At 40.0% G+C, this 134,326-nt stretch overlaps 1 protein-coding gene across 19 annotated transcripts; it reads left to right on the top strand.

Moving 5' to 3' along the window:
* Positions 1-61,055: 61,055 nt before the first annotated feature.
* DLG1 (discs large MAGUK scaffold protein 1) lies at positions 61,056-133,507 on the top strand. 19 transcript variants are annotated; one of them, XM_089498493.1, is made up of 26 exons: positions 61,056-61,074; positions 64,580-64,711; positions 67,219-67,340; positions 67,836-67,843; positions 72,048-72,074; positions 81,946-82,135; positions 104,113-104,166; positions 106,060-106,110; positions 106,443-106,567; positions 107,580-107,749; positions 108,570-108,706; positions 111,045-111,189; positions 111,283-111,406; positions 112,036-112,192; positions 113,074-113,176; positions 117,985-118,099; positions 118,810-118,986; positions 120,135-120,204; positions 123,515-123,614; positions 127,013-127,054; positions 130,143-130,193; positions 130,538-130,639; positions 130,955-131,127; positions 131,212-131,321; positions 131,628-131,719; positions 133,401-133,507. In XM_089498493.1, exons 10-26 carry the CDS (start codon positions 107,719-107,721, stop codon positions 133,505-133,507), a joined length of 1,836 nt encoding a protein of 611 aa, XP_089354619.1. In that variant the 5' UTR covers positions 61,056-61,074; positions 64,580-64,711; positions 67,219-67,340; positions 67,836-67,843; positions 72,048-72,074; positions 81,946-82,135; positions 104,113-104,166; positions 106,060-106,110; positions 106,443-106,567; positions 107,580-107,718. The 19 variants fall into 19 exon arrangements, with proteins under 19 accessions (XP_089354619.1, XP_089354617.1, XP_089354622.1 ...); XM_089498491.1 differs by lacking the exons at positions 67,836-67,843; positions 72,048-72,074; positions 123,515-123,614 and adding exons at positions 101,568-101,666; positions 124,117-124,150; positions 127,344-127,364 and having other exon boundaries at positions 67,219-67,385; positions 81,971-82,135; XM_089498496.1 differs by lacking the exons at positions 67,836-67,843; positions 72,048-72,074; positions 123,515-123,614 and adding exons at positions 124,117-124,150; positions 127,329-127,364 and having other exon boundaries at positions 67,219-67,385; positions 81,971-82,135.
* The last annotated feature ends 819 nt before the right edge of the window (positions 133,508-134,326 follow it).

Below are 134,326 nucleotides of genomic sequence, written 5' to 3'. Positions count from 1 at the left end.
TTTATAAAGGCAGACATACGCACTGCTGGAAGAGTAAAATACACCTATTTAAAGTTAATAAAAACGTGTAAAATGAATGCGGTATGCAGTGATCTCACTGCTTGGATTGTAATTTGCATTCCCACTGCACCCACAATCAGTCATCGCAATGTAAAAACATAACCTTTGCCTACACGATGATTACAAAGACCTTGTCTAAGAACAGAAGGACAGAAAGGTTTAAATTAGACTTGCGCATTCGTCTTCGGGCGAACATGAAAACGAGCACGAAGAGGCCGTTTTTTTGTTCGTTCCGAAGACACGCCGAAGAGAATACAGTGCCGGCAAAACGTAGGAGAAGACGAAGACTCACAACCACGAAGAATCGAAGATTCTTCGTGATCGTCTTCGTTTTTGCCGCGCAGCCACCAAAATTTCAAACAGGAGTGAGCTGATCTCGTCTGTCCAATCAGCTCACTCTTGTGACGTCACGCTAAGGGTCTCGTCCAATGACTGTGCTGCTGTTTATTGAATTCTGAAGGCGCCTTTATAAGACCAGAGCTTGCCTGAGAGATCCATTCATTTTTCGCTGTGACTGCTTTGGCAACACTGCTGTGCTGCATCCGAGCGTTACAGAGAGATTGTTCTGTTCTGTGTGAGACTGGTAAGCCTTAGCCTGCCATTTCTCACAGTGTACTTCATCCTCACTTCAGTGCTACTTAATATAATTAATAATAATAATTTGATTAATTTAATTTTTTTTTATTTAATTTGTCATCAACTGTAGTGTAAGTGCTGTTGAGTTGACAGTGCACCCAGTGCCTCAGTGGCACTGGGGTGCCCTTGCCCTGGGCTGGCACTAGTGCCTACTGCCTGTCCTGCTTAAATAAATTAAATAGAATTTATAAATAATAATTTAATAGAGTCTATAATTTAATAGTTCATTATAATATTATATATATATATATTTGTCAGTCATATATATATATACTATAGTATACTAGTGTAGAGTGTACTGTAGACATTCATCTACTAGTGTCTAATTTAAAATCAGTAATATTAATTAATATAATTAATAATTGAATTAATTATAAAATTATATATATATTTGTCAGTTATAGTTAGTAATAGTATACTAGTGTAGAGTGTACTGTAGACATTCAAGACATCTACTAGTGTCTAATCTAAAATCAGTAATATCAATAATTCTATAATTCTTTCTTATCTTAATAGTTAATTAAATTAGCTATAAATAAAAGTAATAATATTAATTAATTACTACTAGCGTATAGTTCAGCTAATCTTATTAATACTGGTGCTGCAGCTCTATAGTTTGTGCTTTGTTTTAGCAACAGCAAGAGACCAAGTCAATTTTTCTTAATTAATAATCTTTCATTTTATTTCATTTGTTTTGCTCACCTCAGTCCATCAGTGAAGTGAACTTGTTGGGCTAGTGAGTGCAGCCGCATAAGTGCTGTGTGTTTTTGTTCAGCAAGCAGTGAAGCTAACTGTTTTGCTGTGACATTTTATTTTATTTCTAATTCTTTTCAAGAAAAATTGACTGTGACGAGCTGTACTAAGCAAAGCTTCAAGCTACTAGCTGTAGTACTAAAATAATTCTAATCTTCTTTAATCTTAATCTATAATATATTATAAATAATATATAACAATATAAATTCTAATTCATAATCTATAATATAAGTAATTCTAATTCTAAATTCTAATTCATAATCTATATTCTTCTATCTATAATACATAATATATAAGTAAATTATTTCTAATCTATTAATATTATATAACTTAATATTAATTAATAAATCATACTGAATCTGATTTAACCTCACTTTAGCTTAGTGGGTTTGAGAGCGTCTGCCTAGAGGTAGACTTATAGTAAGGAAATATAGCTTTAGGCTAGCATAGTAGTAGGCTAAACTCTTAGGCCCGTGTAAATTCAAATTAAAAATAAAATACTGCTAGTTATTAAATAGTTAATCTTGAGTTAATAATTTAAATAACTTTAGCACTTTGCCAGATTGCACACAACAGCACAGTGAAGTAGTGCATAGTTTTACTTTTTAAGCAGTAGCACTGAAGAGAACTTCCTCTAATTTTTTTGTCTTTAATTCATTTTTCCTTTTTTTTATTTTTTTTTTATTTTTTATTTTTTTATAGTTTTTTAAACACTACACTACACTACACACACAACACAAAATTTGAAATGGATCCTCCTTTTGGGACTAAGGAGGGACAAGCTCCATCTACCACCACCACCACCACCACCACCAGCACCACCACCAGTTCTAAGATGCAGCCTTTGCGTCAGTCTAGTCGGCCAAGTACGCCAAGCTCTCGCTTATCATTTGGGGAAGCATTGCTTGAAGGATCATCACGTAAAGGAAAGGCACCAAAAGCAGGCAGTAGTAGTGCGGCTAGGCCCACAAGCTCTATGTTTTTTTATGGAAAGCCTAAAGCACCAGAAGCACGTTCAAAGTTAAAGGGTAGCACAAGTAGTACCAGCCCAGTAACTAAAAAGAAGTGCCTTTTGCCCCAAGCAGCATCTTCCCCATCCACAAGCAGCATGCAAGGTACCAAGCAGAGCCAAATTAGCAGCAAGACTCAGAGGGGTCCCAAACAAAAGCGATCTCATTCCTTTGTAGGGAAAACCACCACCACCACCACCACCACCACCACCCCCACCGCCTCTACCACCACTAGTGCTGCGCCTACTGTTCCCACTGGTACCGCCACGCCATGTCCTCCTAGTACCTCTAGCAAGCCACCAAGTCCTTACAAAATTTTTGTAAAGACAGTTAGAGAGAGGGCTACACATAGTGGGACTCCACCTAGCGAGGTAGCAGAGGAGCCTGAGACTGAGAGGCCAAGTGCAAAGTCTATTCTTCCTGCTCGCACTACTACTAGTCACGAGTCTCACGACGATATCAGTCTTAGCTCCAGCCTAGCAGGAATTCCATTCGATCTGGCTAATGAAGAGCTAGACTATGAGCCAGAGGAAGTAGAGGAGATGAGTGGTCAGGAATCAGATTCCTCAGGGACCAGTGTCCAAATGACTAGTGCACAATTTTCCCCTGAGCCTCCACCTTCTCCGCTACGATCATCACCATCACCACCACCACCAGCAGCAGCAGCAGCAAAACCTAGCAAATCTAAAGCATTTAGCAGTCCCACTATGGCCAGTACTGTTACCACCAGTCCCACCACCACTAGTTCTGCCTCTGTTCATCCACCCCGAGCAGTAGGAGCAGCACCCAAGGCACACTCCAAGGCTATGCGCGCCCCAATTTGGGAGCACTTTGAAAATGTTGAAGAAGGGCGCTATGGAAAGTGCAAACATTGTGGGAAGCTAATAAGCAGAGGGAAAGTGTCTGGCCATTTTACCAGTGCTAGCATGAAGCATCACCTCAGCACTCAACACAACGCTGTGCTATTGGGGAAAGATGCAGAAGTAAAACTTAGTGCAGGCAGCATAGCTGGTGGTCGTGGAAAAACCCCAACAGCTTCTTCTTCTGAGCCAATAGCAGCAGCAGCAGCAGCAGCTAGTGCTGGCAGCCAGAGACCAAGGCAGGTTGGAGCACTGCATGTCCAGCCCACCCTGGAACAATTTGTGGCATTCCAATCCAAAAGGTCAATGCCCAAACAGCAGGCCAATAAAGTAACGCGACTGATTGGTCAGTTCATTGCTGTTGGAGGGGCATCCTACTCTATGATCGAAGGGGAGCCTTTCAAACAATTGATGGCGGCTGTGGCTCCACAATATACAGTTCCGTCACGTTCCACTTTCAGCAGGAACATTGTCCCCTCATTGTATCGGTCCTGTGTTGCAGCAGTGAAAGAGGAGCTTTCCAAGGCTGCTGGTCAATCTGTTCATTTCACTACAGATTTGTGGAGTGCACCTAGCGGCCAGCATGCCTTTCTTTCTTTGACAGCACACTGGTGGCAGCCCGGTGTGTCTAAGGAAGCTGCTGCAGCAGGCTACCGATCTTTCCTTCTCCATGCAGAAGTGATGGATGAAAAGCACACTTCCCAAAATATTCTGCATGCAATGAGGAAAATGTTTAGCCTTTGGGTGGGAGCAGAGGCGGGCACCAATGTTGAAGTTGGTTTTGTGGTAACTGACGGAGGTGCCAATATGGTGAAAGCGCTGCGAGATGGTCATATTGTTGGTGTGCGCTGTGCAGCCCACATCATCCATCTTGTAGTGAAGGCAGCAATGTCAGAAGGAACTAATGTGGCAGCAGTAGTTCTGTCCCGCTGCAGAAAGATCGCTGGGCACTTTCACCATAGTGTTAAGGCTAGCCAACTTTTGAGGGAAGAGCAAGAGAGGTCAGGTCTTCCCGTACACTGCCTACGTCAGGATGTCAGTACACGGTGGAACTCCACGTTAGACATGCTGGAGAGGATTTTGGAGCAGCAGAGGGCAATCCATAATCTTGCCTCAGAGCACAATATTGGGATTACCTCTCCATTGAATAGGGAGGATTGGACAGTGATCGCCCAGCTAGTGGCAGTCCTTAAACCATTCAGGGATGCCACAGAAAATTTAAGCTCAAACACTGCCAGTCTGGCCCAGGTAATCCCAGTGTTCTCCCATCTAGGCAGCAAGATGGATGTGTTCCTTGGAAACCGTGAGGCTGTTCAAGGTGGCACTCTACATCCTGACATAGCAGCCATAGCCAGGAAGCTGAAGGATCTGCTAAAAGTACACCTTCGCAAACGAATGGAAGAGAGTCCCGAAATGATGCTAGCGTGCCTTTGCGATCCAAGAATTAAGGGAAAGCTAGCTTTGAAATGTAATGTTCTCAGTAGCTACCGGGAGCAATTGGTCAACAAGGTGTGTGACTGGCAGCGTAAAATGGGAATGCTGTCCGAGGAGGGAGAGGTGCAGAAGGAGGAAGAGATGATGTGGTCTGCTACCCCTAGCAGCAGCATCAGCAGCGCCACAAGCAGCACAACACAGCTGAGTGGAGCAGCTGCGTTTTGGGAAGAGGCACTTGGGAGTATAGTTGGACCATCTGACAGAGCTAGCAGCAGAAAGGAGAGTAGTGCTGCTGAAATGGTCAAACTTTACCTCTGTGAAGTTCCTTCTGCGCCTAATGTTGATCCTCTTAGCTACTGGGATGAAAAGAAGAGTGTGTGGCCTGCACTCTCATGGGTTGCGCAGCAGCTACTATCATGTCCGCCAACCACTGTTCAAAGTGAGCGTGTGTTTTCTATGACTGGAAACATACTGAGTGCACAGCGCTCACGCATGGCACCTCATCTGATGGAGCAGATTGCCTTTCTTAAATTCAATCTGCCCAAGATGGGTTACCCAGCTCTTAGCTTGGAAAGTTAATTTTTTTTCTCTGTAATGTTTAAGGTAGTTTCTCCCCCTGGTTGCACGTGATTGTGGTGTGGCAACGTCTGCTACCTCCGCCGGTGTAGCCAATTTACGCTAGGGCCTAGTGTCTGAGTTCTGGAAGTTCGCTCCCAAACGCCATGGACTGACAGACTTTCATGCTTTGCCCTGGGGTGAAACAGGTGAGCGGGTCGTCAATTGCCCACTCATTCACCTTTTTCCATTTCCAACGCTGCTGCTGGTGGTGGTGCCAGTATCTTTTGCCAGTTCACTTCCTGGCTGAAATCATGCCTCAAATGTCCCTAATGGAGAGGGTAGTTTCTCCCCCTGGTTGCACTTGCTGCGGTGTGGCAATGCCTGCTACCTCCGCCGGTGTAGCCAATTTACGCTAGGGCCTAGTGTCTGAGTTCTGGAAGTCCGCTCCTAAACGCCAAGGACTGACAGTCTTTGGATGCTTTGCCCTGGGGTGAAACAGGTGAGCGGGTCGCCAATTGCCCACTCATTCGCCTTTCCCAATGCTGCTACTGCTGCTGGTGGTGCCAGCGTCTCTTCTCTGCCAGTTTGCTTCCTGGCTAGTGTCATGCCTCAAATGTCCCTAATGGTAAGGGCAGTTTCTCCCCCCTGGTTGCACTTGCTGCGGTGTGGCAACGCCTGCTACCTCCGCCAGTGTAGCCAGCTTACGCTAGGGCCTTGTGTCTGAGTTCTGGAAGTCCGCTCCCAAACGCCAAGGACTAACAGTCTTTGGATGCTTTGCCCTGGGGTGAAACAGGTGAGCGGGTCGCCAATTGCCCACTCATTCGCCTTTCCCAATGCTGCTGCTGCTGGTGGTGGTGGTGCCAGCGTCTCTTCTCTGCCAGTTCGCTTCCTGGCTAGTGTCATGCCTTAAATGTCCCTAATGGAGAGGGTAGTTTCTCCCCCCTGGCTGCGTCTGTTTGCGGTGTGGCAACGCCTGCTACCTCCGCCGGTGTAGCCAGCTTACGCTAGGGCCTTGTGTCTAAGTTCTGGAAGTCCGCTCCCAAACGCCAAGGACTGACAGTCTTTGGATGCTTTGCCCTGGGGTGAAACAGGTGAGTGGGTCGCCAATTGCCCACTCATTCGCCTTTCCCAATTCTGCTGCTGCTGCTGGTGGTGCCAGCGTCTCTTCAATGCCAGTTCGCTTCCTGGCTGGTGTCATGCCTCAAATGTCCCTAATGGTAAGGGCAGTTTCTCCCCCCTGGTTGCACTTGCTGCGGTGTGGCAACGCCTGCTACCTCCGCCAGTGTAGCCAGCTTACGCTAGGGCCTAGTGTCTGAGCTCTGGAAGTCTGCTGCCAAACATCTAAGACTGACAGTGTTTGGGTGCTTTGCCCTGGGGTGAAACAGGTGAGTGGGTCGCCAATTGCCCACTCATTCGCCTTTCCCATTTTTCACTGCTGCTGCTGGTGGTGGTTGTGGTGGTGGTGCCAGCATCTCTTCCGTGCCAGTTTGCTTCCTGGCTAGAGTCAAGCCCAAAATGTCCCTAACGGTAAGGGCAGTTTCTCCCCCCTGGCTGCCTCTGTCTGCGGTGTGGCAACGCCTGCTACCTCCGCCGGAGTGGCCAGCTTACGCTAGGGCCTAGTGTCTGAGCTCTGGAAGTCTGCTGCCAAACGTCTAAGACTGACAGTGTTTGGGTGCTTTGCCCTGGGGTGAAACAGGTGAGTGGGTCGCCAATTGCCCACTCATTCGCCTTTCCCATTTTTCACTGCTGCTGCTGGTGGTGGTTGTGGTGGTGGTGCCAGCATCTCTTCCGTGCCAGTTTGCTTCCTGGCTAGAGTCATGCCCAAAATGTCCCTAATGGTAAGGGCAGTTTCTCCCCCCTGGCTGCCTCTGTCTGCGGTGTGGCAACGCCTGCTACCTCCGCCGGAGTGGCCAGCTTTCGCTAGGGCCTAGTGTCTGAGCTCTGGAAGTCTGCTGCCAAACGTCTAAGACTGACAGTGTTTGGGTGCTTTGCCCTGGGGTGAAACAGGTGAGTGGGTCGCCAATTGCCCACTCATTCGCCTTTCCCATTTTTCAATGCTGCTGCTGGTGGTGGTTGTGGTGGTGGTTGTGGTGGTGCCAGCATCTCTTCTGTGCCAGTTCGCTTCCTGGCTAGAGTCATGCCCAAAATGTCCCTAATGGTAAGGGCAGTTTCTCCCCCCTGGCTGCCTCTGTTTGCGGTGTGGCAACGCCTGCTACCTCCGCCGGAGTGGCCAGCTTACGCTAGGGCCTAGTGTCTGAGCTCTGGAAGTCTGCTGCAAAACGTCTAAGACTGACAGTGTTTGGGTGCTTTGCCCTGGGGTGAAACAGGTGAGTGGGTCGCCAATTGCCCACTCATTCGCCTTTCCCATTTTTTCAATGCTGCTGCTGGTGGTGGTGGTGGTGGTGGTGCCAGCATCTCTTCCGTGCCAGTTTGCTTCCTGGCTAGAGTCATGCCCAAAATGTCCCTAATGGTAAGGGCAGTTTCTCCCCCCTGGCTGCCTCTGTCTGCGGTGTGGCAACGCCTGCTACCTCCGCCGGAGTGGCCAGCTTACGCTAGGGCCTAGTGTCTGAGCTCTGGAAGTCTGCTGCCAAATGTCTAAGACTGACAGTGTTTGGGTGCTTTGCCCTGGGGTGAAACAGGTGAGTGGGTCGCCAATTGCCCACTCATTCGCCTTTCCCATTTTTCAATGCTGCTGCTGGTGGTGGTGGTGGTTGTGGTGGTGCCAGCATCTCTTCTGTGCCAGTTCGCTTCCTGGCTAGAGTCATGCCCAAAATGTCCCTAATGGTAAGGGCAGTTTCTCCCCCCTGGCTGCGTCTGTTTGCGGTGTGGCAACGCCTGCTACCTCCGCCGGAGTGGCCAGCTTACGCTAGGGCCTTGTGTCTGAGCTCTGGAAGTCCGCTGCCAAACGTCTAGGACTGACAGTGTTTGGATGCTTTGCTCTGGGGTGAAACAGGTGAGTGGGTCGCCAATTGCCCACTCATTCGCCTTTTCCATTTCCATTTCATTATTTTCCTTCTGATACACAACCAACCAACCAAACATAACACACACAATAACACAAATAACACAGTGACATAATACATAACACATATAACACACAGTGACAACACACATAACACACATAACACACACACGTACAATGCACAAATCACAAGGACCTTTCCTCTTGTTATTTGTCCTGGCCTTCACTTCTACACTCACTAGCATTAACGCTATAACTTACACTTCATACTATAACATTTTTCCATCCACATACCTGCCAACAGACCCAACTTTTTCAGGAACAGTCCTGCTTTTTTCCAGTCCTGTCCCATCTAATTTAGCTATCTAGGTATGCAAATACACATTGGTAGTTATAGCTCGGTAGGTAGCACTAGTATAAACATTAAATAAATATAATAAAGTACTAAATAATAAATCTAACTTTAAAATACATTTAAATAAACCCCTTAATTTTTTAAAACCCATTAAAATTAAATTATTATTTAGACATAATACATCTTTAACCAAACCAGTGCACTGCTACTAATCTTAAACATAACCGTACATTAACCCTAAGCTATTTTTTAGTTCTTGTCCAACATTTTTCCATCCGCATACCTGCCAACACACCTAAGATTTTGGTGGACAGTCCTGCTTTTTTCCAGTCCTGTCCAGTAAAAGTTGGGTTGTTGCAAAGTATGCCATTGTGAATAGGTAGCAAATGTTAGGCATGTATTACAAGTGGTCCAAAATCAATTTAAAAATGTAAAATAATCCCTATTCTTTTATTAAACATCTATGGATGTGTGACTGTGTATGATAAACGGAGGCCAAGTTCCTTGGAGCATTTGTCTCTAGGTCATTTTGTGTACAGTACACCTCAGTACGTGTGTGCAACTCTATTGGTCGTTTCGGCAGGGGGCTCGCCTGCCATCAACGAATGAAGTGCGTTCTGCAATTCACTTGTTGATGCCAGACCAGCCCCCTGCCGAAACGACCAATAGAGTTGCACACACGTTCCTTCACGGCAGCTGCTGCTGCTCCGATGTGTTGTTAACCCCGTGTTAACCCCTGCTAGGCAACCGGGAAGGAAACGAAGATTAAACGAGCACGAAGAATGTCCGCGAATATTCGCCCGAAGAGAAGACAGGAACGGGCGAATATTCGCGGAATACGAAGGTTTTTTTCCCCCCGAAGACGAGCACGAAGACGAACACGAAGAGCCCCCTGGTGCCCAAGTCTAGTTTAAATCACTATTTTATACGTGAAGTATTTTTAAATACCGAACTGGGGTTGGCAAATATAGCTATGGCTTCTTTGCCCTGGCAGCCATAAATGAGAGATTATGGTACTGTTGCCAATTCACTTTTAACAGAGCTGCTCTATTTAAAAGTATTTTTAGTTTTCCTTTCACATAAGGCTTTGATTTGGTTGTGTATAAAAGCTCTACTACTACCAGGTCCATCACTGGCCTGAGACATAACCTCTAATACAACGACAGTAAAGGAAAGTTTGGGAAAGGACCCATGTGAGCCATGATGATCAGCAGTTTAAACTACAACTGCTGGCTTTTTAAACTTTCTCCATGAACACTTAAAGTAGGAAGCATTGACTGTATGCCATATTACACAAAGATCAGAGGAAATCGCAAGATAAGCCACAGATCTCTGCTACATCCTAATATAGTTTAGAATATTCTAAAATAGAAATTAAGCAGTTTTGCAAATGTTCCAAAATCCAGGGCCAAGATGTCTTAATGTTCATTGGTTTAATCAAGTATGAAAAAAAACATGGTTTGCGATATAACGTTATGCCTCAAATCAAGTTAGCGGTTAATAAATCTAGGTGGTGGCTGCTTAGCAAAGGATACATAACGATCAAACTCCCATAAGCAGTTCAGGATGGGGCGTTGAAACGGGCTCCCAACATTTTACACTTAAAGTCACCAAATAAACCTGGAGGCTGATGCAGAGACGATTTCCACTTTCCTTGGGGTGCATTAGCATTCGAGAACGTTTCTTCTGGTGGTCATAATGTTATGGCTGATCGGTGTATAATCCAATCCATTATATTTAATAGAATAATTATTGTTTGAATTGTAATGTGACTAAGCCAACAAATATCCTTAATTTGAACTTCATTTTGATTCTTGGGAAAGAAAGAAACTTCTTGTCTGTTATCAATCATGGAACAAACTCTGCAGGCTCTTAATGCATGCAATGTTTTTCCTATCCATTTTTTTTTTTTTTTAGAAGTAATTTATTGTATTTTTCAACGTATAACAGAAAAGCAAGGCAGGATTTCCAATATAGCTATTATCAGAGGTACATAGATGACAAGTGGTGAGTACACCAAACCAGGCAACATAGATGGCGAACAGTCGAGAGCCATATAGCGAGGACGGGCCCCGCACACAAGAAACAGACACTTAATGGTGGAACACATAATACATAAGCATTGATTGCAGAAGATTGAGCCGAAACTAGGATGCCACTAAAACGGTCTCCCCGTCCAGCGCCTGTACAGACCGTAACACAGCTACGGAAATCCGCGAGCATAGAAGAGAAGATAGAGAGAAAAAGAAAGGGAAAGAAGAAAGAAGGGAAAAGGAGGGAGGGGGAGGGGAAGGGGAAAATGACGACCCTCACAGCCAAGCTACAGCAACGTGGGGCGGCATTAATTTGTCTAGCCATGGGTCCCATGTGAGGTAAAGGATGTGTGACGTTCCATGCAAATATGCGGTGATTTTTTCCAGCTTAAAAATGTCCCATATTTTGGCCTCAATAAATGGGATGGCGGGGGCACCCGACTTCCAGATTTTAGCGATAGCCAGACGGACCGCCGTACAAATGCGGAAAATTAAACGATGAGCCGGTTTGGGCAACGTATCCAGTGGATAGTTTCTACAGAGAAGGGCCGTCCAAGGGTCAGGAGTCAGGCGGACACCAAGGGCTGCACTCAGACTGCCGAAGAAGTGGGACCAGAGAGGCGTTACCTGAGGGCAGGTCCACCACGTATGCAAAACGGACCCTTCCTCGTCACAGCCCCTAAAGCAAAGAGGCGAGAGTATCGGGAACATACGATGAAGTCTGGATGGTGTCAGATGCCAGCGTGAGAGGACCTTGTAGCAGTTCTCCTGAACCAAAGTACAGGCTGTGACCTTCCAGATGTTCTTGTAGATCTCACCCCATTCCGCGGGCTCAAGGGATTGCCCCAGGTCCTCCTCCCAGCGCTGTTCGAACAGAGGCGAGGACGGAAACTTGATCCCCAACATGTGATTGTAAAGATGAGAGATCGCTCCACGTGGTTTGTGTGGGAGCCTGGCCGCTTGCTCATAGAACGTTGGGGCATGGTCCGGATGATGCAGCAAAAAAAGGCGAACAAAATGAGATAGCTGATGGAACCGGAAAATTTCTGTAGCTGGAAGTTCATAGCGAGAGAGAAGATGTTGGTAGGAGCAGGGCTTATTGTTTAGGAGCATATCTCCCACCGTGACGACACCCCTCGCGATCCACCAGCGGAATGGACGGACAAGACCCCCAGCGGGAAAGTCTCTATTTTGAAAGAGCGGCGTCATCCGGGAGCTAGGGCTGGTGAGGCGGATCTTATACCGTAGACGGTACCACAGGAGAAGAGAGTGCGACAGAGTTGGGCTAGCGGATATCAGAGACTTGTCGAGCGACGAATGCCACATAAGCCAGTCCAGGCGAGCCCCGGAGCAGAGATCCGACTCCAGTTGGACCCAACGGGGGGGAAAGCGAACCACCGAGAGAGACAGCAGCATCGCCAATTGTGCAGCAACGTAATAGTCGTGGAGCAGAGGGGCCGACAGCCCACCAGCAGTCTTCGGCTTGTAGAGGGTGGCTTTAGCGAGTCGACTCCTACGGCCCTGCCAGACGAATCGCTCAATCGCACCCTGGAGACTAGTGATGTCCTTCCTCCGGACAGGCAAGGAGATAGAGCGAAATAGGTACAGAAGCCTGGGCAGTAGCGTCATCTTTACCGCGTAAATCCGACCCATAAAAGACAGAGCATAGGACGACCAGGTCACTAGATCACGCTTCAGGCGCAGGAGAATAGGAGTGTAGTTGGCCTCATACATCTGCAAGTGCGAAGGGGTAATATGGATCCCAAGAGAACGGATAGAGGTCGGCTGCCATTTGAAGTCAAAATTAAGGGACAAAAGCTTAACCGTATGGTCAGGGAGGGTGACATTCAAAGCCTCACATTTATCAGAATTGATTTTATAACCCGACAATTTTCCGAACCTCTCCAACAGCTGGTACAAGTTAGGCAAAGAGGTAAGTGGGGACGTCAAGGACAACATGACGTCATCCGCAAATAAGCTGAGTTTATAAACGTGACGGCCCACCGTGAGACCCTTAATATCGGGATGCTGACGAATAGCTTGGGCAAGGGGCTCGATGGCCAAAGCAAATAAGAGGGGCGACAACGGGCAACCCTGGCGTGTCCCACCCAGAATCGAGAAGGGCCTAGAACGGAAGGTGCCAATGTCTACGACAGCAGATGGGTGGGAGTAGAGGGCCTGTACGCCCTGCAGGAAGGCACCAGCAAACCCGAAGGCTCGCATAGTAGACCACAGGTATCCCCAGTCCACTCGGTCGAAGGCCTTCTCGGCGTCCAGGGACAAGAGCATCAGTGGTGTCCCCGACCTACGACCCGAGTGGAGCAGATTCAATGTCCTGCGGATATTGTCTGGGGCCTCCCTACCAGGGATGAAGCCAACTTGGTCGGGGTGAATTAAGCTGGGGAGGAGCACGTTCAGTCTAAGGGCGAGGAGTTTGGCAAAAATTTTCAAATCAACATTAATGAGGGAAATCGGCCTATAGCTCGTGCAGAGAGAAGGGTCTTTCCCTTCTTTAGGGATCATCACAATCTTGGCCCTCTGCATGTCCGGAGATGGTCGCCCCGTGCCCGCCAGGAAAGAGTTAAACAAGGATGTCAAGTGAGGGAGGAGAGACGCGGCAAAGGATTTGTAGTATTTGGTCGTCAGGCCATCGGGACCAGGGGCTTTCGAATTCTTGAAGAGCTTCAGAGCTGCCGAAACCTCGTCCAAGGTGATGGGCGCGTTAACGCTATCCAGCATCTCCGCGGAGACGGAGGGGAGCTGACAGGAGGCGAGAAACCGGTGGGTATCGGTCGAGAGAGACGAGGAGCAGGAGGTTTTTTTGCCGTCATAAAGGTAAGAATAGTATTCAGCAAACCGGTCAGCTATAGCCGCTGGATCAGACGACAGGGAGCCCGCTCTGGTTTTAATAGCCCGCACAGTCCTGGAGCCCGTAAGGTCCCGGAGTCTACGCGCCATCATAGTATCTGGTTTATTCGCCTTCTCGAAAAACCGTTGTCGAGTCCGGAGAATTGCTCTGATGGAGTCAGCGGATAACAACACGTTCAATTGACCCTGCGTCGTGACAATGTCTCGGAGGAGACCTGGATCCCCAGAGTGTTTATGGTCCGCCCGTAGTTTAGACAGTGTATCTGAGAGAGCTGTAATCTGCGAGAGATGTTGCTTCCGTTTAGCAGATGCAATTGCTATGAATTGGCCTCGAAGGACCGCCTTGTGCGCATCCCAGACGGTACCCAGGGAAACATCAGGAGTCAGATTCTCCTTGAAGTAGTCAGAAAGAGTCTGTGTGATAGTCTCTCTAATCTCCGGATCAAGGAGCAGAGCATCATTCAGACGCCAAAGAGGTCGTAGGTTGGGAGGTTGAAGGGCTGACAGAGTGATAGCTATCATAGCATGGTCAGACCAGGATATCTCGTGAATAGATGAGCTCAGGAGAGACGGAAGCAGGCCTTGATTAAGGAAAAAATAATCGAGTCGTGAATACATTGCATGTGGATGAGAATAAAAAGAGTAGTCCCTGTCCGACGGATGGAGAAGACGCCAGGCATCGAACAGCCCCATTGATTTAACAAAATGCTGTAGCGGTTTAAAAAGATGCTTCGGGCAGGTGCGAGCCACTGACAAGGTGCGATCCAAATACGGGTCCATCACAGAGTTACAGTCCCCACCGATGATAAGACCGCCGGGTGGGGCAGTGAGGAGCGAGCGAGCAAGTTCATCGAAGAACGCAGGAGTTGGGGGAGTTGGAGCGTATACATTCGCAATCGTGACCGGTTGGTCATGAATCAAGCCGTCCAGGCGGAGGAAGCGGCCCTCAGAGTCTGAGATGGAATTGAGAACTCGGAAGTGCAGATTCTTGTGAATAAGGATAGAGACACCATTGTGCTTGTCCGGCGCAGCGGAATGGAAATGTAAGGGGAATCGTGGATCCCAAAACCTGGGAACGTTCGCTTTACGAAAATGAGTCTCTTGCAGAAGGACAATGTCGGCTTTGGATCTAATATAGTGTCGAATCGCCATCCTACGTTTCTGCGGAGACAGCAAGCCCTTAACGTTGTGAGATATGATCTTTAGTGCAGAAGCGGCCGGAGTCGCCATAGAGACAGAAAATAACAATAAAATAAAAAAGAAAAAAAAAAAAAAAAAAAAAAAACGGAGGGGGGAGGGAAGAAAAGGGTCGGGAGACGGAAAGAAGAGAGACTGAAAAGAGAGAAGAGGAGAACACTGATGGGACAGACCACCAGGAGAAAGAGAAAACAATTGAAATACAGTAGACGGGAACAACCACGTCTACAATAGAACACCCCGGGGGAACTAGGTGGAGAAACGGAACAAGTTCCCCCCGGCAACAACCATACAATAGAAATACATCCTACAGATCCCCCGAAACTGGGGCCGATACGTAGAACCAGGAGTGCTAGAGCCGTGGCAGACAGCCCAAAGTAAGTTGGGCCCTAAAAAAGTACATCCTGCTCAAGCGCCCACCCGCCGGCCCCCTAACGGAGTGAGAGAGGGAGCAGCAGGAGACGGAGAAGAAAGAAAAAAAAATAAATAAAAAAAAAAAAAAAAAAAAATAAAATAAAATAAAAAAAAAATAATAAATAAATAAATAAAAAATAAATAAATAAATATGCGTGTGGAGGAGTGTGTGTGTGTGTACATAAGAGTGAGGAGGAAGCACCGCGTGGACAACGGCCAGGATCAGAGAGTGGCAGGCCTATCGCAGGTAACGTTTCAACTATGTGAAACGCTTATGGGAAACGCCTATGTGAACGTACATAATAATAAAGTAAAAGAAATAAAAAAAAAAAAAAAAAAAAAAAAAAATAGAGAGAAAAATGTGTGTGGAGGAGAGCATGTGTGTGTGGAGATACATGTCCAGCCAAATAGCCAGAGGAGGGGCGCGACCCGCAAAAGTGCGTACAGAAGTGTATGGGGGGAGCACCAAGGGGACAACCTCCAGAAACAGAAAGTGGCCGGCCCATCGCAAGTAACATTTCAAGTATCCCCCCACACGTGGAAGGCCACCGCTACCCGAACAGCGTAAAGGACAAGGCACACACGCTACAGCACTAAATAGGGAATCCCGCTTATGTGAATGTACAGGATAATAAAAAAAAAAAAAAAAAAAAAAAAAAAAAAAAAAAAAATAAAAAACCATGTGTGTGGATGTGTGTAAGGCCTCAGGGTCAGTATGTGTGTGTATGCGGCCGTGTAGGCCTATGGGTACGCCTAAATAAACCACAGAGGCCCCAACGTAGAGAGACGGGGTGAGCAGATACCCGCAAAACAGGCCCCAGTGCCACACTGGTCAGCGGATAGGTAGCAAACTGCCCCATCGTTAACGGCTAACGTAACAAAAATAACATATAAAACAAGCCTAATGGCAACCCCCAGAGAGGCCCAATGCAACAGAGGCACTTAGCTGTCCAACAGACGGAGCTCAGTCCGTGTTATAGGCAAGGGTCCGCCCCCCCCAAACAAGGGGGGAAACAGCTTGACTCGTGGAATCAAACGAGGGCAGGAACATCAGGCAATGTCCGGAGACGGTGCCGGGCCAACCTCCGCCCGAGGCGATGACCTCGGAGAGTCAGAGCGGTGCGGAGATCGATCCCGTGGCTTCGCAGGATGCTGAGTCTCGCCGAGCCGTGGATCCAGAGCGCGGGGAACCTGAAGACCTAAGCGCCGGAGAAAGGAAGCAGCTCCATCCAGATCGTGGAGTGTGAGAAGCGAACCCCCATCTTGGACCAGGAGTTTGAAGGGGAACCCCCAGCGGTAAGAGATCCCCTTCTCCCGGAGGAGGTCTGTCACTGGCTTCAAGGCCCGTCGCTTGCGGAGGGTAGTGGGGGCGATGTCGGCATACCAAACAGGGGTAATACCCTCCATAGTTGGTGAGGCATTTCGCGTTGCACGCAGGATGGCGTCCTTGGTGGTAAAGTAATGGCACTTCAGGATGATGTCCCTGGGAGGGCCGCCATTACCCGGCCGTGGGCGAAGCGCCCTGTGAATCCGCTCAAGATGGAGTTCGGCCTCAGGTAAGTCCGGGAGGAGTTGCCGCAGGTAGCGGTGGAAAAAAGGTCTCAGGTCGACCAGGGATTCCGGGACACCCCGGACTCTCAGGTTAGACCGGCGGGTACGATTGTCGAGATCTTCCACGGCCTCCTGGAGAGCCGCGCACGTGGCCTCCAGCCTCACCATGTCCACATCTCGGTCGCGTTGAGCAGAGGTGAGGTCGTCGACAGCTTGTTCCAGGTGAACCGTCCTGGTAGCCAGTGCCGTGAGGTCCGCCGATATTGCTGAGAGGCCTGCCTTAAGGTCTGACTGCAGCTCTTTTTTAACGGAGAGGACACATGCCTTAAGGTCGGCAATGTCACTCCTCGTGCAAGGCCCCGCTTCATCTGGGCCCTCTAGGCCGTCGCCGCGAGTAGTGTCTTTTTTCCTAAAATAGTCCGGCACCTCGGAGGGAGGGCCCGGTTTACCGGCCCTACGGGATGACATCTCGGCCGGCACCGATGGAGAGCCACCAGAATACGGGTGGAACGGCTGTAAAAGCTGGAGTTGCCAGAGGGTGAGCAGGAGCTGACTCAAAGTGCGTCCATCTTCTCCAAACACCAGGCCACGCCCCCCTTTCCTATCCATTTTTATTACTAAAGGTGCAGGGGGTAGGTTTTTGAAGATGCCTTTAGTGGGTAATGCTTCGTCCCTGGGATGGGTTAATATTTCCTTTGTAGTCAACTTGGTGAAGCTCCCTTTCTGAGGCTGCTTATTTCCAGTAGAAGATGAGTTTATTTACTATTCTTTTTTTTTTTTAATTTTTTTTTTTAAACACATTGCTTAAGGAAACTGTAACAAAAAGTGCAAAATAAAAAAAGAACAAACAGAAACAGCCAGCATATGATAACTAGTCAAGTGATATATGGTAAATATGTAAGTTGTAGAGAGTGGTAGCTCAGATTTTCGTTTCTCCAGCCAAGTTGTCAGAAATCTTTGATTTAATTAAAAATGATAATAATAATAATATAAATCTCAAAAACATTCCAAGATTCTGTTTAGTTACATTTATCTCAGATATACCGTATTTGCTCGATTATAAGACAAGGTTTTTTTCAGAGCTAATGCTCTGAAAAATACCCCTTGTCTTATAATCGGGGTCGTCTTATAATCAGACCTCAAATAGGTCTGACTATGAGACGACTAAGATCCAGATCCCCCGCAGCTGCAGGGGACCTGGATCCTCCTGTCTCCCCCCCACACACACTTACCGGTACTTCTGAGTCCCCGGTGTGTAGCTGGGGCAGCGTGTAGATGTCTGCGCGATTCGCGTAGACAACTTCTGCTGCAGCCGGAAGGAGGTGTAGCTAGCAGCGGGGGTTGTCTGTGTCCATCGCGCAGACCTTCCCCGGCTGTCAGAGATCAGAGTTGCAGGGAACTCTGATCTCTGACAGTCGGGGAAGGTCTGCGCGATGGACGCAGACAACCCCTGCTGCTAGCCACGCCTCCTTCCTGGTGCAGCGTAAGTGCGTGGGATCTACACGCTGCCCCGGCAACATGACAGGGAAGTCAGAAGCTCCGGTAAGTTTGGGGGGGGGAGTGTTAAATGGGGGGCATAAGGCATTTCTGGAGGCAGAGTGAAATGCTTTTGTGAAATGCCTTTGAACCCCCTTAATGCCACTCTGCCTCCAGAAATGCCTATAGGGTTAAAAGGCATATCATGGGGCACAGTTGCATATAGGGGGTATAAGGCATTTCTGGGGCAGATGTGCATAACTGGGGGGCAGGTTGGAAAATAGAAGGAAATAAAACCAAAATATTTTTCTCAATCATAGCTTTTATTAAAAAAAAATAGTTTAGATAAATTAACATTTACTGGTAAACCTTTTTCCTATAGGGTCGTCTTATATTCAGGCTTTTTCTTTTTTTTCCTAAATTAATATTCAGATTTGGGGGGGTCGTCTTATAATCGGGCAAATACGGTATATTTGTTTAACACCAGGAGCTTATAACAAGTTCTGGAACCCCAGCAATTTTGTCGGTGTTAAAAAAACAGATCGATAGCTTTTGAATAGCTGAGAGACAGCATAGCTTCCTACATAAGGCAGAAACACAATTCTCACTTATTGTATCTGTTATTGATTTAATTCAAAACAGATCACTTTTTCCCCATGAAAAGTAAAACACCACCAGACAGCAGATGAAAGTGTGAATGTATACATGTTGTGGATGGTCTCAGGTTTAACCCTTTGATTGGTGGGGGACCGGACACCTTTTTGAACTTGAGGGAATTTATTCATAGATACTTAGTTTAATATTGTGGTAAGGATACAGCCACCCCCCAAAAAAACATAATTCCTTTCCATCCTCCTTATCATATATGTGGTTGAAGAAGATCGCTCTCAGCCCGATACTTAATGAAGATGTCATGTTCTGAAGTGAATGATGGTTAGAAAACATTAATCCCCACGGTCCCACCTTCAATGCCTGAGGAAGGGACCTAACAACTCGAAAGCTTGCAATTAAACTCTCAGTTAGCCAATAAATGGTATCATTTTAACTATACTTTTCTCCCACCTTCAGTACCACACCAGAGGGCGCTCTTGTGCCCAGCACATCACTGGTCCAGCTTTGTGCAGTTCCATGAAACTATAAAAAGTCATTTCAGAATGAGATATTGGATTGGCAAAACACTATTCACTTTGCAGTTACGATTAGCATATCCATCAGTATAATCTCCATACATTCTGCTAACAATTTTATGCGAATATAGCATAACAATTATATAGAGCGATTATCTGAATGAATCACTTTGTAGTTATGTGCACTTTTAAGGACACTTCAGTGTCGCAGGCAAACTCTTGAACAATGAGTATATTTGTAAGTACTTTGTAAGTATTTAATATGCATTCATTGAACCTGCAGGAGAAGTGGCAGAACCAGGGCTGCACCAGAATGCCTCTTCCATGGTCTGACATTTTGTGCTTGATGCAGCCAATCAGTGGCAGGAAAGTGCTCCTACTGCAATCAATTGGATCGCTTTGTGCACATGCACACCCAGGAGATATCATTGGACCACCCTGGAATGCTCATTGAGACAGAACTGGAGCTAACTGTTGGTAAGTATATCACAAGGTTAGAGATTATTATTATTATTACCGGTAATTATTGTTTTATATATCGCCATCATATTGTTCGTCTGAACACATCGCCTGCTTGGCAAATATCTGTGTCCAAAAAAAAATTTACAGGGACCACTCGGCAAACATATTTTTTGGCTGCAGTATCCCTTTAAAATAATATATATTGTACTGTTATAGACAAAGGAATATGCTATCCAAGTATCACACCATTAATCTTTATACATATGGAGATATGTTTAATAATGTATTCTATTAAATAATCTTATTATATGCGACTGAAGGAAACAACTTAAGAGGGCTGTTATCCTTACTCATGTAAACTTAACAGTTAATGCAGAATTAGATACATCATTTCTGGTACTGTTGAATGGTCAAACCCATGAAAGAATTTTGTAATCGTAAGATTTTGTCTTTTCATATTTTTTCCAGGATACCTCATGTAAGACACTGCACTTACCTCCATTTCACGTGTCCACCGATCCGCTGCCACCTGTCATCTCCCATGACACTCTCGGGTTTAACGTTGTTCCGTTGGAGCTCTGATGATGAGGAAGAAGATCCCTTGATGTCCTGCTTGGTCCCAATGCCAACCGCCAACTAGGAAGCAGTCTCTGACGTGCATGCACATGGGCCATCCGTCTGGGCCCGCACCCACTTTGGCGGAAGACCCCCCAGTGGCTTCTGGGACTGTATATAAGTTGCTGAGAGTCTCTGTTAGGTGCTCAGTTGTCTTCTGTGTTCTCCACTGTAACTTAGTGATTGTTTCTCTCCCTACTCTGAGTCCTGCACCAGTCTCTGGATTCCCTTTTTCTCCGTCCCAGTCTCCTATTCCCCTTATGGATGCTCCCTGGCCTTTTACACCTGGCTGTTATTTAGATTAGACCTTCTGGATTACCCCTTTAGTTTGCTCTATATGGGCTGATAAACCTGTTGCTCACCTTGGCCTGTTTACTGACTCTGCTGTTCGCATCATTGTGCCAGGACTGATAAACCCGTTGCTAACCATGGCCTATCTACCGGTTCTGTTAATCGCTACTACCTGGATTGATTTACCTACTGCTGATCTTGGCTTGCCTCCCGACCATGGATAACATACCACTACTACCTGAACTATTAACCTGTTGCTGACATCGACCTGCCTACTGTCCCCACATTTCATTTCACGTTTCTCTGGTCTATTTAACCAGTTGTGGGCTAGGCTGTTTCTTCTCCGAGATCCTTCAGCTACAGAATTGTTATTGCCATCCAGCTGCTCTATAGGTGCTTGCAGGTTCAGCGGCAACTCCGCAAGAAGTTAGGCTCTACAAGCTGGTTTACAGACACGTGTAAATTTACTAGTAGGTTGTTGCTGTAGAAGCTAGAAAAGACTTCTTAAAAGTTCCTTCAGGGGTAAGAATACAATGGTGGATCTACTAGAGTTCGCTCACTATGCTGGAATGGACATATAGTGTTTTGTCTAAGTGGAACAGAACCAAAGGTTGCCCAGTACTAGCTTTGAGTACAGAAGCGATGTTTGCATCCCATGCTATGTTAGTATTGTAATAATGAATGCATCCCTCCTTTAGTAAACATACATTAAATTAAAACAGAAAACATTTGTCCCCTGGAACAGCAGGACAATGTAAGGCCAGGCTTTCCAGGCTTGGTCTGGTACACAGTGGCACAGAGTTCATTTTCCAGTGTCATAAAGCAGCCCTTTGTTTTGTCTCATTGTGACTGAATTTACCATTGTGTCTGAAACTCTTCTCTTTCGCTGACTCATTACAGAACTGCGTCTATTCACTGTTTTGTGTCTTGTGTTTTGTCAAAGATATTCAATACTTAGTATAGTACACCATGGCCTCCACAAAACATATATTACAGAATTATAGTACCGTATTTGCAAATGCTCTGAAAAATACCCCTCGTCTTATAATCGGGGTCGTCTGTCAGATATTTTATCATAGAAAACATGTATTCCATATATTTTGTACTTTACATGAACACAAAATGGAGTCAGAGCCATTTTATTTTACTTAATCATGTAGTGATGATTTTTTTTTTTGTCCTTGTTCTTTCTATAATTGAGAACAAAGAAGTATTCATGTATAGAGATGTTTCAGTATGTATGATACAATTAATGTTCTCTTCCATGAGAAAGTTAAGGAGTAGACGCTGCATATCTTTAGAAATGTAACTTGGAATGGGGGATACATGGTAAGACTACCAAGGCCTGAGTTACTATCTAGGAGGTAACACCTGGCGATTAGGGTAACCAAGGATAAATTCCAAACACATATTTAATGGTTTTAAGTTAATTCTTAGACCAGAGCGTCTCTTACAGGTAAATTAAGAAATTACAACGGTGTAAATATGAGTAGAAATCCTAATTTTAATGGGTAAAACCCACCGTTATGATTGGAGAATTCCAATCAAGAGGTGGAGGCTATGATAATAAGCTCTGTTTTTAAGCTTATGTCTTGGATAATTAAAAAAAAACAGACCTTAAAAAAAAATCGCACCCTGAAACAGACAGACCCGGACGGACTTTTTCACCAAATTTACCCCAGAGAATTGGAATCTTAAGATTCTGGCACCATATTTCACTCTTGGAGTTACTTTGAGTTCTAACCTATATAACTGGTAGAAAGTTATTTTCTTTTCCACTTAATTTCTTGCCAATGAACCTGGATTAACTTCTACAAGTACCAGTTGGACAACAGCAACAAGTGGTGGTAATTATAATGGTTTTATTATTCTGAATAGAGATGAATTTTGTCTTCTTCGTATAGAATTCCCTGTTTCTGGGAAGTACTATATTGCATTATTGTATATGGCGGCTTGTGAGACTGCAGCTTATAACCCGTGATAATAACAATAATGAAAAGGTATTTTTACCTATAGATGAAGTTTGACATCATTTGCATCTATTAGGAATTTCACTAATACTCGTAGACATTATTAAATTAGTTTTTAATTTGTTATATTAATTGAACTAATATTAGAGAGATAGTGATATTTTTATTACTGCCCTGATTATTATAAATTTTTGGTTGCTGAGTGGACTGGAAATTAATTGTGTGTTAGACTCATATAGTACTAATTCATATTGATAACTATCGATAATATATTGTATTTGAATTGATTCAATTTTGACATGTTTTAAGAACTTTGTGTTTTATATTATGCACTGTGTGACCCATATATAGATTTTATAAATTGTATTCACAATAAATAAATATTTTTGATTGACTATCGTGGCGATATCTATCTAATTTGAATTATAATTTTCGGTGATCTGAAAGAATTTAGGATCGGAGATAAAATATAGGGTATCTCCTTAAATTCATATTGTGGATGTGGTACTACAATATTTGATAGCGTCGTTATTTTGCGTATGTGATAAAATATTGGTTTTGCCTATTTTGTCTCATTAATATCCCTAACACGTCTTATAATCAGACCTCAAATAGGTCTGACTATGAGACGACTAAGATTCAGATCCCCCGCAGCTGCAGGGGACCTGGATCCTCCTGTCTCCCCCGCCCCACTTACCGGTACTTCTGAGTCCCCGGTGTGTGGTTGGGGCAGCGTGTAGATTCGCGTAGACAACTTCCGCTGCAGCAGGAAGGAGGTGTAGCTAGCAGCGGGGGTTGTCTGCGTCCATCGCGCAGACCTTCCCCGGCTGTCAGAGATCACCGGCACCGGTGCGGGGAACTCTGATCTCTGACAGTCGGGGAAGGTCTGTGCGATGGACGCAGACAACCCCCGCTGCTAGCCACGCCTCCTTCTGGCTGCAGCGTAAGTGCGTGGGATCTACACGCTGCCCCGGCTACATGACAGGGAAGTCAGACGCACCGGTAAGTTTGGAGGAGGGAGGGAGGGGAAGTGTTAAATGGGGGGCATAAGGCATTTCTGGAGGCAGAGTGCTCTGTGAAATGCCTTTTAACCCCCTTAATGCCACTCTGCCTCCAGAAATGCCTTTTTAACCCTCTATACACCACTCTGCCTCCTGAATGCCTTAAACCTCCCTATATGCCACTCTTCCCCATAATATGCCTTTTAACCCTCTAAATGCCAGAGTGGCATATAGGGGTATAAGGCATTTCAGGAGGCAGAGTGGCACATAGGGGGTCAAAAGGCATATCATGGGGCACAGTGGCATATAGGGTTAAAAGGCATATCATGGGGCACAGTTGCATTTAGAGGGTTAAAAGGCATATCATGGGGCACAGTGGCATATAGGGGGTATAAGGCATTTCTGGGGCAGATGTGCATAACTGGGGGGCAGCTTGGAAAATAGAAGGAAATAAAACCAAAATATTTTTTTCTCAATCATAGCTTTTATTAAAAAAAACTAGTTTAGGTGAATTAACATTTACTGGTAAAACTTTTTTCCTATAGGGTCGTCTTATATTCAGGCTTTTTCTTTTTTTCCTAAATTAATATTCAGATTTGGGGGGTCGTCTTATAATCAGGGTCGTTCTTATAATCGAGCAAATACGGTATTTTAGTACATACGTTTATACTAACATATACACAATATAGATATTGATATGTCCCAATAAATGAGTTTATTGGGACATATCAATATCTATATTGATATGTCCCAATAAATGAGTTTAGGTGTGTCAGCCATACCCATTGACAAAAATATATACAAAAATTTATAAAATCAAGCACATAGACAGCCATCTTAAAAGACAAAGACTGGCAGTAAAAGTGTGTCATACTGAGGAGCTCAGTGGCCTTAAACATGGTACTGTCACAGGATGCCACCTTTGCCACAAGTCATTTAAGGGTAATTTTTGTCCTGCTACATCTGTCCAGTCCACTATTCTATTATTGTGAAGTGGGTGCAGTGCAGCCACAAAGCAATAGACCACTCACAGAGTGGGGCCACAGAGTGCTAAAGCATGTATTGCGTAAAAATGATCTGTATGGCCTGTAGCATCACACATTACAGACTGCCTCTGGAAGCAACATCAGCACAAGCACTATGTTTCAGGAGCTACATGAAATGGGTTTCCATGGCTGAGCAGCTGCACACAAGCCAAAGATCAATGTGCTCAATGCCAAGTGTAGGCTGGAGTGACGTAAAGCTCACGGCAACTGGGCTCTGGAGCAGTGGAAACATGTTCTCTGGAGTGATCAATCAAGCTTCACTATCTGGAAGTCTAACAGATGAATCTGGGTTTGGCAGATGCCAGGAGAATACTGCCTACCAGAATGCATAGGTTGGGGGAGGAGGGATAATGGTCGGGTGCTGTTTATCAGTGTTTGGGCTAGGCCCCTTAGTTCCAGTGAAGGGTAATGCAAATGATACAAATGCAAAGTGTGTGTATGTGTGTTTGTGAGAGGGCAACAGCATATTAATGCCATGGGTTGGAAATGGATGTTCAACAAGCGCAGATAGGTGTGATGGTCGGGTATACTTTTGATCAAAAAGTGAATATTGAGATATATAAATAGACAGACACACTGGTAGAAATATAAAATAAGCTCCACTGGCTGCATTACTAATGTAAAATGCTAAACACAGAGAAAACTCAAAACATGGGTTACCATGGGTGTTGTGAGCATTGTGTTGGGTTCATGATGTTTGCTGGGCCATTACTGAAACAGGATTATCATCATACCTGGGAATTCTCCGGGTTTTACCCGGAGATTGCTGAGTGAGCGCTGCTACTCTGGTTCTCCGGGTCAAGACGCAAATTTTCCGGGTCACGGGGGCCTTGACACGCTCCCCACCCATATTTCCTTGAAATGGGGTGTTTCCCCATCAGGGAACTACCCCGATGTCAGCGGGGCCGACATCAGCAGGTGCAGTCCTGAACGTGTCCCGCAAGGGAAGGCCCCGGGTAGCTGGAACCGAGATGTTCTCAGGTATGATTATCATCATAACCTTCTCCCCTTTTACTCTTTTTTTTTTAAATTACTGTCTTCCAAGAGAACACTGTGGTCAGTCCATAGGTTCCATCCACTGGAAGCATGACAGAACGGTTCCCAGGCTCCCTTTAAAGGGAACGTCTCTTACTGTTTGTGCGTCCATTGTTTGTTTGCTTGCATGTGCAATGTCCAAAGGTAGGTTCTCTTATTAGGTGAATTACTGGTTACTGACCCCTGCTTGCTTACTAGACTACATGGTTTGTCTCATGTTTCAGCCCCTGCTCCGTGGCTCCAGAATCCAAACCCTGACACTCTTACTCATTGGTTTTTTTTCATTGACGTAGGTGGGTGTTCCTGCTGTTTAAGGGGGAAACGTTCAGGGAGGGGGGCATGTCAAAACACCACTCCTGCGACCTCCAGTTTTCCGATGGCGACCTGGAGAAGTTGAGCTTCTTATGGAGTCTCGCTATGAAAACTGGGCCACAAGCCAAAAAGTAATTGTCATGCATTTGTTTGTGTTTATTTCTTTAAAATCACTAATAGTATGAATATTAAAAGGTACGGAACTTATTGCACTCACATTAATGCTTTCACAGACATAGCTGTTCTGCTTTTATTGCCCTTACAGAGTATACTGCCCTTACTCACTGATTACATCCCCTTCACTCACTCACTCAATTTTATTTGAAGACAAATGGGGCATCACACATAACCATGAAACAAATCATGGTGTATGCAATTTATTCTCCTCAGTTTTAGCTATTTTTCTTTGCAGTTTCTGGGCCTGTAAACAACCCGTACACACAGGACTCTGCCAAAGCATGCCCTTTTTTGCCCTCTAGTAAAGTCAGTCCTGTTTAAAATTCTCAAGTTGCTGCCTACTTCAAGTGTGCTGCCAATTTGACCAACAAACCAAACAAAACAATAAACTCATATCTCACCAAAGACCAGTCTCTGAGCTTCCTTACTGACTTCCAGATGAGGACTGGTAATTTCCAGCTCCAGTAGTAAGCCTAGAAAAATATTAAAGGCCAAAACAAAATGAGCAGAAAAACATACAAATGCACACACCAAGAACTAAGTATTATCCCCATGTGCCATTTGGTTAGTTCAGGTCTGGTTCCTATGACTACTTTTTTAGACAAATCAGGCCTAGTTTAGTCCCTTTCAGAAGCAGGTACAGACAAGAAACATACCCATATACTGTAGTTGTAAATGAAGGAACCTACCTGAGCTACCGTGGGTGTCTACCTGCTATAACATGTCCAGCCGATACAGAGAATGACATGTTTTTATGTCAAGAGGAAGTTGCAAGCTACCTACTCTTGCACTTGGCCAATAATTACCCCATTGTGAATAACATTGTAACAACATAAATTGAAGGCTAAAGAGCTGGTACGTGGTGATAAATAACCATAATACATAGTATGTACAGTATGCACTAAGCAAACCGATTTACTCTTATAGTTCACATTAGGCTGCATTATCTGCTGATTTGCTAAGCACAGCAAGTTATTTAGCCTTTCATCTCTTGAGTCTTTAGATATACAGCAAATGATCTAGATCTTCATATTACCAAAACACCAGCTGGGTGTAAATGGACCGTTACTGCTTGCTGTTCCTGGGAATTTTTCCTACCAGCACGACACAACTTTAAGTCAAAGAACACTGTTGAATATAATGACCCATTTTCAAAACTGCAAACAAAGTCTTGATTTTGAACTAGAAAATTGATTTAGTTGTATTGGTCCAAGGGAAGGGGTCTTCAGTACATGATGATACCTTTTATTAGGTTACCATATAAAAGAATGTAGACTCACGCACATTATGTATGTTTCTGTGTTTGAGACTATATCAAAATAAAATAAACTGTAGCCTCTTGTAGTAAAGAGGTATAGCATTCATCGAGTCAGTTTTCTAAACATGAAATAACTAACGTCTCCTTACCTAGAAAGTACATCCCACTGATCAAACTACATGCTACAAATGTTGGACAGGATTGTGTACCATGTGGTTGGAGGTGATCCTTACTGAACACCATCTGTTGTGTTACCTCCTGTATTCAGTAATACCGTAGGTATAAACAATGGTGTATTTAGATTGAGTCTTCCTAGCCCTCCATATCAGAAGCACACGTGGCATTGCATAAATATACCACACACTCTATACAAAGACCTCTCTGTATGGTAAATGGGCTGGTTATAAGCTGAACATCTGATTTCCCCAACCAACTCACTGAGAAACTGAGAAACATTGGGGAGCCTGATTACCCAACTAAGCCTCCCCCTACATCTCACGTACCTGCTGCCCTAGGTTTAGCAGTAAGACAGTATTTGTCACTGGGTATAAGATGAAAGAGAAAGGCTGGTGGGATCTCACAACACCATCACCTTGAGTCCAACAAATTCATTAAGATGTACCTGTGCAATAATTCCTTATATTTGGAAAATGGAACTCGAGACGATGTCTTCTTATTGGTGTTAAAAAGTCATATGAAATATAATGAAATAAATCACTGTGAAAAGGTGTCTTTTGAACATAGGGGAACCTAGTGCAATAAATATATACTATATATCCCCTATATCTTCTATAAAAGTATTAGACTTAAGGATGATCAACCTCCTACCCCAACTTGTATTAAGTACAGGAGTGATCAAGCCATGTCTATGGCAGATGACTCTGTTGCAGCTTCTATTTTAAGCTGAGCTTGCATGATGGCATTCCTAAGGAAACATCAGCCAAGAAGATTCTAAAAGGCGAGAAACAAAGAATCTGCTTCCTTGTAGAAAACACTTTTCGCACATTGGAATGTGGGTGTTGAATGGAAAACAGCCTGGAACTGTGAGATTCTACTTCTGGGGAGGTGGAGAAAGAAGCTATTCTGGAAATTTAACTCTCTTGTTACAGATCTGTACACATGACAGACATCTCTGTGTTGTTGAGGATCAGGCTACTCAAACCATTTTTGGATGGAACTTTCCTGTGTGTTTTAGGGGCTATGGCCTTGTTCTGAAGCTGATAAAAGAATTATTTTAGTTCAATATATAAAATAATGCATTATCCATTTTGCCTGTCACTTCAATAAATTGAATTGGGAAAAATTAACATAAATCAATTTGGGATCCTAATGCTAATACAATTTTTCTATACCGTCCAATTGAAAATTGCAATTAAATTGCAATTACATTTTTATGTGAATGTGACCTATTGATTTCTGTAATTGAGTAACACATACATATATATATACACTCACTGGTCACTTTATTAGGTACACCTGTGCAAATAGCTAATCAGCCAATCACATGGCAGCAACTCAATGCATTTAGGCATGTAGACGTGGTCAAGCCAACTTGAATGGGGAAGAAAGGGGGTTTTAGTGACTTTGAACGTGGCATGGTTGTTGGTGCCAGACGGGCTGGTCTGAGTATTTCAGAAACTGCTGATCTACTGGGATTTTCACGCACAACCATCTCTAGGGTTTACAGAGAACGGCCCAAAAAAGAGAAAATATCCAGCGAGCGGCAGTTATGTGGACGAAAATGCCTTGTTGATGTCAGAGGTCAGAGGAGAATGAGCAGACTATAAGTAGGCATGCACATATTCATTCCACAATATTCTTATGTTTGCCCCATCTCCTGCATATTTTGGTATCGGTGCATACCTTGATGCTGAGTCAACATAAATAAATTGGCTTGGTTTATTTTTCCTGCATCACTCAGCCGATGCTTTTTGGTTGAACAGTCATGTTAATACATTTTCCATTCCTCTGACGAGGTTAAAATCAATATATATAACACACTAAACATCTCTTAATCATGAGGGTTTGTAATGAAAACATCCTACTCTATTGATACAATATAACACGTTCACTGTGAGTATTGCTGCCTTAACAGCTCCATCCTGAGAACAATCCTCAGGAGAGTATTTTTCTAGTAAGTGGATATTCTTGTTAATTAATGATTTTGTGTGAATGCATGAGGGCTTTTGCTTCGTTCTGTTTCCACTGTGGATAGCTGTATAAATCAGTGGTTTAATGTTGCATCACACAGCATGGCTGCAGAAATTTATTAGGTTTTGCTGACAACCAAGCACCTTTTGTTTCACCTTATTCATCACATTTTTTAATATAGTTTTATTTGTAAAGTTACCAGAGACCTCCTTTTCCCGTCACCTTTATGGTGCATCGGTAACAAACAGTATTCGGGCAAAGGCCTATCCCGTTTGCCCACACCATCCTCTATGTGCCAATAGCATATAATGCCAATAGCATACAATGGGCACTGCTAGGTGTTCCCAAGCTGAAAAGAACAGCACGTACTAATACCTGTGCAGGCTCAAATATGACACACCTTACCTAATAAAACCCATGTAGTCAAGAAGAGCTGTATTATTGGTATGTCCCTTCATTATTATTTATTTTTGTATATTTATAATGGACCAAAATAGGACTTGTCACATATTGGTGCCAAATGTGTAAACATTTACCAGCTACACCAAAATTATATCATACATTTTTTTGTTCATTTAATGAAACAGATAAGCATTTTAAACCACTTTTGTCCTTTTATAATTCTCTGCCATGTTTGCGGTAGTAATATCTACACTGTGTAAAAAAAAATGGTTGCAGTCATTAGTGGATCAAACAAAAGGAAGATTTGCTAGATAAGCAGTTTTACAGTGGGAGGCCCAGTGTGTTAATGTTGTTTTTAGACTTAAACATTCAATCACACTCAGTGGTGAAACAGTGATACAGTTCCTCAAACCTCGTGCGGCCCTTAGGGCACACAGGCCAAACACTTGGTCTGAATGGACCTGAAAATATTTTTCAATTACAGAAAATATATAATCACTAAACCTTTCAACTGTTGAATGCTTAATGTCAAGGTGTATTTTGATTCCAGTGTGTCCTTGCAGTTCCTGTCCCTTGCAGCTGCTATGTCCCTTGCAGCTGTGGTGTTTCGCTGAGCCTAGCATGAGATCTGTGGGTCTATGGCCCAGGTGCACAGATCTTCAGTTTAGTTACATCTAAACGAAGAGTTGGATCTCAAAGCCAGTTAATTCCACGTATTGTCAATGGCCTACCTCTAGAATTCCACAACTGGTCTAAGATTATAGACAGAACTTGAGACAATGCCGTGGGCCTCATTTCTGGCTTGGTTATTGTGCCAGGATAATCAGTGATGGACATGCAAGGTGAAGCCTCAAAGAGTCCAACAGGGCACCAACTCACCAGATGCAGGAGAATAGTCATAGACTTCTAGAAGTCAAGGCAGGCAATGTAAACTCAGTCCAATAAAATAGCCAAGGATCAGGTAACTGTCAATACATGCAAAGTACAAAAGATCTAGCCGAGGTCAAACATGTTAAACAATTATCAGGAAAATCAGGCAACAGAATAGAATTACCATCGATTGAACAGTGTATCAGGCTTAAATATGAATTTTAGCATCAAGCTAGGACATTCCGCTGTCGCATGAGCATACATAGGCATATAATGAGTCCAGGATATAGCAGGCACGCATCTAATACGCCACATTTGGAGGACACCGCTGTTGACACCAGCGCTGCACGTGACACTACTTGCGGCTGGAAATTGGCTGCAGCTTTTGCTGGATGCCGGTAACATAAAAGTCATAGATTAATGTGAAAGTGATAATAGGGATGAATTTCAGGATCAACAATAGGTCTAAAGTAGTAATACAAACATGTTATGAAACCCCCCAAAATAAAGGTGTCAGGAATGATTCACTTGTTTTTTTTGATTCTTCATTGACACACATAGGCTTTTGGATGTGTTTACCATGGCGAGGTTATTTTTAACTTGCAAGATTAATCTAGGCCAGAAGTTCAAGATCTCCCTTCTCTGAGCTTTTGGGATTTCAAAATAATCAAATGATTCAGAACAGTGTTGTCAGGGCACAAGAGACTTGAATTTAATCACAGTACGGTAATCCCTACACAGGACAAGTTTGGGGATAGAATGAATTCATTGTTATTGGCATAAAAACCAGGTCAGGCACTGGATTGATAACTTTCCTTAACACTTATTACAAGGAAATCCTCTTTCATGAAGAGCAAATCATTAAGAGCATGAAAAAGACATGCAAATATGAGAGGTACATGTTATGCGAAATTAAAGAGTTGCCTCGGGATACCGGTTAAATAAGGTAAATACAAGATAAAAACACAATCCGTCAAAAATAATTATTTCAATGAAATTGTATTACTATAGGGATAAAAGGTGAAATGTGAATAACCCCCACTCTATCTACACATGAAATATTATTAAAATAAAAATATTTTTTTACAAAAATGAAAACCTTTAAAAATGAATAAAGGCCTGATTATCAAAGGATGGATTTTATAGACTTTGTCCTCCCCTGCCTGGGAGAAGAGGTGAGGGGAGAGCAAGCATATCATTTTTCATCTTCCTTTTTACACTCTCCTAAGCGTTCCTTTTCAGCCATTTCAAAGGTTGGATGGTATGGTCCAAATAAGAGCTATGCTAAGTTATCTTTAAATGTAAATTGTCTAATTGCGTTAGAAGCATAGGGCTCAATTCGATCACCTGATTAAACCTTAATTGACCTCAATGTTATAACAAACAAAACAAAAAACATTTAGCAATTCAACAGCCTAACTAAACCTTATAGAATAACCGTAAATTCTACTGTAACTTACAGGAACTCCATGAAGTCCACACCATGTCTCGGGATTAAAATGGATAGATTTTTGCTCATACATTTCAGATCATCAAATCCTTCATCTAACCTTCACTAGACCTGACTAAACTAAATGTAGTCACCATACAAAAACCAAATAAACACACTGCACATGCGCGGTCAAGGAAAAAAGGACATTTAACCCTTTCGATGTTGACACATGATACGGTAATCAGAATTTCCTGTGTTTCCAACGTTGCTTTGTAGGTTTCCTTTGTAAGCGCTATGGGACAGCGGCATCCTTTCCTGAAGTATTCATACATATTGTACCCAGATGTCTATATGGCTGCTGTACTTACTATGTAACTGCATTTATTGCCCCTTTTATTACACTGGACATCTATTAGTGTTAAATAAAAAATATATACACAATCTGAATCATAATTTATATTCAAAACTTATCCTTATCTTTGACATTTTCTCAGTTGACGAGTACAGAATGCAGGTTTGTGAAATCATGCAGGATAATTACATGGCCTGAAAACCCACACGGTAATGGCTTTATGTGTAGGAATATCCAGATGAAAGGTAAATGGATCCATAAAGAGAACACGGAATAACACAGAAGCTGTGCAAAATAAAATAGCACAGCAGTAGCTGTAATATATTTCATGCTACGCGCAATAATGTTTATAGAGTAGTAACTCCGCTAATAATCTGAGATCACAATGTCTAGGGCCATTATCAACTGAATGGCCATTAGTATGAGAAACAATAAAAGCCGTTATTATGCCATGGTCATATAAAGTTTTTAGAATTATACAGTGGGAATAAGAGTTGGAATTGATGAAGCATTTCTTTATATAAAGCGTGACATTAGAACAACTTTCACCCAGTGGGGCTAGCATGTTGGCTAAAGCATCTGTCACGCCGCTAGGACCTGCTACCGGCAGGCAGGCTGCTGCTAGCCAGCGCCAAGTTGTTATGCATGTACTTACCTGGAATAAGCCGGCCATGCAATCCTATAGGGGGTTATGGCAGGAGGTGCCCCTGTGACACATATCAGGGGCCATGCCCGGGACACGCAGCCGGATTTAAAAATGTAAAAAAAACTGCTCTGCAGAAGCACCCGAGTGTGGTCCTGTATTACCCGTGTTGTATCAATTCTGGAATGTTATACATTGACTCCTGTCTTGTCTTTGACCATTATCAGCCTAATGATTTTGTACCTTTTGTCTCTTGCTCTGTGTACCGACCTTGGCTTGGCTGGCTCCCCACTTAGTATACAGAAAAAGAATATACCAAAGAAACTGCTTTCTAGATATCTATATATCTTTCTATACCCGAGCCTCCGCAGTGTTGTGATAGTCCAAGTCCCTGTCCCCTTATCTTACGGCTCAAACCTTTGCTAGGTGTTTCAGAGTGAAGAACTTCTGTGGAGAGCGCTCCTGGGTCCCGGCAGTCATGACAGCATCATGCCAAAACACCATTCTATTTTAGAAGACAATTTAGTACTAGCACCCAGAAAATTGTTCTCTAGTACATCTGGATAGATGTGAGATCAGTTTTTTCACAGTAGCATTTTTAAAAATATATATATAATTTTAATGGGATTTAGCCTTTAATATATATTTTTAAGAACCATTAAGCCCATATAGTCCCCACCCAATTGCAGCAGGTTACTGTTCCTTCCCTGGCCTACTACATGGATCGCTCATGCTCATTCACAATGAGAATAAGGAATATGGGTCCCTTTTGCTTGCTTGGTGGTTCATGATAGATAGCGCTGTAAAATAGGCTTTACATACCCCCTCATTAGAAAGGATAATACGGCCTTTCAATCCAAAGATTTATTTGCACCAGGCATGTAAAGAATGTAAACTGAAAACCTGCAATCCCTGAACTCTTTCACCCTTTTTTATATCAACTTAACTTTAGAAGACCACTTGAATAAGCAACTCTCTTATTTGGATTGCTGAACCCACAGAATATAAAAGTGTTTAAGCTTTTGACTGAATTTATCTAATGATACAAGAAGACCACAGGAGCTTGGCATTTCTTTTATACATGACTGACACAAAAGGGTTCCTGCTAGTTATAAGCTAATTGAATTTTATAAAGATGCCAATGCTGTACAGAATAATAAAGGAGTTGTTTCTGTAATCACTGCATTTTCGTTTTCCATGAAAATGCCTGTGATATTATTACTAATGGCTGGTATTAAGCCTAACATTGTGTACGACATAGAGATAGCTCTGTAAAAAAAGATTATACAATGTAAGGATGAGAAATATATATTAAATTATGAAATGTCAGATTATAACAAAATAAAATACACTTTGGCTTGTCTAAAACAATTGCGCTGTGAATTCATAAAAGTTCAAAGATTCCACTCTCGGAATTCTGGATAGAGACAAATAAACAAGAGCTTCATTAAAGCACCGAGTACTTTAATATGTGTTCTTCTTTAGTGGGGATCTCTAAGGCTAACAAAAGTGCATAACAGATCCAGCTCTTGTTTAAATGTTTTTTTATTTTTTAACACTTTAATTAGAAGTATAACCAGCAAAATAAAAATGAAAATGTTCTTTATTAGCTCCAAATAAACACTAGATTTGATTTTTCTTGTTAGGGTGGCTTCTCCACTACCCAACTTAACACAAACTCTGTAGCCCATCAACAATCCATCAGTTTGAAGGAATCCAGCTCTATTGGCTGAGTTAACAGGATCAGCCTGGTACTTTTAAAACACTCCTAATTAGGCTTGGTGAGCTGCAACTAGCTTCCCCATCAGGAATTTGCAAGACTCACAAACCACACTTGCCTAGCAAATAACATTCCCTGTGTCATTAAGTTAAGGGCAAATAGAATAGAGAGATCAGACTCCGGGCAGTGCCCCAACTACCTCCTACTAACTTAATTATGTGGCTACTGTCATCTGTTCTCAATGTAAATTGTAAATTGAGTGCTCCTCAGGAGCCTAAGAAGATTAAAAAAAATAAAAAAATAAATAAAGATTATATATTAAAAAATATAATAGAAGGTAAGTGTGCCAACAGGTTGCCAGTTGATGTCATGAAGGGGATCATACCCCCTGCAAAATAAAATAAATGAAACTTAAATATAAGCTAATACACAAATATTCAAAACAAGAAAAAATACCCTACAAAAGAAAATTAACATTATGGCTCTCTTTGCCAAGGATTGGTGACCGACAGAAAGTGAGAAAACTCATCTGCCGGTATTTGACAGTCCATCTGGAGCTTTTACTTTTAGCCGGTTTAACTATTTCCTTACCTAATGCAATTGCTAAAAAACAAAATGTAAACATATGTTATAAATCCAAAGAACGTATATGGCCTTTACATTCCTAAACTAGAAAGTCCCTTAATATAAACGGGACTCCTTACTCTTTAAAATTATCTATAAAAGTATAAAAGCAAAAACTAAAATAATCTAATAATTCAAAATTAAGACACATCATATGACTGCAGGCATTCTAGTAATTATGTTTTTATTGAGTTTTCTGTCTACGGAAAAGAAAACATAAAAATAACAGAAAATCTCACCCATCTTGATGGTGTCTACAATATTACTACACAGCAAATCTTTACATAGTATTCTTAAGATACCGTATATACGACAGGCATTTACATAGCATGTTAAAGTTAATGTAGCTTCAATGGCAAATTTGGGTGAAAAAAATGCAAACTCTTGCTGTGTTACAAGTCAGTTACATACTCTTAAACTTGTATCTATCTCAGACATAAGGGAATAGGTCCTTTAAATGGCATTGCACTCCCATCAGTATGGAGCACCAGGATATGATGCCACTTCTCAGGCCACCACTTCTGTAACTTCAGTCCAGGGGATCCAGCTTTCATTTATGTGACTGCAGATGAAGCTTCTTTATGGGTGTTGTTTACTTGATCTCTGTGTCTCTGCAAATACTCCTGCTCCAAGAAAAGGGACTACATGCACCAAGTGGGCCCACATCAGACGCCATCCATCACTACAAGCAATGCTTCAGTGCGGCGCAGTGCAAGCAAACACATGAACGCCACACTAAGTAAGCAGCGAGTAGGCGCCCTTTTGCCACCAGGGGCTCTGGGGAAAATGCCCCTTTTGTCCCATTGTTAATCTGCTCCTCATTTTAACCATTACGGAAATGTTTGTGTATTGTAATACATTGTTGGACTTTTATATACATATGTTTAATATAAATATTTGCCAACTTATGGTAACTTGCCAGTGGCAGAGTTCAAGTTTTTTCTTTGGGTTTCATCTCACACTCAATCACTAGATTGTAAGCTGAAACAGTAGGAGTCAGGACACTCTTATCCTTTTGTGCACTTAATGTGTTAATTATTATTCATTTTTATTGGCCCTCAAAGATTCAGTAATATACTATGATCCAGGATGTAATTCTTGCGTGTGCAGGTGGAATGCATAAAAAATGATGCTAGGTGGCACTAGCATATGTGGAAATAAAGCATCTGCTGGTCCCCTTAGATGATAAAGGCGAGAGAAGTCACAGTTATTTCACAGTAATATATGTTCTTTTCAATAAAATATGTGATTATATATGATGTTTCTTAGTTAATGCATTGCAATTGGGTTTCCAGTAAATCTTTTTCACTCAGGACCCCTAGAAGCCTAGAGCGGCTGGTTTGCAATATTTATTCTGCTTATTTATTACATTTAAATTAGAATTTGTTCGACTCCCGATCCTGTGATCAGTGTCTTTGCCACCACTCCACACCAACAAATCTTCCAGAGTCATTAGAGACTGACCTAATTCAGCAGGGCGTCCTATTTATAATCCGCCTGTTGTTGCATCAGCTCAATCTGCAGATGTCACCAAGAAGATATCAGATCCGATGGGAGAAAGGGCTCCATTTCCAGTCTCTGAGTTTGCTTCTCTTGAAGTAAGATGTACTGTTCACGAAAAGCAATTGTAAAACACAGCAACGCTGTCTTGTGATAAAAAATTTATATTTGCGTTCAATTACTCAATATTTTATAAGTCAAAGAAGCGCTTTAATCCTTGTAAAGGAAGTTTTTACTTCCAGTATTTACTTATTAATGATTAGTAAAAGTAATTCGCTAAATATTAGTTTACAATTAATCTACCCATTCTCTGTAAACAGGCTGTTTTGCACTGATTTACAGTATAGCCTATTAAAATCCTGCAGATGTATAATCTGGGCACTAAAAGCTAATTTACCAAGTTTATGTGAGCTGGGAACACCACTTTGGTAAGTGAGAGAATTGTTAATACATACATCTTCCCTGTCCTTATTGTCTCTAATAAGACAACTCAAAACGGACAGGGGACATAAATCAAGGACTGCAAGATGTTCAACGTAAGGTTTGCCGGTACAATCTTGCATGTTACGTTACATTCACTCAGATATCCTGCAAAGTCTTGGTATGCTTGTGGGACTGTTGTAAGCTAAGCACACTCTAGACCAGGGGTAGGCAACCTTCGGCACTCCAGATGTTGTGAACTACATTTCCCTACTTTTCGACTGTAAGAACATTATGGGAGATGTAGTCCAGAACATCTGGAGTGCCGAAGGTTGCCTACCCCTGCTCTAGACTCTAGGACTTTTAGATTGCCAAATGCAGTGTTTTAATCCTCTATCAACTGTACAATGTACCATAAATGAATAAACCTACATAAATGAAAAAAAAGGTATTTTCATAACCTCATACTAGGCACCCGAAGGATGATCAGATGGAAGATTTGGCCAAAGTGCGAATGATAAGAATCATAGCTATGACAAGCTGCGCAAGTAGATACAATAAGACAATCTAAACTTTTACAAACATTTGTTAGTTCTTGGTGGGATTATGTTACAATCTACATTCAATAAAAGAACTGTTGAGGTGTATATACAACATGTGTTCATACAGAAATTGTTTATGAATATTATTGCACTGGCCATGGCTAATAGTAAGACTTGCCGCATATGTTTAAGGAAACTGGTGGCATCTAAGTAACTTTGAAAATAAGTATAATGAAACGTAATACTCACATTTACAGTTTAAATCTGGAGCGTCATGAATGTGGATATAAATCTATAAATCGGCATTAGATTGACTGCAGAAGCTCAACAGGCTATATGATATCCCAGGCAGCAGGTCAGGCGACACATCCCAGAGCTCAGGTTCGCAAATCAATGAGATCAGTGCATACTATGAAATAAATGGTCATAATAAACCAGTACACGTGGGAGCTTTAGACAATGGAAATACAATTAAATGTGCAGAAGCTTACTTGCAATGTATTAAGTGGTGGACGCACTGAATAGCCTTCCTGCTTCAAATAGAGAAGTTAACAGAGAATATAAAGATACATACGGTAATATTGACAAAAGCCAACGATGACGTCCGTTTTTGAGTCTGACAGCAAGTAGTTAAAAAGTTGAAAGACCGGAAGCCAATTGGGTCTTTCCCACATAGAGATTCACGGAAAAATCAAAGCAACCAATCAGTTTCATGTTCTATTATATACTTTGTCTAATGTTGGTTTCTTATTTAAAGCTCATGCAGACCAACATTTTTTTTCTATTAATGCATTTGTATTTAATTCATGTATTGTCCAATTAAGATATCTGGTGGAATGATTGGCACCGCAGACTTATCTAGACTCTCAGCCATCAATAACACATTCATGATCATTGTAACTGTCTCCTGCGCATGCATTACACAAACAACTGAAATGTTAAACACAGCAAGAATGCACTGGGGACTGTCACTCCACTTACATCTGCATGGCTAGTTGAGCATGATGGGAGTTGTAATTTTAACAGCTTCAACGTCAAAGGTTGCCATCCCCTGGCTCTTGTCTGAATAATCTGCCCTCACCATATAAACAATGAAAGGATTGTGCTGGAGACTTGAAGGGTGTGACATTTCACCAGAGAGGAAGTAATACTTGGTTGTCCTAGAGGCAATATAGGGAAATGGAGACATTTGTTTTCCTTCTCTGGAAGTTATTTGTGATTGCCGTAGGAACACTTTACACCGGATACTCAATCTCTAGCACATTGTTATTTACAATGCGTTACGGGGCAATAAACAATAATTATGACAATGCGGACGACCTCAGCTACTGCTGGTGTGTGTTTTCCAGTTTCCAGGCTTTGTGTCAGAAGACTTAATTTGTCGCAGTATAAACGACCTTCCTATGTATGTTATATTTTGCTCCTAAATTAATTATATAAAGGGTATAACCAAGCTTGTAATTCAGCTTAATAAAAAGGTTAAAGGCCTACTGTCGGCAAAAATTTAGGATGCCACTTTTCCAGGACATAAATCCTTTTCACGTGCTGCTGACCATCATTGGTAAAGTGCTGACCGAGTGTATGAGGGACGTATAACTGAACCCCCTCTGTGACTTGACGTATCGTGTCGTGGAAAACAATTATCAAAGGTATCCAGTGGTGAGGTGTGCATAAGATAACACATAAATTAGAACATAATTTAAAATAATCAAACTCTATCTGAACTTAAGCGATAGGAATTCCTCTAGATCAGACCTGGACTAGCCATCTGGAACACTGGGCAAATGCCCACATACCCACTGATACCCACTCCAGCCACACACTACATGAGTATAAACAAGTAGTGTGCGGCCGCGCAGATCCAGCCATCAGCAGGACTTACATCAAGAGTCAGACACTGGCCTTAAAGTGCTAGGGTCTCCTCGTAATCGCCAGTCCAGCCCTAGGCAATTCTATGTCTTTTCCCCTTAGTTCATTTACAAGTTGAAAATATATAGTATGGTAGTATTGTGTCTATATTCTTACTTAATTAAGTATTTGAAACCTGGTCACTTCTAAAGCATATATGAAATTGCAAGTGCAAATTATGAAGATTGTTATCGCTAGGAAATGGCTTCAATGTGAGACTATAAAATTCAAGCATGTTAGAAATCAAATAGAACAGCAATGCTTGATGGAACGCGGTTACTTCCAAGCTCAGCTGAGATCTCATACATTTCACGAAACTTGGAAGCCATGGCTGGGGAAATTTAATACATTACATTAAACAGGTCCGATTTAGTAACTTTACAGCAATGTAGATTTAAGCTCCTCGGTAAGTATGAAAGGGTGGGATGAATGGTATGAATGCCACTTGCTAGTATCTGTGAAGTGAATCAGGACCTAACCAAGTGAAATTTATTTTGTTTGTATTTAATTTAATATGTGATTTATTTATTTTGTATGTCATGTATGTATTTTTGTATTTTTATATTTTCACATCATGAGTTAGACACTGGCCTTAGGGTGTTAGTGCTAGGGTCTCTTTGTCATCACCAGTCCAGCCCAGACATTTGCAAGGAAATGATCTTTTGCAAGCAAAGGAAAAGGGTTCAACAATTGATTGCTTTTTTTTTTTTAAGCGATATTAAGTTGTCTTGCTATAAATTTGCAATGTTGCTGTTTTTGAACATGGAAACTGAGTCTTTGGACATTTACAATCAAATCCAACAAAGCCATACTTTACTTTTTATTAGCAAAATTGTCAGTAGCCACAGGACTGGAATCAGCGACCTTGTGTTTGTAAAACCCTAACCCTACCCATCTCTTAACCAAGGGGTACCTAGTTCTCTGTCTGGTTGCCCAAGACTGGTTCCTTTTCATTAGTGGCTAGTCAAGAAGCCACTAGGTTAGTGGCTAGTCAAGAAGTGGCTAGGCACAGATATTTAAACCTATTCAGTTGAACAAACAGGTACTCCGGCGTCCTGTGCTGCTGGGTTATCTGTGTGTTCCTTTCCCAGTTTCTGGTACCTGGCTTCACAGGTATTTGTTCTGTTGCTGGCTCTTGGATTACCCCTCCTGATTGCTTGGACTTTGTTGATATCTGGCTGTGGCATGGCTCTTGGCATTGTATAAACTTCTGGATTATACCCCAAATTTGGTATTTTGTGTTGTACTGACTCCTGATTGACCTTGATTTCTGGCTTTCACTTCTGGTTTGTCACTCAGCCTGGTGTTTTGGATTGGACAGATATCTGGTTTTGACCAGGCTTAATCCAGTCTGACCTCCCTGCAGCTAAATTCCATGAATTCTAATTGAGAAAGAAAAATGTGCGTTTACAATGTATATGTGTGTGTTTATTTACAATATATACTGTATATGTGTGTGTGTGTTTAACCCCTTCGTGACAAAGGCTGATTTTACTTTTTGTACCCTTCGTGACAATGGCCGTTTTAACATTTCTGCGCTGCTCGTGTTTAGCTGTAATTTTCTTCTTTCCCGTTTACTGAACCCACACACATTAGATATTGTTTTTTTCAGGACAAGAAGGGCTTTCTTTAGATGACATTGTTTTGATTGTATCATATTATTTACTATTAAAAAAAGTATAAAATATAGTGAAAAATTTAGAAAAAAATGACTGTTTCTAACTTTTAGTTGAAAAATCTTTTACTCATCTATAAAAGGTAATAAAAAAACCTGCTAAATAGATTCTACTATTTGTCCTGAGTTTAGAAATACCCAATGTTTTTATGTTTTTTTGCTTTTTTCTGCACGTTATGGAGCAATAAGTACAGGTACCGTTTTGCTATTTCAAAGCCATTTTTTCCAAATCTGGTAATTCTTCCCCCCATGTGCCATTTCGGGTATCTTTGAAGCCGGCCAATGCAATTTACCCCATCAAGTCATATATTTTTGAAAACTAGACAGCCCAGGGTATTCCAAATGCTGGTATTTTAACCCTTTCCAAGCACTTATTCTACCATCAGCCTTTGTCAAACTTTATGGTAGTAATTTTTTTGCATTTGTTTTTACACACACATTTTACTTTAGGTATAAATAAACAGGTTCTGGTATATGTCACTATCAAAAAACACCCCAATATGTGTTTAGCAACATCTCCTGAGTACAGCGATACCTCACATGAATGATTTTGCCTGGCTGTTTGGGGGCAAAAGGGCCACATTTGGTGGTGCAGAAAGCGAAAATAGATCGCTTTCTGCACCCGTTTAATGACGTGCCGGTCCTGGCACGTCATTTGTCGTTATCGACATGAATTTCCGTGACGTGCCCGGACCGGCAATTGTCATCAAGGGGTTAAGAGGCAGATCTGAAACAAGACAGTGCAGTGAGTCAGTAATATACTTAGTGTTACAATGCTACACAGTTGTGTAGGTGAAATATGTGTATTCTGAACAAATAAAGTCTTATCTCCCATTCAAAATAGTAGTTTTATATATCATATCATTTCACTTGTTATTGTATATTGAAGTATATTTTCATTACCTAGTTCAGGAATACTCCAGGACTTCTTCAAATAACCCTAGCAGTAAACTAGGGAAATCCAGGCAAATAATTCCCTTGTAGTATCATTAGTGAAAAGCCCTATTCCACCAACTAAATTCGGCAAAAATATGAAATGTCCATAATCCTTAAAAACCCGGTATAAAATGAATATATTTTATGTTGTACACAAGTAATGCAACTTTTTGGGATATTGGGAGAAAGAGGACTAGAGACATATGTGTCACCAAAATTGAATTGATTTACATGAGATTTACCGGATTACAGTGAATTAAATGTAAGTTAATTCATTTGGTCAAGTTATTGTTGAATGAGGACCCCATTCAAGCTCTGCTATATGTTTGTACTAATGAGGCTGTGTGTACCCCTTTAACCTATCCCAGCATCTGCATCTATTCTAGGAAATGCCTTATTGGAAGTAACGTTAACACCACAACATTCATAGCAAAAGTACAGGTTATTTTATAGCTATAAAATCCTAAACTTGTGTTTTTATCCAAACCATCCCTTTGCTGCCAGTATTTCTATTAAACTCTTTGGTGTTGATACGTTTTCTAGTTGAGGAAAATATGCAGTGTGACCAGTGTGAGAAATGCATGGGATAGCTGGCATTTCAAGCTTGTATTTATAGATAAGGTTTGCTTGCAGAGGAAGATTAGCTCCTCTACCTTTGCATAATGAAGGTCACTGCGAAAAGCATGATGGACCTGCACATTTGATCACTATCTGCAGCTTAGCCCTTTGGCAACTCCTAAATAATTACAAAATGCTATGGAAGTTAAATGTTTGACTCCTTTTGAAATTAAACAATTCATCAATGTAATGGGGATGAAGGAGGTTGGGACCTGAAGCGTGCGGATTTAGCGAGGTTAACAGAGGTGTGGTGGAGGTAATGAAATACCATTTAATCTGGAATTAATGTTAAAAAGAGCAAAGCCAAATTGTCTCCTCGACTGTAGCCTAGTCCTGTGCGGAATAAACTTCCCTGCGGAAGTAGTGCGAGAAGAGTGAGACACAAGAAGGCACCACATAATAAACCTGTTCAGTGTCAGCTTCTGCTTAACACATTAAGGCATTATGGAAAAAAGAATCCTAATTCAACATGAGATATGCGTGAATTTAACTGCAAAGACATATCAGTTATCTACTTTACTGGCACATTATAATTCTATATGACAGGCAAAGGGGAGGGAATTATACACTGTATTTGGTGTCATTAAAAGAAAAAAATGGATCCATAATGAATGTAGAATCAGAATTTGATCTCGTACAATAAATCAGTTTTATTATATTTGACATCATACAGTACATGTTATTTTTAAGGGCACTGGATATTCATAAAATGAATTGGCTGGTATGGATATTTGTTAAAAACCATTCACTATGCAAAGCAGAGAAAAAAGTTGCTTTTGATAAATATATTTACCTTTATACTTAAGAAGGTTTCAGGGAACAATTCCGGCGATACATAGTAGCAGGGACAGATGCCGGACTGTGATCCTGATGATTTCCAATATCAGTTGACATGCAGACTGTGAAGGAGGAATTGCTAGAGGTTCTGTGCTGGCAGCTACACAGATATCTACCTCCTAGACATTTCCATGAGCTTCGAAGGTCAGTTTGGGCCTGGGGCAGCTGTCTATTTTCCCACTTTAAACATGGCCCACGTGGTAAAATTAAATTGTTCTTCAAATTGAAACTCATATGCAAGCATTTAATATATTTCTTTATGTGAGCTTCACAGCTTTCATTAGTGGAGTTTTGTAGCATTTCCAGTATGTGGGCTATGATCACCCTCGTTCTATACATACCTGGAAACGTCCCAGGATAGGCGACCTGGAGCTCCCATTCTTGTGGGGGCTGGCTTCAAGTATGGGCTGGGCTAGCCCCAGAGAACCTCTAGTGGGAGGTAGACATTGCCACATGCCACTCCTCTGCCTGGAGAAAGATGATACTGACCCAGTAATGTACCCAGAGAATCATGTCAAACATAGTTCCTATTTACGCTTACACAGATCAGCCATAACATTATGACCACTGACAGGTAAAGTGAATAACACTGATAATCTTGGTATCATGGCACCTGTCAGTGGGTGGGATATATTAAGCAGCAAGTGAACATTTCATCCTCAAAGTTGGTGTGTTAGAAGCAAGAAAAATGGGCAAGCATAAGGATCTGAGCGACTTTGACAAGGGCCAAATTGTGATGGCTAGATGACTGGGTCAGAGCATCTCCAAAGCTTCAGCTCCTGTGGGGTATTCCCTGTCTGCAGTGGTCAGTACCTATCAAAACTGGTCCAAGGAAGGAAGAGTGGTGAACCGGCGACAGGGTCATGGGCAGCCAAGGCTCATTAATGCTCGTGGGGGGCGAAGGCTGGCCCGTGTGGTCAAATTCAACAGACGAGCTACTGTAGCTCAAATTGCTGAAGAGGTTAATGCTGGTTCTGATGGAAAGGTGTCAGAACACACAGTGTGTCACAGTTGGTTGTGTATGGGGCTATGTAGCCACAGACCAGTCACGGTGCCCATGCTGACCTGTTTCCAGTATGGAAAGTGCCTACAATGGGCACATGAGCATAAACACTGGATCACGGAGCAATGGAAGAAGGTGGCCTGGTCTGATAAATCACGTTTTCTTTAATATCACATGGATGGCCGGGTGAGTGTGCGTCGCTTACCTGGAGAACACATGGCACCAGGATGCATCCATGGAGGCTCCTTAAAGGACCTGAGCTAACGTCTTGCTGCCAGATACTACAGCACACATTCAGAGGTCTAGTGGAATCCATACTTTGACATGTCAGGGCAGTTTGGGCAGCAAAATGAGGCAGGTGGTCATAATGTTATGGCTGATGGGTGTATATATAATGTAAACATTGGAAAAAAGATATAGGCTTGCCACAAGCACTTTGAGAAATTATGTCATAGACTTGTCTTGTGATGCAGCAAATTCTAGAGCATACACAATAAAAGTGGATTTTTTTTAATCTATTTGCAACACTGGGCATATAATGGATAATATCATACATAACCACGCTGTATGCTGATCGCACCACCTACCTAAAAATAACTCTATTCCTTAAAGCACTCTCAGCAGTACCAGATAATTAACAGTACGACATTTAATCCTTTCAGGGGCAAACGGGATAAGCAGGATATCAATCTGTCTTCCACATTAAATCCTTTGAGGATATTGCTTGGTAATGAACAAGCCATAAACAAACACGTAAATACTTATTTCACTGAAAATAGAAGAATAGCTTGCCAGTCTTCTTTCTTCCTCTCACCCGACAACCTGTCCTCTTGATCCCATCACACAAAGTCTTTATACCCCTCCCTTTGTTCATCACTTACCCACCTATTTAAGCTTTTTCTATCATCTGGAACTGTATGAACAACCTTAAAGCATGCGCTAATCACACCCATTCTAAAAAATCCTTCCTTAGATCCCATCTGTCTAACTACTGCTCCATCTCTCTGCTTCCTTTTAAGTTGCTTGAACGGATTGCGTACAATCGCCTTAATAAGTTCCTCTCCTCTAATTCTCTCCTTGACCCCCTACAGCCTGGTTTCAAACCCCTTTACTCTACTAAAACAACTCTAACAAAAGTCTCCAAAGACTTGCCCTCTGTCAAAGCAAAAGGTCACTTCTCCCTTCTAATACACCTGGATTTCTCTACTGCTTTTGATACTGTTGATCACCACCTTCTTCTTAACTCATTTTCTTCTACAGAAATTTAAGATACAGCTTTCTCCTGGATCTCCTCATATCCTCTAGTTGTTCCTCCTCTGTCAGCTTCTCTGGCAAAAAATCATCTCTTTCTGTTGGCGTCCCCAAGGATCAGTCCTTGGCCCATTGCTGTTCTCTCTTTACACTTCATCTCTTGGCAAACTATTCAACTACATTACCATTCATATGGAAACGATACCCAAATCTATCAGTCTTCTTCTGATCTCTCTCCGTCTCTCATGTCCTGTGTTACCAACTGCTTGTCTGTGTCTCTCATGTCCCGTGTTACCAACTGCTTGTCTATGTTATTTCTTAATGGATGTCACAACGCTAACTGAAGCTTAATCTTTCAAAAACTGAACTAATTATCTTCCCTCCTTCCATCTCCACCCCACTAACTGAATTCTCTATCACCATTAACAACACAACTATCTCTCCTACTAACCAAGCCCGATGCCTTGGGGTCATTCTTGACTCAAACTTCTCCTTCATCCCTCACATTCAGTCCCTCGCCACACTCTGACACTTCCACCTAAATATCCACCCAATTCTCCCCCAAGAAGACACAAAAATGTAATTTCCTGTCTTGAGTATTGCAACACTGTTCTGGTTGGCATTCCAATGTCTCGACCCTCTCCTCTGAAGTCTATTCTAAATGCTGCTGCTAGGCTTATCTCCCCTGCATGTCCCTGCTCCTTCTGCTTCCCCACTGTGAAATCCTTCACTGGCTCCCTATTATCTTAAGAATTACATTAAAAATCCTTGTACTAACATATAAGGCCCTCCATAACACTGCTCCCCTACTCTTTACGTTCTTCCAATGGGCTAAGGCTTTCCTCCTCACTTATCACCCCGTCTACAAGACTTCACTTGTGCTGCCTCTGGAACCTACTTCCACCAATACTTCAGCTTTCACCCTCCCAACATCTTCTCTTCAGAAAAGCTGCACCATCTTAGTTGCTAGAACTTCCCTGTCACTGATACAACCCCCACCCTACCTCTCACCTTTCTCTATTTCTTATGTTTGTCCTCACTCCATTCCCTCAAGATTGTAAGCTTGCAAGCAGGGCCCTCTCTACATAATTTATCGGCTTTTAATACCCCTTGAATATATGTATTGTAAGAAGAGCTGTGTAAATTGTTGGTGCTATATAAATAAAACAATAATAATAATAATTGTACACCATGTGGTCTCCCAGTTGTCTATAAGCTTCATCAGGAGGATGAAGGCCATTGCACTTCAATTTCACAAAACACTTTATCTGTTTTAGCAAGGACAAAGATCAGCAAGGTTCTAAAGGGACCTCCTCAATCTATGACCTTTTGAGACTCTAGGGTTTCACCACAACTTAAGATCAGCAACATGTATTGGCTACATCAAAGCATGTGAGGTTTATTTATGTTGTGTACTGGTGAAGCTCATAGGAAGTTGTAAAAGTGGCATGTACTTCAGTAATCCTTCGGTGTTGGCCATTGCTAAGAGAGATTCCAGCATCACGCTATAACAGACTGGCTGACACTGCAACACAAAGTATCGTTAATATGTATGGGATGGGATGTATTCTTTATAGCACTAGTACATAATCTGCACTCAATGGGATCAGGACCTGTAACAGGGATACTATTTATAATCAAGATTGCAATGCTTTTTCCTACATTTATTCTACCTTATTATTGCTCCATAGGTAAATTCTGGTCAATTATACAGTATGCTACCAGGGGCTTAAAAGCAGCATATTAAATATCAGTCACAGATACAAACACTTCTCGGCATGTCCTGTCTCACTGTCATGTAAATACATTTACTGCAAACACCACTACTATACTCTCTTTGTACATCAATACTGCTTGTTAGTTAAAATGAGTAACTTTAGTACTTTGTAAGTACTTTAATATGCATTATTTAACCTGTATGTAGAAATATAAATAAAAGTAAGACAACAAAAGGCTACCCATTTACCTACCTGTTTATTTAGTACACTTACACATTTGTTTTGGTACAAATGCGTTTTTGTGCAAAATGTTACTATTGTGTTACTAATGTTTACTAATAATGAACAAATGCAACATTGAACAAAAGAAATGAAAAACGAATGTGCACAATACGAAAATCTTCATTCGTTTGGCGCCATGGCCGACATTTTAACTACACTACACTTCTACGTATTTATTTCTTGTTTCTATGGCAACCCTGATGGACGAATGGAACTTCTAAAAACGAAAACGTTGGATGAACTTGACCGGAAAGAAGACGGAGACGTATGAATTTCATCGAATATGAAGACATTTTTTACCACGAAAAAAACCAAACACGAACTTTCTGCCAGTGCCCGAGTCTAGTATATAATAACAACACAGAGGAATTTGGGTACAGTCACAACATTTACATACATAGATATTTTAGAAACCACTGTTGAATAATAACATTAAAATAAGCAGTATTGTTAAATAGTTAAACATTGAACACTTTAATATTGGCAGCAGCTTGAAATTATATGTCACATCTCCAGATCCAGCTGGCAAGGAAAGTACTATAATTACGTGTGTGCACACCTGCTTCGGGTTTAAAACAGGTGGCATAGCTAAATGTTGTTATTATGATTAATAAAGTTATTCTGGGTTGAAAGGGGTGGCATCATCAAAATATCTCCGTTAACACACACTGGTACAATTAGATATTCCAATGGGCTGACAAACTGAACGGGAAGGCAGGAGCCTGATACATCATGTAAAGTTATTGCCGTTGAGTCATTAAACATGTAAAAGCATGTACATCGTATGAGTCTAGAACATGGTTATTGTCCAGCCAAAAGGATTTACGAATATACTGAGATCCAGCCTGATGTATCTTGATCCCAATGTGGGTGAATATGTTCCTTAAGATATCCATTTACCACCTCTGCAACGCTAATGCACAATCACCATAACAACCAATGAAATGTTTGTTTTCACTGGATCCTTGGTTGGTTGCTAGGGGGATAAGACCACTTTTAAGACATCGCTCTTCATACGTAACCCCATAGATGGGCCCGGACTGGCAATGATACAGCGCTCTTCCGACGACGTTTATTAAATACTGCATGACCAGTACTGATGAGCATGGCCGCTGGCATGGCGCTCTTCATTGTCAATCCATCAGAGCCAGCATGCAGACCATGTCTGAGTGCAAGACAGTGTTGCAACCATGCTTTTCCTGATTAAAAAAATATGTAGGTTTTCCTAGCTACAGGGTAAGCAGTTTATATGGTTATCATCTAAACCTAACTATAGCAAAACTACAAGAAGTCCAGTGCCCCACACCCCCTGACACTCATGTGTAAAGTATGCATTACACAGGGCCAACCAAGCCCTTGTTACAGAAGCTCACAATGGTTGGCCCTCTCTGATGGATAATAGAGATGAAACAGGAACTCTCCTGTAAACTCCTTTATCGAATCCAGCACAGTTTATGTCTGACAGACTCCATTACTGTTTTGCTTTGACCCATCTAAAAAATACTGCAGAAATACTGCAGATGTATATGACTGTGTTCCTTCAGTAGTGTCTTCTTAGGTAAAATATTATTTATGATTATCTTTTATTTATATAGCGCCAAAAATGTATGCAGTGCTTCTTACAATGCATTCATTCAAAGGGTATGACAAAACTAGAACTAACAAACTGAGATAAATGGAAACATTAGGTAAAGAAGGCCCTGCATGCAAGTTTACAATCTAGAGGAAAATCAATCATATTCACTATTACCCTTCAATAGAGTTGCTGAAAACCTTAGTTCTTTTAAAATAAAGAAGATAGTAAAAATAAACAGTCTATTTTCCTGGTTTAGTTTTGTCATAAAGCTTATAGTAGAGCAAGAGCGTTATTCGTAGTATGGTAGAATCAAACTAGCACAAGGCATGTTATTACAGAACATATTCTCACTTTTACCTCTCTTCCAGGAAGAGATAATTAGGGATGCCAATAATGTGCAAGATGCAAAGACACATCAATAGCGTTCACTGCTGGATTTCTTATTGCACCATGAGCTACTATCTGCTGCTTGCTTGCAAGACAGAAAACCATCTGTTTTGCTGAGTACGTTCCACTGAGAATCCATGGGTGATCTGTACTTTATTGTACATGTTTGTGTTGTTACAGCATTTACTTTGATTTTGGAATCAGAGCTTTCTTATCAGAGGTTACAAGTTAAAGGTACAGAACAAAGTATGGAAAAAATAGTTATAAGGACAATCTGTTTTTATCCCCCATGAGGACCATTAAGAAAGACACTCGACCCTAGTTTCTCCAAGTTACTCTGGGAAAGCTTAATGCATTTAATAATTACTTTTACATGGTTAGTGATGCAGTGGGACCCCGTTCCAATTTTTTTGACTTGGCCAGATACCGGGAATGGGTATTTTTAACGATTATTGTCATTACCATGTAATAAGTGGACAGCTTTTAGGGTCATACTAATTGGAAGGTGGGTGTACTTCCATGTCAAACAAAATTATTATCTGTAATCTGATTTGTGTTAAGTTAAGTAGCAGAAAGTGCCTTCAATTTGCTAATAGAAGTTGTGTCCTACTTTAGAAACAAGGAGGTGATTACATTTGCGGTGCTGTTAATTAAACTGAAAAGCCAAAGCGGTAATAAAAAGGGATTTTCTTAAAGCTGCACTAATGCACTGAAATAGAACTGTGGCTTATCACAGTAATTTAGTACAAAGTGTGTGTTCTGTCAGCAACCTTACAATGTAGGGTTTACCAATCTTTTCACTAACTAGGTATAGAAAAGGTGGGTAAACTGAAGCTCATAATGATCTGATACCCTTAAGGAGAATGTAAAATGTACATTATACCAGCCATTAAGTGTGCATCAAAAGCATTCCTGATGAGTTCATATGTTCTCTCTCTTTATCTCTCCCCAGGGTCATGCTTTGCTGAAGTCCTCCCTGTATTTTGGACCTATTAGAGGGGGATCCATGATCTCCCCAACTTTCCCTGTGCTTCTAGCGGCAGGAAATCCAGCCCCCTTATGGAGTGAACTGTTTGGGTGGTGAACACTACAATTTGTGGTGGAGGTGTCCTTGCGGACAGGGCAGGGATTGGACCTTCTGGCCCGGGGCAACTAAACCCCATCGACCCCTTAAACACATATCCTGCGGGATCACGTAACTTTGCTTTATGTTACCCTGATGTGTTCCTGTCTCCCTGGGTGGCTGGTCTGGTTCAAAATTGTTTGCAAAGCACAACTGGCCCTCTGGGCCAGTCCTCTGGGCTCAAAGGGCAGATGCTTTGGGCCCCAAGGAATGACTAGACCTAGGGCAGCTGGCCTTTTTGCCGCACATTTTAGACGGCCCTGCACGGAGCCGACAGTTTACAGCAATGCTATAGAAGTTCTGAATTCCCATGAAATCCAATTTCCCATAGACTTGTATTATCCAGAGTGTCTGATTGATCAGGACAGTTCAGTTGTATTGTATTATAAAATTGTAAAATAGTAAAGATTTGTCTAATAGAGATTGCAGCTTGCAGAAATAGCAGAGCACATACAAATGACTAATATGCAGTTCCGTGAGAATATCATGTTAAAAAAGAGAAATCAGCACAATACATTTTGAAAACATATACCGGTATTTAATTGGATAATTTAAAAACAAGTGATGGTCATTCCATTTTTAAGACATCCCTTATGAGACTGTTTTTAGAAAGGGTGAGATATTGCATGTTTCTAGTTGTATTCTATTTTTACATCCTGTCATTTTTGTAAAGATTACATTATATAACATTAATACCCGTTCATGTCTCTCTTCATTTGATCGTGATTGATTTTTTTTTGTCTTGGTTTATAGATTTAGGCCATGCATTTCTACATGTGTTAATAAAATAGTATATTATAAAGGGTCAAGTAAATACTTTTCAAGAGATGAATTATTCACCATGAGGATTCATTATAATGGTAAGAACCAACATGGATTCTATGGTCCAGTAGGCAACTATGCTATCAGATTCAATTAAATCATGTTTTAGAACTACCCTGAATTTTAATTCTATTTATATACATTTTACCCTTGTTTTAATTGTTCTCTTGATTACAGAGGGCCAACGAAGGGCTGGCAACATTCTCAATGCACATTTAGAAAACAACAATGCTCCTGGTTGACTAGTCGGCCTGATCTAAAATGCATTAGCAGAAAGGGAATGCATAAGAACACAGAAAGGGAACACAGAAAGGATACAGTCAATTCTGTCTTAAAGGCACTGTTACTGTAGACACTCTGGTGGCTGTATGTGGAATAAAAAAAAAAATAAAGCTTCAGAGCTGCCCAGGGGGAAATTCCCACCTTGATCCCCATGCCTGCTCTGCCACTGAGCCTAGGTTCTGATTTGTGTTCCGATTAATAAAAATACACATTAGGTATCAGCCTTGTGTTGTCACCGATTCTTTGTGTAGATTGCAAACACTTACATGGTGCATGTCTATACAAACAACATTAGACCATTCACCTTCCTAACTCAAAAATAGTAATAGTAGTGCAAATGTCACTTTATTTTGGGTTACACAAGCTACCTTCTTTTAGATAATATTTATTTGTATAGACTGTTGCTTTGTCCAGTACAATGTCATTTTAGGTATTTAAACCAGCTACTTTAATTGAACAGTCCTACTATAGACCGATCAGCCATAACATTATGACCACTGTCAGGTGAAGTAAATAACACTGATAATCCTGTTATCATGGCAGAAAGTGGGCATTTTGTTCTCAAACTTGATAGGTTAGAATGAGGGAAAATGGACACAGGTGAGCGACTTTGACAAGGGCCAAAATGTGATGGCTAGACAACAGAGCATCTCCAAAACTGCAGCTCTTGTGGGGTGTTCCCAGTCTGCAGTGGTCAGTACCTATTAATAGTCCAAGGAAGGAAAAGCGGTGAACTGGTGACAGGGTCATGGGCAGATAAGGCTCATTGATGCACGTGGGGGCAAAGACTGGCCTGAAAATGTTAATGGTGGTTCTGATAGAAAGGCATCAGAACACATCTCAGTTTGTTGTGTATGGGGCCGCGTAGACGCAGACCAGTAAGGGTGCCCATGCTGACCCCTATCCACTGCTGAAAGTAGTGGAACAAGGAGCAATGGAAGAAGGTGGTCTGGTCTGATGAATCACATTTTCTTTTACATCACGTGTGTGCATCACTTACCTGGAGAACACATGGCACCAGGATGCAGTATGGGAAGAAGTCAATGGGAAACATTGGGTCCTACTATTCATGTAGATATTACTTTGACACATACCACCTACCTAAGCATTGTTGCAGGCCATGTGTACCCTTTCATGGCCACGGTATTCCCAGATGACATTGGCCTCTTTCAGCACAATAATGCACCCTGCCACAAAGCAAAAATGGTTTAGGAATGGTTTGAGGAACACAATGAGTTCAAGGTGTTGACTTGGCCTCCAAAGTCCCCAGATCTCAATCCAATAGAGCATCTGTGGGATGTGCCGGACAAACAAGTCCGACCCATGGAGGCCCCACCTCGCAATTTACAGGACTTAAAGGATCTGCTGCTAACATCTTAGCATACCACAGCACACCTTCAGAGGTCTAGTGGAGTATATGCCTCGACAGATCAGGGCTGTTTTGGTGGCAAAATGGGGACCTACACAATATTAGGCAGGTAGTCATAATTTTATGTTTGATCAGTCTATATTGTGGCATACATGTGTGTTGTGACCATGCAATAAAATATGATTAATTGGAAGGTAATTTCACAAGTTAAATTACTTTGGTGTAACCGGAGAACTTTAATTAAAGACCTTAAGCTATAATAGAATGAGTGGGAATCAGGGAATTGGATAAAAACATTGTTTTAGACATAACTGATCCTATAAAAATAGTAAAAAAGAAAATTATATTGTAAAAAAAAATCCAGATCATTTGCGGTAGCTGATATACCTGGTAGTTATAGTAGGCAAGTGTCCTCTGGGAAGGACAAAATAGCTCACTTTCACATATAAACATAAAAAGATTTGTTTATGGTAAGTACAAACAACTCTTCACCCTGGTTTGTCAGCCTGTCGCCATTTTCAAAGGTTGTATTCCAAAGATTATAAATACACCCATGTCATCTCACATGAAAATGAACAGAGTCTGCTTAATCACAATCACAACGTTTCAAGCATTCGTCATCGTGTATCCATGACTTACTGGGTCTCTCAGTGATTTCATATTTTGATGTAAATACTTACATGGGATGCATCAAAATGTGCATTTTAAGGAACTATAAACCTGTACAATTTTGAAGAATATATCTTATTATCACAATCTTATTAAGACAATTTTTCCAGGCAGTCATGACCGGCCTGCTAATACTACAGAACCTTTTATCTGTAAAACTCATATAACTATATTCCTAAGAATTTTCATTTTATTTAAGACTTTAATTTTGTAAGGGAACTTCTTGCAAATTATCCTGTGGAACAAGTATTTAGCTGATTCTGTGTCTCCAGTGAAGAACAGAGAGGAAACTTTTCTTCTCAGTGACAAGCAGTGTTAAGGACCATTGTTACTGAGAGATTTCCCACTGTGGTTGTGAGATCTGTTCCTTCTTTCTGCAGAGGGGTGCTTTTTTCTTTTGTTACCATGAGTACAAAGCTATGTTCATTGATTACTGCATTTGAATGATATTCAGAAGTGATCCTTGTTAGTATTATAACATCTAAGGCTAAGCATTGGTTTCAGTGGCGTCGGCGGGGGGGGGCAGGAGGGGGGCATGCCCCCCCTACATCATGCTGTGCCCCCCCAATTGAAACGCCATCTTTTTATTTTGCGCAGCCGGAGGAGAGAGAGAGAGGCGCCAAGCGACCGCTCAGGAATAAGTTTTCAGCAACCTTTCAATCATAGTCTTTTCTTCAAACAGATAAATACATATTATGTAGTTAAAAATGCATGTAATATATAATATATACCGTATTTGCTTGATTATAAGACACGTTTTTTCTGGAAAATAACCCCCGTTTTATAATGTGGGTCGTCTTATAATCAGACCTCAAATAGGTCTGACTAGGAGACTAAGATCCAGATCTCCCGCAGCGTAGGCAACTTCCGCTGCAGCCAGAAGGAGGTGCCGTTAGCAGCGGGGGTTGTCTGCGTCCATCGCGCAGACCTTCCCCGGCTGTCACAGAGGAGAGTTCCCCGCAGCGCTGCAGGGAATTCTCTCTTACAGCAGGAGGGTGTATGCGCTATTGACGCAGACAACCCCCCGCTGCTAACGGCACCACCTTCCGGCTGCAGAGTAAGTTGCCTACGCGAATGGCGTAGATGTCTACCCGCTGCCCCGACTACACACCAGAGTCAGAAGCACCTGTAAGTTTGGGGGGGGGGAGAGTGTTAAATGGGGGGCATAAGGCATTTTTGTAGGCAGAGTGCTCTATGGTATGCGTTTTCACCCCCGTTATGCAACTCTGCCTCCAGAAATGCCTTTTAACCCTCTATACGCCACTCTGCCTCCCGAAATGCCTTATACCTGCCTATATGCCACTCTGTCCCATGATATGCCTTTTAACCCCCTAAATGCCAGAGTGGCATTTAGGGGTATAAGGCATTTCTGGAGGCAGAGTGGCACATAGGGGGTCAAAAGGCATACCATGGGGCACAGTGGCATTTAGAGGGTTAAAAGGCATATCATGGGGCAAAGTGGCATATAGGGGGTAAAAGGCATTTCTGGGGCAGAGTGGCAAGCCTGGGGGCAGATGTGCATAACTGGGGGGCAGGTTGGAAAATAAAAACAAAAAAAATATTTCTCAATCATAGCTTTTATTTAAAAAAAATAGTTTACATGAATTAACATTTACTAGTAAAACTTTTTTTCCTATAGGGCCGTCTTATCTTCAGGCTTTTTCTTTTTTCCTAAATTAATATTCAAATTTTGGGGGGTCGCCTTATAATCGAGCAAATACGGTGTGTGTCTGTATATATATATATATATTATATATAGTGTATATGTAGCATTTTATAATTGACCCCCTGTTTTCATTTTTATGTGAAATGCACTCTTACAAGAAGCTGTGTCATATCTACAGGAATATCATATAACAGCAGGCATATAAAAGAAATACACGCACATTTGAGGTTTATATAATGGACAGGTGTTTTTTTCTCTTTTTTTTTTTTACATTCAGGTCAGTTAGATGTGGAATACTTTGCCGAGCTTGGATGCCTCTCTAATGAACACAGACATGTTGGGTGATTTTTGGTTAGCAATTGAATAATCAGATGAATCGTAGTCAGGACAAGCCGGGATCAGCAATGGAAATGAGATGTTTAAATCGTGCTCCTAACCAAAAAAACCCACCTCTGGGATAAAAAGGAGGTGTGGAACACATTTGGAGCCTGTGACTGTGAAGGAGTTGTACAGAACCCGAGGCTGCCATATTCTGTACAACAGGAACATTAGACGCATGCGAGCATGGTCTGAATCGCGGTGGCCATGTTGGTGGCACAGTGAGTCCTCGGAGGGCTAAGTGGGACAGTTAGGGTTATACACAGAGGGTCAAAGGGTTCAAAGTTTGCAAAGCGGTCATCACAATAGCCAAAGTGACATCCATTTATTTGTTATTGGCCTTTTTTCATTTTTATAAATCTTACCGCGTGCTAATATGTGAAGGCTTTGTTTATATGATTTATGTAATTTTTGTATTTTGTTCGATAAAAGTGAAAAACGTAATAATAATAATAAAAAAATTGCCAAAGTAATGGTTCAGTTACCAGGACCATGTCTTTAGTTGCGATGGCGGTAAGACCACGCTCAAAAGCTTCCGCTGGGATTACATTTCATACATAGCCCTACTAGCCTTGTCATTTCCTCGTAAAAACACCACATTTTCCATTTACATTTCCTGCATGAACTGGTATAAAATAGTTATATGAACAAACCAACCAGTTAGCCTAATGGAAGATATTCCGGTGGAAACTGGTCTTATATGTTTACGTACATGACGCATGTGGTATGCTATGCAGCTTTAAATTGCGAGGTGTGGACAAGTGAAATGTACCTAATATCTTTAAGTATCTGTTGCTGTGCTTGTCTGACCGTCATATCAGATAGCATCATCATGCAGAAATATCATTGCACAATGGTTATTGTAACCTGCATTGTAAAAGTGCCTTTCCTTTTTTATGAAACCCTTACTTTGGTCTGCCATCTTTTTCATAGTCTTCACTACACAAAGGGGTTAGCTTTGACCAATAACTCGTCTCGTCGCTGTTTGGTGGGGGTCTAGCTCAAGGTTGTCCTTCACATTGTGTTAAACTCTTATTGAAATCAGTGACAAGGGTGAAAACACTCACCCTTGTCACCTGTAAGTTTGTGCAGCGACATAATGTCTCAGGTTTTAGTGAAAAGACTATGAAATAACTCTTGAAAGGCTGTCCTGAATACTTACCGGTATTATTTTTCCCGGTGGCCGTACATAATACAAGTTAAAACAAAGGTGACCTTCAAATCAGTAGCCCATCTAACCATTTCATGTGAAAGGACATCAGTAATAATCATAGGAGCAATTTAATAGATATTTAATGCATATTGTAATTCATCTTTGAAAAACTACACTATATGTGCAAGACTGGCTGGCCCACGAAAGCAGACCTGCTCCGCTAGCTGAAATAATGCACCTACTGCATTTTTCATCCCAAACAATAAACGTAGGAAAATATGAAAACCATGCCTTTTTTGTGAATGTTTTTAAGCCGAAAGCTATAAAATCCCACTCAAATCTATCAGCATTGTCAATCAAGTTACAGGGTGATGATGAAGTTCTGAAGATCTTGTAAAAAAAGGAGGACTTTTCAACCCAATCATAAATGTATATTCTTACTCATGCTGGAAGAACTGTTAACTACCACGCCACACATGCTAGTCAAGGGACAGAAGTGAATGCATTGTGATCATACCTTGGAATGCTTTTTGCATAACTACATTTAAGGAAACAACCAAGGAACCTTTTACCTTGTGAGAACAGATATTTGTGCCAAAAGCAAAAATGGCATATATAATGAAATCCTTGCCTTTATTCCCCTTCCCATAACCCTACATTAGGGGTGTAATAACTCAATGGGAGTTATAATTGTGTATATCCCAAGGTCAGGGAATAAGGATGACTGATCCTATGGTATACATGACGTGGGTTTAAACTCATGCATGCAGTTTAAGAATCAGGTTTATTTGCTGAAGGGATGAAGACTTTCTTGTTCTAAAATAAGGTTTTAACAATTATTATCTCAATAACAGCTACCCCGAGCCCCCTTGGTAGGATGCAGCCAGGACTACCTGCTGACATCAGTGGGTGGTCCAGCTGACATCGCAGGACACCCCCACTGAAGGGGCAAATGGACAGGGAGAGGGGGGTTTTAGAATCCGGCTCCAGCGAAGAATTTGGGTGTTGACCCAGGAAACATGCCTGGCATGTTCTGGCCATGTCCCTGGCCTTGCATAAAGCATTGTTAAAAAATGTGAGGTCCATTAATGGGCAGAATGTCCTGAAATCATATATCATGCCTATGATCAGTTATGTGAGAATGATTCTGTATACCAATCCACACAATCTTCTTAAACAATATACTTATCTTTGGAAAACAAAAACAAATGACATTATAGCTACTCATTTACGGTGGTCTAGGATCACTATATATATATATATACACACACACACAAGGATGCCAATATTAGTGGAGGGCACTAATTATATATATATATATATATATATATATATAAAATAGTGCCCTCCACTAATATTGGCATCCTTGTTAAATGTGCGCAAAGAAGGCTGTGAAAAATGATCTTTATTGTTTAACCCTTTTAGTTTTTCTTCATAAAATACACGGATATCAAACAACTGCAAACACAACACGTATTTATCGAAAACCTTTTTTTTTTAAAATAAATGTGTGTAAAAATTATTATTTTAGTACACCTGGTTTACCAAATTCCCTTAGTCATTCATCACAATGGGTAAGACCAAGTAATGTGATGTGCGGCAAAACTTTGTTGAGCTTCACAAAATGGGAAATGGCTATAAGAAATGAGCAAAAGCATTGAAAATACCAATTTCCTTCATCAGGGCAATAATTAAGATGTTTCTGTCCACTGGAAATGTAATGAATCAACCTGGAAGAGGACATGTGTGTCTATATCGTCTCAAAGCGCTGTGAAGAGGATGGTTCGAGTGGCCAATCAATCTCCAAGAATCACAGCTGGAGAATTGCAGAAGCTACAACCCGACGTCACCTATGTTATGTATTTTTACGTTATATGTTGTATAATTCTGGAATATTATAACTTCATAAAAAATGGTGACTTTAAAGAAAGTTTGCCGATTTAACGGCATTATACAGGCATTAGCAAGCTCTTCCTTGCGGGTGATGCCCACTGGGATTGGGGCATCCATTCTCCATGTGCATCATCCTTACCTTTCATCCCCCCTCAACCAGGCCAGGCAGAGTCCATCACATTCCTTCAGAGTCATTAAAGTCCTGCCCAGCATTCACCTGATTTGCCCAACTTAGGTGAACTTCAGTGGGATGATTTCGTGGGGTGAACATAAGCAGCTGAGAGGGAAATCCAGCCACTCAATCCCCCAGATATATGGTGCCCTGGATCCTGAAACTACAATATCATTCGAGAGCCTTTATACAATGTTTAAATTGCCTTGCGTACTATATTTGAAACGCAGGTCGCTTCCAATCCTTTGTTTATCAACGTTATCTATACACATCTACGCGGAATATCGGTAAAATACATTGTTTATTTGGTTTTGTGGAATCAGAGCAAATGCGCTCTTTTATTCCTGTGGTACCGCACCGTAAAATGATCCAAACACAAGCAGCCATCGGCAAAACGAAACCGGAATAAAGTGAACGGCAGCCGCTTTAAAAAGGTAGAAGGCGTGACATATTACATGACCCCACCTGCTCACCTTTACCCCTTTAAGAAACTCCCTGCTATCGCTTCTCTTCGCCAAGGTAGAATCCGGCTCTCCCGCCCGGTAAAGCTTACTCCTGATTGGCGGAGACGGAAGGGGCGCTGGAAAAGGAGGTCACGTGGTGCATTCAGTTCAGCTCCGGGGCGCCATTTTGAAGGAAAGTTTGGGATTTTCAAGCTGTGTAAGGAGGAGGGGGTAGGTGGAGAAGGAGGGGCGGAGAGCTGACAGAAAGATAAGGAGAACGGAAAATAAGGATATGAAGAAAAGGGAAAGAGGTGGAAAGTGGAAAGAGAAGAAGGGAGTAAAACCGTGACCAGAGAAGTGAACTTTTTACGTGGTCCCCGGTATCCGTGAAAATATCCCACTGGTGAAGTGGGCTAAGAAGAAGAAGGAGGAGACGTGAACTTCTGCTGCCGCCGCCCCCTGGCTCTCTGTCCAACTTTGTGCTGCACACTAACGGGTCCCGTCCGGCTGGGGCAGAGAGAAAAATCCCGGATCGTATCAAGCCTGAATGGATATATAACTATCGGCTGTTAGGATTTGGCATCCTCCCTTGCTGAGTGCGTGGAATAGCCCTGGGGAGTGTCTGCCCTATAGAACCGAACTCTCCCACTCGTTTCCTGGAGGGGTGGTGGAACCGTGTGAAGTGTTCTGCTCTGAGGAGGGGGACACCTTGGAGTCTCCTGCAGAGGGAGACACGTATTGTTGGGCTCAGGCGCTTAGCAGCCTGTTGTGTGCACCATGCCTGTCAGGAAGCAAGGTGTGTGTCCTGGGTGGCTTTTTCTTTCTTGTGTTATTGTTTAGCTGCTGGTGTAGGACTCCATAGGATAAGTGTGTTACTGTGATAGTATTGTGGGCTAGTAAGTGTATCCATTCATTAGATATTGTGCGTTGTGTTATAATGTCCGCACGTATTACTCGCTTTCCTTTAAGAAATGTTACACCCATGTTGAAATCTTCGAAGCCCGTATGCATAGACTGCTGACACTCAACTTCCCTAAGTGTGTCCTCCAGGGATTACCTGCGTCGTCTGATCTTCCATCAAAAGTGCCCTCATCGACTTCACGTTAACTTTTGTTAGTCTTTCTTTTTCGGGTTTTTTTTTTGGGCCATTATTGGCTCGTTAAACCCATTCCTCGCTTCTTTGCGGAATTAGTATTGATAGCTGCCAAGTTCCATGTGTCTTAGAAAGTCACGATTGGATGTCCACGTAGCTTTGCTGGCACCTTCTGAATCGGTGGCTTTAGCTGTTTGAGATCTTGTAGAGTCTGATTTCTTGTAACTGAGACTGGGGACATAATGTCAGATATCTGTTTCCATGAGCACACAGAAGCAGATTGTTCTTCGTTATTTATAACTCTCATCACTGTGTCCCTTTTTCATTAAGACTTTTTTTATTAACGTTCCAAGGAATTTATGAGTTAAAACGGGTGACAATTGAACTGGTGATTACATTTTATACACCCATATGCATCGTATTTAATGGAGTAAGACTTGTGCATCGCTAGTGGGAAAGTTAGCACTTTTTACTTGCTGTTTTTAACAGTGTGAAGAGTCGCAGTTGTCATAGCAACCATAGGAATGTTCTGCTGATTGCTTCACTTTAACTAGTTTCTCACTTGCATTTAAAGGCTGGGTCATTTTCCTAGCTGGGGCTAGAGTAATAACATAGTACTAATGGTACTGTTAGTATGGATGGGATAGGATGAGGGGATAGGGGCACCCAGTCTGGTGCATTTAATTAATAGCATGCATGATAGTTACGTTCAGTATGATGTCTGCTTTTGAAGTCAACTGCAGTTACTGGGAGAATGGACGCATGCTTGCTCAGTTTTTACATTTAGTAACATGTAACGCAGACAATATGTCCATTCATAAATGACTAGAAATCTCTGCCGGCCCATTGTTTGAAAGAAATAAAAATCCATTTGTCAAACGTGAGTAGACTAGTAACTTTATTATTAGCTGTGGAAGAAAACAGACTTGCCCCTAGCCCAAAAGGTAATAAAAACATGACAATGAATTGCAGCAGCAGAGAAGATCTAAGGCAAAGGAGAATTTTGACTGCCCCCCCCTACTGCATTGTAAATGAGTGGAACTAGTGGAGAAACCATCAAGGTGTCGGTTAATGAAAAGTCTTTTGATCTTTGAGTTGCCTAAATTTCTTTTTGACCTATGTGTCTGCGCTTATAAAAGATGAACAGACAGAATCTTTATTATCTCTGATCCCAATGTTTTCTTCTCTTAAATTACATTATAAAAATACCTTTTATTTATTGGGTTGTGCTGTATGTGGAAGCCGCAGTGTTCCTGCCACACGACGGTTGAAATCGCTGTTCTGTCCTCGGATAGGGATGTGAACAGCAGCAGAGGAGCCGCACTTATAGGTCAGGGGGCTGTGTGTTTAACCGTACTTGGCCTGACCATAGGATTGGAATGTAATCTTCACTGATGGATTATGGGAAAAGACAAAACTTACATTAAATTTCACCTCTAAGGCACGGATAAGGCATATGTGACATTAGACTGCTGGGAGATATTATATTATTATTATTGGATTCAGTCACCTATATGACCATTCCCATTTGAATAAATGGTACATTTTAAACCGTCCCTCTCACTGGATTGTTAACCATGGTGACTTGTGTGGTTTTACAATCTCTGAACACATGCTTGCTCATAGCCAGTATAGTTCACTTAAGATTTAGTTGCTCGTAACTTTTATTTTTGTGATTAAACATTTTTGCTTTTTAATATGTAAGTACTAAGTAAGTATTTTTTGTTTGATAATTTAGTAAATTAAATACTTAACATAACTTCACTCTACTGAACAACCATGTTCTGTGCAAGTTTGAGGGAAACTGTTCTAGGGAAACAGCAAAATAATGCGGAAATCATACAGTTTGATAAAATAGTGTTTTGGTGTTTGCATGTTAGAAATGAAAAATCAAAATGTGACCTGCAGCAAGTAGAAGGCAAACAGGGCATTCGCTGTTCTTCAGTCTACTATCCTCGCGGGTTCTACGTGTTTTCTAACAACTTTCAAACCCGAAGGTGATGCCAAATTTAAAGAAGCCAGTTTAGTGGGCCACCAATGAAAAATTCATATTCAAGTACTTTATTTCCCCCCAGCACCCAAGGTTACATAATGTATATTAAAGTACCTTCCTTAAAGGGGCAGTTCCATGAAAAAAAAACAAGTACTTTTTTTTATTACAGATAACTTAGTTTGATGTCATTGTGTTCCAATGAGCTTCCTCTGTCTGGAGGCTGCCATGTTTGTCAGTAATGTGATGTTCTGGGAGACTTTTCCTTTACTTGCATCCATTTGCCACACTGCACTGTTTCTTTTCAGCAATACCAATGAAGTCTGTTGCTCCTTGCACCAAATACACCTTGAATACTCTGTTGTGGTAGATCACAAATTAATTTATTCTTGCTTGCGTGTTAAAGAGGTCATAGTTTTTAAATATTTCTGAGCATAAAAGCCCAAAGGTTTTTTTCCTGGAAATAGAATACAAAGAATAGAAGTAAGTGGACTAGAAGTTGCATGAAGGCGAACAATAGAAACATGAGTATGATTTGCTGGTGATTATTGCGATTGGTCCAGCTTAATAATAGCGTCTCCCATTGGGCTTCTTTCAGTATGAAAAAGGATCGTTTTTTATTTCCCTGAAGTAATTTTAGTTGATTTAGTTTCTCTTCCCGAACCATAAATTGTACATTTTTATATATACTAAATAAACCTCAGTGCTGTTGATTGTGTGTATGTAAATGTATAATGTGGCGTGTGTGTGTGTGTGTTGTTATATGTTCTGTACCTGTATAATGTTTAGAAAGCTCATAACCTTCTGTTCTTGGTATCTGGGTGATCTTTTCTCCACCGTTTTTAAGCTCTAGTAGCCTTTGTAAGGATATGTGAGGAGAGAAGGGTAGTCCTTTCAGAACGATAAATTAAGAAGCCGGCCCTGCCACATGTAGCCACAGATCTCCGCTTTCACGAGGTTAATATTTAAGCGAAATATCTCCAAAAAATGTGTCGGCAACCATAAATCACGAGCTGTAAGTTGTTTTTTTTTTGTTTTGTTTTTTTATATGAATCAAGCTATGCTAAAACTGTGGCAATTAACATTTTGAGAGTTTAATGGGAAAAATGGCAATTACAGTCGTTACTGTAAGAATTGTCTTAAAATAAAATGCACTTTTTCCACTATTCTGTTACAGTGACGTGTTCCATAATGTAATCATTTTCTTTTTCTTTACAGATACTCAACGTGCTTTGAATCTTCTGGAAGAGTATCGCTCCAAGCTCAACCAAACTGAGGATAAACAACTCAGGAAATCTATTGAGCGCGTTATTGGCATCTTTCAGAGCAACCTTTTCCAAGCTTTAATAGGTAGGGCTGTGAATGATATTGCTACAATAAGTTTTTAATTTTATACAAAATATATGAATAACTGCAAACCATTTTTCTACTTTTCACCTTTTTTGGTGTTTTGTCCCTGCTTTAATATTGTAATAATTTTTTAATCTGCTTTAATATCGGCATTTCTAATTAAAAAATGCTTTGGCAAAGTATGCAGTGTTTCTCAAATGTCAATACACGATTTTCACTAAAAATTAAGTTGGTACGACCACCATTTGGCTTAATGAATTTTACAATGCACATTATTCTAGCGCTCTCTAAGAGCATCCCAGAGAGTGCACAGAGATTTCCCAGTGTGTTTTACCTCTTCAAATGTCCTCAGAGATGTTCTGGTCCTGTGGTTCCAGTTGGAAAGCAAATTTGGACTCCTTGGACTTCAGATATGCCCAACATGGCTTCAACGCGTGTTTAGGATCTTTTTCCTACTGGAAAATAAATTTTCCACCCGACTCTGCGGAATAGAGTACTCCTTCTCTTCAGTTAAAGAAGTGGATTTTAGACTACTACTCTCCCGTGAAAGATACAGTTAGTCATTATGTCGTATTTGGCTGTCTCTTTTGCTTACTGGGGAAGGATGTTCATAGTTCAGCTGAGCTTCATTTGTGGATGCAGATGATGTTGTATTCAGTAGTGTTAGCGTGATATGCTGGTGTTCTGCGTGATCAGCTTGGTCTGGCTGGTCTTGCTTTGGTTGATAATTATTTGGTTTCCTAATATTTCTAAAAATATTTGTTGTAATTTGGCACTGGGAAAGGTATTTTGTTTGTTAGGACAAGACTTTTCCTCAAATTGCTTCAATAAGCTCTTTTTGACATGATTACAAAAGGTGTAATGTAAACTGTCCTAACAGGAGTCCTATTAGAAGCACTAGCAGGACGTTACTAGTATGATTTAATGTCCGTGTTAATTGTTAAAAGACAAATACAGCTCATGCATGCTAGGATCTTACTGTTTGAGTTAAACGTATTGTGTCTCAACATTACTGAAGGTCAAAAACTAAAAGGCCCTTTTGGTGTAATTTGGATGTTTTGGAGATTTAATCAATATCACATGATATACGTAAATGTTTTTTCCCCAATTCCGCAGTCATTCTAAAATAATTACTTCAGTAATGTTAAATGGCCAAATCTAAATACTCAATTGGTCATTTACAGTAAGTTTTGTTTCCTAATTAATAATAATAAAAAATACTATTTTGTGCCATCTGTTTTGCATACATTATTTGTTTGGGCTGCTTTAGTAGTAAACATTTTTCTATGTGTTGCCATTTATGTGATAAGTTGTGTTTTTAAATTACCATGGAGGTGGAAATAATAAAATAGAAAGTGTTGAGCAAGTCAATTAAAACTAGGACCTTGCTTTGCCTTATTTAGACCAACACTTTTTTATCTTGAAAAACAAGTTTAGTACCCAGAATTACTGGGTTGTACTGTGTGGCTGTATATGACAAGCAAATGAATACCTCCTTTTGTGTGGTGCTGTGTCCAGAAGTCACTTTAGCATTATAATTTGCTAGAACATTTATTTTCTTCCGTGTTAAAAATAATTTGTTTACTTTTGCATACTGCTCCATATACCCCTCTCCCAATCTCTGCATTCCCGATGCAGGTGTCCGCTGTGTATCTGAATGAGGAGCTTGATTTCACTGAATCATGAATTACTAAAGCAATATTTTTGTGTTTCTGTCTCTCTCTCTCTGTGTCTCTCTCTCTCTCTCTGTGTCTCTCTCTCTCTCTCTGTGTCTCTCTCTCTCTCTGTGTGTGTCTCTCTCTCTCTCTGTGTCTCTCTCTCTCTCTGTGTGTGTCTCTCTCTCTCTCTCTGTGTGTGTCTCTCTCTCTCTCTCTGTGTGTCTCTCTCTCTCTCTGTGTCTCTCTCTCTCTCTGTGTCTCTCTCTCTCTGTCTCTCTCTCTCTGTGTCTCTCTCTCTCTGTGTCTCTCTCTCTCTGTGTCTCTCTCTGTCTCTGTGTCTCTGTGTCTCTCTCTGTCTCTGTGTCTCTCTCTGTCTCTGTGTCTCTCTCTGTCACTGTGTCTCTCTCTGTCTCTGTCACTGTGTCTCTCTCTCTCTCTCTGTCACTGTGTCTCTCTCTCTCTCTCTCTGTCACTGTGTGTCTCTCTCTCTGTCACTGTGTGTCTCTCTCTCTCTCTCTCTCTCTCTCTGTCACTGTGTCTCTCTCTCTGTCACTGTGTCTGTCTCTGTCACAGCAACATAATAGTAGAATTTCATTCTGTTGGTGGTGTTCTCATTTAGATAGTAATGTTAACATAACACCAGCGAGGTCCTTGGAAACATATATAGTCTGGACTATTTGATTGGTTTTGGCAAACATGTCTACATAATACGAGGTAACAGGTCCATAAAGTTCACGCACCTGGTGCTTTCCGCTCCTAGCAGAAGGCTGACATCCCATCAATCAGATGAACCTCAGCAGAGTTTCATAATACAAAAATACTATGAAGTTTACTGTTTGTATTTTCCAGATATACAAGAATTTTATGAAGTGACCTTACAGGACAGTCCCTCATGTGCAGACAATTGTAAGCCGCCGGCAGCCATACAGCCTGTGAACACATGGGAGTTTTCCAGCCTTCCCAGCACTGCCGTGACATCAGAAACACTACCAAGCAGCCTTAGCCAAAGCGTCGAGGTGGGTTTTTCTTTTCAATATATTTAATGTTATTTTTAACGGGATTCCTGTTAGAAGTGCGTGCCGCTCGTAATGTAACCTATACTCGCGCTATGAAACGCTGAACATGTACAGGCCTCTGAAATGAAATCTAGCAGTCACCTGTATGTGTTATACTTTGGGGTGGATCCATTATGCAGACCACTCAGCCATGTGATCATTTGAGAAGAATATCTGTTTAAACGTGTTATTAGAACAGCCCATACAATTAAAAGCTTAAACTTGTCTTTCATGGGGAATGTGGTAGAATATCGCCCTTGTTATTGAGGATAGTGCATTTAATTGAATTAACCATGCTTAAGACGGCTGATTTTTAACCCCTTTAATGTCCATTGACGCGCCAGGCACGTCACGCAAAAACGGTCTGGTTACCACCAATGACGTGCCTGGCACGTCGTTTCATTAAACAAGCTTGGAAAGTGATCTACAACGATCAAAAACTGCCACTGTGAGTGATTTTGCCGCTGGCAAGATGGAAAAGTTTGCTAGAGCATAATGCTCTTTCAGCTAAGGGGCTGGCTGAGGAGGATGGGAGATGTAGTCCTGCAGCAGCTGGAGGGCTGCAGGTTGGACGCCCCTGCGCTACAGGGTCTCCAGACCCTCTTGAGAACTCTGGCTCCACTTGCAGGTTGAATACGGGGCTTTCTAATCTCAGTTTGATTAGTAAAATATATATATAAAAAAAAAAAAAAAGTGGTAACATTTAAAAATAATTATACATCAGAGGAACAACCCAGTTCCAGCTAAATTTAAAACAAGTCATAAAAAAAAAAAAAAAGTTTATTATGAGCAAGTGCTAAAATTAGCGCTGTATCTTCTAAAAAATATTGATATGGACAGCGTTAAAGTAAAAGCATTTCAAATACCGAAGGGATGTCTAATTTAAAAAAACAAATGGTTTGATGGGGTAAATTGGTGTCCTTGGCGCTATAAATTTATACCTGAAGTACAATTTGTGTGAGAAAAAAAATTACTACCACAAACTTTGGCAAAGGCTGTGGTAGAATCTCATGCAAGGAAAGGGTTAAACTAGCGTTTGAAATTCCTTGGGGTGTCAAGTTTTCAGAAATATATGGTTTGATGGGATAAATGGAATTAGCTGGCTTTCAAGATGGTCCTATTAGGACATGGGGGCAGTAGGACCAGTTGTAAAAGGTCAACCTCCCAAACAACCTGACAAACCCATGCATGGGGGGTATCACTGTACTGGGGTAAATTGCATTGGCTGGCTTCAAAGATACCAGAAATGGCACATGGGGGCAGAGTGACCCGGTTTGGGGGGAAAAAAAATGGTTTTGAAATCGGAAAATGCTACTTATTGCCCCATAATGTGCAAAAAAACCCCATAAAAACTCGGGACAAATAGTATATTTAGCAGGTTTTTTTTTAGCTTTTTTTTTTAGCTTTTTTGGATGAGTAAAAGATTTTTCAGATAAGAGTCAGAAAATGTTTTGGTTTTTTTTTTTCTTAAAATTTTTCATTTCTTTATTTTTTTTAAAGGAAATTAGATAATATGATCAAAAGATCTAAAGAAAGCCCTTCTTGTCCTAAAAAAATAAATAAATAAATATATATATATATATATATAACTTGTGTGTGTGCACAAAATGAGTGAGGAGAAAATTACATCTAAACACGAGCACCGCAAAAGTGTTAACAGCCTCTGTCCCAAAGGGTACAAAAAAACCCAAAAAACAGCCTGGTCCTTACAGGGTTAAAATCTTTTGGAACATCTAATATGATGCACTTGCTGCTCCTCTATAATTGCACTGAGGTTGCTGCAAAGGAGACTGTGTTAGTAACAACACCCTCTTTTAAGCTGTTGTTTAAGTGGAATTTCTATACATCTTGCGTTTGTAGCTTCACTGAAATCTATTTAAATACATTTGGCTCATGGGCTTCTCAACCCTTTTTCTGAGCTTTGATCACATGGAGAGTAGTGGCTTTCGCAAGAATTGTGTATTTGGTATGTTTTAAGACCACAGCACATTTTGGTGTGTTTCTGTAAGTGTCTGAGTGTTACCATATATACCTGGGAAAGGAAACATAAGGACAAGGAAACGGTACGTAAAGGCAAACAATATGTGCACAAAAATTATCGGATAGCGAACAGAAGTTAAATAATAATGATGTGCAGGGGAATATTATGCAGGGAATTGAAGAAGAGGGTTATATATAGAAGATGGTGCTGGAGGGAAAGCAGAATACTGTGTGTGTGTGTGTGTGTGTGTATGTGTGTATATATTCACGTGTGTAAATTCTGTAATTGTCCACATTTAATGTCTTACTACATATAGTTTCATTTTTTTTTCTTAGAAAATAACTAATCTGCAGCCACATGAAAACAAAAGAAAATGGCACAATGTATTTTTATCTGAAACTCTTATTAAAAATAAATATATGTGTGTATGTATATAATTTTATTTATTAGCGGGAGTTCCTCTTCAAAGGTGCTGTTACACCTACCCTATTAAACTTACCAAGTGCATTGTTAAATATAATTTATTTTCTTCTGGAAATCCATGCGCTTTGGATATTCCCCTGCTTCTGTTCTGTAAATTATTGTATAGAGCTGAAGAAACAGTCTCTTGTGTTACTAGTTACTAAAGTTGGTGAGTGGGTGTTGCCCCCCCCTTACATAAACGCTTTAGATGGGACACCTGTTTACTGTGTGCTCATCAGTATTATTTATGATGACAAATATCTAAAGGATTCATTGGATAAAATGTTATCTGTAACTTACAGCTGATGAGATAGCTTAACCCCCCTGTTTTAAATAATGGCAAATGGTTGTGATGGCAGCTATTCTGGTATCCGGATTCCTCTTCCTGCATATAGACGGCTGTGCTTTAGTCAGCTGCGCCGAGCTGCTTTATTTATACCCAGGCTGTGCGCTTAAACAAGCATATCCATACAACACTTTGAACAATACAAAACCAACATTTTAAGTAGGTATAGCCATTCTACTCACAATCCCCCTCCTTATGGAAGAAAACATGTGAATAAACAAGCTGTTAAACATAGTTCCCAGGTCTGGTTTAGGTTAATAAAATCATCACTAATTGTCCTTGCTTGTTTGCTGTACACATTTATACATCATACAGCTAACACTTATTATGTATCCCCAGGGTCTCTCTGTTTGACACACGGATTTAGAGACATACACAATTACTTTTTTTTATTTATTTAAAATAATTTATTGGACAAACTGGGTGTTAACAACAAAGCAGAATAAAAAATGTAAAATTTACATTAATATTGTACTCTGTAATAAAGAGATAAACCTGTTAGTGAATATGAGAAGCATTTACACGTGAATTAATATTTACTAATAAAACATTTTTTCTTTCTTAGGTATTAAAACCTAGTATCTTATTATATCTTATTATGTCATTGTAAAATAAAAAGGGGATTAGAGTAATCCCATTGTACACACAACACGTGATGTCATAAAAGTCCCTGTTGGTGTAATGGTCAGGCGTCCCAATACTTTTGTCCATTTAGTGTACGTGTGCATACATGGGGTATTAATCCAATGAATCTGAGCGCTTAATGCCCCCGTTCTGCGGCAGGGTCACTTGATCGCACCGATCACTGGCTTTCCTGGTACATAGAATCGAGAGTGATCCGATACAGATTACCTTCGCTAATCCTGTGCTGGGAATGCAACCAAACCTGGCATTGTGTATATAGTGTTCTTGCTTTTATTTGGTTGGTGGCATTAGAGCCATAATTCTGAGATTCTCACAAACCTGGGCGCTGAATGCAGCCTCTTATATTTCAAATATATTTTAACTTCTTAGCGTTCTAGACTTCTCTGTTTGATACTAGGCTGCTATGATAGTGTAATAGCCATGTGGCTTGTAATACTGGAGTTGGGGGTACACGCTATGTTCCTGATCATTGTTATAGTTGTACAATGGACAAATTATTTTAGCTTTGTCACTGAGGTGTCACTCGGGTTCCGGGGTACCAGTGAATCACAAAACAATACACTTGCTGCTATCAACTAACATTTCAGTGTGAGTAACACTCAAGTTGTGTGACAGCTTTGCAATAACACACTGAATTTTTATTTGTCAATAAATGTTAGAATAGTTTCTAAAATAATATAGCCCCCCCCTGTCAGTATGGGTTAATGTATCTTCACCTGTCCAGTTCTGTGTTCCCTTTTTCTGCCAAGCAACTCGTCAAGAATACCCCTTGCATTTACCTGGGCGAGTACTACGGTTCCTCCTTTTAATGCAAATCCCAAAGTTTTGTATGGATTTCTTGAACTTGTTTTAGTACTTTTTCTGTCTTTTCTATTAACACTCCTGAAACTTACACTTAAATGCAGTAGGAACTGTTACATAGAAATGTTAATTGAGCTGTTACTTCTAGCAGTGAATCTGTTTATGACTTGACTGTGAAAATGTATATTTCTCAAGGCATTGTGTAGTGTATTGGAAACCTAGGAAGCTCTAAATTGAAACTTTTCATAGGACTTTGTTGTCTTCTACTTGTACTGAGATCTTTTAATTTAGGCCTCTGTGACTCTTGTACACACACTTCCAACTATTGGTGCCAGGTACCACTCTTTGTCCCCTTTTTATCATAAATCTCCATGTGCAGAATCCCCAGATGCCCCTTTTCCCCACCCAAAGCTGAATGCTTCTCCCTGCATGTGATCTGCTTACTGCAGAGGTTGGCAAATTTGGCTTGGATCTAGGAGCCAGCCAAAAAACGTAGGAATGCCGTTGGAATAGCAGCTAGCGATGGCCATTCTACCTTTTTCAAACTTGGGTTTGTGCTGCAGGCGCCCTCTGCTGCTTGTAAATTCCGGGATGCTTTAGGTGACTCCCTGCGGAGTATATATATATATATATATATATATATATATATATATATATATATATATATATATATATATATATAGGTGCTGCGATTTATAGTAATTCCGTACATACAGAAAATGCTGACAGACAAAATTTTGGAATTATAACCCATGTATAAAATGTAGGATCCAGCTGTTTTTTCATGTGATCAGTTTTAATATAGTACGTGTGTGTAATTCCTGAGGGCTTAAGATCTCGCCGGTGAAGCACTTGCGATAGTGAATCACAGCCCATGAAGATGCCAACTGGGATAGAACGCCATATGTTTGCTTGTTCCTTGACTCTTACAAATAAGAAAAAGAAAAACCAAAAAAAAAAGTGTACTTCGATGTGTGTTCCTGAATCGGTGCTTTTCCAAGGCAGAGTGTGTAACTTATTGGCTGGTGTTTAGTTCCCTTTCCAGAAACACAATTATCTGCATGGAACGGCAGCTTTTTATATTTTACGTCCTTGCAGCGATTGTAACTATTTTGTTTTTAGTGGCTGGGATGTCGGTGGGATTTAATTTTTAGAAATACGTCCAGTGACCGGGCGGTAGGAGGTTTATAAGTATAGTATTTCTTGCTCAGCCTCACAGAATGATTTGAAAGTGTTACAGACCTCCCCTCCTGCTAACTTCACGTGGAATATTCCATTCATTCTGACCAAGAAAGTCATTGATCTCCAGGCTGCAGATGCTGGAACGAGCAGCCACTCTTTCTTTTGTATGATGGAGTAGTTAATTCCCCCCCCTTTTAAAATTTATTTATTTTTGCTCCCGTGCCAGAAGAAAAGAGATCGCTCTTTTTACCGATGCATCATTTATCAGGACATATTATTAGAGCTTTGCTTATTTTATTCGGTGTTTCAGCAAATGAGTCACTATAAGCATCATGTCTTCAATTCTGTGAGAGGAGGAATTAATCAAGCTGCAGTTACACCGTTATGGAATAAACCCTGGAATTTATTATTTTTGTCCTCCCCCATGGGAGATTTTCAAGCTCTTTAAATGTGTATGTAACTGGTGAAGTAAGAACCATTCATCTGCTGCTGTTTGCACTTCCACGAGGTTGCAGTGTATATGAGCAGCGCCTTTACATTCCTACCATTAAGCTTTATCACTTGTGGTCCTACAACTTGCTCTGCGTTTGCCTATCGCTTCATAGTCCATCATACAATCAAAACCTGGCTTCTTCGAGTTTCTTGGCATATTAAATGTAAAATAGTTATTATGTATGAACCATGGACTGTTTGTGTATTGTCACCACAAAGGTAAGTTTAAAAAGTTTGTTTCTAGCTTTGTATATCTTATGTTTTTTCTTTGTTAAAATATTCATGCTACAAATTACATTGTAGAACTAGTGTTGTGAGACCCTTTATTTTTGGTAGGTGGCATCTCTCATCTAACCTGCTGTACATAAGTGTGGATGTGGGTTTTTTTTTTTTTTTGTTTGTTTCTACAATTTTTATTCTGATTTTTGAATTGACTCCCATTTCTGCTTTTGCTTTGTTTCATCATGGAAATACTATCCTTTCCATTTTTATGTGGGAGGTTTATAGGGACGGTAGCGCATTGTAAAGGTACCTTATATGAAAAACTATACTGATGCATCAACACCTAAACATCCTATATAACCAAGCAAAGACTGGATGTCATAAAACCTCATGGCCAACTTAAAATTTGTCCCTCTGTTTTCATAAAAACATTATGGATGCAAGTATAAAAGAGTACTTATAATGCAACGTTTTCATTGACATTGAACTAATGTCCCTCAAATCCACTGAGAAAACTGCACAGGGCTTTCTTTTTTTAATCACTTCCATTTTAATCAGATTTTTCCTTACATGTTTAGTGCTACATTACGAAATTCTTTACGTATTAAGTAAAAAATATAAAAGTAAAGTTGTAACGTCTGTTTCAATATAGTTGTATTATGGGCTACAGTTATTGCACAATACCCACACCATATTTCATTGAAGACAATATATGGAACACTTGCTAACGGCGTTCTATAGGAATGCTTATACTGCCATCTGCTGTATAGTGTGTCGAAATCCAAATATATTTAACCAAACCTACTTCTCCTGGAATATTTGCCGTTTGTGTATTAAAAGAAAGGTGTACTTATGATTCCACCGTATAGTTACACTTGGTACATGCTAATATATTGTACTTTCTGCCAGCAGCCGTCATACCTTTGTTGATCCTTAAGGGTGTATGTTTTGTGATTTACCTGCCTCCTTTTGTGGCATTTGATGGAGGGGAGCTTTCGTCAAGGTGGAATGAGGAGACATAGGGGAATCTTGGGGCAGGCAACTGTTATACTACTTTTTGCCTCCTTTTGTTGGCTTATTTACTCAATAAGAAAAACAAAAAAGAAAACCTCAACACTATGGGTTATTAAATGAGAACCCCCACTATCCTGTACAATATTTTTTTAATAAATCATTCATTATGCAAGTTATACGTATGTAATGCTTTAGTTGAAACCCCCATAATTGAAGTTTTTGCCTGCCTAAATGTGTCGTGAGTACACCTATAGCCATGGTCTTCTTGTGCAATTTGTCCTCTTGAACTAGAGGTTGGAACACTAAAACCGTTATGGGGCAGGCAACGTAATCATGGAAATATTGTCGGATACGTACCTTCAAAGTCCTGCATACCTTTTAAGTACCTTCTTTGTGGTACTTGCCCCTTCTCCTGGTCCCTGGCTATTTTCTGTACATGAGATGTGTTCGGCCAAACGCATCTCCCTGCACGCTATACCCGCCAGTGGGTTCCAGTGCTGGCTCGGTATCCGCAGTGAGCAGGGACCCCACACGCTGCACGCCAGGTGATCGCATAGATTCCAGTGGGAATCCTTTACTGCCACTGATTGTCTTGGGGCCACAGAGGAAGAGGGCAGCCGGTAAGTACTTTTCACCCCCCCACCCGTTTTTGAAGACTGTGTATTAAAATACAGTGGACTTTATTACATATTCTTCTTTAGCAGGGCACAGTAAACGGTCCTTTTAACTTCATGTTCTTGGTGTCTACGTGATTTATTCTTACAGTCCTGTTTTTCCATTGTACTAATGTTATGCCGCTACCTTGGTTCAGAGCTTCATGTTTGACCTGGGCTGTTGTTAATTTTGGTTACTATGCTCCATTAAAGAGCGACATCCCATAGCAATGTGTTTATTCTGTTTCAATTATATCCATTTTTTTTTTTATTTTTTTTTTTATTTCTGATCATCAGATTAAAAACATGTTGTCTGACAACTGTGTGTTTCAGTTCTGTTACCTTGGCCCAGTCTACTAGACAAACTATCTTACCATGCTGCTTACAGTATGCAGTAGAATGGCTTACTCACCCAGTTGGGCCACTGACCAATGAGAGGAACTGACTTAATTTGCATTGCCATAAAGTCTTGGTTTGTTGCTGTGTTTAAGCAGGGAAAGTTACCCACAATATCACAGGACAGACGGCAACAACAGCCTCCAGGTCTTCAGAAATGATTTGAAAGCTTTTTGTTGACACTAACCTACATTGCAACATAAAGCACAATGCTTTATGCCGGAGCAGACCAATATTTTCCCCATGGGACTACTCACTGTGCTGAATTGAACACTTTTAGAATTAAATGTAGCCTTAGAAATAGTACTGATTGCCAAGCCCTCCTTAATCTTATGAACTTTTTGTCTTGATGTTTTTTTCTGGGGAGTTTTATGGATGTTACAGAAAAGCAGGTTGTCGCCATAGAAACTAAAGAAAAAAAACTTAAATGGTCCCAAATCTTTATCTTTAGACATCGATGCACATTATAGTCTTTTTTTTTTTTTTTTTTTTTTTTTTTCTTTTTTTTTTTTCTTTTTTTTCTTTTTTTTTTTCATGATTACCAGTTGGTGCAGAAATTCTTTAGTTACTGGGATTGGAACATTCTGTCTCCTTTACCTCTATTGGCTGCCTTTCCGGCACATACAGCATGTCTGATGTCTTCTCAGGTGTGTACAACATCTTGTGCCCAAGGACCAGCTAGGTAAAGTGACCCTGAACTTACAGGAAACATCTGTATTTACTTTACAAATATGGTGCCTACAGTGAATGCATCGCTATAGTAGTAATGCATTCTCTCAAGGTGGCTTAACCTCTGGGATGCCATCTATGCATCATCTTCTCAGAAGTCTGTTTCCTGATCACTTTGTAACCGGTGGAGAGTCAGAAGATGGAGAAACGGTTTCTCTCACACACACTAAAGCAAACAGTAATAAAAATTAAAAGGAAAACGAAATAGTACAGTCAGTGATTTTTACCAAAAAAGACACTGGTTGCAAGTGGAATCCCTGATGTTTCTAAGAACCTCAAAAGGATCTATAATGAAAAGTTTAAAAAGTACAGAAAATAGGGAAAATGTGTTTTATTAAAAAACAAAAACAAAAAGCCTTTAGAGAGATTTTGACTCTTACAAATAAAACAAACAAACTATGTGGTATCTCTGAACTCAAGAAGGCTTGTGTCTGATTATAACTTGTTTTGTTCAGGACTCTTGAAAAGGGGATAAATTGTGCGTATTATGCCCAAGATTTTATGATATGTGAAATATCCATCATTTCAAATATTTCACTTGTATGTTGCTCCCCCTTTTTAAAGGGCTGATGTAGAATCTAAAAACACATTTGTCCCGTGGTCATTTGTGTGGCTTGCAGAGGGCTACTAATTTGCAAGAAGCCTTTCCAGCTTCTGGGGGAACAACCAGTGCCTGATTTTATACTACATGACAATTAAGCAAACCCATTGTCACAGATGACCGTGGAATATCTAGCAGGGATGATATTTTCTGTAAGTGATATTATTGGAAAGTGGAAGCTTTTAGGAACTGCAGCAACTTAGCCACAATGCGGACGACCACGTAAAGTCACAGAGCGAGGTCACTGAGTTCTGAGGTGTATGGTCGTAAAAGTCACTAATGCTCTGCTGATTCCATAGCTGAAGACTTCCAAACTTCCACTGGCATTAAGTTTATTTTTATGAGCATGCCCTAAAATTACATCTTCAAATGATTCTCGCGTGGAGAGTTAAAATACTGGCATGTTAAATGCACATGGGGTGTCTACTTCTAAATAAAAAAAAAAATAAAAAAATTACAAAATGTTTCGATTTGACGGGGTGAATTGAATTGGCCAGGTTAAACAATTAACACACGGGGAAGGATGACCACATGTCTAATTTCCAATTTTCAAAAATGCACATGTCCCCAAATGTGGTACTCATATTGTACACATATTGGGGGTGTTGTGTGACAGCGACATATACCAGGAGCTGTAAATTCATACCTAAAGTATGTGTGTGGGGAAAAATACTCACAAAAAAAACTACTGAAAATTTTTAACAAAGGCTGATGGTAAAATGTGTGCATACAAAGAGTTAAAATACCAGCATTTGAAATACCACTGGGTGTGCCTAGTTTTCAAAAATATATGGTTTGATGGGGTAAATTGCATTGGCCGGCTTCAGAAATATCCCAAGTAGCACATGAGTGCAGAGTGACCAGATTTAGAAAAAATGGTTTTGAAATGGCAAAACGCTACCTGTATTTTTTGCCCCATAACGTGCAGAAAAAAGCAAAAAAACATAAACATTGGGGATTTCTAAACTCAGGCCAAAATAGTAGGATCGATTTTAGCAGGTTTTTCATTAGCTTTCGCAGATGGGTAAAAGATTTTTCTCTTTTTTTTTCACCATATTTTATACTTTTTTCCTTTTTTTTTTTTTTTTTTTTTTTTTTTTTAGTAAATATGATAAAATTAAAATAATGAAAGTTCTTGTCCTGAACAAAACAAACTACATAGAACTATAATATATAAATGGGAAAGAAGAAAAATACAGCTAAACATGAGTACTGTTTTTTTTTTTTCCTTTGAAAATAAAATCCGCCATTGTCACGAAGGGGTTAAAAGAACTAAAACCCTTTATTTTCTTGCAAGGATAAGGGTTGGCTTTACCCCAGTCACTGACGTTTGTAATAAGAATTGTTTTGTGAATGTGATGCCTGAGAGCAACTGTCGACCACCTCCAAACATGAGATGGCGTATTTCTGGGAGTGAAATAATGTTGATAAGCACGTTCGTGCGACCGTTGCCTTTCTCGATAAGCGGACTGCAGGCTCCCAGATGTTTTTGGTGAAATCTTTTTTATGAGTACATTTCTGAAAGATGTTGCTCCTCCTCCAGACCTGTCAGCAAGCGTTTATATCGAGACCGGTCGTGCTGGCTTTCCTTTACATAAATGACATTGGGCTGGTAACACTGCAGCACATAGGATAACGAACCCTCTGAAAATACTTTTGGAATGTTTTTGTTTTGTTTTTAAACCATGGAATGAGGTAGACGGTGCTGTAAGAGAATTCTTCAAGGGACGGAGTTTTGAAGCTTTTTTTTTTTTTTTTTTTCCTGTTTTGAATCTTCTGTCGGAGACAATGTCGAAGCCAATAAACAAGCATTTGCAAAGACACTTTCCCGGAATCATGTTGACGGATAGATTTAAATGTCTTGGTACTGAAAAAATTTCTTCAAACCTTAAAAACTTGGACTGTTTTACACCAGTGCTTTGTCACTGTAAGGTTGCCTGTAATAACAGCACAGTTTCATTAATGTTTGGATGTAAGGTGGGTAAACCAATTGATTTGTCAATGTTAAAAACCTTGTCAATGCTGGAATATCCCTTATGTATGCAGAACAAGACTTGATGTGCAGGGATTAAAGTGTTGTGACATGTTTTATAAATTGTTAGTGACATGTATTCTGTAACTACATATATTGCAGTATTATAATAATTCAATTATTTTTATTGCATATATCATATTCTATTGCAGTGTTCAATACAACCTTGAAATTCAAATACCTTATGTATGTTCAATTATGATTTCCCTTTTCCATGATTGATATATAGACATATTATATATTGCTTTTTTTTCAGGACAAGTGGGACTTTCATTTGAAACATTTAATACATATCGCTACAATTTTATATTAGTGCTTGTTAGTGGCTAAACAAAGAGATATAAGCTTGTTCAGCAGCATCCCTTTAAATATTGAAACAACACATGAGACGATTAGTGCACCCTTAATAAAATACCAAAACTGTACAAAACTATACAAATTATATCTGTGGGAGTATGAAGTAAGTTGACTTTCAGTGCGACATTCTTTTTGTCTGCAGAGAGCCCTTGGTGATGTTGTGGTCACCTCATTGGTGTCTGCAAGTATTTTATTTCTATCAGTGCTTCTCCCTGTTCTTACTCTGTGCTCCACTGTATCTAATCACACAGTGTTTAGAAAGGAGGGTTCTGTAGCCCTGCATTCCTGATTGCAATATGCAAGATCAGCCAGCAGGGGTCATCATCTACTTCTCGGAGCAATGCTTTCGGCAGTGAAAGTTTGGGCATTCAGCTCTTGCTGAAAGGAGAGATTCCAAGCTGTCGGTAAGAATGTCCTCTTGGCCCTTGTTTTGAGGAGGGACGTGCTACTACACCCATAGTGTCTTATTTAGAGCTGAAACTTATAAAACCATTACAAGCAATTTTATTTAATTTTTTTTTTTTTTTTTGCTTGTATTACAAAATATTTAGTACAACCTACACAGTTAGGAAGGAGTTATATTAAATGGTTATTTCCCTTGAATATAAACACTGGCCATAAACGTATTATTTGATCACAGAATAAGATTAAAACCTTTTCGGACCAGTTTTGGTACCATTTAGCCAACCTCTATACAGTAAGCAAAACCTATTTAATTGTGTTTATAAATGTAAGCATGAGCTAATGTGTATACCATTGTTAAGTGCATCTTAATTAACTTTTTTCCTCCTCTCCATAAGCATTTCTTCCCATTTAAGTTATCGCCTATTAAGTTGGTTCTGTCAGCCTGGGTAAGGGGTGGATGATGAGAAGAGAGAGAACTTGAGGGCTGGCAATTGATTAGGTAATACTTCCCCTGCTGCAGGGTGCCTCGTACTAAAGCTTCCATGAGGTTAAAGGGGAAATAATTTTTCTAAGCATTAAAAAGTGTTCTATATGGTAATTTAGTTTTAGTACTGGGGAAACGCTGGTTCTTTCATTTTGTTCCAATAAATGTCCAGACCTAGACCATCGACACTCGTGTGATACTTTGGACGACTTTCCTGAGCTGACTGTTTGTCAATGCTAACGAAGCTATGCCCTTCCGATGAAATTCTTTCCTCCGCAAACAAGGCAGTGTGATAAGGAGTTGGTCATAATGTCTTCTGACTGTGCTTTCTAAGCCCATTCTACACGAGAAGCACCCGACCTCCTTATCATACTGCTTTGTGGTCAACCATAAAATGACCCAATCTTTATCACCCAGTCAGATACTCTGACCATTGTAAGGTTAGAGGAACGGACTTCATTAGCAGTGCCATAAGGAAGCGGCTCAGTGTGGTGTAAGAGCAAGTAAAGTCCCTCAAAATTTCATGACTGACAAGAAAGACTGCCTCCAGGTCTGCAGACCAGGGAAATTTATTGGAACAAAATAAGTTGTCTTCTTCAGTGATGATCTTTCATTACAGTATACAACATTGTGTTTTATGCTCAGGGTGTTTATTTCTTTGGGGCTTCCATTTTAGTATTCTAAAGTTAATTTACCATAAGTAGCACACAAACCTCAAATCTTTGTTTTCAACCCTGTGTGTGTGCATTTCCTAACGCCTTCTGGTAGTAAGTGTGAAACAGTAGCTGAAAAGTAGCTTTACCTCTTGCCAACGTCCCCCTTCTCTCGCAATGTGTAAAGGCCAAAACATATTTGGTGCTGGTACTCTTAGTCCAATATAAATGGAATTTAAAATGTTATTAAGCACCTTTTTCTTAGTTTCCCTTTACTCTCTTGAATGTTTGCTGTTCGTAAGGTTGTGTTTTTTTTGTTTATTAGAATATTACTTGATCTCTGCACATGCTCTTATTTCTTGACATCTCACTACATAAAATTTGTAGTTAAGCTTTGACATGATGTTGATACAACATAAACAAACCCGTGATTGTTGCCTTTGGATATGAAAGCCATGCAACCGTCCAAATCATATCCCTGATCTGCTGAAGGATTACTAATGCTGCCAAGTTGATGACATAGATGTTTTTTCCTCTCTAAATTGTACATTTTTAGAATTCTAATTGGAGATTGTTAAATGAGATGGTTTTTTCATGTGTCAACCCCTCAATATTTCCTCGACTTACCATATTTCAGTGCTTGCCACGACATATCTGTCTACAGCAAACATGTGAATGGGGGATGTATCGGAGAGCGGTGTGTGCTGAAAATGTTATCTGAAATACTTGTTTATAAGTTTCTGTAATAAAATTAAAAATGTTAGCCTTGCTATTTTCTTCTTCCAGCCGTTGGAGTAGTAGTGTTTTACTGATTTTTTTTTTTTTTTTTTTTTTATTTTTTTTTTCTGTCCGTGAAGAGTCGTATATAATTTTAAAAAACGTTGCTTGTTCTGCTGCGCGTGCTTGGTCACTGGTGGTGATGGTCATGCTCTCCCAGCGTCTTCTCTGGCCGCCTGGTTGAGGATTGAACCCAGCAGGGATTTGCATGTGCCAGTATAACGCTAGACTGCTGAGTTTTATTTTTCATGTATGTGATGCAGGTCTTAAATGTTCTTTAATATATTACATGTTTCCCCCCCCCCCCCCCATAGAAATATCGGTTCCAAGATGATGATCTCCCATCGCAAGAGCCCATCTCTCCACACATCCTAAATGAGGAAAGAAGTCCAGAATTAGTTCAGGTCTCTGAGAAGAATATCTCCCAGATAGAAAATATCCATGGACTTGTGTCACATTCGCACATTTCTCCCATAAAAGTAAGTATTTCCATGTCTACTCCTTCAAAACTGTAAGTACTATAACACCTGTTAAGAAACAATCGTGGTCAAGGTGTTAAGATATCATGCGTAGGTTTAAGGAACACCGTTTTAGTCATTGTTTTACTAACAATCCTGGTAAACCTAGGATTTTTTCCCCCCTCATGACAAGTCTTCTTAGTGTTTCTCTGAAACTAGGGAATAAGTGTCTTTCTGAAACTACGCAGAACCATAGCATAGCTCTTAATACATACTGACAAATGTTTCATTGCTTTTTTTTTTTTATGGCCAATACATTATTGTTGGACACGAATTATACACAGAAATTTTTCGATGACCTAGCTTATATAAGTTCTCTACTAGTAAGGTAATAATTATATTAATCGTCCTTAAATTTTCTTGATCTTTGCAAGAAAGTTTGCCCCATATGTTTTCCAGTTAGAGCCCCCTCAGGCCAGATCTTGTTCCTAAGCACATTTATCTAACTCTCGGTTTGACTAAAAACCCACTGGCTTTATTCTACATTACAATGCGTATGTAATGCGATTTTGGCCCCCAGCAAAAAGAACGTTATACGGCTGTAAAACAGCACTTTATTGAAAAACACAGCTAACTTCAAAAGTGATGGCGTATTTTACAAATGTAGTTGTGGAATATTTTGATTATATATAAATTTCCCTTTAATGTTTGATTCAGCCTTTAATCTAAGTCCCCAGCTATTATGCTATTCTCTGATGATTAGTAAGCAGCCCACTCAGTGCTTAAATTTCAGAAACATCTCCTGTGGCATTTCTTTTCTTACCCCCCCCCCCCCCATGCTTTTAAATTAGTCTGGCATCTTGTCAGTGGAGCAGGCCATAAAATACTGGCCCTTTGAAATACATGAGCCTTATGACCTAAGGCATATCCTTCTGTATCCCATAGCTTCAGTATTTTTTTAGAAAATGGTTTCAGCACAAAACTAAAAAAAAAAAAAATACTGTCCTCTGACATCTTATTTATTTTTTTGTGTAATGATAGGATGCTGTGAAAGCTTTTGCCACAGGCCAAATGACTGGGAACCTAGATGATTAACGTTTAGTGGTCCAACCAGTTTAGGGGAATTTTTCATTTGCATTTGATTCTTTATTAGCTTATTTTCTTCTAGTTAGTCAATTGTTTTAGTTTAAGCAAATCTGATTCTGCTGATGTAATTGAATAGGGATTTGTATTGTTGCATGTTGTGTGGTTTTTTTTTTTTGTTTTGTTTTTTTTTTGTGGTTTTTTTTTTATGCACACAGGTAATCCCTAATTAAAACATATATATATATATATATATATATATATATATATATATATATATATATATAATTTATTTATTTTTTCAATTATGGAATTTTTATAAATATGCTTAAAATGTAACAAATTACAGAATATTACAGATATATTCATGGTTTTATATTTTTCCTTCTATAATATAATTAACTTTTTATATAGTATAGTAACAAGTCCCTTTTTATCTTAAAACACGTCCTTCTAGTAAGTAATAGGGCTCTGGAACACCATATTTCTGGTAAACTGTGTCCTTAATTTGAAAGTGAACAAAAGAAATGGCCTTAAAAATATAAAATAAAAGCCTTGCTCCCAATTGGAGCCATCTCTGCCTGACCCAGCTAGGCCAGTCCCTGGAAGCCATCCACAGACAGGACACACAGGTCCGAGCAGGTAGTGCCCCACTTAACACTTCTTCTTTTAGGGCCTCTCGTTACCCTGGGAAATCTTCCCTCAACTGTCTCCCTGATTGTGAGGTTGCAGGAAGTTTAACTGTCCATGTCCTGTGGTCTTTGTGAAATCCAGGACAGAATCCAGTCTGCAACACTGGAGTTGGAGCATTAGCCCATCCTGCTCTCCACATGCTCCACTCCAGGAATCCATACATTTGATCTGTGTACAAAATTACCCTATATATCTATAGGGCTTGACAAACTACAGGTGCCAGGTCTTCATGGCGACAAGAAATTTCCCCCCTGGAGCCTAGTGTTTTGCAGGGAAATGCTGGGTTAACTTAGAAAAGTATGTGCAGTGGGGTCTCCCAAAGCCAGCAGAAATGCAACCAGATCCTGCTTTCCATTGCACACATGCGCAATACTCTACTCCAACCAGTTCTAAGCAGGCTAATCCCCCTGCACACACATGCATGTGGATTTATTTATTGTTACTTTTTAGCAGCCAAAACCGGTGCAAAAATGAAACTGGGTGGTGGTGGGGGGGAGTATAGCGTGCTTTTTTTTAAGGCATATCGGAGTTCTTCCAGAATCCCTTAGTCTGCATTCTTTATTGATGGGGCTGGATAAGGCACAAAGCTATTTCTAAAAGAATATCTCCAAAACTATTGATTAAAATATACAAGATACAGAATTTTCTAAAAGTACAGGTCCACTTTTAGTGCCATGGTTTTCAGTGAACCTTTTCATTAAATTCTGCCTAATCCTTTTGATGTGAAAACTAAAACAATATATTAACTCCCTATATAGTTACAGGGTTGAATGGTATTGTACTGTCGGTAAGGTAACACTAGGTGGCAGCAAAGATTTGTTTTTAAATTACAATGCTTTATGGTAAAACGTAAATGACAAACTGTTAATGTGACCATAACGATCTAACAGCCATCAATTTGGCTGTTTTGTGTCTCTAACTCTTTGATTGTGATTAAGCCATGACATTAAGCAGAATAGCATCAATCATGGAAATATTTACACAGGAATTTTTAGGTGGTGGTGCGCTCAGCGAAGTAAAGTGTATTTGCTTCACTGATCACCTAATTTCAGCAGAACAAGCAGAAAGCAATGAACAATCAAGGAAGGCAGACAAGCAGTGTTGCTGCTGGAGAATTCAAATGCATTTTCCCCAAGCAGTCAAGTTCAGGTTTGAAACCGTAAACCCCCTAAACATTGAAGCACCTTTAAACACTGAGAGGTCATTGAGACAGCTCTGTAAAGTGTTTCAAAGGGTAAACAAAACTACATGACTTCCTTTAAACAAAATACAATGGGGGGGGCACTTTTCAACCCAAGTTCATTAACGGTGACCCCTTACATTTTACGCGTTTGGCTTTTGGTCCTCTAGATTTGTTAATGAGTTTTTTACTTTGCTGGCCAACTACGCAGAGGTGCATTACATCCCTAAAATCTGTGAGAATTGCTAGGAATGTCCATAAAAACAAGGTTATCCGGGGACCGTTAACAGCGAGAAGTTGACTTGAGGTAACATTCCCAACATTTTAGTATTGCAAAAAAATATGGTTCTTACTGTATTAAATATGCACCATGACAGCCCACCCTGGAGATTTTCTTCTGCAAGCAAGTATTACGCCAGTTCTGCACAAGGCAGGCATGGTTACTCATATGTTTATTGTCATGCTGAAGCTTTGCAAATGCATAGGGTGTCAGACCCAGGTGCCTGCGGGTGTATAAACCAGTAAATGAATGCAGGCTGTGCACTGTAGGACAGTAAAGCAAGAATTATTATATAGATATCTACATATACACATGTGTGTATCCATGTATACGTTATACACTTTAAGTAGTGTAGAAATGTGACTGTCTAGAAGTTAACATTATTGTTAAAATAGATTTTAAAGTAATATTGATTTTAATATTGAAATACCCCTAATTTAAAGATTCAGATGCATCTTATCATTGAAACAATACGGTGTTTTTCAATTTAAGGCATGTATTAAAACAGATTGGCTGCTAACTTGAGATTCAAATCCTGTGCTTTTATTTGGTCACTAAATATCCATGTAATGACGGGTTAGTAGAAAAAGGGGTATTTGTATGACTTCAACAAACTAATGCTGTGTGAAAATTGTTGAAATTTGAATTTGACTGATAGTCGCTGGGTCAAATTCCTACATTTAAATGGCATTCCGTCTCCGAGCATATAAACCACTGTATGTTGTGTCAGGCCAGTTTCACTACATACACATTAATACATGAACATTATCAAGGTAAAATAAAATCGACTGGCTTCCTTAATGCTTGATGTAAAACCTGTGTCTTGAACGAACAGCTTTCAACCTTCACTATATTTATTGCTTTTCTTTGTTCCTCTATAGAGCCTTGCATTATTTATAGAGTCCTGCTCCTTTTTAATATTTCATTTCATCACCTTGCATGCTGGCAAGGCCATTGTTCTGTTTAGCAATGCTCTTTGTTTATGTTGACTAGATATGATTTGAAGTGAAACCTGGTGTTTTCTTTCCTTAATCTGCCATGATTTGTTTGTCCAATATCGCCACTGTAGCTCACCGTTCCAAAATAATCACTGCATTGCATTTTGTAACCTGCCACAATTACAAACACCAATTCAGTGCATGTTATATGCCGGCAAAACATGAGTTACCCGATGGCATGTGAGCCTACCGCTTGTCCTGTAGATTCAGCTCCCAACGAGGGTGGGAAAATAAGCCCACTGAGGTAAGCTCCTTGCTTTCAGTAGAGGCAACAAGGGTAGTAGTTAGATGAAGAACTCCAATAACTTAAGCATACCTTCACCAATTGGCCTGCAGTAATGCACCGGAGTCCGTTGAAAGTAGAGGTCATTGTGTATTTAACATGAAAATAGGGCTGGATTGCTTCTTTGAGTGCCGACCACATATCTCATGCATGATGGCACATCAATGTTCCTCTATCTATGAGGGACATGGAACAAAAAGTAGCCTAGTGGACACTGCCTATCCGCTCCTGAGCTAACCGGCAGCTATCTTACCTCGAGTCTTGGAAGGCTTGCTTGCGTTCCACCTAATGAGGGAAGCCTTGCATTTATGGTTTAAATATAAAGAGGCTTCCTCTAGACAGGTGTAGAGATCTGGCCTGCCCCTCATCTAGTAGAGTACATGAATACATCTGTTAATGCTTCTTATGCAACACATAGCACCTCTGGTCATCGTGTTTTGGTTTGGGCATGTCTTTAATCCATTTTTAGTTATTTCATTGTTTTGTCTCTCCTTGGAGATATTAACCCCTTCAATCCCAGGGGTTTTTGGTACCTCAAAGCCCAGAGCAATTTTGCCATTTTTGGGGTATGTCGGTTTAGCGATGATTCTCTTTTCCTGTGAATAGTGTACCCATGTAAACTATATGTTGTTTTTTCAAGGAGAGATAAAGCTTTCGTTTGATACCATACTTGGATGATTTTTTTTTTTTTATTATATATATTTTAATTTATTTAATATTTTTTAAATGAATTAACTTTTTTTTTTTTCTGCTTTTCTCTTTCAGGACGGGAGGGGGAGTGAGAGAGATGGTTTCTCACTGCCCTCCCCGCGATCCCCCTGCACGGATCACACTGATCCCTATGCAGGTCCTCACAGACCTGCATAGAGATCGCAGCATCTCTGTGCCTCATCGGAGAGCAGGATATCCCCGCAGGGGATATCCTGTCCTCCGATGACCTTCCGGGTTACGTCAGCAGTTGCAAACGCGCGATCGGGCACTTTCAACCGTAACAGCTTACCGGCTTTCATGCCGGAAGCTGTTATGGGAGATCGGGCAGCAGAAAGCCGGCGATGCCGGCTTCTGCTGCCAGGGGGGAGTCCAGGCTGTCAAACGACAGCCTGGTCTCCCGTGCAGCGGCAGGGATGTGTCCCTGACGCTGCACGAAGGGCTGGACGTACCGGGACGTCCATAGGGCTTTCTTTTGTGGGCGTTTTTTGGACGTCCCGGTACGTCTATAGGGGATTGAAGGGGTTAAAGGCAATCACATTTTAGCTTGCAAAGTTTTTGTTGTCCTTCTCCTGACTACGTGTTTGTTTTTACAGCCAGGACGGTTAGCCATTAACAGGAATATAATAGCCTGCGCTTTCAAAGCCTTTTTAAAATTTAAATATATTGAACGCCTTATAAGTAGTACTCAACTTGCAAGTACCTATTGATCTTGAACATTACTGCCTTGTCTTAATGTTTATAAGGTGAAGATTTATTAAAGTTGTATGCGCATTCTCGTTAATTCAGTTGCATTTCAGATTTTACAGACTCTGATGTCTTTTTTGCCAGCAATTATATTTGTTTTTAATGTTCTAAAGATAGGATAAGTTTTGTTTTTTTTTGTTTTTATTTTATTTCGGTACTGCAGCTAGTTAGTTTCAGTAACTTTCATTTTGCATTATGTGGACGTGCTGTTGCTAGGAAACCCACGTTCGTATTGTGGCAATGAAGGTCTTGTACATCGTTGCCGTTATCTGTTGTGGTGATAAAGCACTGAAAGACCATAGGAGCTGTGAACAACTTTTGAAGGCTATTTAACAAGTAACTGGATAATTTTAAGAATTAAAATACCTTTTAAAAATAAGTTCAATAAATAAAATGAATTTAGATGTAATTATGCTTCATGGTAAAGAATACATAATGGATTTTTATTACTTTCAAATATTTTTCTTTTTGTATGGTACCTGCAATGCGTTGGAGTTTAAAGATGCTGTCCCACCTACTTTGTAGAATTTTATACTTTTCCTATTAGAAACATTTTTACTATTGAATATCCTAAGCACTGCCAAAAATGCAGATCTGTTGTTGTTTTTTTTTTTTTTCTTCTAATCATTTATTAAAAAGGCAAATCTGCTTTACTTACTTAATTACCACATTGGGAAAAAAGTAGCTGTGATTATTCTGGTTTTTAACTCGGGAGGGGGGGAGAAGGATTTGCACCTAAATATAGCACATTCTTAAAGGAAAGTAAAACCCAAGTTTATATTGTGAGAAATGCCCTTGTGACTGAAATAAAAGTAAATATGAAGTCCGTTAGGCAAGTGGAAGTGTTAATATATTGCCAATTGTACATCTGACAGCTGTAATTAGATCAGAGGAGTCTGGTGATCCTCATGTCCGCTTCTGATCCTACTCGTGTTCCTGCCAACGTAGAAGATGGTATTTCATTCAACTCGAACAGTTGCCTCCGAACAGACAAGACTTTTGGGAATAAATCCCCAAAATGAAAATTTTTGATACACCTGTCCTCCTTTATTGTGAAGCTCTTTAAGGTGGTTTATAAGCCTCTTAGCAGCAAGGCTAAATGTCTGTACTACAAAATGTAAGGTCTGAATGCTGCCGTAGCTGCGCGTTATTGGCATGGTCTGTACCTCCTAAGAGTGTGCTTAAAATTCATGTGTCATGAACAATATGTATCCATTAAACCTAGAGGAAAAAAATATAAAATCCTTTACATTGAGCATATGCTGCAGCTAGTGGGGTCTCATTAGACTCCACAGCACTGCTCTCTTATCCTTTGCCACCTGTAGAGTTTTTATAAAAGCTCTTTGCACAACCTCACACGGTTTCTTTGGCTTTTTGGCCTGAGTACCATTGTGCTGGGTAGACGCTGGCAGCGCAAGAGAGGAAGGCATTTGGGAGAATGTCCGTGTGTGTACATGCACAGTGTTTTTTTTTTGGTGCCGCCTGCCAAGTATGTATACAGCAGCCCTTGGGGAAAGTGAATGAGTGATGCTTGCCAAAATGATGCATTGGGGAAAAAAAACCTGGGTTTCATTGTTAAATTTTAAATTCTGAGTTGGTGTGTACCCATTTTTACCGGGGGTGCAAGTCTAATAAATGTAAAACTTTTCCGTGGCACCCTTCCGACTCCTTATATGAACACTTTAATTCCCCGTTCCTGATTGCTGTGGTAAAAAGGATCCTGTTATGTTTTCTTGTTTTTCTTGCCGCCGCATTTATGTTGGAGAGAACGCCCTTAAAATGGATTGACTCCCATTAGGTTCTTCTTTCTAAAAGCAAAATGCTTAACAACTGTAGAAAAAAAAATCAATGCTAATGTAACCATTCCTGGAATCTTTTTTTCCTCTCTTCTAATAAGAAAGCTTACCGAGTGGGTTTTGTTGCTGTTTAATTGAAAGCATTTCTAACGAATTTGTCTGCAAAAGATCTGTTTTAAAGTATACGTTCCCTCTTCTGTTCACTTTGTATGTATAATTTATGTTAGCCCTGAGAATGTCGTTGGCTTTTTCCACAGGCAGTGATTGAAACTTGGTAATTTGCGATGTAGCCCTTCCCCACATGCATGTGCATTAAATCTGGCATCCCCAGTGGGTCTCCGCAGTCAAATGCTTCTAGCGTCCTACCTGCTAATCGACCTCACTTCCTGGCTTCGCTCTGCCTGGTTATCAGCTAACAAAAGAAGCAGCTGCCTTTGATCCCTGCAGACCAAATCATGGGGAGGAGAAGCCAGTGGGATTGCTATTTCCCCCAGATTGTGTGCTCGCTGCAGCAGTGAGTGCTAGCTTCTGAGGCATGTAAACAGGTATAGTGAAGCGCACAGGGGGGGGGAAACAATGAGCACGGCGAGGCTCCGGGATCTTTGCTCGCCCATTCGGATGCAATGCTGCTGTAATTCTATCTGCAGTTCTTGCTGATCCTTCAGCACTCAGCAGCTGGTAGAGGAGTAAAGACTGCCTGGCAACCACCTGCAGATCTGCAGAGATGAATTACATTTTCGGAAACAACACACTCCTCTACTCCCGCGCCAATCGAGGAGGAAATACTAGCTCCAGTCATAGCTCCGTAGGCCCAAAGCAGAAGCCCTGGGCCAAAAAGGGTTCCGCAGAGGAGCTTAGAGCCGAGCCTGAGCCTTCTCGGTGGCAGCAGATAGTGGCTTTTTTTACTCGCAGACATGGCTTTATTGACTGTATCTCAGTATCCGCCAGCTCCACCCAGGTAACTAACCACTTGTTGGAAATCTCTCTTCGTTCTAACGAATGTGTGTGTATTTAAATTTATTACTGATGAATAGTAATCCTTTGTGTTCAAGGTGGATGGCCGTTATGTGTTTGAAAGTTTTTATATGTTATTAAGTATTGTATGAATAAATGAGGCGTGTGTTGTATATCGTTTAATATTATAAATGTGAGCTACGTTTGGCTGAGGATTAAATTCCTGATTTCCTAAATGGCCTGTGTTCCAATCCCCTTAATAGGATGAGCTCTCCGAATGTAATTTGTAATTAATGCCTTTATAATATGCTTTTCATTGGTGTCCAATAGAAAGTAACCAATTCACAGGAAAACACATCTTGGAAACGAATAGGCATTACAAATCAAAAGGGCTTTTCTGAACAGACACATGAATTTAGTTGTTGTTGTACGCTAAATTGACATGGTTTTAAAAATACCTACTTCAGTGTCCTAAATCGGCTTCCATGGAGACGGAAATGATATTTTCCGTCTCTGCACAAACCTAGAATGTCTTTTTTTTTTTTTTTTTTTTTTTCTTTTTTTCTGCATATTCATGTTTAACCCCATCATGGCTGGGATGTCTGGTTGTCTCTCCAAGGCTCGGTAAATGTGCAAGGAACTGATGTCACGCTGGGTTATGGGAGACATAAGAGACACGAGCAGCTAGAAAATCCCAATTGACTGCAGAAAACGTTTGGAAAACATAGGCTGTTGTGGAAAAAAGAAAATACACAGCTAAGAACAAATTTCCTCTTGGGGAAAAAAAATAGTGTTTAAATGAAATGTTTAAACATGAATGAGAGACGGGAGCCATAGTATATCTGTATCGGGGGCTATTGCTTGCCACAGCCTTTCAAGGATCTTTTTATGACTGGCAAAGGTCACGAACAATTGTTTGTCCTTCTCGATAAATATTTGCTTTATAGTTTTAACCCCTTGCTTGTAAAGCCACCTGCTAATGTATTGTTTAATGGGATTGTTCATTTGGTGACACGCTGGGCCGACTGGGATACTTTGTATTTACCCTGTTCGGTTACAACGTTTGTCTTTTGTGAAAACTATACCCCAAATTATTGCACAGTTGAAGTAAAACTGGTGCATTTTTAATGTCTTATTACTTTGCCCGTTTTTGTTTTTCGGTGCCCGTTTTAAAGGTGGAATGAATACCTGTTCTATTGTAATAGGACCTGCAGAGTCTCTGAATGAACACTGAGGGGCTTTGTACCGGATTAAATTCTCTTTATTTATTGATGGGAACTAATGAGTGCTTGAGCAATAGCACGGCCCAACCAGCGAAATAATGCTGAATTTGCGTTTTAGTTTAGCCTGTTTGCTCTTATTTCTACTTTGACATAACTAAAACCTTTTGTTAATAATAACAGGGCCATCCATATGCTCCTAGCTGGGTAGCACTTGGGGCCTGAAAGTTTGTATGAATATAATCTGCTTTTGCGCAACTGGCTATGTGAAGAATTTCTTTTTCTACAATTGGATCAATGACCGTGAAATGAAATGCTGCCAGTTGATTTGTACCCCGTAGGTTGGTAAAACATTTGGTCTGGTAATCCAGTAATCTGGTTTGGTGCTGCAGATTAATGTGTTGATGGCTTCAGAATTGTAAACAGCCAACTTCTGTCTCCTTGACATTATTGAAAATCCCTATTTCGTTCTTTGCGTGTGTGTCAGGGGTGTGCATTGTGTTTGATGGATAGAACAGAATGTATATTAAGAAAAGATGAGGCCTAGATTTTGCTATGGAATGAATGTCCAAATTCACACGGATCTATAGCACATTGAATCTAAATAAAATATGCCTATTGCCATCTGAGCATCAAGGGACTTGTATCTACCCTTCTATATAAATAATCAGAACTAGATCATAGGTGCTAGGCAGGTATGACTCCAGTTTCATCACTTAACGTTGATGTTGCTTGTACTGTAAGTACTCGGCAAAAGTGGTGGCGTTTTCTAATTATTTGGGATTGATCCATCATAATGTATAGTGAAGTTAGTAAATTGAAAGTAAAACTCTCCTGCCAAAGTGCCACTTAATTGAATACACTCCATCATGGTCTTTGTCAATGGAGTCCGGCCTTCATTACAAATACACGACAATTGAATAGAGAATGAACAGAATGGTGTCAAAAGCAAGGGGATAGGGGATTACTATGTATATATGAAATATGTAAATATTAAATAAAAGGATGTGTTTTGTCCAAACATCTGCATTTCTTAATCCTGGTGATTTTACTTTTTATTCTGTAAAATGTTAACAGTTTTGCTATGTGGCAAGGTGAATAATATCTCATAGTTCTTATGTCCCAAGACGGTACCATATAGTCTTCTGAAGCCTGTGAACGGAGTGTACTTGGTGTATATGTCAAGCTTGACCTTGTATGTAACACACATGGTATTACCAAGCCTGTCCTTGCTTGCAGTCGACAGCATATTGCCGAAGTACTTAATTACTATTCGGACATCTGTGATGTTTTTGTTTTCTATTCATAAAGAACTTAATCGAACCTTTTGATGTTCTTGCTGCTATTCTGCATACAATATAACTGTTCTAATCATACTTTCTCCCACTTTTGGTAATGTGCCCTGGCTCTGTATCTGGTTGTCGCTTTGTTATCCCCTAAACCTGTCTATTGCGTTAGACACCATTTTCATATTTGCAGTCTGTGTCTTTGTTCTTTGAATGAAAAACGGACGCAGGGTTAGGTAACTTTTAGTGTTTCCATTCCTGGCTTCATTTATCGACTACACCTTCGTTCAGTTAGTATTCCCCAAAGATCTTCTATGGTCTCTGTGCTCGGTTTACACTTCCTCTCCTGGTAACCTAATTTACTCTTGCGTTTCACGCCATCTCTATGTTGGCTATATTCACATTGTACCCTTTATTAATGTTATAGCTTGTGTAACCAGCTGCTATTGCACGGTTTCTGGACATCATTCAACTACCTAAATAAATCTTAAATCATCTGTATTCCATATTGTGTATATACTGTGTACTTCAGTACTATTGTATCTACATGAGGGCTGTATTTGTCTTTGGCTCAGGACAGCATCACCGCCACCCTCCCATTCACAGCACAGTTCTTACAGCTGTGTGCCGGGGTCTGATGTCATATCCCAGCACTCCGCATTTAATGATGCATGACGCCGCTGGGTGCAAATGGAATATGCATGCGATGCTGACACAGCACAGTCCTCCATAGTGTGAGTGGACGTTTGGGAGATCAGTGCTTTCTCTTCTAACCGGCCCTGTAAAGCACTGATGCTGCCTCCCACCTGCGGGACCTGTTGGCCTAGGTCAAACATCTGACCTTCTGCCAGTGCCTATCCATTTCCTTCCGCCGTCCCCTAGGATGACATTTGGGATCCTGGAATTGTTATAATTATTGCAGAATCCATATTGACAAGGAGTCCAAAGTTACAGCTAGCACTCGTATACGAATCAATGTAGTTGCCAGATACTGTTTGTGTAGGGCCACAACTTTGAAGCTACAACCCAGAATGATATACCATGAGCATAGAAAGTACACGAAGCACCAGCGCCCCCACTTTATTGTATACATACACTGGTACGAACGTTTGGGATTAAATAGCCCCTTCATGTATGATGGGATTTGCGAGTCTGGTGAGCCTGGAAAAGGTGTGCTTTTGGGGTATGTACATAGTAAATATTGTGCATCTAGTGCACCTTGTTGGGTGTATTTGTTCTGTTTTGAGCTCTGAAGAAAAGGAAACGAGTTATTTAATGTAAATGCGTTTCACGCCAGTCCTGTTTCTGTATTAAGCACACATTGGAATCCTTTTTGCATTGACTCCAGTGCCTTTTATTGAATGCAAATAGATGGCGTAGTGATTAGACTCCTGTCGCGGCTGCACATGCTCGGTAGCATTTATTCTACTCCATGGAAAAGCAACTCGCATGCATGTGAGTTAACGCTCGTTTTGCTTGCATCCACGCAGTTCGCTTCTGGTAATGCTGCTGACGTGTCGGGGGAGTAGGCTTTCTTCTTCTACTTTGTGGTTTCGGTACACAGTTAGATGAAACGTCTCACTTTCTAACTGTAGTAAGTAAAGAATGCCTTCGTCGGTTTGCATGCAGTGAAATGCATTGCTGTCTGTGGAAAATGAATTCCAGCATACTCCAGCCCGTTATGTTCAATTCACACCATCGGTTCACCCATTTCTGAGTCTTCTAGTGCTTTGGAAATGCTTTATATTTACCGTTTATAATCCATATTATTAAAAACTGAATGGAGTTTAAAATATAAGCTTTTATGCTATAGCTGTTTAGTAAAATGATTGAATAAACTTGTTTTACTCCTTTTTTTTTTTTTTTTTTTTTTTTTTGTGCTTCTCCTAGGTTTTCGCAGGTTAAGTAAAGCCAACTCTCTTCTACATACGACATAATACATTCAGTTTAAATGGCGTATAGACCTCGCCTGAAGTTTGTTCTGCAGGCTTTTTCCCACTGCAATTATTTTGAGTTTCTCATAATGCTATGACCTTGTCGTGGAAGTGGGTCTCCATAGACTGTTTGCCAGGTTGCCATGGCGTCACCATGGATAAAATTATCTGAATTGGTAGTCATTCATATGGTCTGCGCTCGTGTCAGTGGATTGCCTACGAAGGAGATCCAGCTGCATATTTAAAGAGAGATGACATAAAGCTAATGCATGTGACGTACCCCTGCTCTTTACCTTTAACACCGTCTCAGGTGTATATAATGCAGATAAATGCTTTACATTTCATCGTCACTGGAAACTCTGGACTATGGTGGCATCATAGTGTTATATAATGTACAATGCATACAATGCACGGTATACATCCAGCAAAAGTAGGCCATGGTGGGTATGATGATCCCATAACTGGTGAAATGTTACCTTCTGTAAATATATTTTGCACACTGCTCCTTAAGTTTGGGTTAGGTGCGATATATGACAATATAGTATGACAGGATGTCATGTCAAGGGTGTTTTGTTTTTTTGTTTTTTTTTTGGTTTTTATAATGATATGGGCTAAATTCTTGCTAAAATACACTGTGGTCTTATGTTGCTGTGTGAAATCTCACTGTGTGAAATAATAATAATAATAATAATAATAGTTGTATGTGATCTGTGTCCCTTCTGAAATGTACCAGTAATATTGGTGCCCATGCAGTGAAGTATTCCTTTGCCTATATTGGAATTTGTTGCCATGGTTACTGGATGACATGTTTAGAGAGGATAACCCATAAAAGTTTAAACTCTACATCGTGTGGCCAAAAATGCTACATTTGCCAGAGAGAGCCTAGAGAATTGTTCTTGCACAATGAGGAAACTTCATCTCGGTAATAAAAAGCACAGGCATACAAGTCTCACCTGTTATAAGTGAAGGCAGTGAGAGGGACCATCCGTGCTCGTAAAACTTCACCTTTTATTATTGAATTCTTTCTTTTTTTTTTTTATTGCCTTTTTACATACTGTGGTCTTTGCAGCTCAATACCAAAATAACAGTAAACCCATGTAATGGGGCACAGATTCTATTATATTGGGCAGGTCATAGTCGCTGTTGGTTCGGACTGTGTCTGTAAACGCATGGCTAGAGGAGATGAGCACGAGCATAAGCAAGAATAAGAATTCCCTTATTTATAAAACAATGATGCTGATACCATTTTAATTACATTAAATTACATGTCACAAGGAGAGTCTGCTGATTGTAAAGCGGCATATAAGATTGTTTATAAATGTTTAGTATTTTAAGGCAAAAAGTACATTTTTTACGATCTTGTATGTATGTAAATACAATGATGAGTGTAATGAGCTGTGGGTAAGTGATAACGTAAAATGTTTTGGAACCAGTTTGTGTTAAATGACTGCTGGACTTTCTCTGACTCCTAGGTTATTTCAGACGCTGATGTTAGACCGCGTGCATTTCAATCACAGAAGATGCCACTTAATGCTTTCCAACGGCGCCTTTTTTTTTTAGCAAACAGATGCCGTTTGTGTTCCACTGATATATATTGGGGTTAGGGTCTAACCAGGTCCCCTAATAATATTTTCATGCAATATAGATTGTAACTCCTTAAACGTAGGCATTGATTGCATGACATACTCCATACTGGCGGAGACCCCTAGTGGTTATTGGGAGTGGATAAACTGGATTGAAGAAACTGATGGCTTTGAGCTCCGCTCCTGTGGTCTGCAGCGCTCTGGTGTGCATCAGACAGAATCAATGCTTTTCGTTATAAATAAATCCACTTGTTTCCTGCTGAAGACATCACTGGCGGCACTCCTCTTATGGTACTATTTATTTATAATATAAACAAAAATGTATGCCAAACAATATTCCAACCGAATATAGAGGCGCTTATCGTGATAATTCATTAGAATAATTTAATCCATAGCATGATTCTCATAACAAATGCATCCCCTGGGTATCAAACAATCAAAAGAATACATAATGATGATTTTTAATCGCTGGGTACATTTCTGATTTACCCAGATTATTTTGATGAACGTTTGATAACTGATCTCTGGTTGCATTTTGCTTACCAATTTACTATATTGTGACTTTTTTGGCAATTTTCTGGGTTTTTTGGCACTGTGGTCCCCCCCCCCCCCCACCATCCCCAAGTGTTTTTTTGTTTTTCTTTAATTGGTTTGATACCAGGGGGAGGCATTTGTTTTGTTATGAGAATCAGGCTTTGAAATTATATTAATGAACTATCACTAATTTGGTTGGAATACTAAGGCCTATAACATTGCTTTAATTATTTGGATTCCTACTTTTGATTTTTGTTTAGAATAATAAACAATAGTACCACGAGTGGAGTGCGGCCGGTGACGCATTATATTGTTACATTTCGTTTGAACGGCCATAAAGTAAGACTGTACTGACCCACACACTAATATACCTTGTGTGTCTATGCATTGATTAAAGTCTGTTTATAATCCGCCACGGGGAATAAATCCACATCTGGGGGTTGGGGGGGGGGGATTCTGAATAAGCGCTACTGTGCAGCAAAGCAAAAGTGTCCAGGTGTTTAGCACACAAAAGTAGATAAACTTGCCATTTACATATAAAGCTCTGTTAAGCTGATCTACATGTGGTCATGTGAGTAGATAAAATAGATTTGTGATACTTGGTATAACTTTAAGCTTAGTCACACATTTCTCCTGTGCACTTCCATGCCCTACAATGTATCTGGAGTAGGTAAAGATATTTTATATGTCCAGTGAAATGGACGTTATGGACATTGTTTATTTGATCTACTCTGCAGCAGAATAGTAAATGTTGTGCCGATTGGCTGTGCATGTTAATCTCATTTGTTATAGATGAAAGCTGGCACTGGAACACTGATTAGAAGGTCTTAATGTCAGTTCTGATTGTGTCATTAGCGATATATCTGTGCGGTCTGATACCGCAAACTGCTCGGAGGTACACTCTTGGAGATCAGTATGAAATAGCACAAAAAGTCAAGAGTCCGACTTGAAAATCCAGGAGCCAGATGTTAAAGCCGTTGGACATTGTAAAGTGTGTGATTTTAGAGATGTTTGTACTACCCTGTCCCTCCATCTTTCAGCATCTACAAAGCGTCACTACGGTATTGGGCCCCTCATATGCTACTTACGAAGGAAAAAGATGTTTCTTTTAGGTGTGTTCACTAAAGGGAAGTTTGTCAGGAGAGTTGGGGGTTCAACTACTTCACTATTCATCTTGAGGGGCCAAACCCAGTGAACTTCTGCTACAGGAGGATCTTCATACGACCTGTATAAAGCATAGTTAATTCATTGAGTTTTTTTCCAGGGTCTCCAACAATTAATGTATGCGTTATGCAGGACCAACTCAGCATTTCTTACTTGAGAAACGTTTCCAGTGTGAGCCCTTCAATGAACATATCAGTGAGGGTATTCTTGCAGACTTTCTTTTAGTGAACCCCATTTTGCCGAAATGACACAGCATATGATGCTCGGTAGCACCGATATGGCCCTCCTGGAAATTTCCTATAAAGCTTTGCATTTGCAGCTGGTATTCTTGTTGTTGCTAGAAGTATTCTTACAGAACAGTAAAACGTTGCTGGTCAGCTGCACAAGACTGTACTTTTGCCCAGATAACAAGTATAGTCTGGTTACCCCCAGAAATTCAAATGAAGGGCAGCACAATATATAACACACACACTATCTGCATCTTGTTGTGTATGCCAAGTTATGTGTGTTATTGCAGTGGATGCTGTTTGATATTGTAGAGAAGTTACGCTTTATTATGGGTAACAAACAAGACAACAGTTGGTCCCCGACTAACCCAAGTGAAGTGAAGGCATTATCTATCCTGTGTGTTTGTGTCCAATGACTTAAAGTGGATATTTGTCAGGGATGATCAAGTGATTTTAGTGCAGATTGCTTTCTCTTTAACACGGTACGCTTTGATGGATGAAGATAAAGACGAGCGTAACCTTGGTTTCTCCCCTATGAACAAGTAATGAAGAGAGTGAATGTGTGATTGTCTATTATCTCTACTCATTACATTCTCCCCACAAACACTGTGCAGTTTATGGCTGTTGGATAATAAGCTATATCAGACTTTTGTGTGTGTGGTGGGGGGCATTTGAAGAACCACCATCTAGCCTATACTTTCCAGCTTTACTTATCTATATAGACTTTATAAGACTGGTGACGTTGATTGGACAGTTCAAAGCAGTCCTGCCTCTTGGTTTGTGTGGAGGATATGATCTTTGTATTAGGTGTTGGCACTTTTCTGGTTGCGCGTGTTTATTTCTGTTGGGCACAGATGCTATGTTTGTTTCGCAGCTCTGTCACTGTAACGCTGCCCTTTGGTAGTTGTTGAGAATTGATTATTCATGCCTAGAAACAACATTGCGCTTTGTTGATCCATTGGTGGGGTTTAATTAACAGGAGGGTGAGTGAGCTTCGGGAGAAAATTGGATTTCACATCGCCTGGTTGTAATGCAACGCTTTGCGCATGCTTTATTACTTTGAGGTAAGCTTGTAGCGTTGGTCGAACGGCTAGCATCTGACTCTGACCCGTATGATGGCAAGTCTTCCAAGGAGCGCAGTGGGTGTACAGCAGAGATTGCAGCATTCTGCGCTGCAGCAACTTCAGCAACAACTGCAACAGGCATCATACATGCAAAGATCTTTCAGCTCTTCTACCTTACCATCCTCTTCCAAGAACAGAGGCAAATTCACCAACCTCAGGGACAGTGTCAAAAAGAGTCCTACCCGAAGCACCGCCAAATTCAAAGCTACTAGTGGCTGGTGGTCTGACGGCTCTTGGTCAAATTGTTCGTTTGTAAAGGTATGGCTTCGTTGTCTAGGGCAAAGATCTCAACAGACAGACTGCATCTAATGAGCATCAGCCGCCCCGTCTCATAGAATAACAGTCGTATTCTGTATAACGCTACAGGGCTTGGCGCTGCTCGGGGGCTGCTGCCTTATACATTTTGTTTTAGTACACAAGTCTATGAGCCTAAATCGCCTGAATGCTCTTAAATTCTATCAAATGTTTTGCTATTTTGTTCCAGCTTTTTTACTTCATATTCTTGTTGGTACACAATTAACATTATTGTCGTTGTTGTTGTTGTTGTTGTTGTTGTTGTTGTTGTTGTTGTTGTTGTTGTTGTTGTTGTTATTATTATTATTATTATTATTATTATTATTATTATTATTTACAGAATGACAAGTTATGCTAATGGAAACTATTGTTTCTGTTAATTCTCATTTAACCTCTGAAACTAAACCTCACACGGCACGTACCATAAACTGAGAAACTTTGGTGGTATTATGTAGTGTTACTCATTGCTCCAAAAAGTATTAAGTAAGTAGAATTACTATAATTAGTTTGGTTCGAAGGTTATCCTTAGGGGGGAAACTCCTGCCAATTGTATTAAAAGTATCAGCTTAACATTAAGTTTGTAAGATATATTGCTTTCTTTTATTAAAACTTATATGTTCTTGCTTAATGCTTTCAGACAACAGTGTATTAGCTACTTGTATGTATTATAGCTGTTATGTCAGCCCAGTCTACTAGACAAACACCCTGACCCCTCTTCATACCGCCTATAGGAAACAATAGAATGGCTTTAAATCATCCAGCCTTACAGACTTCATTACAATTGTCATAAAGAATCTAAAAAGGGGAAGTCATCCAACATATCGCATAACAGACAACAATGGCAAACACATTAAGTGTTGTCTTGTAAAACACATTAAGGGTACTCGTCTATATGGCCTCTTAAAACGTTCATTGCCAAACAGCAAAATTAAAGCGACACCGACCGACTGATTGTTCCAAGTACATGCTGGAAACTGAGTTCTCACAACTAAAGTCTGATGTAAACCTAAGTGATTTGTTTTATGGTATTTATTTTTTTTTTAAATGATTGTATTGTTTAATTGGCTTTAGCCTTAATACTGTCACCAACCACGCAAGTGCCATGATCAACGTAACGTATTTGGAATGGCATGATGCACTCTAGTTCTGTAAATGAAGTTAAATCAATAGTTTTGCTATTGAATTTTCAATATGGGTTTGCCACTTTATGGCTTATAGAGTTAACGCACACAGACATCCACAAGTTATAAAACCGAACTCGGCCATAGCCAAGGTTCTTGCTGGCGTATGGGTTTTAATGTCCAGCAATGTTTCTGTCATCTTGCTTTGCTTCATGATTTTGAATGTATTTCTTTTCTTTTTTAGCCCACTGAAGCTGGCTCTCCCTGTCCTCCCATTGTCCCTGTGATCCCTGTCATACCAGTCCCTGCCGAGAGCAATGTCATCCCACCCTCCGCTCCACAGGTCTTTTAGTTTGTTTTTTTTATTATTTTGATGTGCCTGTTTGTTTTCCATAATCCATCCGGTGTATATTATTGTACTAACCATTCTAACCTGAACAATCTAGAGAATGGCTTTGTGATTGCTGTGCCAAAGGCAGCAGATCAACACAGGCTTTTCTTCGGTCCACAAAATGAATCTGTCGCCTTTATTACCGTATTTGCTTGATTATAAGACGACCCTGATTATAAGACGACCCCCAAATCTGAAAATTAATTTAGGAAAAAAAGCCTGAATATAAGACGACCCTAGAGGAAAAAAGTTTTACCAGTAAATGTTAAATCATGTGAACTATTTTTTTTTAATAAAAGCTGATTGAGAAAAATATTTTGATTTTATTTCCTTCTATTTTCTAACCTGCCCCAGAAATGCCTTATACCCCCTATATGCCACTGTGCCCCATGATATGCCTTTTAACCCTATATGCCACTTTGCCCCATTATATGCCTTTTGACCCCCTATGTGCCACTCTGCCTCCAGAAATGCCTTATACCCCTATATGTCACTCTGGCATTAAGGGGGTTAAAAGGCATATTATGGGGCAGAGTGGCATATAGGGAGGTTTAAGGCATTTAAGGAGGCAGAGTGGCATTAAGGGGGTTAAAGGGCATTTCATAGAACACTCTGCCGACTGTCAGAGAGAATGGACAGCCGGGGAAGGTCTGCGCGATGGACACAGACAACCCCCGCTGCTAGCTACACCTCCTTCCTGCTGCAGCAGAAGTTGTCTACGCGAATCGCGCAGACATCTACACGCTGCCCCAGCTACACACCGGGGACTCAGAAGTACCGGTAAGTGTGTGTGGGGGGGAGACAGGAGGATCCAGGTCCCCTGCAGCTGCGGGGGATCTGGATCTTAGTCGTCTCATAGTCAGACCTATTTGAGGTCTGATTATAAGACGACCCCGATTATAAGACGAGGGGTATTTTTCAGAGCATTTGCTCTGGGGAAAAAAACCTTGTCTTATAATCGAGCAAATACGGTAATTTAACATTATTTTATTAGCCTTCTATTTGGTATGACTCTTACAGTCTGTCCCAAGAAATGGTTGGCCATATTAGTGTAGACTAACTGTAACGTTAACGTTGGTCTGCAGCACAGCTCAGTAACTGGCTTCCATGTTTTCCCAGGTTCCGATCTTGTGCAATAGCTGACATCTGTCCTGTTACTGTTGCTACTCTGTCTATTCACAGAATTAGGAATCGGTGCTGTCCTGACTCCGTCTGTTACCTTTTGCCCTCTCGTTTTCTTCAGTCTGCTCAATCCTTCTTCCCTTTGACCTGTTTAGTCCTCTCTGTCCCTTAAGCTTCGGACTCAGCGGGCTTCTGTCATATTATTGTGTATATTGGTGGTCTACTAACGTTTAATCGCATGAGTCTTATTTGGAAGCATGTGATTTCTTTTGCCGGTTCTGTGACATTTATTTTCTGACCCGTGTGTTGCGCAGTAAATGAAGGGACGGGAAACGTTTCATCTGCAGTCAGGCGTGGCGAGCAGGCCAGGATCTTTGGATATCCCAGCTAGAGTTGCATTGATTTCATTACTTCTGTCCAAGTAGGGCTGTTTGCAGCCTTCATTGCCTGGGTTTCGACAGCCCTGACGTGCTTTATGAAGAGCCAAGCGGAATGGCCCTATATAACGAATCATTTGTGCAGTCGTGGAAGTTTTTAGTTCACCTGTTTATTGAATAAATGCATTTGTTACGATGGGAGTTCATTGGTATAGACTGATCATCCCTTTGATAAGGTTATTTAAGATATATAAGATTTGTTTTGGTAACAAATGCCAAATTGAAACATTTGATGCAGAATCGTTGACAAGCTTGACGCTTTCCTGCTGATGGAACACTGCTCCTTTCCGTTAGTTTTGAGGCGTCTATGTACCTCCCGGGAAGGTTACGTTTGTGTCCGATACCCTCATGTAGTACACAATGTTCTCAAAAGCCTTTTCTGTAACAACTAAAATATCTTCTACCTCCTGTCACTTTTATTAGTAAGCACTGCTCACATCATCTGTTGCTGAATGGTGTCTAAAATGTTACTGTTGGATTTTACCGAGTTTTGAGCCTTTTGTCGGTCTTCTAAATTAGGCGTAGATATAGAGTCTATAAATGTATAGATAGGGAAATAAACATGCTAGAACACTATGAATAGCAAGAACGGTTTGTGGATACATTCCAGACAGGAAATGTGAACTCAAATATGATGATTTCCCATATTTTACGTGTAACAGTATGGTGGGGTTTCCTGCTGGCTCGAACCCTGCCGTTGGAACCTGTACTGATAGGTGGTGGGTAGAGCTGTGTGTTAAACGTGAATCTTGCGTTATGCTTTGAAAGATGCCTTGCTGTAGGATGAATCAATAGTTATGTCATAAAGTTACGTACTTAAATTCTTGTTTATTTTCAAGGCAAATCCCCCACCGGTGATTGTGAACACAGATAGCCTGGACACGCCACCCTATGTAAGTGCCATATTCAATTTGTTGTGTTTTGTATTGTGTGTGTATGTGTGTAATTCACACTGCCAAGCCAAGACACCACTTCCTATTACCGCTAAATTTATGATGCACATAAATGGCTTAATTTAACACTTAAACAACTTTACATTGACTTATTTAGCTAAATAACTGTGACAGGTAAGTTTTGGGAACGATCTGCTTTAGGTGCTGGAATAACATTACCCGCAGCAGATAATACTGATTTGTTTCTAAGTTCCTTGTTTTTGTAGCAATGCCTTGGGAATTTTGGGCAATCTGTAATTTGTGCATCTTCGCTGAAAGTATCTCTGTATTCAAATAGTGATTATGTACAAACACAACTGATAACAACCTAGCCTGGAAGAGAAACGTAATTAGCTGATGGGGTATTGCTTGGCGATGCTAATGGCACATTATCCCTTTCCGCTGCTGTTTATTTCTTTATCAACAAAAGCGGCTAAAGCTGTGCATTAAAATTTCAGCGTTTGTGAAGTTTAATATCTCTTGGACCTTTTCCCAGTGGATTCATTGAAAATTTGTATGCAGTATCGCATCTCATGTGTTGCATCCATTGACTAGGATGAATTATCTTGTGCGTTTTGTTTCTAAGTTCAGTGTACGGACCCTTTAGGACCAAGATCATCCTAGCAATTCAAGCTTAACCATTTTAACAGTTTATATGGTTGGCAGGCTGGGCTCCGAAATGTATGTATCCCAGAAGTTTGAATGTATGGTTAGACCATAGAGAACACAGGAGGCCTGATGCTGGGTTTCGACTCTTCTTACTAAGGGATTATAGGAGACTTGACCATTTTCACTTAATACCATCGGTGGAGGCAGAAGTAGTGTCTGGAAATTATGAAACGCTAACATTGGTTAACAATGAACCATTGAACCAAAAACCATGTATGGAAAATTGTGTTTGGATTTGGTTATGGTTTGATTTCAGATGCGACCGTCCCATGATGAATTTGATCAAAATCCTTTTTTTTTTTTTTTTTTTTCTCCGTTTCAAGCAGCGTATTATCTCTACACTACACTGCTTCTGCGCAAACTAAAATATATTCCCGATGGTACATTGCGAAGTGTGTGTAACATGAGAGAAGTGTTTATCTCTGCGTGGGGTCGCTCGCTTGAAACGATTGCCAATACAAAACCCACTAAAATCGTGCATGGATCTGTCAAGCTTCTATTTTACTAATTAACAAGTTCGGGGTTCTCTATTTCCTCCGATAATGTCATGTAAGCGAAATGCTTTCAGTTCTTTCGAAACAACAATAGTTAGTCTGTAATACAGAATTGACCCGCAAGCTCTTATGCGTTCCACGGGTGCGATTCATTGCAGACTGTTCTTAAGGTGCCGGATGAACTAATACACAACTTTAAACACAACATTTTTGCAGCCTCTCGAAAATATTTTTTAATACAGCATATTATAATAGAGCCTTGTAATGAGACTAATGAAGCTGCGGACCATCTCTTGGCTCGTACCCCAAACTGAAAACGGACTTCCTAAAACCACTTCTACGAACAGCTTTGTTGTTTAATTGGTTTGATTGAGCAATAAATAAGTAAAACAAATTGATATAATCTCACTCATCGGGGATACCTTGGCAGTCTTGCTGTATGGAATCTGGTTGTAACCTCTATTAGTTTTGTGTTTAGCGCGCCATCTGTTGCGATTGCAGATAATACTTCAGACGCCACTTGAACGATATATAAAACAACAAAAAAAAAAGCGTTTCGGTTATTTAATGTATATGTTCATGAATTTGCACTCGAGTGCTGTTAATGTGCTCTTTGTTTATTATGAAAAAAGGTTTTGTAGTTTCAAACATCAATCCATTATTAAAGCGTGTTTTTCCATTTTAATTTTAGGTGAATGGAACAGATGCAGATTATGAATACGAGGAAATTACACTTGAAAGGGTAATATAGCAGCAAAATGCCACAAGTTATGTTAGAGCTCTAAGTGAACAGCCCTTCCAGCTAAATGTGCCACGAGTCTTCAAACATTGCATGAACCTCTTCGCATCTAGTGATTGCTTTGGTGCTCTGTGTGATAAGTCACAGAGCATTGTTGTTCGCAGACCAGCTTTATATTGTTAGTCCTGAAAAATAGGAGGGCCTGTTTGTGTAATTATTCACATATCACCCGTAGGCACTGGGGTCAAGAAAGCAATGTGAGTATATGTATATATGTACATAAATGCACACACTCTATATATTGATTTATATACCATACATTTCCCCACTCTCAGGGTACATCAGGACTCGGGTTTAGCATTGCAGGCGGTACGGACAACCCACACATTGGCGATGACACAAGCATATTCATCACAAAAATCATTTCTGGAGGAGCTGCTGCTCAAGATGGAAGATTACGGTAGGTTCGCCAGATCTAGTCAAATCTGAAACCAGTAAAACATGTCCTCGTATGTTCTGCAAAGCTGTGTATCTGCTTGACCGTGAACAAGCAGAAGACATAGAAACCAAATTAATTTCTGTGTCTTGCATACTGCGAGAAACATTGTTAAAGGAAATGCCATTGTAAAATGTTCTGGCTTGTATTTACTATAGAGCGTTAGGGGAGATGTATGTAAAAGTATTTGGGATTCACATCAATACAGTTAAGCTTCCAATTAGTTCCGTATTTGCTCGAATATAAGGCAAGGTTTTTTCCAGAACAGATGCTCTGAAAAATACCCCTTATATTCGATGTCGTCTTATAATCTGACCTCAAATAGAGGGCAGACTATAAGACTGAGATCCGAGTCCCCCGCAGCGCTGCAGAGGACCCGGATCCTCCTTTCCGGCAGGCAGGGCTTTTTTGACGGAGCACCGGCGTGACATGACCTTCTGGCTCCTAGTCATAGAAGCCCTGCCGGAAGTGCCGGGTATCAGCAGAGGTGTCTATGTGCATCGTGCAGACATTCACCGGCTGCCCCCATTAGACACCAGGGAGTCTGAAGCACGGGGGACATGTCTCGGGATGCATTGGTAAATCGGGAGGGGGGCCAAGGTGGCATATCTGGGGGCATAAGGCATATCTGAGGGGGGCAGAGTGGCATGGGGGGTATAAGGCATATCTGGGGGGCAGAGTGCGAAATAAAAACGAGGCATTTTTCTCAATCAATTCTTACTAAATATGAAAAAAATAGTTTACATTAATATTTACCTGTAAAACTTTTTTTCTTATAGGGTAGTCTTTTATATTTAGGCTTTTTCTTTTTTTTCTAAATATTTACATTTTGGGGGGGTCGTCTTATAATCGAGCAAATATGGTATTTGTATTCTGCTGCTTAGGAAGGGAATCCTAGACACGATATCTGTGTCTATCTGAAATGTAAAGTTCTCTTTCTCTGCCTTCGGATAAATACCCTCAATTCTTTTCTCAGGGTTAATGACTGTATATTACGGGTGAACGATGTGGACGTACACGATGTAACGCACAGTAAGGCTGTCGAAGCATTAAAAGAGGCTGGATCCATTGTCCGACTATATGTCAGAAGGAGAAAGCCAATCACAGAGAAAATAATGGAGCTTAAGCTTGTAAAAGGCCCTAAAGGTGAGTAAAATTACTACTAAGTCACATTGCATATTTGTTTGCAGCAATACATACAGGGCTATGTGTCCATAAGTGTTACAGTACTGATACTACGGAAGTATTTGTTTTCTAAGCTGCTGGTTTAATATGGTGAAACCCAGCTCTTTTAAAGTACAAATATTTAGAAACTTGACACTGGCCTCTTTAAGCTTGTTTGGAGTGGTTCTGTGATAGGATCCGTCGTTCGTAATGTTAACCTCTACATCTGGATTGTGGGCATCCATCCTTTTTTACCTTCCTGAAACCGTTACCTAGCAACTAAAAGAAAAGCGCATTGCAGAAGAAGACGATCCAGGATAGATGAAAGGGCTTGCCAGTGACAGTTTTAGGTGGGCGATCGTTGAACGGCTCACATAACAGGCTATCTTTGTGATCCCTGGAAAGCCAACATGCAAACATCTAAATATTAATTTTCATTTTTTTTTGGAATTGGTTTATTTTGCAATGAACAAATAAACGTGTTGGTTCCAATTATATACAGTTTTCTGTAGTATTCCATTTCTGGTGGTGCTACACTATCCTTTGAATTCTTACTATTAAATGGACACTCCAGCCATTGAATGCAAGACCCCTGGTGTGCCCGCGCGGAAAGCTCTCTGATTGGCTTTAGTGGTTGCGGGCCCCTCCATTAAGTTAAGGCGGTAGTTCCCGCATTACACACACAACGTGTGGCACTGAGCTGTAAAGTATAAGATATGTAAACATTTATTTTTTTTGCTGGTTTTTGTATAGTGAGTTTGCATCTAGCCTTAAGAGGGTTATTTTTTCTCTTTTCAAGCAGGTCTTGGATTTAGCATAGCTGGTGGCGTAGGAAATCAGCACATTCCTGGAGACAACAGTATTTATGTAACTAAAATCATTGAAGGCGGTGCAGCTCACAAAGATGGAAAACTTCAAATCGGGGACAAGCTTCTGGCGGTACGTAGTCTATTGCTTTGCTACACAATTCCTACGCTTCGTGTACTCCACGGAGAAGAAAGTAGCTCATGGGAAAAAGAGTTGAGCCAGTATTGCTGAATTAATTGGGTAAATGTACGCACTCGTATACTGTCATTTAGCCAGAGGCGTATCTACTGAAAATAGCGCCTATGGCAAGCACTGAAATTGCGCCCCTGTCCAAATATCTAAAACCCATTTACTAGCCCCTGCTGCCCATATATATATATATATATATGTATATATATATATGTGTGTGTCCCTGCTGCCGATAGCAGGTATAGATCAACACACAAACCCAGATCAATTGAAATTCACTTGTGATCTCAGCACTGAAGGTATATATCAAATAAACAGAATCAGACATACAAATCCTGTATTTGCAGGTATACAATAATAATATATGAAACGTACCATCGCAGGTAAAGATCAAATAAATACATGGAAACAGCATTGCAGGTATTAATCAACTGAATAAGACATATTAACCCTGTATTTACAGGTACACATAAATAATGTATGGAAACATAGCATAGCAAATATGGATCTACAGAATAACACAAACCCAGCTTTGCAGGTAAAGATCAATTGGAATTCACATAAAAACACGGCATTAAAGGTATATTTAAAACCCCCTAAATTACAGGCATATATCACGGGTTGCACACCCCAAAGCCAGCCCTGGCGTCCACACTGCCCACATAGAACCTGACCAGCACCCAGATAACACACATTAGATTTGCAATCTTTGTCCCCAAATAGCCCAGCACAAGTCAACTTTGTCCCCAAACAGTCCGGCCTGTGCCATCTTTGTCCCATATATACCCTGCCTGTGCCATCTTGGTCCCCAAGGCTCAAACCTCCTGCTAGTGCCATCTTTGCCCTTCCACAATTATACATCTATGATACACAAACACTTTTACAGTCACTCACTAATTCACACTTTAATTCAGACAACTCATCCACACATTAACTCATGCTCTCCCAACATTCACTCAATGCATCCACACATTAATGCACACTCTTTACTTATATCTACCCCCTCTCCCTCCCTTATCACTTTCTATTTCTTATCCCCCCCCACCCACTATATCCCCCCCCCCCCCGTAGTTCTCTCACCTTGAAGTCCAGCGATGGGAGCACGATGCTGCTGTCATCCTGCACCGCTCGCTGGTGCCTGCTGCTTCACTGCTGAGTGCCGTAATATGACGTCATATTTTGGCGCCCAGCAGTGAAGCAGCGAGCGGCTTTTAAACGCTGTCTTCTTTTTTTTGATGCGGGGGAGAACGAGTGACGCCAAGGGGTTGCTAGGCGCCCCTCTCTCTCCTCCGCATCAAAAAAAAAGACAGCGTTTAAAAGCCGCTCGCTGGTGTCTGCTGCTTCACTGCTGGGCGCCGAAATATGATGTCATATTACGGCGCTCAGCATGAAATGCCGGCACCGGGACCTGGACGGAGGTAGAGGCCTTGTGGAGGAGAATGAGGGGCGCCGCATCAAAAAAAAAAAAAAAAAGACGGCGTTTGAAAGCCGCTCACTGGCACCCCTTCAAATGGCGCCTACGGCACAAGCCATAGGTGCCATACCCTAGATACGCCTCTGTATTTAGCAGATTTCATGTTCATTAGACCTGTAGACCTAACTTAGGTTTCAATTTTTGAGTAAAAATAAAATAAGAAACTAAACCGTTACTAGGGGACTCAGTCTATACACTAAAATATTTCCAGTGGTCTTTGTCTGCTTCAAACTATTGTGCACTAAAGTTAGAAGATATGATACTACTGTGCTTAATTATTTTAGTCCCTTGTTAAGATTAATTAACTTTATATTAATATTAATAATATTATATTAGTATTCTCTAACCTTTCAGTGTAGTTATCAGTGTGGGTCACCGTTATGTGAACACCGGCATGAATGGCCCATTCGTAATGTTCTGTTAATGTAATTTAAAAAATAACATTAAAGCTACAGTGAAGTAAGCAGGTACAGTATACCTTTCCCTTCCACCTGCTTTCATGTGTATTACAGGGCATTGTGATTAAAATATTGTGCATGGTTATCCCTCTTTAGAAGATTTTTTGATTAGCCTGTGAGACTGAGTAATCCTGTTATAGTACTTCACACACATGGCATGAAGCACATGTACTTAATATGCAAGTTCCAAGTTTTAAGTTTAATTTGAACAAAGTATAAAAATAAGAAGGAACGTGTAATAGAACCTGGGGATATTTAAAACAAAAGCCTTTTCTATGTCTATACACTCTTTCTTGCGTGCCAGGCAGTAATCGAATGCATTGCTAAAAAGATCTCATTTGCCCTTTAGGTGAACTCTGTGTGTTTGGAAGATGTTAGTCATGAAGAAGCCGTGACCGCTTTAAAAAATACGTCAGACTTTGTTTATCTGAAAGTAGCAAAACCTACCACCATGTTCATGAATGACAGCTATGCACCTCCAGATATCACAAACTGTAAGTTTAAAACGTTTCTGGCACAATGTGTATTCATCTAATAATCAGTGCGTTTGTGTTTAAAACACTATGTGTATGTCTGATTTGTTGCAGCATATTCTCAGCAAGTGGATAACCATATCAGTCCTTCTGGATATCTAGGGCACCAGTTACCTCCCTCTCCCGGTAGATATTCCCCTGTCCCTAAAGCAATGCATGGAGAAGACGATTTAACACGGTATGGAACTATTTTTCACAGACTGTAGTCTGTCTGCATCTCTTCCTTAAACCAACACTAATGATAGCTTCTGGTATTGTTGTGTAATTGTGACGGAGACCTACATTGGGACAGATGGTGCAGTTGGGGGTGTATAGAGGTCTGCGCTGGCAGCTGCCCCTTTGCTTATTGTGGAATTTGAGCTGCTCGAAAAGCTGGTAAGAAGGGAAGTTTCTGACCCCCAACCCCCCCCCCCCCCCAGCTTGCCCATTTACACCATGGAGGTCTGTTCCTAGTCAGTGCAGACTTCACCCAGCATACTCAGTCCCTTCTAGGGATATATTTTATACCTTACGTTTGCCTAGCCTGTGTCTTGAGAACTCGTGCTAGGAAGCAATATATGGAGATATGGAGCAGTGATGGGAACGGGACCTCATTCAGCCACATCACTTTATGTGTAAAGAAAGAAATTCAACATAATCTTTTGACAGACATTCCAGGATTCCGTGAACACGATGTTTCAGTATATCTGTAATACATTTAAAGCGTTCTTTTTTTCCTTTTTGCCTTTTTTTGTATAACCATGCAGCGCAACCCCCCCCCCTTTGATGTGAGCATAGTATCTAATTTCCAAATACCTCTATTTTTAGGGAACCAAGAAAGATTGTATTGCACAGAGGAACAACCGGGTTAGGGTTTAATATCGTTGGAGGTGAAGACGGCGAAGGAATTTTCATTTCGTTCATCCTCGCCGGAGGTCCAGCTGATTTGAGTGGAGAGCTACAAAAAGGGGACCGCATTATATCAGTATGTTTTAGACAGATTAAGTATATTCTGTAAAATCCTGATGGTTTAAATTACAATCATTGATAACTCTGGACAAACTTTAAAAAAAAAACTTGGCAACTAGGCATATATTTATTAATCGCCTTTCTAACTAGCATCTGGGCTGACTTTCCAGCCTGCAATAAGGCAACTTGTTTCATAGTAGTATTATATTATTTAGTTTATATGAGATTGAGCTGCCATGTATATGGTTAATAATAAAGGTGTATTCTTTGTAATCATAATGTTTGGTTAGGAACCATTATTGTATTCATCCTTCAGTCGTTATTGTAATAATACTATATTCATGGGAAACTGCTGCATTAAGTAGCCTACATGCCTGGATTGATAGAGAGTGAAGAATTGTGCTGATTGATTTTTAAAGCCGGAAAGCATGGTGATATAAGGGACTAAAACTGGATTAGCCATAGCCCAAGGCCAGCAGATAGCAAGCATGTCACTCGCTAATACACAGCAGATCAATCTGACAGGAGGAGGGTAATGCAAGTAAGCAAACTATGCTATTTCTGCTTCAGCTCACAAATTCTGTCTGAAAATTAAATAAGTAACATGAAGGGCCGTACAAATCATCTACTTTAGCATGACAGTTTTGTATGCCGGTTTGCTGTGCATATTATACTGGCACTTCCAGGGCTTTCCAGATATAGAATCCCGTACTAACCTTGCCCGCCTAGTTTTTACCTTTCTTACATCTTGCATGCGTTCCTGATTTATAGATTGCAGCACACGCTAATTTGATTCATACTGAATTATAGATTGTGAATTTCCCTGGGAAGAAATGACATATGACTAAAATCTAAAAAAAAAAAAAGTTAATTTGTTTCATGATAATCATTTTTCAGGTAAATGGTGTTGACCTTCGAGGTGCCACTCATGAGCAGGCAGCAACTGCCTTAAAGAACGCCGGCCAGTCAGTTACTATTATCGCACAATACCGTCCAGAAGGTAAGCTTAAGAACCGACGATGGAAATAGGTCCCAGAGAAGGAATAACATAAGCATTCACAGCCTCAGAGGTTTCTTCAGAAGTATAGCTGGTTTTGTAGAATTTTAATTCTGAAGAGGTTTAGAAAGCTTTGCATTTCATTCACTGAATATTTTAGTCCACTTAACTTGCACCTATATTACCGACACTGCCTTTGTTATTTGTAACATTCACCAAGTCCCAGCTTACAAGGAACCCACAAACTGTATCATACATGCTTTACATGAAGTTGTGTTTTGTCACCATATGAGGGACATTCGAATGTCCCTCCTATTTTCCCCATTTAGCAAGGTTTTACAGTGCAGATATAATAGGTCTTATCGAACAGCAAGGTGCTGAAATCTAATTAAAAAAAAAAAAAAACTCTGCCACCTACAAATAATCCTTTAACCCCTTCGCGACCTTTGCCGGTTCAGGACCGTCATAACAAGAAGGTCACTAAATGACCTTTGACGGTCCTGAACCGTCAAAAAATTAAATAAGCTTAGAAAGTGATCAAGGATCACTTTCTTCGCTTAAACGGCCTTGCTGCAATGCCTCGATGTCGAGGCATTCAGCAAGGCCGAGATCGGCATCGGGGGCCATGTCTGGCCCCTCCCCGGGGCGTCAACAGCCGCCATACATTGTATGGCGGCGGACGCCCGTTTTAAAAGCGTTTAGGAGGCGATCAACGATCGCCTCCTAAACTTAAATGGTGTCGCTGGAATGCCTCGATCAGGAGGCATCCAGCGACACCAAACACTTACCTCTGGGTGGGCTGTGACCGCTCCGGAGAGCGGTCACAGCCGCCGCTGCCGGTGATCTTCGCCATCAAGCAAGATGGCGGCGGCCCGGGAAATAAAACAATAAAGACGAAAAAGTTCGCTAGAGGGTCTCCAGACCCTCTAGAGAACTGGCTCCACTTGCTGGTTGAATACAGGTACTGCATTCAACCATGCAAGTCAATGGAGCCCAGCTTTCTAATCACTATGTGATTAGTAAAATATTCAAAAAAAAATAAAAATAAATAAAAAATGGAAAAAAAAATTAAAAAAAAATGTGCTAACATTTAAAAATAATTATGCAGTGATGTCACTAGATGAACCATCCAGTACCAGCAAAATGTGTAAAAAAAAATATAAAAAAAGTATTAAAAAAATAAAATAAAATTAAAAAATAAAGTTTATTATTTTGAGCAAGTGCTAAAATTTCTCAAAAATCTCAACAAAGAGTTAAAATAAAAGCACTTCAAATACCCAAGGGGTGTCTAATATATAAAAAAAATGGCTGATGGGGTAAATTGGAGTGGCCTAGCTCAAAGATAGGGCATAGGTACAGACTGACCAAAATGGAGGAAAAAAGCGCACTTCCCAAATGTGGCATTTTAAATCTGAAACAACCCGACAAACCCATGCATGTCGGGTATCACTGCACTCAGGAGATGTTCCTGAACACACATTGGGGTGTTGTTTGACAGTGGCATATACCAGGACCTGTATATCTATAACTAAAGTACAATTTGTGTGAAAAAAAATTACTATTACAAAGTGTAGTTCTATAATTGGTGCATGGAAAGGGTTAAAATAACAGCATTTGGAATACCCTGGGGTGTCTAGTTTTCAAAAATATATGGTTTGAATGGGTTAAATTGAGTTAACCGGCTTCAAAGATATTCCAAAGAGGAGAGGGAGGCACAATGACCAAATGACCACCTGAATTACGCATGCCCCAAAAGTAGCCTTTTACCAGCCAAACAATCTGACAAACCCATGCATGTGGGGTATCGCTGTACTCAGGAGATGTTGCTGAACACATATTGGGGTGTTGTTTGACAGTGACATATACCAGCACCTGTATATCTATAACTAAAGTACAATTTGTGTGGAAAAAAAAATAAAAAAAATTACTATTACAAAGTTTGACAAAGTGTAGTTGTATAATTGGTGCATGGAAAGGGTTAAAATAACAGCATTTGGAATACCCTGGGGTGTCTAGTTTTCAAAAATATATGGTTTGAATGGGTTAAATTGAGTTAACCGGCTTCAAAGATGTTCCAAAGAGGAGATGGAGGCAGACTGACCAGATTTGTTAAAAAAGATTTGGAAATCATAAAACGCTGCTTGTACTTATTGCCCTATAACTTACAAAAAACAGCAAAAAAACATAAAAACATTGGGTATTTCTAAACTCAGGACAAGTAGTAGAATCTATTTAGCTAGTTTTTTACTTGCTTTTTTAGGTGAGTAAAAGATTTTTCAAATAAAAGTCATAAAATGTGTTGTTTTTTTCAATTTTTCACCATGTTTTTTTAATTTTTTTTATAGTAAATAAGATGATACGATCAAAATAATGGTATCTGAAGAAAGCCCATCTTGTCCTGAAAAAAACAATATATAACTTATGTGGGTACACTAAATGGGTGAGGAGAAAATTACAGCTGAACACAAGCACCACAAAAGTATTAAAACAGCCTCGGTCCCACAGGGTACAAAATGAAAAATGAGCCCGGTCCTTAAGGGGTTAAGTATATACATATTGCTATTACACCATAGCAACAGTGATTAATGCACATGCTTCTGTGTGACTGTTTCAATTTTAGATATTCTGAATCCAGTATTAACCCGTGGGTAAAAATAATACCATTTATTACAATATACTTGAGGCTTATGTCTGCCCCAGATTTGTTAAAGCATTCATTAAATGTTGTTTTCAGATTTTATGGTAACATAGCGATTTCTGGTTCTGCACTTGCAATATTTTAGCAAGTGGTGAGGATACCAGATTTCATGGCAGAGGGAGAATGCCAGTGAACAGTGATGCTACAGTTACATTTGACAATGAACAAGTCTAATTAGTTGTGTGTGTGTGTGTGTGTATATATGTGTATGTATATATATATATATATATATATATATATATATATATATATATATATATATATATATATATATATATATATATATATTAGTATCTCACAAAAGTGAGTACACCCCTCACATGTTTGTAAATATTTTATTATATCTTCATGTGACAACACTGAAGAAATCACACTCTGCTACAATCTAAAGTAGTGAGTGCACAGCCTGTATAACAGTGTAAAATTGCTGTCCCCTCAAAATAACTCAACACACAGCCATTAATGTCTAAACCCTGGCAACAAAAGTGAGTACACCCCTAAGTGGAAATGTCCAAATTGGCCATATCTAACAGGGCAGAAATGTCACAAACTGACTTCCATTGTGTAGATCTTGGTGGCTGCTTTCCATCCTTTGCGGATAAGACGATGGCTGAATCTCCATTCATTAGTGTCCAGTCATAAAAGCTACTGGGACCATTCTCACTTGCTTAATCCGTGTCACGTTGTAAGTCGCTGAGCCCTTCAACATGACCCAATGTACTGTCAGTGTTTGTATATGGAGATCGCTGCCTATGTTCTTGAGTTTATACACCCAGGTCGTATAGTGTGTGTGTATTATAGATTGTTGATGTTATCCTGACGTTTGACTGCATCTGTGATTTTACATTGTTGAATGGTTCACATAGGAACATTTAATTTCCCACAACTAGAGTTTGCCACCTCATAGCTCCAAATATGTTATCACAATAGGACCTTAAATGCTTAAGATATGGTGTTATTGTAATATATATCCTGTTCTTTATTCTTGTGCTTGTATATTTTATCCAAAATGTAACATTCTCAGTGACGATGACTCAGGCACACGCAGGGTTTATTTGTAGGAGTATAACCAGGTATTCCATCACAGTATGATGCGCTGGGCTGCCATGGAAACACTGGGGAGCATATAAATGTCGCCTGTCCAATATTCCGGCAAATTATATACTGCTTGCGCAATTTAACTCTTTAGTAATGAGGTAAAAAGAAATTCACAGCTTAAATAAATTCTTTATATCAGTTTATGTAAATAAAATAAGAACTGAAATCTCTTATTTCCTCTATAGACATACGGTTTGTGCTGTTAATAATAGAAGATAACTCATGGTGGGATTGAGGACCATTATGTTCTGCCCCTGCCTCAAAATCTTGCTTAATGCACTATATACACTATATATACACTATAGTTTCTCTATAGGACTCTTTGGACCACTGGCTGGGGGGGGGGGGTTAGCAAAAGATGGAGGTAACGATGGGCACAGGATGAAAGAAAAGCCATTGATGCCATTATTTTGTTCAATGTTGACCCAAATTAGTAATAGAGATTCTACTGTGCTTATTCAGCTTTATATGCTTTATGTTACTAATAGTCATAATGTAGCATTTTTGTTTGCGGATGACTTATTCAATTATATAGAATAATTAGGACAGAATACGGTTATTTAACACATTTTTGTGTTTGTATTAATAGTTATACAAGCATCAGTAGAAATGCAGTAAAATACATTGGCAGTGCTACAGAAATCGATGGCACTATATAAATCAATACTAGCAATAATAAAGCGAACGGTTGATGGTAGTGTCCTTTTAATTTAGTTGGGACGTTTGATGACTGCAGGTCAGGAGCGTTGGTACCGTATCACTGCTCAATAAATTTGCACAGAGCTTTAAAGCAAAGGGGCGATTTATCCTGCTATCTCAGAAGGCAGTTCTGATGGTTGTACAACGTCACAAATATTGTCTTATATTTAATCCTATTGTAATCATAGTCTGATACAGTTTATCCCTTGTTAATCTGTATAGATCTTGCTCCTGAAAGATGTACTAGACTTTAATTTTCTAATGTATTATATTAGCATTCAGGTCTTGTGTGATGCATCACATTTTTGTTTTGTAGAATATAGTCGTTTTGAAGCAAAAATCCATGATTTAAGGGAACAGATGATGAATAGCAGCATCAGCTCAGGATCTGGCTCCCTTCGGACAAGCCAGAAACGATCATTATACGTCAGGTAACCTTGTGAGCAGCTAGAAAACTACAGCACCGTCCGTCCCATTTCTTTTTCCTTGTAATTAAGCATCTTACATTCTATTGCTTGCAATGCATTGTGTATTTTTTGGCTCATTTAATTATGAGTTATCTAACATTAAAGAATATGACCAGTGACATTTGTGATATATATATATACACACACACACACACACACATACACTGCTGGTGGCTCTGCCAGGAGCATCATGCTGGAAAAGGGGTGTCAAACTTAGTTGTGCAGAGTGTGATCTTGAATCTTGAGACAAGTATCTGGCTGCAGATTTGTAGATGGAGTATAACACTCCATAAACACACACCACAGACAGACTTACTCCTAACGTTTAGTTAGCACATAACACCCATGGGCTTACACTACCAAACATACAGCTCCGCAGCTCAACAATTAGAGGTGGGCTCTCTGTACGGACGTAACCGTACTACTCCCAAAGCAGTGACAGTGATATTGATCAGTTAATGCCGGCTCTGCCACTTTGAGACGCAAATCCCAGTTTCAGTGAAGAAAAAAAAACCTGTTAAAATTATAATAAAATCCATTACACTGATTGCCGAAAAAAAAGCGCAAGGAATAGATTAACGCAATTAATTGTGCTAAAAGCTGTGGCTATGCCAGTATCTCCTTAATGACTAAGGCTTTGCCTTTGTTCTCAATGCACTTTTTATTTTACTCAGGGCCCTCTTTGATTACGACAAGACTAAAGACAGCGGCCTTCCGAGCCAAGGACTTAACTTCAAGTTCGGTGATATTCTGCACGTTGTTAACGCTTCAGATGATGAATGGTGGCAAGCACGTCAAGTTACTCCTGATGGAGAAAGTGAGGAGATTGGTGTTATTCCAAGCAAACGCAGGTACATCTTATTGCATTTTGTCTTTAAGAGGGTAAATATATTTGCCAAAGTTCCTTAGAAGTGACCTTGGAACGTGTTACGGTCAGAATGATAAATATCCTAATATTTATCTTCATTTGAATAAACTACTAGTGTGAATATATATTTTTTTCCTTTTAACATACACAAATATGGTAACTGGTCTTGAAGTGCTGCGATTTGTGGTGTAATCCCTGTGGCAGTGTTTTTGGGTGATCCCATCCTTTTTGAGACCTCATTTGACATAGACTTCAGTGATTCCATCTCCCTGAACAAGCCACATGTTCTACATTGAGCGGAATAAAAATCTCCAAACAGCAGAACATCTAAAGAATAAAACCACAGCGGTATGATCTTCATATGATCTTCATAGCAGTTGTGCAGGGCACAGGAAAAAAGGACGAAATTGATGTACACAGTCGGTTAATTGGTTTAAAATATCCAAAACAAAATAATGGTGGTAATTTAATCGTTAACTGCACCTTCAAATGATATAGACTCTGGCTTCTTTAGAACTAGGTTGCCTGCGTTTCCTTAAACTAAGTTATAGCCATCATGTTGCTAAAGCGCACCTATCTTAGTGGAGATCAGGTGTCTCTAACCAGCAGGGCTCCGTTACCTGGCCAGCAGTGTCTAACCCCCTTGATCCGATTGGAGGAAGAGATTGGAAAGGGTTTTTGTTGAGTGGTGGCTAACTTCGTCAACATTTCTTAATCGGATCATCCTCAACCCCCCAGTCCACAGTGTTTAGCTGTATTTTAAAGTATATTAAACATTACATATTTCTAGTGTCATCATAAGAATTCAATTAGCTTGAAACCTACTGGTTGAATAGGCCAGACTGGCCATCTGGCGCACCGGGCAAATGCCCAGTGGACCTCTGCCCGCCCTCACTCAATGCACACCCAATCTGCCACTCCAGTGAGTATAGAAACGCAATGTCTATCCTGGTATCTCCAGCGGTTGGCCATTCACACATCATTTGGTGGCCGTCGGACTTAAAATGCCAGGGCCGCCTGGTTAACCCCAGTCTGGCCCTGGAGTTTAATAATTTCTACCACCATTTCCCAGTTTTCCCAGAATAGCTGACTTGCTTGATTTTCTGATGATTCAACCTTTTCTTTTCACAGAGTTGAAAAGAAGGAAAGAGCAAGATTAAAGACTGTGAAGTTTAACTCAAAAGCAAGAGGGGACAAAGGGGTGAGTTTGACCACATTTTCATATTTTTGTGCTGTATTTAACGCGTAATAGTTGGGTCAGGTGTGCCTTTTCTGGCTTTTTAAGGAAGTTGCTCTAAGAGCCGTGGTTTTTTTCTCAATTCTATCTGTTTTCCAGTTTTACATTATGATTAGACTAAGATGAGTATAAATAAGTATTTGTATAATATTCTGTCACCACATTTGCCTAATGAATATTATACACATTCCACGATAGATTTATTGCGTAGTAGAGTTAAAGCTCCTGTGATTGGATGGATAGTTTCTAGATCAAAAGACAAGGCGAAAGTGACTTTGTAATAAGAGACATTGTCATTCCCAGCTCGAAATAACTGATCATTTAGGGAAAAACAATAATTTGCTATATTACACAATGCCGTGTTGGCATGTTGAAACAGTATTTGTTTTAGGAAATCACAGTAAACTTTACAAATCATGTGAAAGTGTGTTTCCTAAACCCTGATCTGATGGTGAATGCTTCTATTTTTGAAGTGCAGCAGTAGAGCTTGCGCTTCAATGTAATATTTACTAGCGTTACGACAGATCAAACGATTGGTGTTTTATTGATAGAATCTTTAAGCTGGCTCTTTTTGGGCAACCTCCATAAAAAGCAGGAGGCAAATAAGTGCTTGCTGCATGTGCTAATTTTCATGATTTGCTCAAAATTGCATTGCTATAAGTCCCTAAAAGTGCGGTTCTTACACTATTTTACAATTAAATCTTTGACACATACACCAGTTATCTTCCCAAATAGGATGACACCCCTTTAAATGGCTGTTCTTGAACAGCACAACACAGACACTATGGGGTTTATTTACCCTGTTAGAGCTGCATTGGTTAATCTTTAAACGTCATCCTTTATTGCAACTAACTTATACAAATAACTCATAAATTGGTACAAAAGTAATGTATAAAATAAGCCCTATACAGTAACACAAGATTTATCTTGTTTGTATACCAGCAAGGCTATTATTTCTAAACAACTTAAGGACTGCACCTTTAAATGCTTTGGTTGTGTTGAGATGTATGTGTGTGTTTGCGTGATATTACATATATATATATATATATATATATATATATATATATATATATATATATATATATATACTATATACATAGATGTGGAAATGTATCGGAATGACTTAATCATTTTTAAAAACTGCAATTAAGTACCCCATTTGATGTTTTTATATGTAAATGCATGTGCTAAGGAAAACCACACACCGTTTAACTTAATTAACCATACAGTATCCTTGTTCTTGACTGCATAACAATTTGTATACACACTGTGTATTAACACAGCATCTCAAAATGCATGGAATGTGTAAAAAAACCAAACAAAAACAAAATACGCTTGCCATTGATAGTGTACTGCATTTTCTTTTCTCCAATATTTTCCTGGAAAGCTGTGGGAAGTTCTTTTCACAACTTTCGTCTATTTTTTCCTTTTACCTTCCCTTTTCTAAAATTATTGTTGCCACATAGTTAATTATCCACCAATTGTGATTTAATGTTTGATCTAAAATGCAAACATTACATTTCTTTGCACACACCTAATATGTCATAGAATAATAATTGGGCGTGGGTCACATCTGCTTTGAAAGTCAATATATTAGCATTAATGTAGTCGATTTTTTTTTTTGTCTGCATTAGTAAAAGTGGATGAATTGAAGTAATTCTCTCAAGTTTATGTTAAAATTTTGTTTGAATAATGCAGAAAATCAAATCTATGTATGCTCTGTTATTGTACAGCTTGGCACAATAGGATGAGGCTATTTAAATCAATAAATAATTATTGAGCATCCAATTGAGATTGATCTACCGCATATGCGTCTACTACTTCTTCTTTTTACATTCTTTCTCACACTATTTACTTTGTTTTGCTGGAAAACCTTCACCTCTACCGTGTGGTGGCCACTAACACAATTAACACACATTATTGCTTCTATCTTCTTATGAAGATATCATTTTGGGTTTTTCTTTTTTCTAAGTCTGTTGAGTAACCTTTAAAGGGAATGTCATTTTTTTCATAAGTGAGGGTATGATGATTTTGGTGTCCTTGTCCCCCCCCCCCCAATTTTATTTTTAACCTCACTTTACTAGGTGACAGATATATCGTTTGTTAAGTTACCCTCTACGCTTCTGCCGTTATTAGGCTCCGGCCAGCCGCAGTATAGAGACTCGTCTAGTAGTAACCTGATGGGGGTGTGTATATATATATGTGTATATATATATATATATATATATATATATATATATATATATATATATATATATATCCTCAATATCTGTGAAAACCTGGTGTGGGTTAAAAATCCTTTCTAGAATTTCAAGGTATCTACTTATTACAGTCCCTTTAAAAGAGTATGCAGTATGAAATTTCACTGAGCTACTGAAACTGAACCGTGTGTAATGTCTACAGACGGCTCCATATCTAATAATCAGTGTTAGCAGGAATCATTAGTATATCATTAATATGATGTAATGTAATCATTAGTATTATTAGTTATGCAATCTGTTAATTTATTGTTAGTTTAATTGCGTAATGCGAGACCATGTTTATTTTCAAATAAAACCGAAAACCCCTTTGCGCAGGTACTTGGAGATTGTAATCTATAAATCAGTAGAAGTCATAATAGTTTTCTGTTCCTGAGAATTTAGAACGTTAGTAGTCATTATTCTTTCTCACTTTAGCCTCCTCAGACATACACTTGTGAATAGCTTGCATTCACGACAAGATACCAGTGCTAACGACATATTTACATTGTGTTCCTAGACAGAAAATGATCATGAATGTAAAAAGCTTTTTAGCCCCCGGAAGGCTTTGGAAAATGGTAGTGCCAATAAAACCAAGTACTTACCGCAAAATGTATTAAATGTCATCACATGAACAATTAAAGTTTTAATCACAAATGGTTAGGGTGACTGTGTTTTTGAATTGTTATAAGATTGTGTTCTATCAAAATTTTGTGCGTTTTCTTTTGGAGACTTTCTTTCTGAATAAGGAGTTATTTTACCATTTTACGTCTCGTGGCATACACTACCTGCCTTTTAAACCATAGCTTAGAAGTGTTTTCTTGGTGCCCATATACATTACTGAAATAGGCGATTGACCGTATGTTTCTAATGGAGCACAGCTTTACATGGAGAAGTTTGGTTTCTTCAGTGGAATGCATACTGCATGTTACAAGATCATCTTGCTACGCACTCACAAATCTGCTAGGCTGGGGCTTTTTTTTTTTTTACACAGACATTAGACATCCTTTGTTTTGCCCCCTCCTTTTCTTCTTCAGCAGTCATTCAATGACAAGCGTAAAAAGAACCTCTTTTCCCGAAAATTTCCATTCTACAAGAACAAGGACCAGAGTGAAATGGAAACAAGTGATATAGACCGTAAGTATGTGGGGCAAGCTCTAGAAAGACCGGCTGTTTTACCGTAGGATGTTACAATGGAGGTATTTTCAAGCATTAGGAGCTAGTGACAAAAAGTTAAATTGAGATGGTTTACCAGAATCATTTACAGTACATACTTCGCTCAGGTTGTGGGTGCTTGATCATAGTGGTGCAGGATTTTGGCTTAATAGAGGAAGGTCTGAGCCTTCTGTAAGCATGTACTGTAATGTGCTTGGTAATATCCCGCATCCATGTGCTGCTGCTTGTAATCGTATATTTAAAAAAAAATAAAAAAATCACAAAACTATTCATAGGCATGTTCCTATTGGCTTGAAAAAGATTGATTACGTCATCAATGCATATATATCTATAGAAACAGGGACATGTTCCTTAGCTTGGAAATGCCTCTTCCTGTAGCTCCATTTTGGTGTTTGTTACTGACAACTTTTTTTTCTCTGTGATTATCTTTCTATTTTTTTTTGCTTGCATTCTGGGACAACAGGATGTCCCTGACGACATGGGATCAAAAGGCCTGAGTAAGTGACAAAAAAAATCTATTCACCTCCAGCTATAGCAGACCTATTACGTTAATGTGTTTACTCCCTTGAAATGAAAGTGAAAATCAAATGCTTGGATATATACAGAAAAATACATGATGGCCACAGAAACATATATTTAAAAGTCCACTTCCACTAGGTCCACGCCATGTCACTAAAGCAACAGTGCCACCTTTGCCCCTAGCATCTTAGTTCCATCCTAACCCCCAAACAGCCTGCCTGTGTCATCATTGCCTCTGGTGCCCCCCCAACATAGACTCACCACACAAACACTGACAGATCCATGCTCTCTCACACACAAAAACACTGACACATCCATGCTCACATACAAATATATACCACACTCCATTACCTGGTCCAAGCAGCCTCAGTTTCCCTGTGGTGTCACGTAACATAACATGACCCTGCTGTGTTCCTGTCTCCCCATGGTGGTTCAAAATTCTTTAAATCGATTTCTGAAAATTTTAACTGGCACTAGGAGACAGGAACAAGTTGCGGCGACCCCATAAAGAGACAGGCTTTGTCGCAGTTGTGAGCCCTCTAGGTACGCCACTGTCCTTCCTTGTCAAAGTCTTACAGGCCACCATATCTTCCAGGAAATGTCAGGGCACTGCTATACAAGAGCAGCTGTTTATGGCCTTTTGAGTACATAAAGAAGCATTAAGTTTGGGACAAACATTTATGTTTCTATGCTGTAATTCTTATCTTTCTCATTTCCTGCACAAAAATTATATCTTGTTTCAGGTCAAGAAGGCTTTCTTTAGATACTATTATTTTGATTGTATCATCTAATTTACTATTTTAAAAAATATATTCTAAATTTGACTTGTGTATTATACCTGTAATTTTATATTTTTCCGGTTTAGTAATTGGGACTTGGCACATCCCCCAATCTGGAGTGTCTGTTCATATTACATTTTGTGTTGTATTGTCATGCATGACATATATTATTATTTACATTATGTATGAAGGTATTAATATTCTTCAAATTACATCTTGCCTAAATTTCAATATGTCCTGAGAACAGTGATACCTCCCATGCATAGGCTTGTTTGAGGGCTAAACAGCCAAGTTTTTAATATGCAATTTTGACACTGGTCACCCTGCACCCATGTCCTATTTGGGACATCATTGAAGCCAACCAGTTTAATTTACCCCCATCAAGCCATATATTTTTAAAAACAAGACACCCCAGGGTGTTTCAGCTGATATATCACTTTCCATACAGTAATTCTACCACCAGCCTTTGTCAAAGTTCGCAGTAGTATTTTTTTACCTGAAGTACAATCTGTGTGTGTATAAAAAAAAAAAACCACGCACAAAACAAATTACTTCCACAAACTTTGATAAAATTAGTGCATGAAAAGTGTTAAAATATCACCATTTGAAATACCAAGGTGTGACTAGCTTTCAAAAATATACCATGGTGGTAAATTCCAAGTTGAAAAACTGAAATATGCACCTGAAATTAAATTTAGTTCTAATTTAAAATGGGTTAAAACCACTTCCTTGCCAATGAAAATGCCAATGCATATTATTGGATGTTCCTGATTGGATGTTGCCGACGCAGCAACACCCCTTAGGCAATGAAAGTCATCATTTATCACTTCTGAAGCTGTTGCCAGGTGAAGGACAACACCATATTGAAAAACAGCATGTGTTTCATATGTGGCGGCTGGAACAAGTTTACCATGTGTTGCTGAAATTCCTCAATGTCCATCGTGTAATCACACAGGCCCCCTACATTTTTTATGTTGCTGAATGCCTTGATGTTGAGGCAATGCAGCAATATCATTTGAGAAAAGGGGGGAAAAAAGCAATTGTTCTAAGCACATTTCACCTCATGACATGCCAGGCATGTCATTTGTCTTTAACTATATGTTTTTCTGTGATGTAAGTGTTTAAATGCTTTTTAAAATTTTTTCATAATGGATTTTAACTGTAGAAGCATTGCGTTGCCTATTCTCATGTTTTTTTTGTTTCTAACCCCAAGAGCCTAGTAAAAAATGCACAATTGTGCTTAAAAAAAAAACTGCAAAGGAAATGCCGCTTCTGAGTTTTTCTGCTTGTGGTTTTATCTAATTTTTTTTCCCCAGTAATGTGGGTTATATAACAGTTTATGGTTTGGAGCTTGCACAACCATCCATTAAAATAAATTGCAGGATATTTAAAAAAAAAATTAAAAAAATCAAAATGTTTAGAATTTGCATATCGTTATCCGAAAGAACAAAGGTGAAGTTTGTATTAAAGTGAAATATTAAATTCCCAATGTATAATCACTCTTCCCTATTTTAAAGGACACTAATGGTGGAGATGCATACTTATACACAAGCACAACCAAAATGTATTTGTAAATTTAGCAAGTCTATTTGTCACTTAAATAAATTGGGGGAAATTCTAGTAGTTATTTTTGCTTGTATGCTTTCAGTTTTGTGTGGTTTGGCTGCAACTGAATAAGCCAGATCTGAAAACAAATCAATCAAAATTTTAATTTGGCTTGTGTATTATACCTGTGATTTTTATTTTTTTTTTATTTTTTTTCAGTTTAGAAATTGAGTCTTGGCAGATCCCTCAATCTGGAGTGTTTGTTAATAGTAAATGTTGTGTTTCCAAACATTTAATGGTGTATTGTCACGCATGGCATATATTACTATTATTAATCATGATCTGTATTATAATGGTATTAATATTCTTCACGCAAAGTGTGTCCATTTACAAATCCTGTGCATTTTCTTCTTTTGTTTTCCCAATATTTTCACCATATTCGCCTTGTTAACAATTTAAGTTGTTTTGTTAATTTCTGTTTTGCGCCCCTCATTTTTTCCATATGTTGCGTTTCAGAACATGTAACCTCTAATGCCAGCGATAGTGAAAGTAGTTACCGTAAGTGTTTTACGTTTCTTGCTTTCTGTTTCCGCTCCCTGTATTAGATTTACATTGAATTTATTTAATTCCGTGGAAATATTTGGTATAGCTCTCATTAACATATATGGTTTTTGAAAATTAGTTCAATGTATTGTGAAAAGTAAAACATTTGTCTTTTTTGTTAAATTTCACTTTTCCTAACATTTACGGTTACCCTTTGAGGAGGATACTGAAGTGCATATTGAAATGGTGTCTTTTTTTCAATTTCTTCTTCTGCTCTCTAACATGAAAGTAATCTTGATCACGGATGAGTGTGGATGCTCACAAGGTCTATTATATACTAATATTTTCTTTTACTTTTAAACTTTCAAACCTCACTGTTCTTTTTCTCTCTCTCAAAAGAATGGATCTTTATAAGTATCTGTAATTAATTAGAATGAATCAATTGCCACAAAATGGATGGCGTTGTATGCACAGAAGAAATTACTTCATGTGTATTAGTTTAGTAGTTTAGAACAATAATCATTTCCCATCAGGCTGCAGTGAGGTTTGCAAAGTATATTCTTTTCAGTGGGTTTATTTGCATGGATATTTTGTGGTGGTTTATGTCACAGCTGCATGTTCTGAGTGTTCCTCAGGTTTCTTTACAAAGTGTGCATGCAAGCCCACTTCCATGAAGAAGTTAAACACATCTGAGCAGTCTTTAGCGCCATTATTTTTTACAATGGGTAAAGAGGACATAATCAGTAGTATAACAATTGGACTTACAGAAACAAGGGTTATGGAGGTCCCTGCTCAAACAAACTTACAATGTAGAGGGAGTTGGGGTGTATTATACAGTGGGTTAAAGCGCCGCTGCTAGGGATGGACCAGCCGCATTAGTATAAGTATTGCAGAAAAGGGACTCTAAAAAAGTGTCCTAGGGAAGATGAGGAAGGGCATCAACATGTACGTTTGTCTTGAGGGATCTTCTAATATTCACATCACAACCAGATAAAGCCCGTATACTTTGAAATCTGAACAATGACATTCCTAATAGCTGCTATTTTTCTGGCTTTACCCATACCTGGGAACTTTTACGCTCCCTGGAGTCCCTACTTGTGGCGTGCATCCCCATTTAAGGGGAGAATGAGCAGGGAGTGGGGGTTTTCAGGACCCCGCTCCCTGGAGGATTTGGGTGTCAACGCTCCTCCTGGAGTCTATAACCTATGGCTATAAAACACTCCATATGGTGTTTTACAGGGAGTGATGCCAAAACTATTCCTATGGAGTTTTTCTCAGTGAGGCCCTCCACAGAGTAACTTTTCTCCATCCTGTTTAACTTGATGACTTTATCTGTCTGTTAAGAGGGCTGATACGCGGCTGGCACAGACGCATGGTGACGGGGTCAATCCTAGACGCTGCTGCTTGGGGAAGCTTCATTGGGGATATATGGGTTCGCTTCCCCACAAAAAGGGAGCCATTATGAATAACTTTGCTTCAGTGACCCTTAATGAGAAGAGTATTCCTACCCCTTTTAAACACAGAATTTGACAGTACATAAAAACCGTTTGGCCCATCTAGTCTGTCCATTTGGCCTGATGTAGAGACTCAGACCTTGGGTCTTGTCTTGTGTTAGGATAGCTTTATGCCTATGAATGCATGTTTAAATTACCTTATTAGCATCTAGCACGTCCGACGGGAAGCTGTTGCACTTTTTGTTTAATTTAGTTTTGTGATGCACAGATACCTAAATATGAACCATAAGCACAGCAGTAGTGCCCAAAACTGATTTCTAAAATAAATGTATAAACTTATAAATCTGCTTTTAAGATATCATTAATATTGCATTTCCCATTTTGAGTTATAACGTGCTGGAGCAGATGCCCGCAAGACCTTCTTCTACTGTGTTTTGAAACTGCACCCTCATCTGCTCAGTACTGTGCCCTGGAAATGTTACTGTTACGGTGCTGTCCCCATAGCCTTTTACATGCAAACAAGTAGTATTGCAATGCATATCCGCCCTCAGGCAGTATCAAAAATATCCGTCTTTATATCTGCATTGACATTTTAGAGCAATTACTTATATAAATAGCATTTAGGACAGGTATGTGCTTCACCGGTACTTTTTACAGATCATTACAAGCAGAAACAATAGTGAACCCGCTGACTCTGTATTCTTTGTGACCATCACAACACTACCTTTATATGAAAGTCAATTATCTTTATTCATGGCTGAACATTTGCTGACCTCGCAGGAAAGCAGAGAGAACACACAAACTGAAGTTGGACAGGTTTTTTTTTTTGCTGTGTACAACGGGCTGTATTTATTAGAAAAGACTTATGTAATTGTATGACAGGTATGGAGTAATCGGCAAACATATATTCCATTGTTTCTATAGTGACTGCTTCAATCATGGAAACTGTCCCTAGGTTGTTCCTATTTGCGGTGATAAATATAGTCCGTCGGCTTCTTTAACTCCAGTCATACTGATGTTTCCACTCTTGGGATAAGGCCAGACGCTCTTATGAGTACTTTTACACTTACATGGACATCTAACATGTGTGCTTAAATAATCCCTACATTTTCCATCGTTATTTTGTGGAGCATGCATCAAAATGGCAAACGCATGACATTCCTACGTTATGTGCTGTGGGTCAATTCAACTTTCCAAATGCTGCCTTACAATGTCTGTCAGTGTTATATTTTTTGGGGCCGTGCTCCATCACATAGATATTTTTTGTGTTTGGGTTAATTATATTCCAGTGGTGGTTCATTTACATCCGTCTTTATTAAATATGTCTTATAAGGAAGCTGTACAATGTATTAGATATGTAGAGATTACCTATGAACAGTACTTCTACTGTGTAAAACCTTTTGAAACAAAAAGAATTTCAATTCTATTTGAAGAACATGATCAGACGAACGTCGTTGCTTGTGTGCATCTTCCATTTTTATTATTTTTCGCAATACTTTGTGCACAAGATTACAGTTCTGCAACTAGCAGGTCACTGCATGCTTAAGAGCATCGTTCCCACGGGATGTTATTGCACTGCTAGATGGCTTTTATTGTTCACTCTCCGAGGCATATTCCTCGTTTTCACCATTTTGTTTTTTTATTATTAGGCGGACAAGAAGAGTGTGTTTTGTCATATGAACCAGTAAATCAGCAAGAAGGTTTGTTATATTCCCAGAATCATACAGAAGTCTCACTTTGCCAATGAGCATTATCATGTTTGTATGTTGGATAAAATGTGAAATGTTAGAGTCTAAAATCTTTCGTTTAAAGGTGAGAATCGCTTTAATCAAACTTTCAAAATGGAGTTATTTTTTTGGCCCATTAGATTGCATATCTGTATTTTCCTATTGGAATACAAGGAGAAAACAATTGTCACTTCTACACTAGATTAAGGAGAAGGCACCTGAATTTGTGTATTCAGAAGACACTACAGGTTACTGAAGCAAGTACTGGACTTCATATACACCTCATGTCTCCTTACTTTGTTTTCATTCTGTTTCAGTAAACTACTCCAGGCCAGTAATTATTTTAGGACCCATGAAGGACCGAATTAATGATGACCTAATTTCAGAATTTCCAGAGAAATTTGGTTCTTGTGTTCCACGTAAGTATACATGATATATTTTGTAAATTTTTATTTTATTAATGCAAGCTTTTTAACTAAAATGTTACATTAAACACTTTTTCACTTTTAAGCACTCTTGGCATTGTCATTACCATGTACATTGCACATATCAGTGTTTATATCAAGATACAGGTTATTATCTAACTAATCTATTATTTACATATGTCATCGGATGTATGTGTTCATCGACTTGCATATTTGCAGCTTTTCTTAATAACTGTTTCTGTATCTGTAGCAGCTGAACCTGACAACAGAGCAATTAAAGCCTTGAAATGAACTGTTACTGTTTTGCAGATACAACTCGACCAAAAAGAGACTACGAGGTAGACAGAAGGGATTATCATTTTGTAGCTTCTCGAGAGCAGATGGAAAAAGATATCCAGGATCACAAGTTTATTGAAGCCGGGCAGTACAATAATCATCTATATGGAACGAGTGTACAGTCTGTGCGGGAGGTGGCGGAGAGGGTAAGTCATTCTCGTCACCGTCGCATGCTTCATCCTTAAGTCATTTCTTTAATTTGTGTGTTCTGACTTTGCATTCTTATTTAGGGAAAACACTGCATTCTTGATGTCTCTGGCAATGCGATCAAAAGGCTACAGATAGCCCTGTTGTACCCAATCTCCATCTTCATCAAGCCTAAATCTGTGGAAAATATAATGTAAGCAATAAACTTCATGCAATTAATAAATTACACCGCTAGTTTATGGAACGCTTTGATAAGATGTACATAGCTTGTCACTGTGTCCATTTTGGATATAGACATGTAATGTCTTTAGTGAAATACCGCCCTTCCAATAACAGATTTAATAGTATGTCAGGTGATAAACACAAACGTACATGATTCAAGGCAAAATCTTGTTTTATTATGTATACACTACTGTTCAAAGGTTTGATATTCATATTTTCATAAATATTGTATGCACTGGTCATTTGTACATTATATTTACCTCCTGCAAACAACCAGGGAAATGAATAAACGCCTGACTGAGGATCAAGCCCGCAAGACGTTTGATAGAGCTATGAAACTAGAGCAAGAATTTACAGAACATTTTACAGGTTGGTATTTTTATTTAACGGCCAACTTAAGTAAAATCACACTACTCAGTCGCTCTTCTTATGTACGTACTGTAAAGAGGACAACTACAGACTGCTTCTATAATGGTTAAGAGCAGAGGCTAAAAGCTAGTTATTGTTGGACCACCAATCCCATGATGCCTTGAAAATATTTGAGATACCAAATGTTATGGGAGATTATTTTAAACAGCAGCTAAGATTTACTTTATAGGAAATAACTGGTTAGGGGGATAAACTGTTTTTTGCTTCTACTCCATATATTGTGGAAGACTTTAGAGTTTGCTGGACTGATGCAATATAATAGCATTTCTTTAATTTTTATGACGGGTGGATAAGGTAAGTACCACTCATATTAAAACATATATAAGATAAAGATGTGGCCATCACATGAACAAATATTGAAGATATCTATGCTGGCTCCATCTGCTCTAGGAAGCACATTAAGTGTTAAGGCTTCATGACATGATTTACTCGGATTGGGAGGAGTAGAAAGCAATTCCTCTCCGTCACATGCTCAATCTTCCTGTTCTTCCACTTTCCTTTGACCTACCGACTTGGACTTTAGCACCACCACATCTCTTCATTCAATTTGACCAGAGAGATTTTAAAAGTGAAGAACTTTGTACCAGTCTATCACATTCTTTCTAGGGATTGTAACATGGAAGTTCCACATTATGAAAGCAATTCTAATTAGAACTTTACTCCTCTGGTGCAGCATTCTACGATTTTCTCCCTCGCACCGCAAAAGGCAGCCACTAGAGGCAGCAGATGGCGGACCTCTGTGCTGGAGGCGCATAGATTTCTGCTAGACCACCATATGGGTTAATCCCCTAGTTAGTTGTTGTTGTTTTTTTTTGTTTACTTTTTCTCTCTGTGCACCATCAACTTGAGAAGGAGTTTAGGTGGTTGACTTACTCTGTATTGTGCACCATTAATGTTTTCTAACCATTTTATTTTGTTTGATTATGCAAAAGTGATAAATGCTGCACTGAGGTAGTCAGGCACACATAATCTAACTATGTCATTCATATAGTCTACGTATAAACATCCTAAACTGGAATATATTTGGTTTTCTGGACTTTTTTTTTTTTTTGTTCATGCATAATTCACATAGGTGTGAGTGGAAAATATACAGTATTAGTTTTGCTTGTTAAAATATAAGCATTAAAGCAACGTTTAGTTATTGTTCTCACATTGTCTTGGCAGTATGAAGGAAAACATTTAAATTCTCCTGTAAATTAGATGAATGTTTCCCCTTTTGGTTATTCAGAAACGTTTACATTTCAAGTAGCTTTTGGCAGAATTTTTACAACGTATGAAAGGTGAGAAATATCCTACAGATGTGACGAGCGAAGCAGCCAGTCTAACATAAACACATTGTGTATGAAGTTTCACTGTATGTATTGTAATGTCCCCTGTTTGTCAATGAAATGGACCTGACGCTGAGAAATGTCAAATTTTATGCAACTTGACACTTTTGTCAAAGTCTACACTAAAATTTAGGAAAGTGATATGGCATTACATATAAGTACACATCTTTGATCGAGACTAACCTTGGTATTGAGAGCAAATTTGTCACTTAACAGTGTTTTTGTTTGTTTTGAGTGCAGAAGCATTGCTTTTCTGCCCAGAAAACTCATGTGTGTCTCCGTTTTTCCCACAGCAATTGTACAGGGCGACACATTAGAGGAAATCTACAACCAGGTCAAACAGATCATAGAAGAACAGTCCAGCTCATACATCTGGGTTCCTGCAAAAGAGAAGCTATGAAAACATGTTTGTGCGGTCCAGGACCCCTCATGACATTCTAGCCCATAGGCGCAGGTCCATATTAAAGGGACTGCGCCTCCACTTATTTGCTGCCGTTCTTTCCACCTTTATTCATTGTCACATTTTAACAAAACCCGTTTTTAATAATGTCACTTTTGTTTTAAGTTTTCTAATTTTAAAGAAGGTGGAATGGTCGGACCTGTATTTAAAGGTTTAGGGAAATAAGTGGTAAACAAAGAAAAATCCTTAATGTTTAAGGGAAAGTTGACATTTTCACAAAAAAAGCTTTATAAATAGACAATTTATAAAAATAAATGAAATAAGTGGTCTTAACATACAACATTGTGAGCAACTTTGCACAATTTGCTTTTTAATAGCATGGTTTGGCCTATGCATTTCGCTCCAAATGAACTTATTAAATAACACAGTTCTCTACATGGGGCGGGTGAATTGTTTTACGTTTCCAAATTCCACTGATTGGCTTTGCAATCTACTTTAAAACCTATCCAGAGAAGCAAGAGGTTTAACTCAGCAGTTGGTTTTCACTTTTGCTTTAAGGTTATTTTAGGATTTTTTGTTTTGTTTTGTTCCAATGATACAGCTAGGAACGATATGTTTAGTTGTGCTCCTATAACACTATTTACAATGTCCAATAATGCTTTTGATACGGACTTGTTTTCTGAAACACAAAGATACATTTCAGGTAATTAAAACAGCATCTTTATTGTCCAGTGATGTATATAGCACTACAAGAAAAGAATATCTTTACAATGCATCTAAAAATTGGAATCATAGACTGTATGTGTATTCTTAGAAGAC

This window comes from Sceloporus occidentalis, unplaced genomic scaffold (assembly GCF_023333645.1).
Source record: "Sceloporus occidentalis isolate IW3139 unplaced genomic scaffold, rSceOcc1.0.p SCAF_121, whole genome shotgun sequence".
Taxonomy (NCBI): domain Eukaryota; kingdom Metazoa; phylum Chordata; class Lepidosauria; order Squamata; family Phrynosomatidae; genus Sceloporus; species Sceloporus occidentalis.
This window is presented reverse-complemented; position numbering and strand designations above follow the sequence as displayed.

Excerpts from the sequence above, each read along its gene's own strand:
- DLG1 (XM_089498487.1), top strand. Across the intron at positions 112,193-113,073 it reads AAGGGGACCGCATTATATCA|GTAAATGGTGTTGACCTTCG; the intron begins GTATGTTTTAGA and ends ATCATTTTTCAG. Across the intron at positions 130,194-130,537 it reads ACCAGTAAATCAGCAAGAAG|TAAACTACTCCAGGCCAGTA; the intron begins GTTTGTTATATT and ends ATTCTGTTTCAG.